At 47.4% G+C, this 125,642-nt stretch overlaps 1 protein-coding gene across 1 annotated transcript; it reads left to right on the top strand.

The window, feature by feature from the left end:
* Nucleotides 1–61,652: 61,652 nt before the first annotated feature.
* On the top strand, nucleotides 61,653–121,574 carry c2h8orf82 (chromosome 2 C8orf82 homolog). The gene is made up of 3 exons (XM_068015731.1): nucleotides 61,653–61,886; nucleotides 105,487–105,535; nucleotides 120,663–121,574. The coding sequence occupies exons 1-3, from the start codon at nucleotides 61,731–61,733 to the stop codon at nucleotides 121,109–121,111; spliced, it is 654 nt and encodes a 217-aa protein (XP_067871832.1). The 5' UTR covers nucleotides 61,653–61,730; the 3' UTR covers nucleotides 121,112–121,574.
* Nucleotides 121,575–125,642: the final 4,068 nt, after the last annotated feature.

Below are 125,642 nucleotides of genomic sequence, written 5' to 3' on the forward strand. Positions count from 1 at the left end.
TCCGAGTGAGAGGGTGGGGAGTTGGACGGGGAGCAGTGTCTGAGTGTGAGGGTGGGGAGTTGGATGGGCAGCAGTGTCTGAGTGAGAGGGTAGGTAGTTGGATGGGGAGCAGTGTCTGAGTGAGAGGATGGGGAGTTGGATGGGGTGCAGTGTCTGAGTGAGGGTGGGGAGTTGGATGGGGAGCTGTGTCTGAGTGAGAGGGTAGGGAGTTGAATAGGGAGCAGTATCTGAGTGAGAGGGTGGGTAGGATGGGGAGCAGTGTCTGAGTGAGAGGGTAGGGAGTTGGATGGGGAGCAGTGTCTGAGTGAGAGGGTAGGGGGTTGGATGGGGAGCTGTGTCTGGGTGAGAGGGTGGGTAGTTGGATGGAGAGCTGTGTCTGGGTGAGAAGGTGGGGAGTTGGATGGGGAGCAGTGTCTGGGTGAGAGGGTGGGGAGTTGGATGGGGAGCAGTGTCTGCGTGAGAGGGTGGGTAGTTGGATGGGGAGCAGTGTCTGGGTGAGAGGGTGGGTAGTTGGATGGGGAGCAGTGTCTGAGTGAGAGGGTGGGTAGTTGAATGGGAGCAGTGTCTGAGTGAGAGGGTGGGGAGTTGGATGGGGAGCATTGTCTGGGTGAGAGGGTGGGTTGTTGGATGGGGAGCAGTGTCAGGGTGAGAGGGTGGGGAGTTGGATGGGGAGCAGTTTCTGTGTGTGAAGGTGGGGAGTTGGATGCGGAGCAGTGTCTGAGTGAGAGGGAAGGGAGTTGGATGGGGAGCTGTGTCTGAGTGAGAGGGTAGGGAGTTGGATGGGGAGCAGTGTCTGAGTGAGAGGGTAGGGAGTTGGATGGGGAGCAGTGTCTGAGTGAGAGGGTGGGGAGTTGGATGGGGAGCAGTGTCTGAGTGAGAGGGTACGGAGTTGGATGGGGAGCAGTGTCTGAGTGAGAGGGTAGGGAGTTGGATGGGAAGCTGTGTCTGAGTGAGAGGGTAGGGAGTTGGATGGGGAGCTGTGTCTGAGTCAGAGGGCAGGGAGTTGAATGGGGAGCTGTGTCTGAGTGAGAGGGTAGGGAGTTGGATGGGGAGTTGTGTCTGTGTGAGAGGGTAGGGAGTTGAATGGGGAGCAGTCTCTGAGTGAGAGGGTGGGTAGTTGGATGGGGAGCAGTGTCTGAGTGAGAGGATGGGGTGTTGGATGGGGAGCATTGTCTGAGTGAGAGGATGGGGAGTTGGATGGGGTGCAGTGTGTGCGTGGGAGGGTGGTGAGTTGGATGGCGTGCAGTTTCTGAGTGAGAGGGTGGGGAGTTGGATGGGGTGCAGTCTCCGAGTGAGAGGGTGGGGAGTTGGACGGGGAGCAGTGTTTGAGTGTGAGGGTGGGGAGTTGGATGGGCAGCAGTGTCTGAGTGAGAGGGTGGGGAATTGGATCGGGAGCAGGGTCTGAGTGAGAGGGTGGGGAGTTGGATGGGGAGCAGTGTCTGAGACAGAGGGTAGGGAGTTGGATGGGGAGCTGTGTCTGAGTGAGAGGGTAGGGAGTTGGATGGGGAGCAGTGTCTGAGTGAGAGGGTGGGTAGTTGGATGGGGAGCAGTGTCTGAGTGAGAGGATGGGGAGTTGGATGGGGTGCAGTGTCTGAGTGAGGGTGGGGAGTTGGATGGGGAGCTGTGTCTGAGTAAGAGGGTAGGGAGTTGGATGGGGAGCAGTGTCTGAGTGAGAGGGTAGGGGGTTGGATGGGGAGCTGTGTCTGGGTGAGAGGGTGGGTAGTTGGATGGGGAGCAGTGTCTGGGTGAGAGGGTGGGTAGTTGGATGGGGAGCAGTGTCTGAGTGAGAGGGTAGGGAGTTGGATGGGGAGCAGTGTCTGGGTGAGAGGGTGGGTAGTTGGATGGGGAGCAGTGTCTGAGTGAGAGGGTGGGTAGTTGGATGGGGAGCAGTGTCTGGGTGAGAGGGTGGGTAGTTGGATGGGGAGCAGTGTCTGAGTGAGAGGGTCGGGAGTTGGATGGGGAGCAGTGTCTGGGTGAGAGGGTGGGTAGTTGGATGGGGAGCAGTGTCTGAGTGAGAGGGTGGGTATTTGAATGGGGAGCAGTGTCTGAGTGAGAGAGTTGGATGGGGTGCAGTGTCTGAGTGAGGGTGGGGAGTTGGATGGGGAGCAGTGTGTGAGTGTGAGGGTGGTGAGTTGGATGGCGTGCAGTGTCTGAGTGAGAGGGTGGGGTGTTGGATGGGGAGCATTGTCTGAGTGAGAGGATGGGGTGTTGGATGGGGAGCATTGTCTGAGTGAGAGGATGGGGAGTTGGATGGGGTGCAGTGTGTGAGTTAGAGGGTGGGGTGTTGGATGGGGAGCATTGTCTGAGTGAGAGGATGGGGTGTTGGATGGGGAGCATTGTCTGTGTGAGAGGGTAGGGAGTTGAATGGGGAGCAGTCTCTGAGTGAGAGGGTGGGTAGTTGGATGGGGAGCAGTGTCTGAGTGAGAGGATGGGGTGTTGGATGGGGAGCATTGTCTGAGTGAGAGGATGGGGAGTTGGATGGGGTGCAGTGTGTGAGTGGGAGGGTGGTGAGTTGGATGGCGTGCAGTTTCTGAGTGAGAGGGTGGGGAGTTGGATGGGGTGCAGTCTCCGAGTGAGAGGGTGGGGAGTTGGACGGGGAGCAGTGTCTGAGTATGAGGGTGGGGAGTTGGATGGGCAGCAGTGTCTGAGTGAGAGGGTAGGGAGTTGGATGGGGAGCTGTGTCTGAGTGAGAGGGTAGGGAGTTGGATGGGGAGCAGTGTCTGAGTGAGAGGGTGGGTAGTTGGATGGGGAGCAGTGTCTGAGTGAGAGGATGGGGAGTTGGATGGGGTGCAGTGTCTGAGTGAGGGTGGGGAGTTGGATGGGGAGCTGTGTCTGAGTGAGAGGGTAGGGAGTTGAATAGGGAGCAGTATCTGAGTGAGAGGGTGGGCAGGATGGGGAGCAGTGTCTGAGTGAGAGGGTAGGGTGTTGGATGGGGAGCAGTGTCTGAGTGAGAGGGTAGGGGGTTGGATGGGGAGCTGTGTCTGGGTGAGAGGGTGGGTAGTTGGATGGAGAGCTGTGTCTGGGTGAGAGGGTGGGGAGTTGGATGGGGAGCAGTGTCTGGGTGAGAGGGTGGGGAGTTGGATGGGGAGCAGTGTCTGCGTGAGAGGGTGGGTAGTTGGATGGGGAGCAGTGTCTGAGTGAGAGGGTGGGTAGTTGAATGGGAGCAGTGTCTGAGTGAGAGGGTGGGGAGTTGGATGGGGAGCAGTGTCTGGGTGAGAGGGTGGGTTGTTGGATGGGGAGCAGTGTGTGGGTGAGAGGGTGGGGAGTTGGATGGGGAGCAGTGTCTGAGTGAGAGGGTCGGGAGTTGGATGGGGAGCAGTGTCTGGGTGAGAGGGTGGGTAGTTGGATGGGGAGCAGTGTCTGAGTGAGAGGGTGGGTATTTGAATGGGGAGCAGTGTCTGAGTGAGAGAGTTGGATGGGGTGCAGTGTCTGAGTGAGGGTGGGGAGTTGGATGGGGAGCAGTGTGTGAGTGTGAGGGTGGTGAGTTGGATGGCGTGCAGTGTCTGAGTGAGAGGGTGGGGTGTTGGATGGGGAGCATTGTCTGAGTGAGAGGATGGGGTGTTGGATGGGGAGCATTGTCTGAGTGAGAGGATGGGGAGTTGGATGGGGTGCAGTGTGTGAGTGAGAGGGTGGGGTGTTGGATGGGGAGCATTGTCTGAGTGAGAGGATGGGGTGTTGGATGGGGAGCATTGTCTGTGTGAGAGGGTAGGGAGTTGAATGGGGAGCAGTCTCTGAGTGAGAGGGTGGGTAGTTGGATGGGGAGCAGTGTCTGAGTGAGAGGATGGGGTGTTGGATGGGGAGCATTGTCTGAGTGAGAGGATGGGGAGTTGGATGGGGTGCAGTGTGTGAGTGGGAGGGTGGTGAGTTGGATGGCGTGCAGTTTCTGAGTGAGAGGGTGGGGAGTTGGATGGGGTGCAGTCTCCGAGTGAGAGGGTGGGGAGTTGGACGGGGAGCAGTGTCTGAGTATGAGGGTGGGGAGTTGGATGGGCAGCAGTGTCTGAGTGAGAGGGTAGGGAGTTGGATGGGGAGCTGTGTCTGAGTGAGAGGGTAGGGAGTTGGATGGGGAGCAGTGTCTGAGTGAGAGGGTGGGTAGTTGGATGGGGAGCAGTGTCTGAGTGAGAGGATGGGGAGTTGGATGGGGTGCAGTGTCTGAGTGAGGGTGGGGAGTTGGATGGGGAGCTGTGTCTGAGTGAGAGGGTAGGGAGTTGAATAGGGAGCAGTATCTGAGTGAGAGGGTGGGCAGGATGGGGAGCAGTGTCTGAGTGAGAGGGTAGGGTGTTGGATGGGGAGCAGTGTCTGAGTGAGAGGGTAGGGGGTTGGATGGGGAGCTGTGTCTGGGTGAGAGGGTGGGTAGTTGGATGGAGAGCTGTGTCTGGGTGAGAGGGTGGGGAGTTGGATGGGGAGCAGTGTCTGGGTGAGAGGGTGGGGAGTTGGATGGGGAGCAGTGTCTGCGTGAGAGGGTGGGTAGTTGGATGGGGAGCAGTGTCTGAGTGAGAGGGTGGGTAGTTGAATGGGAGCAGTGTCTGAGTGAGAGGGTGGGGAGTTGGATGGGGAGCAGTGTCTGGGTGAGAGGGTGGGTTGTTGGATGGGGAGCAGTGTGTGGGTGAGAGGGTGGGGAGTTGGATGGGGAGCAGTTTCTGTGTGTGAAGGTGGGGAGTTGGATGGGGAGCAGTGTCTGAGTGAGAGGGAAGGGAGTTGGATGGGGAGCTGTGTCTGAGTGAGAGGGTAGGGAGTTGGATGGGGAGCAGTGTCTGAGTGAGAGGGTAGGGAGTTGGATGGGGAGCAGTGTCTGAGTGAGAGGGTCGGGAGTTGGATGGGGAGCAGTATCTGAGTGAGAGGGTGGGTAGTTGGATGGGGTTCAGTGTCTGAGTGAGAGGATGGGGAGTTGGATGTCGCGCAGTGTCTGAGTGAAAGGGTGGGGAGTTGGATGGGGAGCAGTGTCTGAGAGAGAGGGTGGGGAGTTGGATGGGGAGCAGAGTCTGAGTGAGAGGGTGGGGAGTTGGATGGGGAGCAGTGTCTGAGAGAGAGGGTGGGGAGTTGGATGGGGAGCAGAGTCTGAGTGAGAGGGTGGGGAGTTGGATGGGGAGCAGTGTCTGAGAGAGAGGGTGGGGAGTTAGATGGGCAGCAGTGTCTGAGTGAGAGGGTGGGTAGTTGGATGGGGAGCAGTGTCTGAGTGAGAGGATGGGGAGTTGGATGGGGTGCAGTGTCTGAGTGAGGGTGGGGAGTTGGATGGGGAGCTGTGTCTGAGTGAGAGGTTAGAGAGTTGAATAGGGAGCAGTATCTGAGTGAGAGGGTGGGTAGGATGGGGAGCAGTGTCTGAGTGAGAGGGTAGGGAGTTGGATGGGGAGCAGTGTCTGAGTGAGAGGGTAGGGGGTTGGATGGGGAGCTGTGTCTGGGTGAGAGGGTGGGTAGTTGGATGGAGAGCAGTGTCTGAGTGAGAGGGTGGGTAGTTGGATGGGGAGCAGTGTCTGGGTGAGAGGGTGGGTAGTTGGATGGGGAGCAGTGTCTGAGTGAGAGGGTGGGTAGTTGAATGGGAGCAGTGTCTGAGTGAGAGGGTGGGGAGTTGGACGGGGAGCAGTGTCTGGGTGAGAGGGTGGGTTGTTGGATGGGGAGCAGTGTCTGGGTGAGAGGGTGGGGAGTTGGATGGGGAGCAGTTTCTGTGTGTGAAGGTGGGGAGTTGGATGGGGAGCAGTGTCTGAGTGAGAGGGAAGGGAGTTGGATGGGGAGCTGTGTCTGAGTGAGAGGGTAGGGAGTTGGATGGGGAGCAGTGTCTGAGTGAGAGGGTAGGGAGTTGGATGGGGAGCAATGTCTGAGTGAGAGGGTCGGGAGTTGGATGGGGAGCAGTATCTGAGTGAGAGGGTGGGTAGTTGGATGGGGAGCAGTGTCTGAGTGAGAGGATGGGGAGTTGGATGTCGCGCAGTGTCTGAGTGAGAGGGTAGGGAGTTGCATGGGGAGCAGTGTCTGAGTGAGAGGGTAGGGAGTTGGATGGGGAGCTGTGTCTGAGTGAGAGGGTAGGGAGTTGGATGGGCAGCAGTGTCTGGGTGAGAGGGTGGGTAGTTGGATGGGGAGCAGTGTCTGAGTGAGAGGGTGGGTAGTTGAATGGGGAGCAGTGTCTGAGTGAGAGGGTGGAGAGTTGGATGGGGTGCAGTGGCTGAGTGAGGGTGGGGAGTTGGATGGGGAGCAGTGTGTGAGTGTGAGGGTGGTGAGTTGGATGGCGTGCAGTGTCTGAGTGAGAGGGTGGGGAGTTGGATGGGGTGCAGTGTGTGAGTGAGAGGGTGGGGAGATAGATGGGGAGCAGTGTCTGAGTGGGAGGGTGATGAGTTGGATGGCGTGCAGTTTCTGAGTGAGAGGGTGGGGAGTTGGATGGGGTGCAGTCTCCGAGTGAAAGGGTGGGGAGTTGGATGGGCAGCAATGTCTGAGTGTGAGGGTGGGGAGTTGGATGGGGAGCAGTGTCTGAGTGAGAGGGTGGGGAGTTGGATGGGGAGCAGAGTCTGAGTGAGAGGGTGGGGAGTTGGATGGAGAGCAGTGTCTGAGAGAGAGGGTGGGGAGTTGGATGGGGAGCAGTGTCTGAGCGAGAGGGTAGGGAGTTGGATGGGGAGCTGTGTCTGAGTGAGAGGGTACGGAGTTGGATGGGGAGCAGTGTCTGAGTGAGAGGGTAGGGAGTTGGATGGGAAGCTGTGTCTGAGTGAGAGGGTAGGGAGTTGGATGGGGAGCTGTGTCTGAGTCAGAGGGCAGGGAGTTGAATGGGGAGCTGTGTCTGAGTGAGAGGGTAGGGAGTTGGATGGGGAGCTGTGTCTGTGTGAGAGGGTTGGGAGTTGAATGGGGAGTAGTCTCTGAGTGAGAGGGTGGGTAGTTGGATGGGGAGCAGTGTCTGAGTGAGAGGATGGGGTGTTGGATGGGGAGCATTGTCTGAGTGAGAGGATGGGGAGTTGGATGGGGTGCAGTGTGTGAGTGGGAGGGTGGTGAGTTGGATGGCGTGCAGTCTCCGAGTGAGAGGGTGGGGAGTTGGATGGGGTGCAGTCTCCGAGTGAGAGGGTGGGGAGTTGGACGGGGAGCAGTGTCTGAGTGTGAGGGTGGGGAGTTGGATGGGGAGCAGTGTCTGAGTGTGAGGGTGGGGAGTTGGATGGGCAGCAGTGTCTGAGTGAGAGGGTAGGGAGTTGGATGGGGAGCTGTGTCTGAGTGAGAGGGTAGGGAGTTGGATGGGGAGCAGTGTCTGAGTGAGAGGGTGGGTAGTTGGATGGGGAGCAGTGTCTGAGTGAGAGGATGGGGAGTTGGATGGGGTGCAGTGTCTGAGTGAGGGTGGGGAGTTGGATGGGGAGCTGTGTCTGAGTGAGAGGGTAGGGAGTTGAATAGGGAGCAGTATCTGAGTGAGAGGGTAGGGAGTTGGATGGGGAGCAGTGTCTGAGTGAGAGGTTTGGGGTTTGGATTGGGAGCTGTGTCTGGGTGAGAGGGTGGGTAGTTGGATGGAGAGCTGTGTCTGGGTGAGAGGGTGGGGAGTTGGATGGGGAGCAGTGTCTGCGTGAGAGGGTGGGTAGCTGGATGGGGAGCAGTGTCTGGGTGAGAGGGTGGGTAGTTGGATGGGGAGCAGTGTCTGAGTGAGAGGGTGGGTAGTTGAATGGGAGCAGTGTCTGATTGAGAGGGTGGGGAGTTGGATGGGGAGCAGTTTCTGTGTGTGAAGGTGGGGAGTTGGATGGGGAGCAGTGTCTGAGTGAGAGGGAAGGGAGTTGGATGGGGAGCTGTGTCTGAGTGAGAGGGTAGGGAGTTGGATGGAGAGCAGTGTCTGAGTGAGAGGGTGGGGAGTTGGATGGGGAGCAGTGTCTGGGTGAGAGGGTGGGGAGTTGGATGGGGAGCAGTTTCTGTGTGTGAAGGTGGGGAGTTGGATGGGGAGCAGTGTCTGAGTGAGAGGGAAGGGAGTTGGATGGGGAGCTGTGTCTGAGTGAGAGGGGAGGGAGTTGGATGGAGAGCAGTGTCTGAGTGAGAGGGTAGGGAGTTGGATGGGGAGCAGTGTCTGAGTGAGAGGGTCGGGAGTTGGATGGGGAGCAGTATCTGAGTGAGAGGGTGGGTAGTTGGATGGGGTTCAGTGTCTGAGTGAGAGGATGGGGAGTTGGATGTCGCGCAGTGTCTGAGTGAGAGGGTAGGGAGTTGGATGGGGAGCAGTGTCTGAGTGAGTGGGTAGGGAGTTGGATGGGGAGCTGTGTCTGAGTGAGAGGTTAGGGAGTTGGATGGGGAGCAGTGTCTGGGTGAGAGGGTGGGTAGTTGGATGGGGAGCAGTGTCTGAGTGAGAGGGTGGGTAGTTGAATGGGGAGCAGTGTCTGAGTGAGAGGGTGGAGAGTTGGATGGGGTGCAGTGTCTGAGTGAGGGTGGGGAGTTGGATGGGGAGCAGTGTGTGAGTGTGAGGGTGGTGAGTTGGATGGCGTGCAGTGTCTGAGTGAGAGGGTGGGGAGTTGGATGGGGTGCAGTGTGTGAGTGAGAGGGTGGGGAGATAGATGGGGAGCAGTGTCTGAGTGGGAGGGTGGTGAGTTGGATGGCGTGCAGTTTCTGAGTGAGAGGGTGGGAAGTTGGATGGGGTGCAGTCTCCGAGTGAAAGGGTGGGGAGTTGGATGGGGAGCAGTGTCTGTGAGGGTGGGGAGTTGGATGGGCAGCAATGTCTGAGTGTGAGGGTGGGGAGTTGGATGGGGAGCAGTGTCTGAGTGAGAGGGTGGGGAGTTGGATGGGGAGCAGAGTCTGAGTGAGAGGATGGGGAGCAGTGTCTGAGAGAGAGGGTGGGGAGTTGGATGGGGAGCTGTGTCTGTGTGAGAGGGTAGGGAGTTGAATGGGGAGCAGTCTCTGAGTGAGAGGGTGGGTAGTTGGATGGGGAGCAGTGTCTGAGTGAGAGGATGGGGTGTTGGATGGGGAGCAGTGTCTGAGTGTGAGGGTGGGGAGTTGGATGGGCAGCAGTGTCTGAGTGAGAGGGTGGGGAATTGGATGGGGAGCAGGGTCTGAGTGAGAGGGTGGGGAGTTGGATGGGGAGCAGTGTCTGAGAGAGAGGGTAGGGAGTTGGATGGGGAGCTGTGTCTGAGTGAGAGGGTAGGGAGTTGGATGGGGAGCAGTGTCTGAGTGAGAGGGTAGGGAGTTGGATGGGGAGCAGTGTCTGGGTGAGAGGGTGGGTAGTTGGATGGGGAGCAGTGTCTGAGTGAGAGGGTGGGTAGTTGAATGGGGAGCAGTGTCTGAGTGAGAGGGTGGAGAGTTGGATGGGGTGCAGTGTCTGAGTGAGGGTGTGGAGTTGGATGGGGAGCAGTGTGTGAGTGTGAGGGTGGTGAGTTGGATGGCGTGCAGTGTCTGAGTGAGAGGGTGGGGAGTTGGATGGGGTGCAGTGTGTGAGTTAGAGGGTGGGGAGATAGATGGGGAGCAGTGCCTGAGTGGGAGGGTGGTGAGTTGGATGGCGTGCAGTTTCTGAGTGAGAGGGTGGGGAGTTGGATGGGGTGCAGTCTCCGAGTGAAAGTGTGGGGAGTTGGATGGGGAGCAGTGTCTGAGTGTGAGGGTGGGGAGTTGGATGGGCAGCAATGTCTGAGTGTGAGGGTGGGGAGTTGGATGGGGAGCAGTGTCTGAGTGAGAGGGTGGGGAGTTGGATGGGGAGCAGAGTCTGAGTGAGAGGGTGGGGAGTTGGATGGGGAGCAGTGTCTGAGAGAGAGGGTGGGGAGTTGGATGGGGAGCAGTGTCTGAGCGAGAGGGTAGGGAGTTGGATGGGGAGCTGTGTCTGAGTGAGAGGGTACGGAGTTGGATGGGGAGCAGTGTCTGAGTGAGAGGGCAGGGAGTTGGATGGGAAGCTGTGTCTGAGTGAGAGGGTAGGGAGTTGGATGGGGAGCTGTGTCTGAGTCAGAGGGCAGGGAGTTGAATGGGGAGCTGTGTCTGAATGAGAGGGTAGGAAGTTGTATGGGGAGCTGTGTCTGTGTGAGAGGGTAGGGAGTTGAATGGGGAGCAGTCTCTGAGTGAGAGGGTGGGTAGTTGGATGGGGAGCAGTGTCTGAGTGAGAGGATGGGGTGTTGGATGGGGAGCATTGTCTGAGTGAGAGGATGGGGAGTTGGATGGGGTGCAGTGTGTGAGTGTGAGGGTGGGGAGTTGGATGGGGAGCAGTTTCTGAGTGAGAGGGTGGGGAGTTGGATGGGGTGCAGTCTCCGAGTGAGAGGGTGGGGAGTTGGACGGGGAGTAGTGTCTGAGTGTGAGGGTGGGGAGTTGGATGGGGAGCAGTGTCTGAGTGTGAGGGTGGGGAGTTGGATGGGCAGCAGTGTCTGAGTGAGAGGGTGGGGAATTGGATGGGGAGCAGGGTCTGAGTGAGAGGGTGGGGAATTGGATGGGGAGCAGGGTCTGAGTGAGAGGGTGGGGAGTTGGATGGGGAGCAGTGTCTGAGAGAGAGGGTAGGGAGTTGGATGGGGAGCTGTGTCTGAGTGAGAGGGTAGGGAGTTGGATGGGGAGCAGTGTCTGAGTGAGAGGGTGGGTAGTTGGATCGGGAGCAGTGTCTGAGTGAGAGGATGGGGAGTTGGATGGGGTGCAGTGTCTGAGTGAGGGTGGGGAGTTGGATGGAGAGCAGTGTCTGAGTGAGAGGGTGGGGAGTTGGATGGGGAGCAGTGTCTGGGTGAGAGGGTGGGGAGTTGGATGGGGAGCAGTGTCTGAGTGAGAGGGTAGGGAGTTGGATGGGGAGCAGTGTCTGAGTGAGAGGGTAGGGGGTTGGATGGGGAGCTGTGTCTGGGTGAGAGGGTGGGTAGTTGGATGGAGAGCAGTGTCTGAGTGAGAGGGTGGGGAGTTGGATGGGGAGCAGTGTCTGGGTGAGAGGGTGGGGAGTTGGATGGGGAGCAGTGTCTGAGTGAGAGGGTGGGTAGTTGAATGGGAGCAGTGTCTGAGTGAGAGGGTGGGGAGTTGGATGGGGAGCAGTGTCTGGGTGAGAGGGTGGGTTGTTGGATAGAGAGCAGTTTCTGAGTGGGAGGGTGGGGAGTTGGATGGGGTGCAGTGTGTGAGTGAGAGGGTGGGGAGTTGGATGGGGAGCAGTGTCTGAGTGGGAGGATGGTGAGTTGGATGGCGTGCAGTTTCTGAGTGAGAGGGTGGGGAGTTGGATGGGGAGCAGTGTCTGGGTGAGAGGGTGGGTAGTTGGATGGGGACCAGTGTCTGGGTGAGAGGGTGGGTAGTTGGATGGGGAGCAGTGTCTGGGTGAGAGGGTGGGGAGTTGGATGGGGAGCAGTGTCTGGGTGAGAGGGTGGGGAGTTGGATGGGGAGCAGTGTCTGGGTGAGAGGGTGGGTAGTTGGATGGGGAGCAGTTTCTGTGTGTGAAGGTGGGGAGTTGGATGGAGAGCAGTGTCTGAGTGAGAGGGTGGGGAGTTGGATGGGGAGCAGTGTCTGGGTGAAAGGGTGGGGTGATGGATGGGGAGCAGTGTCTGAGTGAGAAGGTGGGTAGTTGGATGGGGAGCAGTGTCTGGGTGAGAGGGTGGGTAGTTGGATGGGGACCAGTGTCTGGGTGAGAGGGTGGGGAGTTGGATGGGGAGCAGTGTCTGGGTGAGAGGGTGGGGAGTTGGATGGGGAGCAGTTTCTGTGTGTGAAGGTGGGGAGTTGGATGGAGAGCAGTGTCTGAGTGAGAGGGTAGGGAGTTGGATGGGGTGCTGTGTCTGAGTGAGAGGGTAGGGAGTTGGATGGGGAGCAGTGTCTGAGTGAGAGGGTAGGGAGTTGGATGGGGAGCTGTGTCTGAGTGAGAGGGTAGGGAGTTGGATGGGGAGCAGTGTCTGAGTGAGAGGGTAGGGAGTTGGATGGGGAGCAGTGTCTGAGTGAGAGGGTAGGGAGTTGGATGGGGAGCAGTGTCTGTGTGAGAGGGTAGGGAGTTGGATGGGGAGCAGTGTCTGTGTGAGAGGGTAGGGAGTTGGATGGGGAGCTGTATCTGAGTGAGAGGGTAGGGAGTTGGATGGGGAGCAGTATCTGAGTGAGAGGGTGGGTAGTTGGATGGGGAGCAGTGTCTGAGTGAGAGGATGGGGAGTTGGATGTCACGCAGTGTCTGAGTGAGAGGGGAGGGAGTTGGATGGGGAGCAGTGTCTGAGTGAGAGGGTAGGGAGTTGGATGGGGAGGTGTGTCTGAGTCAGAGGGTAGGGAGTTGGATGGGGAGCAGTGTCTGGGTGAGAGGGTGGGGAGTTGGATGGGGAGCAGTGTCTGGGTGAGAGGGTGGGGAGTTGGATGGGGAGCAGTGTCTGGGTGAGAGGGTGGTTAGTTGGATGGGGAGCAGTGTCTGGGTGAGAGGGTGGGTAGTTGAATGGGGACCAGTGTCTGGGTGAGAGGGTGGGTGGTTGGATGGGGAGCAGTGTCTGGGTGAGAGGGTGGGGAGTTGGATGGGGAGCAGTTTCTGAGTGAGAGGGTAGGGAGTTGGATGGGGTGCTGTGTCTGAGTGAGAGGGTAGGGAGTTGGATGGGGTGCTGTGTCTGAGTGAGAGGGTAGGGAGTTGGATGGGGAGCAGTATCTGAGTGAGAGGGTGGGTAGTTGGATGGGGAGCAGTGTCTGAGTGAGAGGATGGGGAGTTGGATGGGGTGCAGTGTCTGAGTGAGGGTGGGGAGTTGGATGGGGAGCAGTGTGTGAGTGAGAGGGTGGGGAGTTGGATGGGGAGCAGTGTCTGAGTGAGAGGGTAGGGAGTTGGATGGGGAGCAGTGTCTGGGTGAGAGGGTGGGGAGTTGGATGGGAAGCAGTGTCTGGGTGAGAGGGTGGGGAGTTGGATGGGGAGCAGTGTCTGGGTGAGAGGGTGGGGAGATGGATGGGGAGCAGTGTCTGAGTGAGAAGGTGGGTAGTTGGATGGGGAGCAGTGTCTGGGTGAGAGGGTGGGTAGTTGGATGGGGACCAGTGTCTGGGTGAGAGGGTGGGTAGTTGGATGGGGAGCAGTGTCTGGGTGAGAGGGTGGGGAGTTGGATGGGGAGCAGTTTCTGTGTGTGAAGGTGGGGAGTTGGATGGAGAGCAGTGTCTGAGTGAGAGGATGGGGAGTTGGATGGGGTGCAGTGTCTGAGTGAGGGTGGGGAGTTGGATGGGGAGCAGTGTGTGAGTGAGAGGGTGGGTAGTTGGATGGGGAGCAGTGTCTGAGTGAGAGGATGGGGAGTTGGATGGGGTGCAGTGTCTGAGTGAGGGTGGGGAGTTGGATGGGGAGCAGTGTGTGAGTGAGAGGGTGGGGAGTTGGATGGGGAGCAGTGTCTGAGTGAGAGGGTAGGGAGTTGGATGGGGAGCTGTGTCTGAGTGAGAGGGTAGGGAGTTGGATGGGGAGCAGTGTCTGGGTGAGAGGGTGGGGAGTTGGATGGGAAGCAGTGTCTGGGTGAGAGGGTGGGGAGTTGGATGGGGAGCAGTGTCTGGGTGAGAGGGTGGGGAGATGGATGGGGAGCAGTGTCTGAGTGAGAAGGTGGGTAGTTGGATGGGGAGCAGTGTCTGGGTGAGAGGGTGGGTAGTTGGATGGGGACCAGTGTCTGGGTGAGAGGGTGGGTAGTTGGATGGGGAGCAGTGTCTGGGTGAGAGGGTGGGGAGTTGGATGGGGAGCAGTTTCTGTGTGTGAAGGTGGGGAGTTGGATGGAGAGCAGTGTCTGTGTGAGAGGGTAGGGAGTTGGATGGGGAGCTGTGTCTGAGTGAGAGGGTAGGGAGTTGGATGGGGAGCAGTGTCTGAGTGAGAGGGTAGGGAGTTGGATGGGGAGCAGTGTCTGTGTGAGAGGGTAGGGAGTTGGATGGGGAGCTGTGTCTGAGTGAGAGGGTAGGGAGTTGGATGGGGAGCAGTATCTGAGTGAGAGGGTGGGTAGTTGGATGGGGAGCAGTGTCTGAGTGAGAGGATGGGGAGTTGGATGTCACGCAGTGTCTGAGTGAGAGGGTAGGGAGTTGGATGGGGAGCAGTGTCTGAGTGAGAGGGTAGGGAGTTGGATGGGGAGGTGTGTCTGAGTGAGAGGGTAGGGAGTTGGATGGGGAGCAGTGTCTGGGTGAGAGGGTGGGGAGTTGGATGGGGAGCAGTGTCTGGGTGAGAGGGTGGGGAGTTGGATGGGGAGCAGTGTCTGGGTGAGAGGGTGGGTAGATGGATGGGGAGCAGTGTCTGAGTGAGAGGGTGGGTAGTTGGATGGGGAGCTGTGTCTGGGTGAGAGGGTGGGTAGTTGAATGGGGACCAGTGTCTGGGTGAGAGGGTGGGGAGTTGGATGGGGAGCAGTTTCTGAGTGAGAAGGTGGGTAGTTGGATGGGGAGCAGTGTCTGGGTGAGAGGGTGGGGAGTTGGATGGGGAGCAGTTTCTGTGTGTGAAGGTGGGGAGTTGGATGGAGAGCAGTGTCTGAGTGAGAGGGTAGGGAGTTGGATGGGGTGCTGTGTCTGAGTGAGAGGGTAGGGAGTTGGATGGGGAGCAGTGTCTGAGTGAGAGGGTAGGGAGTTGGATGGGGAGCAGTGTCTGTGTGAGAGGGTAGGAAGTTGAATGGGCAGCTGTGTCAGAGTGAGAGGGTAGGGAGTTGGATGGGGAGCAGTATCTGAGTGAGAGGGTGGGGACATGGATGGGGAGCAGTGTCTGAGTGGGAGGGTGGTGAGTTGGATGGCGTGCAGTTTCTGAGTGAGAGGGTGGGGAGTTGGATGGGGTGCAGTCTCCGAGTGAAAGGGTGGGGAGTTGGATGGGGAGCAGTGTCTGAGTGTGAGGGTGGGGAGTTGGATGGGGAGCAGTGTCTGAGTGTGAGGTTGGGGAGTTGGATGGGGAGCAGTGTCTGAGTGAGAGGGTGGGGAGTTGGATGGGGAGCAGAGTCTGAGTGAGAGGGTGGGGAGTTGGATGGGGAGCAGTGTCTGAGAGAGAGGGTGGGGAGTTGGATGGGAAGCAGTGTCTGAGCAAGAGGGTAGGGAGTTGGATGGGGAGCTGTGTCTGAGTGAGAGGGTAGGGAGTTGGATGGGGAGCAGTGTCTGAGTGAGAGGGTAGGGAGTTGGATGGGAAGCTGTGTCTGAGTGAGAGGGTAGGGAGTTGAATGGGGAGCTGTGTCTGAGTGAGAGGGTAGGGAGTTGAATGGGGAGCTGTGTCTGAGTGAGAGGGTAGGGAGTTGGATGGGGAGCTGTTTCTGTGTGAGAGGGTAGGGAGTTGAATGGGGAGCAGATTCTGAGTGAGAAGGTGGGTAGTTGGATGGGGAGCAGTGTCTGGGTGAGAGGGTGGGTAGTTGGATGGGGACCAGTGTCTGGGTGAGAGGGTGGGTAGTTGGATGGGGAGCAGTGTCTGGGTGAGAGGGTGGGGAGTTGGATGGGGAGCAGTTTCTGTGTGTGAAGGTGGGGAGTTGGATGGAGAGCAGTGTCTGAGTGAGAGGGTAGGGAGTTGGATGGGGAGCAGTGTCTGTGTGAGAGGGTAGGGAGTTGGATGGGGAGCAGTGTCTGTGTGAGAGGGTAGGGAGTTGGATGGGGAGCTGTGTCTGAGTGAGAGGGTAGGGAGTTGGATGGGGAGCAGTATCTGAGTGAGAGGGTGGGTAGTTGGATGGGGAGCTGTGTCTGAGTGAGAGGGTAGGGAGTTGGATGGGGAGCAGTGTCTGAGTGAGAGGGTAGGGAGTTGGATGGGGAGCAGTGTCTGAGTGAGAGGGTCGGGAGTTGGATGGGGAGGTGTGTCTGAGTGAGAGGGTAGGGAGTTGGATGGGGAGCAGTGTCTGGGTGAGAGGGTGGGGAGTTGGATGGGGAGCAGTGTCTGGGTGAGAGGGTGGGGAGTTGGATGGGGAGCAGTTTCTGTGTGTGAAGGTGGGGAGTTGGATGGAGAGCAGTGTCTGGGTGAGAGGGTGGGTAGTTGGATGGGGACCAGTGTCTGGGTGAGAGGGTGGGTAGTTGGATGGGGAGCAGTGTCTGGGTGAGAGGGTGGGGAGTTGGATGGGGAGCAGTGTCTGGGTGAGAGGGTGGGGAGTTGGATGGGGAGCAGTGTCTGGGTGAGAGGGTGGGTAGTTGGATGGGGAGCAGTTTCTGTGTGTGAAGGTGGGGAGTTGGATGGAGAGCAGTGTCTGAGTGAGAGGGTGGGGAGTTGGATGGGGAGCAGTGTCTGGGTGAAAGGGTGGGGTGATGGATGGGGAGCAGTGTCTGAGTGAGAAGGTGGGTAGTTGGATGGGGAGCAGTGTCTGGGTGAGAGGGTGGGTAGTTGGATGGGGACCAGTGTCTGGGTGAGAGGGTGGGGAGTTGGATGGGGAGCAGTGTCTGGGTGAGAGGGTGGGGAGTTGGATGGGGAGCAGTTTCTGTGTGTGAAGGTGGGGAGTTGGATGGAGAGCAGTGTCTGAGTGAGAGGGTAGGGAGTTGGATGGGGTGCTGTGTCTGAGTGAGAGGGTAGGGAGTTGGATGGGGAGCAGTGTCTGAGTGAGAGGGTAGGGAGTTGGATGGGGAGCTGTGTCTGAGTGAGAGGGTAGGGAGTTGGATGGGGAGCAGTGTCTGAGTGAGAGGGTAGGGAGTTGGATGGGGAGCAGTGTCTGAGTGAGAGGGTAGGGAGTTGGATGGGGAGCAGTGTCTGTGTGAGAGGGTAGGGAGTTGGATGGGGAGCAGTGTCTGTGTGAGAGGGTAGGGAGTTGGATGGGGAGCTGTATCTGAGTGAGAGGGTAGGGAGTTGGATGGGGAGCAGTATCTGAGTGAGAGGGTGGGTAGTTGGATGGGGAGCAGTGTCTGAGTGAGAGGATGGGGAGTTGGATGTCACGCAGTGTCTGAGTGAGAGGGGAGGGAGTTGGATGGGGAGCAGTGTCTGAGTGAGAGGGTAGGGAGTTGGATGGGGAGGTGTGTCTGAGTGAGAGGGTAGGGAGTTGGATGGGGAGCAGTGTCTGGGTGAGAGGGTGGGGAGTTGGATGGGGAGCAGTGTCTGGGTGAGAGGGTGGGGAGTTGGATGGGGAGCAGTGTCTGGGTGAGAGGGTGGGTAGATGGATGGGGAGCAGTGTCTGAGTGAGAGGGTGGGTAGTTGGATGGGGAGCTGTGTCTGGGTGAGAGGGTGGGTAGTTGAATGGGGACCAGTGTCTGGGTGAGAGGGTGGGGAGTTGGATGGGGAGCAGTTTCTGAGTGAGAAGGTGGGTAGTTGGATGGGGAGCAGTGTCTGGGTGAGAGGGTGGGGAGTTGGATGGGGAGCAGTTTCTGTGTGTGAAGGTGGGGAGTTGGATGGAGAGCAGTGTCTGAGTGAGAGGGTAGGGAGTTGGATGGGGTGCTGTGTCTGAGTGAGAGGGTAGGGAGTTGGATGGGGAGCAGTGTCTGAGTGAGAGGGTAGGGAGTTGGATGGGGAGCAGTGTCTGTGTGAGAGGGTAGGAAGTTGAATGGGCAGCTGTGTCAGAGTGAGAGGGTAGGGAGTTGGATGGGGAGCAGTATCTGAGTGAGAGGGTGGGGACATGGATGGGGAGCAGTGTCTGAGTGGGAGGGTGGTGAGTTGGATGGCGTGCAGTTTCTGAGTGAGAGGGTGGGGAGTTGGATGGGGTGCAGTCTCCGAGTGAAAGGGTGGGGAGTTGGATGGGGAGCAGTGTCTGAGTGTGAGGGTGGGGAGTTGGATGGGGAGCAGTGTCTGAGTGTGAGGTTGGGGAGTTGGATGGGGAGCAGTGTCTGAGTGAGAGGGTGGGGAGTTGGATGGGGAGCAGAGTCTGAGTGAGAGGGTGGGGAGTTGGATGGGGAGCAGTGTCTGAGAGAGAGGGTGGGGAGTTGGATGGGAAGCAGTGTCTGAGCAAGAGGGTAGGGAGTTGGATGGGGAGCTGTGTCTGAGTGAGAGGGTAGGGAGTTGGATGGGGAGCAGTGTCTGAGTGAGAGGGTAGGGAGTTGGATGGGAAGCTGTGTCTGAGTGAGAGGGTAGGGAGTTGAATGGGGAGCTGTGTCTGAGTGAGAGGGTAGGGAGTTGAATGGGGAGCTGTGTCTGAGTGAGAGGGTAGGGAGTTGGATGGGGAGCTGTTTCTGTGTGAGAGGGTAGGGAGTTGAATGGGGAGCAGATTCTGAGTGAGAAGGTGGGTAGTTGGATGGGGAGCAGTGTCTGGGTGAGAGGGTGGGTAGTTGGATGGGGACCAGTGTCTGGGTGAGAGGGTGGGTAGTTGGATGGGGAGCAGTGTCTGGGTGAGAGGGTGGGGAGTTGGATGGGGAGCAGTTTCTGTGTGTGAAGGTGGGGAGTTGGATGGAGAGCAGTGTCTGAGTGAGAGGGTAGGGAGTTGGATGGGGAGCAGTGTCTGTGTGAGAGGGTAGGGAGTTGGATGGGGAGCAGTGTCTGTGTGAGAGGGTAGGGAGTTGGATGGGGAGCTGTGTCTGAGTGAGAGGGTAGGGAGTTGGATGGGGAGCAGTATCTGAGTGAGAGGGTGGGTAGTTGGATGGGGAGCTGTGTCTGAGTGAGAGGGTAGGGAGTTGGATGGGGAGCAGTGTCTGAGTGAGAGGGTAGGGAGTTGGATGGGGAGCAGTGTCTGAGTGAGAGGGTCGGGAGTTGGATGGGGAGGTGTGTCTGAGTGAGAGGGTAGGGAGTTGGATGGGGAGCAGTGTCTGGGTGAGAGGGTGGGGAGTTGGATGGGGAGCAGTGTCTGGGTGAGAGGGTGGGGAGTTGGATGGGGAGCAGTTTCTGTGTGTGAAGGTGGGGAGTTGGATGGAGAGCAGTGTCTGGGTGAGAGGGTGGGTAGTTGGATGGGGACCAGTGTCTGGGTGAGAGGGTGGGTAGTTGGATGGGGAGCAGTGTCTGGGTGAGAGGGTGGGGAGTTGGATGGGGAGCAGTGTCTGGGTGAGAGGGTGGGGAGTTGGATGGGGAGCAGTGTCTGGGTGAGAGGGTGGGTAGTTGGATGGGGAGCAGTTTCTGTGTGTGAAGGTGGGGAGTTGGATGGAGAGCAGTGTCTGAGTGAGAGGGTGGGGAGTTGGATGGGGAGCAGTGTCTGGGTGAAAGGGTGGGGTGATGGATGGGGAGCAGTGTCTGAGTGAGAAGGTGGGTAGTTGGATGGGGAGCAGTGTCTGGGTGAGAGGGTGGGTAGTTGGATGGGGACCAGTGTCTGGGTGAGAGGGTGGGGAGTTGGATGGGGAGCAGTGTCTGGGTGAGAGGGTGGGGAGTTGGATGGGGAGCAGTTTCTGTGTGTGAAGGTGGGGAGTTGGATGGAGAGCAGTGTCTGAGTGAGAGGGTAGGGAGTTGGATGGGGTGCTGTGTCTGAGTGAGAGGGTAGGGAGTTGGATGGGGAGCAGTGTCTGAGTGAGAGGGTAGGGAGTTGGATGGGGAGCTGTGTCTGAGTGAGAGGGTAGGGAGTTGGATGGGGAGCAGTGTCTGAGTGAGAGGGTAGGGAGTTGGATGGGGAGCAGTGTCTGAGTGAGAGGGTAGGGAGTTGGATGGGGAGCAGTGTCTGTGTGAGAGGGTAGGGAGTTGGATGGGGAGCAGTGTCTGTGTGAGAGGGTAGGGAGTTGGATGGGGAGCTGTATCTGAGTGAGAGGGTAGGGAGTTGGATGGGGAGCAGTATCTGAGTGAGAGGGTGGGTAGTTGGATGGGGAGCAGTGTCTGAGTGAGAGGATGGGGAGTTGGATGTCACGCAGTGTCTGAGTGAGAGGGGAGGGAGTTGGATGGGGAGCAGTGTCTGAGTGAGAGGGTAGGGAGTTGGATGGGGAGGTGTGTCTGAGTCAGAGGGTAGGGAGTTGGATGGGGAGCAGTGTCTGGGTGAGAGGGTGGGGAGTTGGATGGGGAGCAGTGTCTGGGTGAGAGGGTGGGGAGTTGGATGGGGAGCAGTGTCTGGGTGAGAGGGTGGTTAGTTGGATGGGGAGCAGTGTCTGGGTGAGAGGGTGGGTAGTTGAATGGGGACCAGTGACTGGGTGAGAGGGTGGGTGGTTGGATGGGGAGCAGTGTCTGGGTGAGAGGGTGGGGAGTTGGATGGGGAGCAGTTTCTGAGTGAGAGGGTAGGGAGTTGGATGGGGTGCTGTGTCTGAGTGAGAGGGTAGGGAGTTGGATGGGGTGCTGTGTCTGAGTGAGAGGGTAGGGAGTTGGATGGGGAGCAGTATCTGAGTGAGAGGGTGGGTAGTTGGATGGGGAGCAGTGTCTGAGTGAGAGGATGGGGAGTTGGATGGGGTGCAGTGTCTGAGTGAGGGTGGGGAGTTGGATGGGGAGCAGTGTGTGAGTGAGAGGGTGGGGAGTTGGATGGGGAGCAGTGTCTGAGTGAGAGGGTAGGGAGTTGGATGGGGAGCAGTGTCTGGGTGAGAGGGTGGGGAGTTGGATGGGAAGCAGTGTCTGGGTGAGAGGGTGGGGAGTTGGATGGGGAGCAGTGTCTGGGTGAGAGGGTGGGGAGATGGATGGGGAGCAGTGTCTGAGTGAGAAGGTGGGTAGTTGGATGGGGAGCAGTGTCTGGGTGAGAGGGTGGGTAGTTGGATGGGGACCAGTGTCTGGGTGAGAGGGTGGGTAGTTGGATGGGGAGCAGTGTCTGGGTGAGAGGGTGGGGAGTTGGATGGGGAGCAGTTTCTGTGTGTGAAGGTGGGGAGTTGGATGGAGAGCAGTGTCTGAGTGAGAGGATGGGGAGTTGGATGGGGTGCAGTGTCTGAGTGAGGGTGGGGAGTTGGATGGGGAGCAGTGTGTGAGTGAGAGGGTGGGTAGTTGGATGGGGAGCAGTGTCTGAGTGAGAGGATGGGGAGTTGGATGGGGTGCAGTGTCTGAGTGAGGGTGGGGAGTTGGATGGGGAGCAGTGTGTGAGTGAGAGGGTGGGGAGTTGGATGGGGAGCAGTGTCTGAGTGAGAGGGTAGGGAGTTGGATGGGGAGCTGTGTCTGAGTGAGAGGGTAGGGAGTTGGATGGGGAGCAGTGTCTGGGTGAGAGGGTGGGGAGTTGGATGGGAAGCAGTGTCTGGGTGAGAGGGTGGGGAGTTGGATGGGGAGCAGTGTCTGGGTGAGAGGGTGGGGAGATGGATGGGGAGCAGTGTCTGAGTGAGAAGGTGGGTAGTTGGATGGGGAGCAGTGTCTGGGTGAGAGGGTGGGTAGTTGGATGGGGACCAGTGTCTGGGTGAGAGGGTGGGTAGTTGGATGGGGAGCAGTGTCTGGGTGAGAGGGTGGGGAGTTGGATGGGGAGCAGTTTCTGTGTGTGAAGGTGGGGAGTTGGATGGAGAGCAGTGTCTGTGTGAGAGGGTAGGGAGTTGGATGGGGAGCTGTGTCTGAGTGAGAGGGTAGGGAGTTGGATGGGGAGCAGTGTCTGAGTGAGAGGGTAGGGAGTTGGATGGGGAGCAGTGTCTGTGTGAGAGGGTAGGGAGTTGGATGGGGAGCTGTGTCTGAGTGAGAGGGTAGGGAGTTGGATGGGGAGCAGTATCTGAGTGAGAGGGTGGGTAGTTGGATGGGGAGCAGTGTCTGAGTGAGAGGATGGGGAGTTGGATGTCACGCAGTGTCTGAGTGAGAGGGTAGGGAGTTGGATGGGGAGCAGTGTCTGAGTGAGAGGGTAGGGAGTTGGATGGGGAGGTGTGTCTGAGTGAGAGGGTAGGGAGTTGGATGGGGAGCAGTGTCTGGGTGAGAGGGTGGGGAGTTGGATGGGGAGCAGTGTCTGGGTGAGAGGGTGGGGAGTTGGATGGGGAGCAGTGTCTGGGTGAGAGGGTGGGTAGATGGATGGGGAGCAGTGTCTGAGTGAGAGGGTGGGTAGTTGGATGGGGAGCTGTGTCTGGGTGAGAGGGTGGGTAGTTGAATGGGGACCAGTGTCTGGGTGAGAGGGTGGGGAGTTGGATGGGGAGCAGTTTCTGAGTGAGAAGGTGGGTAGTTGGATGGGGAGCAGTGTCTGGGTGAGAGGGTGGGGAGTTGGATGGGGAGCAGTTTCTGTGTGTGAAGGTGGGGAGTTGGATGGAGAGCAGTGTCTGAGTGAGAGGGTAGGGAGTTGGATGGGGTGCTGTGTCTGAGTGAGAGGGTAGGGAGTTGGATGGGGAGCAGTGTCTGAGTGAGAGGGTAGGGAGTTGGATGGGGAGCAGTGTCTGTGTGAGAGGGTAGGAAGTTGAATGGGCAGCTGTGTCAGAGTGAGAGGGTAGGGAGTTGGATGGGGAGCAGTATCTGAGTGAGAGGGTGGGGACATGGATGGGGAGCAGTGTCTGAGTGGGAGGGTGGTGAGTTGGATGGCGTGCAGTTTCTGAGTGAGAGGGTGGGGAGTTGGATGGGGTGCAGTCTCCGAGTGAAAGGGTGGGGAGTTGGATGGGGAGCAGTGTCTGAGTGTGAGGGTGGGGAGTTGGATGGGGAGCAGTGTCTGAGTGTGAGGTTGGGGAGTTGGATGGGGAGCAGTGTCTGAGTGAGAGGGTGGGGAGTTGGATGGGGAGCAGAGTCTGAGTGAGAGGGTGGGGAGTTGGATGGGGAGCAGTGTCTGAGAGAGAGGGTGGGGAGTTGGATGGGAAGCAGTGTCTGAGCAAGAGGGTAGGGAGTTGGATGGGGAGCTGTGTCTGAGTGAGAGGGTAGGGAGTTGGATGGGGAGCAGTGTCTGAGTGAGAGGGTAGGGAGTTGGATGGGAAGCTGTGTCTGAGTGAGAGGGTAGGGAGTTGAATGGGGAGCTGTGTCTGAGTGAGAGGGTAGGGAGTTGAATGGGGAGCTGTGTCTGAGTGAGAGGGTAGGGAGTTGGATGGGGAGCTGTTTCTGTGTGAGAGGGTAGGGAGTTGAATGGGGAGCAGATTCTGAGTGAGAAGGTGGGTAGTTGGATGGGGAGCAGTGTCTGGGTGAGAGGGTGGGTAGTTGGATGGGGACCAGTGTCTGGGTGAGAGGGTGGGTAGTTGGATGGGGAGCAGTGTCTGGGTGAGAGGGTGGGGAGTTGGATGGGGAGCAGTTTCTGTGTGTGAAGGTGGGGAGTTGGATGGAGAGCAGTGTCTGAGTGAGAGGGTAGGGAGTTGGATGGGGAGCAGTGTCTGTGTGAGAGGGTAGGGAGTTGGATGGGGAGCAGTGTCTGTGTGAGAGGGTAGGGAGTTGGATGGGGAGCTGTGTCTGAGTGAGAGGGTAGGGAGTTGGATGGGGAGCAGTATCTGAGTGAGAGGGTGGGTAGTTGGATGGGGAGCTGTGTCTGAGTGAGAGGGTAGGGAGTTGGATGGGGAGCAGTGTCTGAGTGAGAGGGTAGGGAGTTGGATGGGGAGCAGTGTCTGAGTGAGAGGGTCGGGAGTTGGATGGGGAGGTGTGTCTGAGTGAGAGGGTAGGGAGTTGGATGGGGAGCAGTGTCTGGGTGAGAGGGTGGGGAGTTGGATGGGGAGCAGTGTCTGGGTGAGAGGGTGGGGAGTTGGATGGGGAGCAGTTTCTGTGTGTGAAGGTGGGGAGTTGGATGGAGAGCAGTGTCTGAGTGAGAGGGTAGGGAGTTGGATGGGGTGCTGTGTCTGAGTGAGAGGGTAGGGAGTTGGATGGGGAGCAGTGTCTGAGTGAGAGGGTAGGGAGTTGGATGGGGAGCAGTGTCTGTGTGAGAGGGTAGGAAGTTGAATGGGCAGCTGTGTCTGAGTGAGAGGGTAGGGAGTTGGATGGGGAGCAGTATGTGAGTGAGAGGGTGGGGAGTTGGATGGGGTGCAGTGTCTGAGTGTGGGTGGGGAGTTGGATGGGGAGCAGTGTGTGAGTGAGAGGGTGGGGAGTTGGATGGGGTGCAGTGTGTGAGTGAGAGGGTGGGGACATGGATGGGGAGCAGTGTCTGAGTGGGAGGGTGGTGAGTTGGATGGCGTGCAGTTTCTGAGTGAGAGGGTGGGGAGTTGGATGGGGTGCAGTCTCCGAGTGAAAGGGTGGGGAGTTGGATGGGGAGCAGTGTCTGAGTGTGAGGGTGGGGAGTTGGATGGGGAGCAGTGTCTGAGTGAGAGGGTGGGGAGTTGGATGGGGAGCAGTGTCTGAGAGAGAGGGTGGGGAGTTGGATGGGAAGCAGTGTCTGAGCAAGAGGGTAGGGAGTTGGATGGGGAGCTGGGTCTGAGTGAGAGGGTAGGGAGTTGGATGGGGAGCAGCGTCTGAGTGAGAGGGTAGGGAGTTGGATGGGAAGCTGTGTCTGAGTGAGAGGGTAGGGAGTTGAATGGGGAGCTGTGTCTGAGTGAGAGGGTAGGGAGTTGGATGGGGAGCTGTGTCTGTGTGAGAGGGTAGGGAGTTAAATGGGGAGCAGATTCTGAGTGAGAGGGTGGGTAGTTGGATGGGGAGCAGTATCTGAGTGAGAGGGTGGGGGGTTGGATGTAGCGCAGTGTCTGAGTGAGAGAGTAGGGAGTTGGATGGGGAGCTGTGTCTGAGTGAGAGGGTGGGTAGTTGGATGGGGTGCAGTGTCTGAGTGAGGGTGGGGAGTTGGATGGGGAGCAGTGTCTGAGTGTGAGGGTGGTGAGTTGGATGGCGTGCAGTTTCTGAGTGAGAGGGTGGGGAGTTGGATGGGGTGCAGTCTCGGAGAGAGAGGGTGGGGAGTTGGATAGGGACCAGTGACTGAGTGTGTGGGTGGGGAGTTGGATGGGGAGCAGTGTGTGAGTGAGAGTGTGGGGACTTGGATGGGGAGCAGTTTCTGAGTGTGAGGGTGGGGAGTGGGATGGGGAGCAGTGTCTGAGTGAGAGGGTGGGGAGTTGGATGGGGAGCAGTGTGTGAGTGAGAGTGTGGGGACTTGGATGGGGAGCAGTGTCCGAGTGACAGGGTGGAGAGTTGGTTGGGGAGCAGTTTCTGTGTGTGAGGGTGGGGAGTGGGATGGGGAGCAGTTTCTCAGTGATAGACTAGGGAGTTGGATGTGATGCAGTTTCTGAGTGAGAGGGTGGGGAGTTGGATGGGGAGCCGAGTCTCAGTGAGAGGGTGGGGTGTTGGATGTGGAGCAGTGTCTGAGTGAGAGGGTGGGGAGTGGGATGGGGAGCAGTGTCTGAGTGAGAGGGTGGGGAGTTGGATGGGGAGCAGTGTGTGACTGAGAGTGTGGGGACTTGGATGGGGAGCAGTGTGTGAGTGAGAGTTTGGGGACTTGGATGGGGAGCAGTGTCTGAGTGAGAGGGTGGGGAGTGGGATGGGGAGCAGTGTCTGAGTGAGAGGGTGGGGAGTTGGATGGGGAGCAGTGTCTGAGTGAGAGGGTGGGGAGTGGGATGGGGAGCAGTGTCTGAGTGAGAGGGTGGGCCGTTAGATGGGCAGCAGTGTCTATGTGTGAGGATGGGGAGTTGGATGGGGAGCCGAGTCTGAGTGAGAGGGTGGGGAGTTGGATGGGGAGCAGAGCCTGAGTGAGAGGGTGGGACGTTGGATTGGAGCAATTTCTGAGTGAGAGGGTGGGGAGTTGGATGGGGAGCTGTGTCTGAGTGAGAGGGTAGGGAGTTGGACGGGGAGCAGTATCTGAGTGAGAGGGACGGGAGTTGGATAGAGAGCAGTTTCTGAGTGGGAGGGTGGGGAGTTGGATGGGGTGCAGTGTGTGAGTGGGAGGTTGGTGAGTTGGATGGCGTGCAGTGTCTGAGTGAGAGGGTGGGGAGTTGGATGGGGAGCAGTGTCTGAGTGGGAGGTTGGTGAGTTGGATGGCGTGCAGTGTCTGAGTGAGAGGGTGGGGAGTTGGATGGGGAGCAGTGTCTGAGCAAGAGGGTAGGGAGTTGGATGGGGTGCTGTGTCTGAGTGAGAGGGTAGGGAGTTGGATGGGGTGCTGTGTCTGAGTGAGAGGGTAGGGAGTTGGATGGGGAGCAGTATCTGAGTGAGAGGGTGGGTAGTTGGATGGGGAGCAGTGTCTGAGTGAGAGGATGGGGAGTTGGATGGGGTGCAGTGTCTGAGTGAGGGTGGGGAGTTGGATGGGGAGCAGTGTGTGAGTGAGAGGGTGGGGAGTTGGATGGGGAGCAGTGTCTGAGTGAGAGGGTAGGGAGTTGGATGGGGAGCTGTGTCTGAGTGAGAGGGTAGGGAGTTGGATGGGGAGCAGTGTCTGGGTGAGAGGGTGGGGAGTTGGATGGGAAGCAGTGTCTGGGTGAGAGGGTGGGGAGTTGGATGGGGAGCAGTGTCTGGGTGAGAGGGTGGGGAGATGGATGGGGAGCAGTGTCTGAGTGAGAAGGTGGGTAGTTGGATGGGGAGCAGTGTCTGGGTGAGAGGGTGGGTAGTTGGATGGGGACCAGTGTCTGGGTGAGAGGGTGGGTAGTTGGATGGGGAGCAGTGTCTGGGTGAGAGGGTGGGGAGTTGGATGGGGAGCAGTTTCTGTGTGTGAAGGTGGGGAGTTGGATGGAGAGCAGTGTCTGAGTGAGAGGGTAGGGAGTTGGATGGGGTGCTGTGTCTGAGTGAGAGGGTAGGGAGTTGGATGGGGAGCAGTGTCTGAGTGAGAGGGTAGGGAGTTGGATGGGGAGCAGTGTCTGTGTGAGAGGGTAGGGAGTTGGATGGGGAGCTGTGTCTGAGTGAGAGGGTAGGGAGTTGGATGGGGAGCAGTATCTGAGTGAGAGGGTGGGTAGTTGGATGGGGAGCAGTGTCTGAGTGAGAGGATGGGGAGTTGGATGTCACGCAGTGTCTGAGTGAGAGGGTAGGGAGTTGGATGGGGAGCAGTGTCTGAGTGAGAGGGTAGGGAGTTGGATGGGGAGGTGTGTCTGAGTGAGAGGGTAGGGAGTTGGATGGGGAGCAGTGTCTGGGTGAGAGGGTGGGGAGTTGGATGGGGAGCAGTGTCTGGGTGAGAGGGTGGGGAGTTGGATGGGGAGCAGTGTCTGGGTGAGAGGGTGGGTAGATGGATGGGGAGCAGTGTCTGAGTGAGAGGGTGGGTAGTTGGATGGGGAGCTGTGTCTGGGTGAGAGGGTGGGTAGTTGAATGGGGACCAGTGTCTGGGTGAGAGGGTGGGGAGTTGGATGGGGAGCAGTTTCTGAGTGAGAAGGTGGGTAGTTGGATGGGGAGCAGTGTCTGGGTGAGAGGGTGGGGAGTTGGATGGGGAGCAGTTTCTGTGTGTGAAGGTGGGGAGTTGGATGGAGAGCAGTGTCTGAGTGAGAGGGTAGGGAGTTGGATGGGGTGCTGTGTCTGAGTGAGAGGGTAGGGAGTTGGATGGGGAGCAGTGTCTGAGTGAGAGGGTAGGGAGTTGGATGGGGAGCAGTGTCTGTGTGAGAGGGTAGGAAGTTGAATGGGCAGCTGTGTCTGAGTGAGAGGGTAGGGAGTTGGATGGGGAGCAGTATCTGAGTGAGAGGGTGGGTAGTTGGATGGGGAGCAGTGTCTGAGTGAGAGGATGGGGAGTTGGATGGGGTGCAGTGTCTGAGTGAGGGTGGGGAGTTGGATGGGGAGCAGTGTGTGAGTGAGAGGGTGGGGAGTTGGATGGGGTGCAGTGTGTGAGTGAGAGGGTGGGGACATGGATGGGGAGCAGTGTCTGAGTGGGAGGGTGGTGAGTTGGATGGCGTGCAGTTTCTGAGTGAGAGGGTGGGGAGTTGGATGGGGTGCAGTCTCCGAGTGAAAGGGTGGGGAGTTGGATGGGGAGCAGTGTCTGAGTGTGAGGGTGGGGAGTTGGATGGGGAGCAGTGTCTGAGTGTGAGGTTGGGGAGTTGGATGGGGAGCAGTGTCTGAGTGAGAGGGTGGGGAGTTGGATGGGGAGCAGAGTCTGAGTGAGAGGGTGGGGAGTTGGATGGGGAGCAGTGTCTGAGAGAGAGGGTAGGGAGTTGGATGGGGAGCTGTGTCTGAGCGAGAGGGTAGGGAGTTGGATGGGGAGCAGTGTCTGAGTGAGAGGGTAGGGAGTTGGATGGGAAGCTGTGTCTGAGTGAGAGGGTAGGGAGTTGAATGGGGAGCTGTGTCTGAGTGAGAGGGTAGGGAGTTGAATGGGGAGCTGTGTCTGAGTGAGAGGGTAGGGAGTTGGATGGGGAGCTGTGTCTGTGTGAGAGGGTAGGGAGTTGAATGGGGAGCAGATTCTGAGTGAGAAGGTGGGTAGTTGGATGGGGAGCAGTGTCTGGGTGAGAGGGTGGGTAGTTGGATGGGGACCAGTGTCTGGGTGAGAGGGTGGGTAGTTGGATGGGGAGCAGTGTCTGGGTGAGAGGGTGGGGAGTTGGATGGGGAGCAGTTTCTGTGTGTGAAGGTGGGGAGTTGGATGGAGAGCAGTGTCTGAGTGAGAGGGTAGGGAGTTGGATGGGGAGCAGTGTCTGTGTGAGAGGGTAGGGAGTTGGATGGGGAGCAGTGTCTGTGTGAGAGGGTAGGGAGTTGGATGGGGAGCTGTGTCTGAGTGAGAGGGTAGGGAGTTGGATGGGGAGCAGTATCTGAGTGAGAGGGTGGGTAGTTGGATGGGGAGCTGTGTCTGAGTGAGAGGGTAGGGAGTTGGATGGGGAGCAGTGTCTGAGTGAGAGGGTAGGGAGTTGGATGGGGAGCAGTGTCTGTGTGAGAGGGTAGGGAGTTGGATGGGGAGCTGTGTCTGAGTGAGAGGGTAGGGAGTTGGATGGGGAGCAGTATCTGAGTGAGAGGGTGGGTAGTTGGATGGGGAGCAGTGTCTGAGTGAGAGGATGGGGAGTTGGATGTCACGCAGTGTCTGAGTGAGAGGGTAGGGAGTTGGATGGGGAGCAGTGTCTGAGTGAGAGGGTAGGGAGTTGGATGGGGAGGTGTGTCTGAGTGAGAGGGTAGGGAGTTGGATGGCGAGCAGTGTCTGGGTGAGAGGGTGGGGAGTTGGATGGGGAGCAGTGTCTGGGTGAGAGGGTGGGGAGTTGGATGGGGAGCAGTTTCTGTGTGTGAAGGTGGGGAGTTGGATGGAGAGCAGTGTCTGAGTGAGAGGGTAGGGAGTTGGATGGGGTGCTGTGTCTGAGTGAGAGGGTAGGGAGTTGGATGGGGAGCAGTGTCTGAGTGAGAGGGTAGGGAGTTGGATGGGGAGCAGTGTCTGTGTGAGAGGGTAGGAAGTTGAATGGGCAGCTGTGTCTGAGTGAGAGGGTAGGGAGTTGGATGGGGAGCAGTATCTGAGTGAGAGGGTGGGGAGTTGGATGGGGTGCAGTGTCTGAGTGAGGGTGGGGAGTTGGATGGGGAGCAGTGTGTGAGTGAGAGGGTGGGGAGTTGGATGGGGTGCAGTGTGTGAGTGAGAGGGTGGGGACATGGATGGGGAGCAGTGTCTGAGTGGGAGGGTGGTGAGTTGGATGGCGTGCAGTTTCTGAGTGAGAGGGTGGGGAGTTGGATGGGGTGCAGTCTCCGAGTGAAAGGGTGGGGAGTTGGATGGGGAGCTGTGTCTGAGTGTGAGGGTGGGGAGTTGGATGGGGAGCAGTGTCTGAGTGTGAGGTTGGGGAGTTGGATGGGGAGCAGTGTCTGAGTGAGCGGGTGGGGAGTTGGATGGGGAGCAGTGTCTGAGAGAGAGGGTGGGGAGTTGGATGGGAAGCAGTGTCTGAGCAAGAGGGTAGGGAGTTGGATGGGGAGCTGTGTCTGAGTGAGAGGGTAGGGAGTTGGATGGGGAGCAGCGTCTGAGTGAGAGGGTAGGGAGTTGGATGGGAAGCTGTGTCTGAGTGAGAGGGTAGGGAGTTGAATGGGGAGCTGTGTCTGAGTGAGAGGGTAGGGAGTTGAATGGGGAGCTGTGTCTGAGTGAGAGTTTAGGGAGTTGGATGGGGAGCTGTGTCTGTGTGAGAGGGTAGGGAGTTGAATGGGGAGCAGATTCTGAGTGAGAGGGTGGGTAGTTGGATGGGGAGCAGTATCTGAGTGAGAGGGTGGGGGGTTGGATGTAGTGCAGTGTCTGAGTGAGAGAGTAGGGAGTTGGATGGGGAGCTGTGTCTGAGTGAGAGGGTGGGTAGTTGGATGGGGTGCAGTGTCTGAGTGAGGGTGGGGAGTTGGATGGGGAGCAGTGTCTGAGTGTGAGGGTGGTGAGTTGGATGGCGTGCAGTTTCTGAGTGAGAGGGTGGGGAGTTGGATGGGGTGCAGTCTCGGAGAGAGAGGGTGGGGAGTTGGATAGGGACCAGTGACTGAGTGTGTGGGTGGGGAGTTGGATGGGGAGCAGTGTGTGAGTGAGAGTGTGGGGACTTGGATGGGGAGCAGTTTCTGAGTGTGAGGGTGGGGAGTGGGATGGGGAGCAGTGTCTAACTGAGAGGGTGGGGAGTTGGATGGGGAGCAGTGTGTGAGTGAGAGTGTGGGGACTTGGATGGGGAGCAGTGTCCGAGTGACAGGGTGGAGAGTTGGTTGGGGAGCAGTTTCTGTGTGTGAGGGTGGGGAGTGGGATGGGGAGCAGTTTCTCAGTGATAGACTAGGGAGTTGGATGTGATGCAGTTTCTGAGTGAGAGGGTGGGGAGTTGGATGGGGAGCCGAGTCTCAGTGAGAGGGTGGGGTGTTGGATGTGGAGCAGTGTCTGAGTGAGAGGGTGGGGAGTGGGATGGGGAGCAGTGTCTGAGTGAGAGGGTGGGGAGTTGGATGGGGAGCAGTGTGTGACTGAGAGTGTGGGGACTTGGATGGGGAGCAGTGTGTGAGTGAGAGTTTGGGGACTTGGATGGGGAGCAGTGTCTGAGTGAGAGGGTGGGGAGTGGGATGGGGAGCAGTGTCTGAGTGAGAGGGTAGGGAGTTGGATGGGGAGGTGTGTCTGAGTGAGAGGGTAGGGAGTTGGATGGGGAGCAGTGTCTGGGTGAGAGGGTGGGGAGTTGGATGGGGAGCAGTGTCTGGGTGAGAGGGTGGGGAGTTGGATGGGGAGCAGTTTCTGTGTGTGAAGGTGGGGAGTTGGATGGAGAGCAGTGTCTGAGTGAGGGGGTAGGGAGTTGGATGGGGTGCTGTGTCTGAGTGAGAGGGTAGGGAGTTGGATGGGGAGCAGTGTCTGAGTGAGAGGGTAGGGAGTTGGATGGGGAGCAGTGTCTGTGTGAGAGGGTAGGAAGTTGAATGGGCAGCTGTGTCTGAGTGAGAGGGTAGGGAGTTGGATGGGGAGCAGTATCTGAGTGAGAGGGTGGGGAGTTGGATGGGGTGCAGTGTCTGAGTGAGGGTGGGGAGTTGGATGGGGAGCAGTGTGTGAGTGAGAGGGTGGGGAGTTGGATGGGGTGCAGTGTGTGAGTGAGAGGGTGGGGACATGGATGGGGAGCAGTGTCTGAGTGGGAGGGTGGTGAGTTGGATGGCGTGCAGTTTCTGAGTGAGAGGGTGGGGAGTTGGATGGGGTGCAGTCTCCGAGTGAAAGGGTGGGGAGTTGGATGGGGAGCAGTGTCTGAGTGTGAGGGTGGGGAGTTGGATGGGGAGCAGTGTCTGAGTGTGAGGTTGGGGAGTTGGATGGGGAGCAGTGTCTGAGTGAGAGGGTGGGGAGTTGGATGGGGAGCAGAGTCTGAGTGAGAGGGTGGGGAGTTGGATGGGGAGCAGTGTCTGAGAGAGAGGGTGGGGAGTTGGATGGGAAGCAGTGTCTGAGCAAGAGGGTAGGGAGTTGGATGGGGAGCTGTGTCTGAGTGAGAGGGTAGGGAGTTGGATGGGGAGCAGCGTCTGAGTGAGAGGGTAGGGAGTTGGATGGGAAGCTGTGTCTGAGTGAGAGGGTAGGGAGTTGAATGGGGAGCTGTGTCTGAGTGAGAGGGTAGGGAGTTGAATGGGGAGCTGTGTCTGAGTGAGAGTTTAGGGAGTTGGATGGGGAGCTGTGTCTGTGTGAGAGGGTAGGGAGTTGAATGGGGAGCAGATTCTGAGTGAGAGGGTGGGTAGTTGGATGGGGAGCAGTATCTGAGTGAGAGGGTGGGGGGTTGGATGTAGCGCAGTGTCTGAGTGAGAGAGTAGGGAGTTGGATGGGGAGCTGTGTCTGAGTGAGAGGGTGGGTAGTTGGATGGGGTGCAGTGTCTGAGTGAGGGTGGGGAGTTGGATGGGGAGCAGTGTCTGAGTGTGAGGGTGGTGAGTTGGATGGCGTGCAGTTTCTGAGTGAGAGGGTGGGGAGTTGGATGGGGTGCAGTCTCGGAGAGAGAGGGTGGGGAGTTGGATAGGGACCATTGACTGAGTGTGTGGGTGGGGAGTTGGATGGGGAGCAGTGTGTGAGTGAGAGTGTGGGGACTTGGATGGGGAGCAGTTTCTGAGTGTGAGGGTGGGGAGTGGGATGGGGAGCAGTGTCTAAGTGAGAGGGTGGGGAGTTGGATGGGGAGCAGTGTGTGAGTGAGAGTGTGGGGACTTGGATGGGGAGCAGTGTCCGAGTGACAGGGTGGAGAGTTGGTTGGGGAGCAGTTTCTGTGTGTGAGGGTGGGGAGTGGGATGGGGAGCAGTTTCTCAGTGATAGACTAGGGAGTTGGATGTGATGCAGTTTCTGAGTGAGAGGGTGGGGAGTTGGATGGGGAGCCGAGTCTCAGTGAGAGGGTGGGGTGTTGGATGTGGAGCAGTGTCTGAGTGAGAGGGTGGGGAGTGGGATGGGGAGCAGTGTCTGAGTGAGAGGGTGGGGAGTTGGATGGGGAGCAGTGTCTGACTGAGAGTGTGGGGACTTGGATGGGGAGCAGTGTGTGAGTGAGAGTTTGGGGACTTGGATGGGGAGCAGTGTCTGAGTGAGAGGGTGGGGAGTGGGATGGGGAGCAGTGTCTGAGTGAGAGGGTGGGGAGTTGGATGGGGAGCAGTGTCTGAGTGAGAGGGTGGGGAGTGGGATGGGGAGCAGTGTCTGAGTGAGAGGGTGGGCCGTTGGATGGGCAGCAGTGTCTATGTGTGAGGATGGGGAGTTGGATGGGGAGCCGAGTCTGAGTGAGAGGGTGGGGAGTTGGATGGGGAGCAGAGCCTGAGTGAGAGGGTGGGACGTTGGATTGGAGCAATTTCTGAGTGAGAGGGTGGGGAGTTGGATGGGGAGCTGTGTCTGAGTGAGAGGGTAGGGAGTTGGACGGGGAGCAGTATCTGAGTGAGAGGGACGGGAGTTGGATAGAGAGCAGTTTCTGAGTGGGAGGGTGGGGAGTTGGATGGGGTGCAGTGTGTGAGTGGGAGGTTGGTGAGTTGGATGGCGTGCAGTGTCTGAGTGAGAGGGTGGGGAGTTGGATGGGGAGCAGTGTCTGAGTGGGAGGTTGGTGAGTTGGATGGCGTGCAGTGTCTGAGTGAGAGGGTGGGGAGTTGGATGGGGAGCAGTGTCTGAGCAAGAGGGTAGGGAGTTGGATGGGGAGCAGTGTCTGAGTGAGAGGGTAGGGAGTTGGATGGGGAGCAGTGTCTGAGTGAGAGGGTAGGGAGTTGGATGGGAAGCTGTGTCTGAGTGAGAGGGTAGGGAGTTGGATGGGGAGCTGTGTCTGAGTGAGAGGGTAGGGAGTTGAATGGGGAGCTGTGTCTGAGTGAGAGGGTAGGGAGTTGGATGGGGAGCTGTGTTTGTGTGAGAGTGTAGGGAGTTGAATGGGGAGCAGTCTCTGAGTGAGAGTGTGGGGAGTTGGATGGGGAGCAGTGTCTGAGTGAGAGGATGGGTCGTTGAATGGGGAGCAGTATCTGAGTGAGAGGGTGGGTAGTTGGATGGGGAGCAGTGTCTGAGTGAGAGGATGGGGAGTTTGATGTAGCGCAGTGTCTGAGTGAGAGGGTAGGGAGTTGGATGGGGAGCAGTGTCTGAGTGAGAGGGTAGGGAGTTGGATGGGGAGCTGTGTCTGAGTGAGAGGGTAGGGAGTTGAATGGGGAGCAGTATCTGAGTGAGAGGGTGGGTAGTTGGATGGGGTGCAGTGTCTGAGTGAGGGTGGGGAGTTGGATGGGGAGCAGTGTCTGAGTGAGAGGGTGGGGAGTTGGATGGGGAGCAGTATCTGAGTGTGAGGGTGGGGAGTTGGATGGGGAGCAGTGTCTGAGAGTGAGGGTGGTGAGTTGGATGGCGTGCAGTTTCTGAGTGAGAGGGTGGGGAGTTGGATGGCGTGCAGTCTCGGAGAGAGAGGGTGGGGAGTTGGATGGGGAGCAGTGTCTGAGTGAGAGTGTGGGGAGTTGGATGGGGAGCAGTGTGTGAGTGAGAGTGTGGGGACTTGGATGGGGAGCAGTTTCTGAGTGAGAGACTGGGGAGTTGGATGTGATGCAGTTTCTGAGTGAGAGGGTGGGGAGTTGGATAGGGAGCAGTCTCGGAGAGAGAGGGTGGGGAGTTGGATGGGGAGCAGTGTCCGAGTGACAGGGTGGGGAGTGGGATGGGGAGCAGTTTCTGTGTGTGAGGGTGGGGAGTGGGATGGGGAGCAGTGTCTGAGTGAGAGGGTGGGGAGTTGGATGGGGAGCAGTGTGTGAGTGAGAGTGTGGGGACTTGGATGGGGAGCAGTGTCCGAGTGACAGGGTGGGGAGTTGGTTGGGGAGCAGTTTCTGTGTGTGAGGGTGGGGAGTGGGATGGGGAGCAGTTTCTGAGTGAGAGACTGGGGAGTTGGATGTGATGCAGTTTCTGAGTGAGAGGGTGGGGAGTTGGATAGGGAGCAGTTTCTGAGTGAGAGGGTGGGGTGTTGGATGTGGAGCAGTGTCTGAGTGAGAGGGTGGGGCGTTGGATGGGGAGCAGTTTCTGAGTGTGAGGGTGGGGAGTTGGATGGGGAGCAGTTTCTGAGTGAGAGAGTGGGGAGTTGGATGTGGATCAGTTTCTGATTGAGAGGGTGGGGAGTTGGATGAGGAGCACCGTCTGAGTGAGAGGGTGGGGAGTTGGATGGGGAGCACTTTCTGAGTGAGAGGGTGGGGAGTTGGATGTGGATCAGTTTCTGATTGAGAGGGTGGGGAGTTGGATGAGGAGCACCGTCTGAGTGAGAGGGTGGGGAGTTGGATGGGGAGCAGGGTCTGAGTGAGAGGGAGGGGAGTTGGATGGGGAGCAGTGTCTGAGTGAGAGGGTGGGGAGTTAGATGGGGAGCACTTTCTGAGTGAGAGGGTGGGGAGTTGGATGTTGATCAGTTTCTGATTGAGAGGGTGGGGAGTTGGATGAGGAGCACCGTCTGAGTGAGAGGGTGGGGAGTTGGATGGGGAGCAGGGTCTGAGTGAGAGGGAGGGGAGTTGGATGGGGAGCAGGGTCTGAGTGAGAGGGAGGGGAGTTGGATGGGGATCAGTGTCTGAGTTAGAGGGTGGGGAACAAAGAACAAAACAGCACAGGAACAGGCCATTCGGCCCTCGAAGCTTGCGCCGTTCTTGATGCCTGCCTAAACTAAAACCTTCTGCACTTCCGGGGTCCGTATCCCTCGATTCCCATCCTATTCATGTATTTGTCAAGATGCCTCTTAAACATCTCTATCGTACCTGCTTCCACCACCTCCCCCGGCAACAAGTTCCAGGCACTCACCACCCTCTGTGTAAAGAACGTGCCTCGCACATCCCCTCGAAACTTTGCCCCTCTCACCTTAAACCTATGTCCCCGAGTAACTGACTCTTCCACCCTGGGAAAAAGCTTCTGACTATCCACTCTGTCCACGCCGCTTATAACTTTGTAAACCTCTATCATGTCGCCCCTCCACCTCCGTCGTTCCAGCGAAAACAATCCGTGTTTATCCAACCTCTCCTCAGAGCTAATGCCCTCCAGACCAGGCAACATCCTGGTAAACCTCTTCTGTACCCTCTCCAAAGCCTCCACGTCCTTCTGGTCGTGTGGCGACCAGAATTGCACTTAATATTCTAAGTGTTGCCTAACTAAAGTTCTGTACAGCTGCAGCATGACTTGCCAATTTTTATACTCTATGGCCCAACCGATGAAGGCAAGCATGCCGTATGCCTTCTTGACCACCTTATCCACCTGCGTTGCCACTTTCAGTGACCTGTGGACCTGTACGCCCAGATCTCTCTGCCTATCAATACTCCTAAGGGTTCTGCCATTTACTGTCTACTTCCCACCTGCATTAGACTTTCCAAAATGCATTACTTCACATTTGTCCGAATTAAACTCCATCTGCCATTTCTCCGCCCAAGTCTCCAACCGATCTATATCCTGCTGTATCCTCTGACAATCCTCATCACTGTCCGCAACTCCACCAACCTTTGTGTCGTCCGCAAACTTACTAATCAGACCAGCTACATTTTCCTCCAAATCATTTATATAAACTACGAACAGCAAAGGTCCCAGCACTGATCCCTGCGGAACACCACTAGTCACATCCCTCCATTCAGAAAAGCACCCTTCTACTGCTACCCTCTGTCTTCAATGACCGAGCCAGTTCTGTATCCATCTTGCCAGCTCACCTCTGATCCCGTGTGACTTCACCTTTTGTATCAGTCTGCCATGAGGGACCTTGTCAAAGGCTTTACTGATTTCCATATTGACAACATCCACTGCCCTTCCTTCATCAATCATCTTTGTCACTTCCTCAAAAAACTCAATCAAATTAGTGAGACACGACCTCCCCTTCACAAAACCATGCTGCCTCTCACTAATAAGTCCATTTGTTTCCAAATGGGAGTAAATCCTGTCCCAAAGAATCCTCTCTAATAATTTCCCTACCACTGACGTAAGGTTCAACGGCCTATAATTTCCTGGATTATCCTTGCTACCCTTCTTAAACAAAGGAACAACATTGGCTATTCTCCAGTCCTCTGGGACCTCACCTGTAGCCAATGAGGATGCAAAGATTTCTGTCAAGGTCCCAGCAATTTCTTCCCTTGCCTCCCTCAGTATTCTGGGGTAGATCCCATCAGGCCCTGGGGACTTATCTACCTTAATGCTTTGCAAGACACCCAACACCTCCTCCTTTTTGATAATGAGATGACTGAGACTATCTACACTCCCTTCCCTATGCTCATCATCCACCAAGTCCTTCTCCTTGATGAATACTGATGCAAAGTACTCATTTAGTACCTCGCCCATTTCCTCTGGCTCCACACATAGATTCCCTTCTCTGTCCTTGAGTGGGCCAACCCTTTCCCTGGTTACCCTCTTGCTCTTTATGTACCTGTAAAAAGCCTTGGGATTTTCCTTAATCCTGTTTGCCAATGACTTCTCATAACCCCTTTTAGCCCTCCTGACTCCTTGCTTCAGTTCATTCCTACTGTCTTTATATTCCTCAAGGGATTCGTCTGTTCCTAGCCTTACAGCCCTTACGAATGCTTCCTTTTTCTTTTTGACGCGGCTCACAATATCCCGCGTTATCCAAGGTTCCCAAAAATTGCCAAACTTATCCTTCTTCCTCACAGGAACATGCTGGTTCTGGATGCTAATCAACTGACATTTGAAAGACTCCCACATGTCAGATGTTGATTTACCCTCAAACAGCAGCCCCCAATCTAAATTCTTCAGTACCTGCCTAATATTGTTATAATTAGCCTTCCCCCAATTTAGCACCTTCACCCGAAGACTGCTCTTATCCTTATCCACAAGTACCTTAAAACTTATGGAATTATGGTCACTGTTCCCGAAATGCTCCCCTACTGAAACTTCGACCACCTGGCCGGGCTCATTCCGCAATACCAGGTCCAGTACGGCCCCATCCCCAGTTGGCCTATCGACGTATTGTTTCAAGAAGCCCTCCTGGATGCTTCTTACAAATTCTGCCCCATCCAAGCCCATGGCACTAAGTCAGTCCCGGTCAATATAGGGGAAGTTAAAATCACCCACCACTACAACCCTGTTACCATTACATCTTCCCAAAATCAGTCCACATATCTGCTCCTCTACCTCCTGCTGGCTGTTGGGAGGCCTGTAGTAAACACCCAACATAGTGACTGCACCCTTCCTATTCCTGAGCTCCACCAGCGGTCTCTAAGTTAGAGGGTGGGGAGTTGGATGGGGAGCAGTGTCTGAGTGAGAGGGTGGGGAGTTGGATGGGGAGCAGTTTCTGAGTGAGAGGGTGGGGAGTTGGATGGGGAGCAGTGTCTGAGTGAGAGGGTGGGGTGTTGGATGCACAGCAGTGTCCGGGTGAGAGGGTGGGGAGTTGGATGGGGAGCAGTTTCTGAGTGAGAGGGTGAGGAGTTGGATGTGGAGCAGTTTCTGAGTGAGAGTGTGGGGAGTTGGATGGGGAGCAGTTTCTGTGTGTGAGGGTGGGGAGCGGGATGGAGAGCAGTGTCTGAGTGAGAGGGTGGGCCGTTGGATGGGTAGCAGTGTCTGAGTGAGAGGGTGGGGAGTTGGATGGGGAGCAGGGTCTGAGTGAGAGGGTGGGGAGTTGGATGGGGAGCAGTGTCTGAGTGAGAGGGTGGGGAGTTGGATGTGGAGCAGTGTCTGAGTTAGAGGGTGGGGAACAAAGAACAGTACAGCACAGGAACAGCCATTCGGCCCTCCAAGCATCCGCCGATCTTGATGCCTGCCTAAACTAACACCTTCTGCACATCCGGGGTCCGTATCCCTCTATTCCCATCCTATTCATGTATTTATCAAGATGCCTCTGAAACATCTCTATGGTACCTGCTTCCACCACCTCCCCCGGCAACAAGTTCCAGGCACTCACCACCCTCTGTGTAAAGAACGTGCCTCGCACATCCCCTCGAAACTTTGCCCCTCTCACCTTAAACCTTTGTCCCCGAGTAACTGACTCTTGCACCCTGGGAAAAAGCTTCTGACTATCCACTCTGTCCATGCCGCTCATAACTTTGTAAACCTCTATCATGTCGCCCCTCCACCTCCGTCGTTCCAGCGAAAACAATCCGAGTTTATCCAACCTCTCCTCAGAGCTAATGCCCTCCAGACCAGGCAACATCCTGGTAAACCTCTTCTGTATCCTCTCCAAAGCCTCCATGTCCTTCTGGTAGTGTGGCGACCAGAATTGCACTTAATATTCTAAGTGTTGCCTAACTAAAGTTCTGTACAGCTGCAACATGACTTGCCTATTTTTATACTCTATGGCCCGACCGATGAAGGCAAGCATGCCGTATGCCTTCTTGACCACCTTATCCACCTGTGTTGCCACTTTCAGTGACCTGTGGACCTGTACGCCCAGATCTCTCTGCCTATCAATACACCAAAGGGTTCTGCCATTTACTGTATACTTCCCACCTGCATTAGACTTTCCAAAATGCTTACCTCACATTTGTCCGAATTAAACTCCATCTGCCATTTCTCCGCCCAAGTCTCCAACCGATCTATATCCTGCTGTATCCTCTGACAATCCTCATCACTGTCCGCAACTCCACCAACCTTTGTGTCGTCCGCAAACTTACTCATCAGACCAGCTACATTTTCCTCCAAATCATTTATATAAACTACAAACAGCAAAGGTCCTAGCACTGATCCCTGCGAAACACCACTAGTCACATCCCTCCATTCAGAAAAGCATCCTTCCACTGCTGCCATCTGTCTTCTATGACCGAGCCAGTTCTGTATCCATCTTGCCAGCTCCCCTCTGATCCCATGTGACTTCACCTTTTGTATCAGTCTGCCATGAGGGACCTTGTCAAAGGCTTTACTGAAGTCCATATAGATAACATCCACTGCCCTTCCTTCATCAATCATCTTTGTCACTTCCTCAAAAAACTCAATCAAATTAGTGAGACACGACCTCCCCTTCACAAAACCATGCTGCCTCTCACTAATAAGTCCATTTGTTTCCAAATGGGAGTAAATCCTGTCCCAAAGAATCCTCTCTAATAATTTCCCTACCACTGACGTAAGGTTCAACGGCCTATAATTTCCTGGATTATCCTTGCTACCCTTCTTAAACAAAGGAACAACATTGGCTATTCTCCAGTCCTCTGGGACCTCACCTGTCGCCAATGAGGATGCAAATATTTCTGTCAAGGCCCCAGCAATTTCTTCCCTTGCCTCCCTCAGTATTCTGGGGTAGATCCCATCAGGCCCTGGGGACTTATCTACCTTAATGCTTTGCAAGACACCCAACACCTCCTCCTTTTTGATAATGAGATGACTGAGACTATCTACACTCCCTTCCCTATGCTCATCATCCACCAAGTCCTTCTCCTTGATGAATACTGATGCAAAGTACTCATTTAGTACCTCGCCCATTTCCTCTGGCTCCACACATAGATTCCCTTCTCTGTCCTTGAGTGGGCCAACCCTTTCCCTGGTTACCCTCTTGCTCTTTATGTACCTGTAAAAAGCCTTGGGATTTTCCTTAATCCTGTTTGCCAATGACTTCTCATAACCCCTTTTAGCCCTCCTGACTCCTTGCTTAAGTTCATTCCTACTGTCTTTATATTCCTCAAGGGATTTGTCTGTTCCTAGCCTTACAGCCCTTACGAATGCTTCCTTTTTCTTTTTGACGCGGCTCACAATATCCCGCGTTATCCAAGGTTCCCGAAAATTGCCGAACTTATCCTTCTTCCTCACAGGAACATGCTGGTTCTGGATGCTAATCAACTGAAATTTGAAAGACTCCCACATGTCAGATGTTGATTTACCCTCAAACAGCCACCCCCAATCTAAATTCTTCAGTACCTGCCTAATATTGTTATAATTAGCCTTCCCCCAATTTAGCACCTTCACCCGAGGACTGCTCTTATCCTTATCCACAAGTACCTTAAAACTTATGGAATTATGGTCACTGTTCCCGAAATGCTCCCCTACTGAAACTTCGACCACCTGGCCGGGCTCATTCCGCAATACCAGGTCCAGTACGGCCCCATCCCCAGTTGGCCTTTCGACGTATTGTTTCAAGAAGCCCTCCTGGATGCTCCTTACAAATTCTGCCCCATCCAAGCCCATAGCACTAAGTGAGTTCCAGTCAATATAGGGGAAGTTCAAATCACCCACCACTACAACCCTGTTACCATTACATCTTCCCAAAATCTGTCCACATATCTGCTCCTCTACTTCCCGCTGGCTGTTGGGAGGCCTGTAGTAAACCCCCAACATAGTGACTGCACCCTTCCTATTCCTGAGCTCCACCAGCGGTCTCTAAGTTAGAGGGTGGGGAGTTGGATGGGGAGCAGTGTCTGAGTGAGAGGGTGGGGAGTTGGATGGGGAGCAGTTTCTGAGTGAGAGGGTGGGGAGTTGGATGGGGAGCAGTGTCTGAGTGAGAGGGTGGGGAGTTGGATGTGGAGCAGTGTCTGAGTTAGAGGGTGGGGAACAAAGAACAGTACAGCACAGGAACAGCCATTCGGCCCTCCAAGCATCCGCCGATCTTGATGCCTGCCTAAACTAACACCTTCTGCACATCCGGGGTCCGTATCCCTCTATTCCCATCCTATTCATGTATTTATCAAGATGCCTCTGAAACATCTCTATGGTACCTGCTTCCACCACCTCCCCCGGCAACAAGTTCCAGGCACTCACCACCCTCTGTGTAAAGAACGTGCCTCGCACATCCCCTCGAAACTTTGCCCCTCTCACCTTAAACCTTTGTCCCCGAGTAACTGACTCTTGCACCCTGGGAAAAAGCTTCTGACTATCCACTCTGTCCATGCCGCTCATAACTTTGTAAACCTCTATCATGTCGCCCCTCCACCTCCGTCGTTCCAGCGAAAACAATCCGAGTTTATCCAACCTCTCCTCAGAGCTAATGCCCTCCAGACCAGGCAACATCCTGGTAAACCTCTTCTGTATCCTCTCCAAAGCCTCCATGTCCTTCTGGTAGTGTGGCGACCAGAATTGCACTTAATATTCTAAGTGTTGCCTAACTAAAGTTCTGTACAGCTGCAACATGACTTGCCTATTTTTATACTCTATGGCCCGACCGATGAAGGCAAGCATGCCGTATGCCTTCTTGACCACCTTATCCACCTGTGTTGCCACTTTCAGTGACCTGTGGACCTGTACGCCCAGATCTCTCTGCCTATCAATACACCAAAGGGTTCTGCCATTTACTGTATACTTCCCACCTGCATTAGACTTTCCAAAATGCTTACTTCACATTTGTCCGAATTAAACTCCATCTGCCATTTCTCCGCCCAAGTCTCCAACCGATCTATATCCTGCTGTATCCTCTGACAATCCTCATCACTGTCCGCAACTCCACCAACCTTTGTGTCGTCCGCAAACTTACTCATCAGACCAGCTACATTTTCCTCCAAATCATTTATATAAACTACAAACAGCAAAGGTCCTAGCACTGATCCCTGCGAAACACCACTAGTCACATCCCTCCATTCAGAAAAGCATCCTTCCACTGCTGCCATCTGTCTTCTATGACCGAGCCAGTTCTGTATCCATCTTGCCAGCTCCCCTCTGATCCCATGTGACTTCACCTTTTGTATCAGTCTGCCATGAGGGACCTTGTCAAAGGCTTTACTGAAGTCCATATAGATAACATCCACTGCCCTTCCTTCATCAATCATCTTTGTCACTTCCTCAAAAAACTCAATCAAATTAGTGAGACACGACCTCCCCTTCACAAAACCATGCTGCCTCTCACTAATAAGTCCATTTGTTTCCAAATGGGAGTAAATCCTGTCCCAAAGAATCCTCTCTAATAATTTCCCTACCACTGACGTAAGGTTCAACGGCCTATAATTTCCTGGATTATCCTTGCTACCCTTCTTAAACAAAGGAACAACATTGGCTATTCTCCAGTCCTCTGGGACCTCACCTGTCGCCAATGAGGATGCAAATATTTCTGTCAAGGCCCCAGCAATTTCTTCCCTTGCCTCCCTCAGTATTCTGGGGTAGATCCCATCAGGCCCTGGGGACTTATCTACCTTAATGCTTTGCAAGACACCCAACACCTCCTCCTTTTTGATAATGAGATGACTGAGACTATCTACACTCCCTTCCCTATGCTCATCATCCACCAAGTCCTTCTCCTTGATGAATACTGATGCAAAGTACTCATTTAGTACCTCGCCCATTTCCTCTGGCTCCACACATAGATTCCCTTCTCTGTCCTTGAGTGGGCCAACCCTTTCCCTGGTTACCCTCTTGCTCTTTATGTACCTGTAAAAAGCCTTGGGATTTTCCTTAATCCTGTTTGCCAATGACTTCTCATAACCCCTTTTAGCCCTCCTGACTCCTTGCTTAAGTTCATTCCTACTGTCTTTATATTCCTCAAGGGATTTGTCTGTTCCTAGCCTTACAGCCCTTACGAATGCTTCCTTTTTCTTTTTGACGCGGCTCACAATATCCCGCGTTATCCAAGGTTCCCGAAAATTGCCGAACTTATCCTTCTTCCTCACAGGAACATGCTGGTTCTGGATGCTAATCAACTGAAATTTGAAAGACTCCCACATGTCAGATGTTGATTTACCCTCAAACAGCCACCCCCAATCTAAATTCTTCAGTACCTGCCTAATATTGTTATAATTAGCCTTCCCCCAATTTAGCACCTTCACCCGAAGACTGCTCTTATCCTTATCCACAAGTACCTTAAAACTTATGGAATTATGGTCACTGTTCCCGAAATGCTCCCCTACTGAAACTTCGACCACCTGGCCGGGCTCATTCCGCAATACCAGGTCCAGTACGGCCCCATCCCCAGTTGGCCTTTCGACGTATTGTTTCAAGAAGCCCTCCTGGATGCTCCTTACAAATTCTGCCCCATCCAAGCCCATAGCACTAAGTGAGTTCCAGTCAATATAGGGGAAGTTCAAATCACCCACCACTACAACCCTGTTACCATTACATCTTCCCAAAATCTGTCCACATATCTGCTCCTCTACTTCCCGCTGGCTGTTGGGAGGCCTGTAGTAAACCCCCAACATAGTGACTGCACCCTTCCTATTCCTGAGCTCCACCAGCGGTCTCTAAGTTAGAGGGTGGGGAGTTGGATGGGGAGCAGTGTCTGAGTGAAAGGGTGGGGCGTTGGATGGGGAGCAGTTTCTGAGTGAGAGGGTGGGGAGTTGGATGGGGAGCAGTTTCTGAGTGAGAGGGTGGGGAGTTGGATAGGGAGCAGTTTCTGAGTGAGAGTGTGGGGAGTTGGATGGGGAGCAGTGTCTGAGTGAGAGGGTGGGGCGTTGGATGGGGAGCAGTTTCTGAGTGTGAGGGTGGGGAGTTGGATGGGGAGCAGTTTCTGAGTGAGAGAGTGGGGTGTTGGATGCACAGCAGTGTCCGAGTGAGAGGGTGGGGAGTTGGATGGGGAGCACTTTCTGAGTGAGAGGGTGGGGAGTTGGATGTGGATCAGTTTCTGATTGAGAGGGTGGGGAGTTGGATGAGGAGCACCGTCTGAGTGAGAGGGTGGGGAGTTGGATGGGGAGCAGGGTCTGTGAGAGGGAGGGGAGTTGGATGGGGAGCAGTGTCTGAGTGAGAGGGTGGGGAGTTGGATGTGGAGCAGTGTCTGAGTTAGAGGGTGGGGAACAAAGAACAAAACAGCACAGGAACAGGCCATTCGGCCCTCCAAGCTTGCGCCGTTCTTGATGCCTGCCTAAACTAAAACCTTCTGCACTTCCGGGGTCCGTATCCCTCTATTCCCATCCTATTCATGTATTTGTCAAGATGCCTCTTAAACATCTCTATCGTACCTGCTTCCACCACCTCCCCCGGCAACAAGTTCCAGGCACTCACCACCCTCTGTGTAAAGAACGTGCCTCGCACATCCCCTCGAAACTTTGCCCCTCTCACCTTAAACCTATGTCCCCGAGTAACTGACTCTTCCACCCTGGGAAAAAGCTTCTGACTATCCACTCTGTCCACGCCGCTTATAACTTTGTAAACCTCTATCATGTCGCCCCTCCACCTCCGTCGTTCCAGCGAAAACAATCCGAGTTTATCCAACCTCTCCTCAGAGCTAATGCCCTCCAGACCAGGCAACATCCTGGTAAACCTCTTCTGTACCCTCTCCAAAGCCTCCACGTCCTTCTGGTCGTGTGGCGACCAGAATTGCACTTAATATTCTAAGTGTTGCCTAACTAAAGTTCTGTACAGCTGCAGCATGACTTGCCAATTTTTATACTCTATGGCCCAACCGATGAAGGCAAGCATGCCGTATGCCTTCTTGACCACCTTATCCACCTGCGTTGCCACTTTCAGTGACCTGTGGACCTGTACGCCCAGATCTCTCTGCCTATCAATACTCCTAAGGGTTCTGCCATTTACTGTCTACTTCCCACCTGCATTAGACTTTCCAAAATGCATTACTTCACATTTGTCCGAATTAAACTCCATCTGCCATTTCTCCGCCCAAGTCTCCAACCGATCTATATCCTGCTGTATCCTCTGACAATCCTCATCACTGTCCGCAACTCCACCAACCTTTGTGTCGTCCGCAAACTTACTAATCAGACCAGCTACATTTTCCTCCAAATCATTTATATAAACTACGAACAGCAAAGGTCCCAGCACTGATCCCTGCGGAACACCACTAGTCACATCCCTCCATTCAGAAAAGCACCCTTCTACTGCTACCCTCTGTCTTCAATGACCGAGCCAGTTCTGTATCCATCTTGCCAGCTCACCTCTGATCCCGTGTGACTTCACCTTTTGTATCAGTCTGCCATGAGGGACCTTGTCAAAGGCTTTACTGATTTCCATATTGACAACATCCACTGCCCTTCCTTCATCAATCATCTTTGTCACTTCCTCAAAAAACTCAATCAAATTAGTGAGACACGACCTCCCCTTCACAAAACCATGCTGCCTCTCACTAATAAGTCCATTTGTTTCCAAATGGGAGTAAATCCTGTCCCAAAGAATCCTCTCTAATAATTTCCCTACCACTGACGTAAGGTTCAACGGCCTATAATTTCCTGGATTATCCTTGCTACCCTTCTTAAACAAAGGAACAACATTGGCTATTCTCCAGTCCTCTGGGACCTCACCTGTAGCCAATGAGGATGCAAAGATTTCTGTCAAGGTCCCAGCAATTTCTTCCCTTGCCTCCCTCAGTATTCTGGGGTAGATCCCATCAGGCCCTGGGGACTTATCTACCTTAATGCTTTGCAAGACACCCAACACCTCCTCCTTTTTGATAATGAGATGACTGAGACTATCTACACTCCCTTCCCTATGCTCATCATCCACCAAGTCCTTCTCCTTGATGAATACTGATGCAAAGTACTCATTTAGTACCTCGCCCATTTCCTCTGGCTCCACACATAGATTCCCTTCTCTGTCCTTGAGTGGGCCAACCCTTTCCCTGGTTACCCTCTTGCTCTTTATGTACCTGTAAAAAGCCTTGGGATTTTCCTTAATCCTGTTTGCCAATGACTTCTCATAACCCCTTTTAGCCCTCCTGACTCCTTGCTTCAGTTCATTCCTACTGTCTTTATATTCCTCAAGGGATTCGTCTGTTCCTAGCCTTACAGCCCTTACGAATGCTTCCTTTTTCTTTTTGACGCGGCTCACAATATCCCGCGTTATCCAAGGTTCCCAAAAATTGCCAAACTTATCCTTCTTCCTCACAGGAACATGCTGGTTCTGGATGCTAATCAACTGACATTTGAAAGACTCCCACATGTCAGATGTTGATTTACCCTCAAACAGCAGCCCCCAATCTAAATTCTTCAGTACCTGCCTAATATTGTTATAATTAGCCTTCCCCCAATTTAGCACCTTCACCCGAAGACTGCTCTTATCCTTATCCACAAGTACCTTAAAACTTATGGAATTATGGTCACTGTTCCCGAAATGCTCCCCTACTGAAACTTCGACCACCTGGCCGGGCTCATTCCGCAATACCAGGTCCAGTACGGCCCCATCCCCAGTTGGCCTATCGACGTATTGTTTCAAGAAGCCCTCCTGGATGCTTCTTACAAATTCTGCCCCATCCAAGCCCATGGCACTAAGTCAGTCCCGGTCAATATAGGGGAAGTTAAAATCACCCACCACTACAACCCTGTTACCATTACATCTTCCCAAAATCTGTCCACATATCTGCTCCTCTACCTCCTGCTGGCTGTTGGGAGGCCTGTAGTAAACACCCAACATAGTGACTGCACCCTTCCTATTCCTGAGCTCCACCAGCGGTCTCTAAGTTAGAGGGTGGGGAGTTGGATGGGGAGCAGTGTCTGAGTGAGAGGGTGGGGAGTTGGATGGGGAGCAGTTTCTGAGTGAGAGGGTGGGGAGTTGGATGGGGAGCAGTGTCTGAGTGAGAGGGTGGGGTGTTGGATGCACAGCAGTGTCCGGGTGAGAGGGTGGGGAGTTGGATGGGGAGCAGTTTCTGAGTGAGAGGGTGAGGAGTTGGATGTGGAGCAGTTTCTGAGTGAGAGGGTGGGGAGTTGGATGGGGAGCAGTTTCTGTGTGTGAGGGTGGGGAGTGGGATGGAGAGCAGTGTCTGAGTGAGAGGGTGGGCCGTTGGATGGGTAGCAGTGTCTGAGTGAGAGGGTGGGGAGTTGGATGGGGAGCAGAGTCAGTGAGAGGGTGGGGAGTTGAATTGGAGCAATTTCTGAGTGAGAGTGTGGGGAGTTGGATGGGGAGCAGTGTCTGAGTGAGAGGGTGGGGAGTTGGATGGGGAGCAGTATCTGTGTGAGAGGGTGGGGAGTTGGATGGGGAGCAGTGTCTGAGTGAGAGGGTGGGGAGTTGGATGGGGAGCAGTGTCTGAGTGAGAGGGTGGGGAGTTGAATTGGAGCAATTTCTGAGTGAGAGGGTGGGGAGCAGTGTCTGAGTGTGAGGGTGGGGAGTATTATCTGTGTGAGAGTGTGGGGAGTTGGATGGGGAGCAGTGTCTGAGTGAGAGGGTGGGGAGTTGGATGGGGAGCAGTATCTGTGTGAGAGGGTGGGGAGTTGGATCGGGACCAGTGTCTGAGTGAGAGGGTGGGGAGTAGGATGGGGAGCAGTTTCTGAGTGCGAGGGTCGGGAGTTGGATGGGGAGCAGTGTCTGAGTGAGAGAGTGGGGAGTTGGATGGGGAGCAGTTTCTGAGTGAGAGGGTGGGGAGTTGGATGGGGAGCAGTGTCTGAGTGAGAGGGTGGGGAGTTGGATGGGGAGCAGTGTCTGAGTGCGAGGGTGGGGTGTTGGATGGGGAGCAGTTTCTGAGTGAGAGGCTGGGGAGTTGGATGGGGAGCAGTGTCTGAGTGAGAGGGTGGAGAGTTGGATGGGGAGCAGTGTCTGAGGGAGAGGGTGGGGAGTTGGATGGGGAGCAGTGTCTGAGTGAGAGGGTGGGGTGTGGTGTTGGATGGGGAGCAGTGTCTGAGTGAGAGGGTGGGGAGTTGGATGGGGAGCAGTGTCTGAGGGAGAGGGTGGGGAGTTGGATGGGGAGCAGTGTCTGAGTGAGAGGGTGGGGAGTTGGATGGGGAGCAGTTTCTGAGTGCGAGGGTCGGGAGTTGGATGGGGAGCAGTTTCTGAATGAGAGAGTGGGGAGTTGGATGGGGAGCAGTTTCTGACTTAGCGGTTGGGCAGTTGGATGGGGAGCAGTGTCTGAGTGAGAGGGTGGGGAGTTGGATGGGGAGCAGTGTCTGAGTGGGAAGGTGTGGAGTTGGATGGGGAGATGTTTCTGAGTGAGAGAGTGGGGAGTTGGATAGGGAGTAGTTTCTGAGTGAGAGAGTGGGGCGTTGGATAGGGAGCTGTTTCTGAGTGAGAGAGTGGGGAGTTGGATGGGGAGCAGTTTCTGAGTGAGAGAGTGGGGAGTTGGATGGGGAGCAGTGTCTGTGTGAGAGAGTGGGGAGTTGGATGGGGAGCAGTTTCTGAGTGAGAGAGTGGGAAGTTGGATGGGGAGCAGTTTCTGAGTGAGAGAGTGGGGAGTTGGATGGGGAGCAGTGTCTGTGTGAGAGAGTGGGGAGTTGGATGGGGAGCAGTTTCTGAGTGAGAGAGTGGGGAGTTGGATGGGGTGCAGTTTCTGACTGAGAGGGTGGGAAGTTGGATGGGGTGCAGTTTCTGAGTGAGATAGTGGGAAGTTGGATGTGCTGTGTTGGGATAAATCCAGTCTAGTCCCTTGAAATGTCATTCCGATTCTGCCTTCTGGTACAACAGTTCGCCTTGGCTGCAGATGATGGCTGAAATCCTCTGTAAACCCAAAGTATGTTCCCCATTCTCGGCTTAGCTTATTGATGCTGTTGTCAGCGCCTCGAAATGAGGATGACATCTCCCAGGCTTCATGTTTTGTATGTCCTCAGGTTATTCAGCAGGCCTGGAGCTACAGGTATTTGGGCAGTGTTATGATCGAGGCGGGAGGCATGCACTGTTAATTCAGCCCCACAGGTCACAACATATATTCAACTTTTTCCACTTTCTGAAACTGTCACTCAGATACTCTATTTTTCCCACAGAATAAAGCACACCAATTACATTTCTTTAATACAGAGCAAAGCTATCTGTTTATTCTTCTCTTCTTCTTTGGCCTCCTTATCTCGAGAGACAATGGATACACGACTGGAGGTGATAAGTGGTTTGTGAAGCAGCGCCTGGAGTGGCTATAAAGGCCAATTCTAGAGTGACAGGCTCTTCCACAGGTGCTGCAGAAAAATTTGTTTGTTGGGGCTGTTATACAGTTGGCTCTCCCCTTGCGCCTCTGTCTTTTTTCCTGCCAACTACTAAGTCTCTTCGACTCGCCACACTTTAGCCCCATCTTTACGGCTGCCCGCCAGCTCTGGCGGACGCTGGCAACTGACTCCCACGACTTGTGATCAATGTCACAGGATTTCATGTCGCGTTTGCAGACGTCTTTAAAGCGGAGACATGGATGGCCGGTAGGTCTGATACCAGTGGCGAGCTCGCTGTACAATGTGTCTTTGGGGATCCTGCCATCTTCCATGCGGCTCACATGGCCAAGCCATCTCAAGCGCTGCTGACTCAGTAGTGTGTATGAGCTGGGGATGTTGGCCGCCTCGAGGACTTCTGTGTTGGAGATATGGTCCTGCCACCTGATGCCAAGTATTCCCCAGAGGCAGCAAAGATGGAATGAATTGAGACGTCGCTCTTGGCTGACATACGTTGTCCAGGCCTCGCTGCCATAGAGCAAGGTTCTGAGGACACAGGCCTGATACACTCGGACCTTTGTGTTCCATGTCTTATATAATAAAGCAAATTGAAATATTGAAGCCCCTTATTTATCCTGACCCTCATGCAGACACACACACATACACAACTCGTTAACCGGGAACAAAAAGGATTTTTGTTTGCAGTTATTAGAAAGAAATAGTAGGAATAACAAAAACACTTAAACCGAAAAGAAGACATGGAAGTTGTTTGTTTTGGTGAGGTGTCCCAAAGGCAAATAGGCACCAGTCAATGGAATCTTCCTGGAACAGTTCTTTCCAGGTGATGTTGATGATCAGTCTGGGTAGGCTTCCAAAAGATGCAGCACAGAAAGCTCTAGTCAGGCTTTACAGCAGGAAGCAGTAACCAGGATCTTCTTAGGTCTTGTAGCAGCAATACAGCAGTAAAGATTTCTTCAAATACAGGAGGAAATAGTAAAACCTGATGCAGGATTTCCTTAAAGATGCAGAGATTCTTCAAAGAGAGAAAGATATCAGCTGTCTTCTCCTGGCAGGCACGCAGCTATTCTTTTTTCTGTTTTCAGGCCAAACCAACTGGCTTTTTAATAGTTCAAAATGAAACTAAAACTTTTCCAGAGGCAAGTGGTGTGACAGCTATAAATCCTGGCTTGTCACTTCTTTGTGAATAGCTCTTCAAGCCAAAACTCGAACCCCCTGCTGGGTTCTTTGCAAACAAGTGCCTTCCAGTAAAACTTGTTTATATTCAGTCCAAACCTTCTGGTAACTTCTTTTAAGAACACCACCCAAAGTTCAGCTTCTTCAAGATTCCAGCATCCATGGAATCCCTTTTCAGTTTTAAAATATAGATTCTCAAGTTTTAACAAAAAATGGAAACGCTCGTAACAGCAGAGAGGACAAGAGTTAGTTTGAGGAAGGGGGATTCTCAAGCCAGGTTTCTGCTCTCTCTCATTTCACTTTGGTCGCTTCTCTGCAGTAGAGTTTATACGGTCAGTTTCCGACTGTGTTGCGGCTTGTTGGATGAGGCACTGCCACATGGTAACGGTTTGTGGCAAGTTCCTCCCATGCACCGATGTCAACTTGTCCCTTTTTCAATGAGGCCTTCAGGGTGTCCTTAGAAAGTTTTCTCTGTCCTCCTTGAGTTCGAGTGCCTTCCTTGAGTTGTGAAAAGAGGATCTGCTTCAGAAGCCGATTATTTGGCATGTGGATGCAATGTCCAGACCAGCAGTGCTGATTTCGCATGATCATGGTTACGATACTGGAGGAATTGGCTTCAATGAGGATGCTGAAGATTGTTTGCCTGTCTTTCCACTTGACTTTCACTATCCGGCAGAGACTGCTGGTGATAGAGCTCGTTAGCGGAGTCTCAATCCTATGAGAATGGTGCCAGTCTGAGGCTGTGTGTGTATGTGTATACAGATGTTGTGCTCCCACCCTATGTGTCCCTAGATTTGGTTTGGGAAATATGGTCACCCTTCAGTGTTTAGCCTCTGTATAAGCAGAAGAACAACTTGCGTTCTGAGATGCTTGTGGTCAGGGATCCCCTTTGTCAGCCAAACCTATTCCTTTCTACAGGTTATGTTGGAACTATTTAACTGAGAATTTGCATATTACAATTGTTGTGATTTAATTAATACTCACATTACCATTATGTGAGTATTACCACTGCAAGTTTAGCAGTGATTTCAGCCCTTGATACTGAGATAAGGTACTTCTGTTGGATTCTAGGAGGTATTAGGTAGGCTGGTTGTACTTAAAGTTGGTAAGGACCAGATGAGATGCATCTGAGGATGCTGAGGGAAATAAGCATGGAAATTGTGAAGGCATTGGTCATAATCTTCCAATATAGACGACTGGAGAATTGAAAATGTTACACCTTTGTTCATAAAAGGATGTAAGGATAAACCCAAAACTACAGGTCAGTCAGTTTAACCTCAGTGGTGGGAAAGCATTTTTTGACAATAATCCAGGACAAAATTAACTGTCACTGGAATCAGTATGGATGAAGTAAGGAAAGCCAGCGAGGGTTTGTTAAGGGAAAGTTGTGTTTAACTAACTGGATTGAGCTTTTTGATGAGGTAACAGAGAGGGCTGATGAAGGTTAATGCAGTTGATGTGGTGTACATGGATTTCCAAAAGGCATTTGATAAAATGCCACATAACAGGCTTGTCAGCAAAGCTGAAGCTCATGGAATAAAAGGGACAGTGGGAGCATGGGTATGAAATTGGCTGTGACTGGAAACAGAGAGTAGTTGCGAATGGATGTTTTTAAGACTTTAGGAAGGTACATAGTGAGGTTCCCCAGCGATTGGTAGTCAGACCACTGCTTTTCTTGATATCTATTAATGACCTAGACTTGGGTGTACAGGGCACAATTGCAAAGTTTGCCGATGACACAAAACTTGGAAGTATTGTGAACTGTGAGGAGGATATAGACAGGCTGGTGAAATGGCGGGCATGTGACAGATGAAATTTAATGCAGAGAAGTGTGAAGTGATAATTGTGGTAGGAAGAAAGAGGAGAGGCGATATAAATTAAAGGGTACAATTTTAAAGGGGGTGCAGGAGCAGAGGGACCTGGGGGTATATGTGCACAAATCAATGAAGGTTGCAGGGTAGGTTGAGAAGCGGTTAATAAAGCATATGTGATCCTGGGCTTTATAAATAGGGGCATAGAGTACAAAAGCAAGGAAGTTATGATAAACCTGTATAAAACACTAGTTCGACCTCAACTAGAATACTGTGTCCAGTTCTGGGCACCACACTTTAGGAAGGATGTTAAGGCATGAGAGAGGGCGCAGAGAAAATTTACGAGAATGATTCAAGGGATGAAGAACTTCAGTTACATGGATAGATTAGAGAAGCTGGAGTTGTTCTCCTTAGAGAAGAGAGGAGATTTGATAGAGATGTTCAAAATCATGAGGGACCTGGACAGAGTAGATAGGGAGAAACTGTTCCCATTGGGCAGAAGGGTTAGAACCAGAGGGCAGTGATTTAAGGTGATTGTCAAAGGCGACATGAGGAACAACTTTTTTATGCAGTAAGTGGTTAGGATCTGGAATGCACTGCCTGAGAGTGGTGCAGGCAGGTTCAATCATGGCATTCAAAAAGATATTGAATAAGCACTGAAAAGAAATAATTGCAGGGCTACAGGGCAAGGCCGTGGGAATGACCTCGGCCTCACCAATCTGCCTGCTGCAGATGCATCTGTCCATGACAGTATTGGTAGGAGTGACCACCGCACAGTCCTTGTGGAGACAAAGTCCCGCCTTCCCATTGAGTATACCCTCCATCGTGTTGTGTGGCACTATCACCGTGTTAAATGGGATAGATTTCGAACGGATCTAGTAATGCAAAACTGGGCATTCATGAGGCGCTGTGGGCCATCAGCAGCAGCAGAATTGTACTCAACCACAATCTGTAACCTCATGGCCCGGCATATCCCCCACTCTACCATTACCATCAAGCCAGGAAACCAACCCTGGTTCAATGAAGAGTGCTTGAGGGCATGCCAGGAGCAGCACCACGTATACCTCAAAATGAGGTGTCAACCTGGTGAAGCTACAACGCAGGACTATCTGCATGCCAAACTGTGTAAACAGCATGAGATAGACAGAGCTAAGCGATCCCATAACCAATGGATCAGATCTAAGCTCTGCAGTCCTGCCACATCCAGCCGTGAATGGTGGTGGAAAATTAAACAACTAACTGGAGGAGCTGGCTCTACAAATATCCCCATCCTTAATGATGGGGGAGCCCAACACATCAATGCGAAAGATAGGGCTGAAGCATTTGCAACAATCTTCAGCCAGAAGTGCAGAGTTGATGATCTATCTCGGCCTCCTCCTGAAGTCCCCAGTATCACAGATGCCAGACTTCAGCCAATTCGATTCACTCCGCGTGATATCAAGTGACGCAGTGGTTAGCACTGCAGCCTCACAGCTCCAGGGATCCGGGTTCGATTCTGGGTACTGCCTGTGTGGAGTTTGCAAGTTCTCCCTGTGTCTGCGTGGGTTTTCTCCGGGTGCTCCGGTTTCCTCCCACAAGCCAAAAGACTTGCAGGTTGGTAGGTAAATTGGCCGTTATAAATTGTCACTAGTGTAGGTAGGTGGTAGGGAAATATAGGGACAGGTGGGGATGTTTGGTAGGAATATGGGATTAGTGTAGGATTAGTATAAATGGGTGGTTGATGGTCGGCACAGACTCGGTGGGCCGAAGGGCCTGTTTCAGTGCTGTATCTCTAATCTAATCTAATCTAAAAAAAATCTAAGAAACGACTGAAGGCACTGGATACTGCAAAGACTGTGGGCCCTGACAGTATTCTGGCAATAGTACTGAAGTCCTGTGCTCCAGAAGTTGCCGCGCCCCGAGCCAAGCTGTTCCAGTACAGCTACAACACTGGCATCTATCCTGCAATGTGGAAAATTGCCCAGGTATGTCCTGCACACAAAAAGCAGGACAAGTCCAACCTGGCCAATTACCGCCCCATCAGCTTACTCTCAATCATAAGTAAAGTGATGGAAGGTGTCATCAACAGTGCCATCAAGCGGCAGTTGCTTAGCAATAACCTGCTCAGTGATACTCAGTTTGGGTTCCGCCTGGGCCACTCAGCTCCTGACCTCATAGCAGCCTTGGTTCAAACATGGACAAAAGAGCTGAACTCAAGAGGTGAGGTGAGAGTGACTGCCCTTGACATCAAGGCAGCATTTGACCGAGTATGGCATCAAGGAGCCCTAGCAAAACTGGAGTCAATGGGAATGAGGGGGAAAACTCTCCGCTGGTTGGAGTCACACCTAGCGCAAAGGAAGATGGTTGTGGTTGTTGGAGGTCAATCACCTGAGCTCCAGGACATCACTGCAGGAGTTCCACAGGGTAGTGTCCTAGGCCCAACCATCTTCAGCTGCTTCATCAATGACCTTCCTTCAATCATAACGTCAGAAGTGAGGATGTTCGCTGATGATTGCACAATGTTCAGCACCATTCGTGACTCCTCAGATACTGAAGCAGTCCATGTAGAAATACAGTAAGATTTAGACAATATCCAGGCTTGGGCTGATAAGTGGCAAGTAACATTCGCGCCACACAAGTGCCAGGCAATGACCATCTCCAACAAGAGAGAATCTAACCATCTCCCCTTGACATTTAATGGCATTACCATCGCTGAATCCCCCACTATCAACATCCTGGGGTCTACCATTGACCAGAAACTGCACTGGAGCAGCCATATAAATACCGTGGCTACAAGAGCAGGTCAGAGGCTAGGAATCCTGCGGCGAGTAACTCACTTCCTGACTCCCCAAAGCCTGTCCACCATCTACAAGGCACAAGTCAGGAGTATGATGGAATACTCTCCACTTGCCGGGATGGGTGCAGCTCCAACAACACTCAGGAAGCTCGACACCATCCAGGACAAAACAGCCTGCTTGATTGGCATCCCACCCACAAACATTCACTCCCTCCACCACCGACGCACAGTGGCAGCAGTGTGTACCATCTACAAGATGCACTGCAGCAACTCACCAAGGCTCCTTAGACAGCACCATCCAAACCCACGACCTCTACCAACTAGAAGGACAAGGGCAGCAGATGCATGGGAACACCACCACCTGCAAGTTCCCCTTCAAGCTACACACCATCCTGACTTGGAACTATATCGCCGTTCCTTCACTGTCGCTGGGTCAAAATCCTGGAACTCCCTTTCTAACAGCACTGTGGATGTACCTACCCCACATGGACTGCAGCAGTTCAAGAAAGCAGCTCACCACCACCTTCCCGAGGGCAATTAGGGACGGGCAATAAATGCTGGCCTGGCCAGCGATGCCCACATCCCATGAATAAATAAAATAAAAGGGACTAGCTGATTTGCTCTCACCAAAAGCCAGCACGAACCAGACAGGCAGCTTGGTCTCCTTCTGTGCGAGAACCATTCTCTCTGATTCTATTCTGACTGGTGGAGTCCTGGTGCCCCCTTGTGGTTCACATGTTGTACCGAACTGACTCCTTTTGCAGACAGTAGGATGCTTGCCTAAGAAAGGGAGAAAGACTTGCATTTATAGTGCACCTTTCATGACTTCAGGATATCTGATAACATTTTACAGCAATTGAAGTGTAGTCACTGCTGTGATGTCAGAAATGCGATGGCCAAGTAGCACAAAGTGAACTCCCACAAACAGCAATGAAATAAATGACCTGATCATCAGTTTTTAGCCATGTTAGTTTTCGGATAAATATTGGCCAGAACACCAGGGAGAGCTCCCCTTTGAAATAATACCATGGGACCTTTATCATCCACCTGAGAGGGAAGACAGGTCCTTGGTTTAACATCTCATTCAAAAGACAGCACCTGACAGTGCAGCATTCCCTCGGTACTGCACTGGAGTGTCAGCCTAGGATTTTGGGATCAAATCTTTGGATTGAGACTTGAACTTAGAATGTTCTGACTCAGAGGCAAGAGTGCTACCACTGAGCCATGGCTGACGATTTCTATTCTTGTATTTCATTTCAGGAATGATCAATTCATCATACTTTTTTTTAATACACTGGTTTTGATCAATTACACTTATTCCAGGTGCCTGGTGTCACTGAGGGCTGAATGAAGGGCTGTTATGTAACATTAGATTTACAACATCACCTACTGGTCCAACTCCTCCCATCCTCCAGTCGCTGTAAACTTCAATTCGTCCAAGAGGGTCAAAGACAGAATCTATTTGGCTAGAGCTAAGGAACAAAAAAAGTACAGTTACATTGCTTGGTGTATTCTATAGGCCACCAAATACTGGGAAAGACGTAGAGGAACAAATTTGCAAGGAAATTAGTGAGCTGCAAGATTTATAGAGTAGTTATAATGGGGGACTTTAATTATTGTAATATAAACTGGGCTCCCTAACAGTAACCACACTGTAGGACAGAGTATAAAGGAAGAAATAATGGGAGCTTGTCAGAAAGGTACGGCAATAATCATGGGGGGGGTTTTAATCTACATATAGTCTGGAAAAATCAGATGGGCAAAGGTAGCCTAGATGAGGAGTTCATAGAATGTTTACGGGATAATTTCTAGAACAGCACATTCTGGAACCAACTAGAGAGCAGGCCATACTAGGCCTGGTATTGTGCAACGAGATAGGATTAATTAATGACCTCATAGTGAAGGCACCCCTAGGCAGCAGCGATCATAATATGATTGAATTTTACATTCCGTTTTAGGGAGAGAAGAATGGGTCCAAGACTAATATTTTAAACTTAAATAAGGGCAATTATGAGGGCATGAAAGCAGAGTTAGCTAAAGTGAACTGGCAAATTAGGTTAAGGGATAGGTCAATAGAAATGCAGTGGCAGACATTTAAGGGGATATTTCAGAATACACAGAATAGATATATTCCAACAAGAAAGAAAAATTCCAAGGGGAGGACCCACTATCTGGTTAACTAAAAAAGTTAAAGATACTATCAACCTTAAAGAAAAAGCCTATAATTGTGCAAAGATGGGAGGCAGGTCAGACGATTGGACAGGATATAAAGAACAGCAAAGAATGACTAAAAGATTGATAAGGAGGGAAAAATTAGAGTTCGAGAGAAAGCTAGCTAGAAATATAAAAACAGATAGTAAGATTTTCTAAAGATATTTTAAAAAGAGTTAACAATAGGCACGTTGGTCCTATAGAAAGTGAGTCTGGGGAATTAATAATGGATAATAAGGAGATGGCAGATGAATTGAACAGGTATTTTGCATCGGTCTTCACTATAGAGGATACAAGCAACATCCCAGAATTAGCTGTAAATCAGGAAGTGGAAGGGAGGGAGGAACTCAAGAAAATTACAATCACCAGGGAAGTGGTACTAAGCAAATTATTGGAGCTGCAGACTGACAAGTCCCCAGATCTTGATAGACTTCATCCTAGGTGAGATAGTTCATGTGTTGGTTATAATTTTCCAAAATTCCCTAGATTTGGGGAAGGTTCCATTAGATTGGAAAATAGCAAATGTACCTCCATATTCAAAAAGGGAGGGAGACAGAAAGCAGGAAACTACAGGCCAGTTAGCTTAACATCTGTCTTAGGGAAAATGTTGGAAGCTATTATTAAAGACATTATAGCAGGGCACTTAGAAAAATTGAAGGTAATTATGCAGAGTCAACATGGTTTTGTGAAACCAACTCATTGGAGTGGATAAAGGGAACTGGTGGGTGTACTGTACTTAGATTTCCAGAAGGCATTTGATAAAGGATATTGTGGAAAATAAAAGCTCATGGTGTAGGGGGTAACATATTAGCATGGATAGAAGATTGGCTAGCTAACAGGAAACAGAGTAGGCATAAATGGGTCATTTTCTGGTTGGCAAGATGTAACGAGTGGTGTGCCACAGGGATCTGTACTGGGGCCTCAACATTTTACAATTTATATAAATGACTTGGATGAAGGGACCGAAGGTATGGTTCTAAATTTGTTGATGACACAAAGATAGGTCGGAAAGTAACTTGTGAAGAGGACATAAGGAGGCTACAAAGGGATATAGATAGGTTAAGTGAGTGGGCAAAGATCTGGCAAATAGAGTATAATGTGGGAAAATGTGAAACTGTCCATTTTAGCAGGAAGAATAAAAAAGAAGCATATTATCTAAATGGTGAGAGATTGCAGAGCTCTGAGATGTAGAGAGATTTGGGGGTCCTAGTGCATGAATCGCAAAAGGTTACTATGCAGGTTGAGCAAGTAATTAGGAAAGCTGATAGAATGTTATCATTTATTGCGAAGGAATTGAATACACAGGGAGGTTATGCTTCAGCTATACAGGGCATTGGTGAGACCACTGTGCACAGTTTTGGTCTCCTTATTTAAGGAAGGATGTAAATGCATTGGAAGCAGTTCAGAGAAGGTTTACTAGACTACTACCCGGAATGGACAGGTTACCTTAAAAGGAAAGGTTGGACAGGCTAGGCTTGTATCTGCTGGAGTTTGGAAGAGTAAGAGGCGACTTGATTGAAACATATCAGATCCTGAGGGGTCTTGACAGGGTGGATGTGGAAAGGATGTTTCCCCTCGTGGGAGAATCTAGAACTAGGGGCTACTATTTAAAAATAAGGGGTCACCCATTTAAGACAGAGATGAGGAAAATTTTTTCCCTCAGAGGGTTGTGAGTCTTTGGAATTCTCTTCCTCAAAAGGCAGTGGAAGCAGAGTCTTTGAATATTTTTAAGGCAGAGGTAGATAGATTCTTGATAAGCAAGGGGGTGAAATGTTACGGGGGGTAGGCAGGAATGTGGAGTCGAGGTTGCAGCCAGATCAGCTGATCTTATTAAATGGCAGAGCAGGCTCGAGGGGCCGAGTGGCCTACTCCTGCTCCAAATTCGTATGTTCGCATGTCCATATGGGATAGTAGTAGTGTGAAAGGCAGAGAGGGACAAGAGTTCCTAGTGTGTGTTCAGGAGAATTTTCCACTGCAGTATGTTTCCAGTCCAACAAGAAAGGTGGCATTGCTAGACCTGGTTCTTGGGATTGAAGTGGACCAAGTGGATCATGTGTCAGTAGGAGATCATTTAGGGGACAGTGATCATTGTATCATAAGGATTAGGTTGGCTATGGAAAAGGACAAGGAACAATCCAGGGTAACAATAATGAACTGGGGGAAAGCCAACTTCAACGGGGCAAGAATGGATCTGACCCAGATAAATTGAAATCAAAGATTAGCGAGCAAAATGGTAACTGAATAATGTGCTGCCTTTAAAGTGATATTTCGGGCACAATGTATATTCCTACGAAGGGGAAAGGTAGGGCAAACAAATCAAGAGCTCCCTGGATGATGCAAGAGTTACAGAAATAAGATGAAGAAGAAAAACTGTGCTTATGACTAATGTCAATACAACCAAGAGCCAGGTCGAATATAGAAGATTCAGAGAGGAAGTGATAAAGCAAATAAGAGAAGCAAAGAGAGTGTATAAAAAGAGACTGGCAGCTAACAAAAAAGGGAATCCAAAAGTCTTCTATAGGCATATAAATAGTAAAAGGGTGGTAAAAGGAGAAGTGGGGTTGATCAGGGACCAAAAAGGGGATTTACACAGGAAGGTAGGGGGCAGGCTGAGGTATTAAATGAATACTTTGCATCTGTCTTTACCAAGGAAGAAGATGCTATTCAGGTTATGGTGAAAGAGGAGGTAATTCAGACACTTGAAGGATTTAAAATTGATAAGGAGGAGGTATTGGAAAGGCTAGTTGTACTTAAAGTTGAGAAGGCACCAGGACCAGATGAGATGCATCCAAGGATACTGAGGGAAGTGAGAGTGGAAATTGCAAAGGCACTGGACATAATTTTGCAGTCTTCCTTGGACTCAGGGCTGGCGCCAGAGGACTGGAGAATTGCAAACATTACCCCCTTGTCAAAAAAGGGTGTAAAGCCCAGCATTACAGGGTAGTCAGTTTAACCTTGGTGGTGAGGAAGCTTCTAGAAACAATAATGCAGGACAAAATTTTTAGTCACTTGGGCAAATGCCGGTTAATTAAGGAGAGCCAGCACAGATTTGTGAAAAGCAAATCATGTTTAACTAACTTGCTGGAGTTTTTTGATGAGGTAACAGAGAGGGTTGATCAGGGTAATGCTGTTGATGTGGTGTACATGGACTTCCAAAAGGCATTTGAGAAAGTGCTGCACAACAGACTTGTGAGCAAAGTTATAGTTCATGGAATAAATGGGACAGTGGCTACTTGGGTAAGAAATTGGCTGAGTGACAGGAAACAGAATGTAGGGGTTAATGGGTGTTTTTTGGACTGGAGGAAGGTTTGTAGTGGAGTTCCCCAAGGGTTGGTGTTAGGATCCTTGCTCTTTCTGATATATATTAATGACCTAGACCTTGGTGTACAGGGCACAATTTCAAAATTTGTAGATCATATGAAACTTGGAAATATTGTGAACTGTGAGGAGTATAGTGTAGAACTTCAAAGGACACAGACAGGTTGGTGGAATGGGTGGACTAGTGGCAGATGAAATTCAATGCGGAGAAGTGTGAAGTTATTCATTTTGGTAGAAAGAACGTGGAGAGACAATATAAAATAAAGGGTACAATTCTAAAGGACGTGCAGGAGGAGAGGGAGCAGAGTGTATATATGCATAATCATTGAAGGCAGTTGAGAGAGCGGTTAATAGAGCATACAGCATCTTAGGCTTTATTGATGGGGCATAGAGTACAAAAGCAAGGAAGTTATGTTAAACGTGTATAGAACACTGGTTCAGCCTCAACTGGAGTATTCGGTCCAATCTGCGCATAACACTTTAGGAAAGATGTGAAGGCATTGGAGAAAGTGTAGAAAAGATTCACGAGAATGGTCCCAGGGATGAGGAACTTCAGTTACTTAGATAAATTGGATGTTTGGACTGTTTTCCTTGGAGATGAGAAAGTTGAGAAAGTTGAGAGGAGACTTATAGAGTGTTCGAAATCATGAAGGGTCTGGACAGAGTAGATTGGGAAAAACATCCCATTGTTGGAAGGATCGAGAACGAGAAGGCACAGATTTAAGGTGTTTGGCAAATGAAGCAATGGAGACATGATGAAAAACTTTTTCGAGTGGTTAGGATCTGGAATGCACTACCTGAGAGTGTGGTGGAGGCAGTTTCAATTGAGGCATTTAAGAGGGAATTGGATTGTTATTTGAAAAGGAGGAATGTGCAAGGCTGCGGGGAGAAGGTGGGGGGAGTGGCACTAGGTAAATTACTCTTTTGGAGAGCGAGCACAGACATGATGGGCCGAATGGCCTCCTTCTGTGCTGTAACAGTTGAATGATTCTAAAACCTCTGCTGTCTCTATCCTAACTCATAGTAGGCCTCATTCACCCATCGCCCCTGCCCTCTCTGACCTACATTGGCTCTCAGTCTGACATTGCCTCAAGTTTAAAATTCTCATCGTCGTGTGCAAATTCCTCACTGGCTCACTTACTCCTCTTGATCTTTGTAATCTCCTCCAGTCCCACCACCCTCCGAGATATCTGTGCTTCTCTTGTGCATCCCCGATTTTAATCACTTCATCATTGGTGGCCACGTCTTCAGCTACCTGGGCCCTAAGCTCTGGAATATGCTCCCTAAACCTCTCCGCCTCATTCCTTAAAACCTACCTCTTTGGGGAAAGTGTTAGTCACCCCTCCTTCTAAATGCTCGTTTGACTTGGTGTTGATTTTCATCTGATTAGCTCCAGTGAAGCACTTTGGGAAGTTTTACTATGCTAAAGATGTGATATAAATGCAGGTTACTGTTTATTTTATAATAAATTATAATTCTGTGCAAATTAAATACGCTTTTCTTTCCTGAAATAGCCGTACAATGCCAGTTGAACATCAATGAGGATGAGTGGACTATCCTGTCCTGTCTGCTGTCAAGTTATTCCTCCTCTGCAGGAAGGGGTGGATTGTTTGCGGAACCGCTCAAGCGGCTCCTGCACTCCAGCCGGAGCGCTTACACCGACGCACCGTCCGATTACCCCTAGTAACCCTGGCAACCGTGAAAGGTCGGAGGTTGCTCCTGCTGTCCGGGCCTGGTTCTGGGCCAAACTTTCGGGATGTTGCTGCACTTTTTCTGTCTCGGCCGCCGCTTTCTCCAAACCGGATCCCGCAGCTTCTCACTGAGCATCTCCCGGTCTGTGAGCTACAGCCAGGGCCAGAGCCCGGAGCCCAGAATCCGAGAGTATTTCTACTACATTGACCACCAGGGACAGGTAAACACCCGGGGAATTGTAAATTTATTTATTTATTTAGAGATACAGCACTGAAACAGGCCCTTCGGCCCACCGAGTCTGTGCCGACCATCAACCACCCATTTATACTAATCCTACACTAATCCCATATTCCTACCACATCCCCACCTGTCCCTATATTTCCCTACCTATACTAGGGGCAATTTATAATGGCCAATTTACCTATCAACCTACAAGTTGTGGTAGGAAACCGGAGCACCCGGCGAAAACCCACGCGGTCACAGGGAGAACTTGCAAACTCCGCACAGGCAGTACCCAGAATTGAACCCGGGTCTATTGATATAAACACCCAGAGAGTGGATAGATATCACTATAAACAAACAGAGAATTGATAAATATCAATATAAAGACCCAGAGCGTGGATAAATATCAATATAAAGACCCAGAGCGTGGATAAATATCAATATAAAGACCCAGAGAGTGGATAAATATCAATATAAACACCCAGAGAGTGGATAAATATCAATATAAACACCCAGAGAGTGGATAACTATCAATATAAACAAACAGAATTGACAAATATCAATATGAACACCCAGAGAGTGGATAAATATCAATATAAACACCCAGAGAGTGGATAAATATCAATATAAACTCCCAGAGAGTGGATAACTATCAATATAAACAAACAGAATTGACAAATATCAATATGAACACCCAGAGAGTGGAAAAATATCAATATAAACACCCAGAGAGTGGATAAATATCAATATAAACAAACAGAGAATTGATAGATATCAATATAAACAAACAGAGAGTGGATAAATAGCAATATCAACACCCAGAGAGTGGATAAATATCAATATAAACAAACAGAATTGACAAATATCAATATAAAAACCCAGAGAGCGGATAGATATCAATACAAACACCCAGAGAGCGGATAGATATCAATACAAACACCCAGAGAGTGGAAAAATATCAATATAAACACCCAGAGAGTGGATAAATAGCATCATTCCAAGCAGAAGGGCCACCCGCGCATCAACACGAGCAGAATTTCTCACCCACAGCTGTTACAAAAATTTCTAAATTCACTTGTAACAGCCCTTCAAAACACTCCCACAGGGGATGCTGAGACCAAGTGGGCCCACATCAGAGACGCCATCTATGAGTCAGCTTTGACCACCTACGGCAAAAGTGCGAAGAGAAATGCAGACTGGTTTCAATCTCATAATGAAGAGCTGGAACCTGTCATAGCCGCTAAGCGCATTGCACTTTTGAACTACAAGAAAGCCCCCAGCGATTTAACATCCGCAGCACTTAAAGCAGCCAGAAGTACTGCACAAAGAACAGCTAGGCGTTGCGCAAACGACTACTGGCAACACCTATGCAGTCATATTCAGCTGGCCTCAGACACCGGAAACATCAGAGGAATGTATGATGGCATGAAGAGAGCTCTTGGGCCAACCATCAAGAAGATCACCCCCCTCAAATCTAAATCGGGGGACATAATCACTGACAAACGCAAACAGATGGACCGCTGGGTTGAGCACTACCTAGAACTGTACTCCAGGGAGAATGCTGTCACTGAGACTGCCCTCAATGCAGCCCAGCCTCTACCAGTCATGGATGAGCTGGACATACAGCCAACCAAATCGGAACTCAGTGATGCCATTGATTCCCTAGCCAGCGGAAAAGCCCCTGGGAAGGACAGCATTACCCCTGAAATAATCAAGAGTGCCAAGCCTGCTATACTCTCAGCACTACATGAACTGCTATGCCTGTGCTGGGACGAGGGAGCAGTACCCCAGGACATGCGCGATGCCAACATCATCACCCTCTATAAAAACAAAGGTGACCGCGGTGACTGCAACAACTACCGTGGAATCTCCCTGCTCAGCATAGTGGGGAAAGTCTTTGCTCGAGTCGCTCTGAACAGGCTCCAGAAGCTGGCCGAGCGCGTCTACCCTGAGGCACAGTGTGGCTTTCGTGCAGAGAGATCGACTATTGACATGCTGTTCTCCCTTCGTCAGATACAGGAGAAATGCCGTGAACAACAGATGCCCCTCTACATTGCTTTCATTGATCTCACCAAAGCCTTTGACCTCGTCAGCAGACGTGGTCTCTTCAGACTACTAGAAAAGATCGGATGTCCACCAAAGCTACTAAGTATCATCACCTCATTCCATGACAATATGAAAGGCACAATTCAACATGGTGGCTCCTCATCAGAGCCCTTTCCTATCCTGAGTGGTGTGAAACAGGGCTGTGTTCTCGCACCCACACTTTTTGGGATTTTCTTCTCCCTGCTGCTTTCACATGCGTTCAAATCCTCTGAAGAAGGAATTTTCCTCCACACAAGATCAGGGGGCAGGTTGTTCAACCTTGCCCGTCTAAGAGCGAAGTCCAAAGTACGGAAAGTCCTCATCAGAGAACTCCTCTTTGCTGACGATGCTGCTTTAACATCTCACACTGAAGAATGCCTGCAGAGTCTCATCGACAGGTTTGCGTCTGCCTGCAATGAATTTGGCCTAACCATCAGCCTCAAGAAAACGAACATCATGGGGCAGGATGTCAGAAATGCTCCATCCATCAATATTGGCGACCACGCTCTGGAAGTGGTTCAAGAGTTCACCTACCTAGGCTCAACTATCACCAGTAACCTGTCTCTAGATGCAGAAATCAACAAGCGCATGGGTAAGGCTTCCACTGCTATGTTCAGACTGGCCAAGAGAGTGTGGGAAAATGGCGCACTGACACGGAACACAAAAGTCCGAGTGTATCAGGCCTGTGTCCTCAGTACCTTGCTCTACGGCAGCGAGGCCTGGACAACGTATGCCAGCCAAGAGCGACGTCTCAATTCATTCCATCTTCGCTGCCTTCGGAGAATACTTGGCATCAGGTGGCAGGACTATATCTCCAACACAGAAGTCCTTGAAGCGGCCAACATCCCCAGCTTATACACACTACTGAGTCAGCGGCGCTTGAGATGGCTTGGCCATGTGAGCCGCATGGAAGATGGCAGGATCCCCAAAGACACATTGTACAGCGAGCTCGCCACTGGTATCAGACCCACCGGCCGTCCATGTCTCCGTTATAAAGACGTCTGCAAACGCGACATGAAATCGTGTGACATTGATCACAAGTCGTGGGAGTCAGTTGCCAGCATTCGCCAGAGCTGGCGGGCAGCCATAAAGACAGGGCTAAATTGTGGCGAGTCGAAGAGACTTAGTAGTTGGCAGGAAAAAAGACAGAGGCGCAAGGGGAGAGCCAACTGTGCAACAGCCCCAACAAACAAATTTCTCTGCAGCACCTGTGGAAGAGCCTGTCACTCCAGAATTGGCCTTTATAGCCACTCCAGGCGCTGCTTCACAAACCACTGACCACCTCCAGGCGCGTATCCATTGTCTCTCGAGATAAGGAGGCCCAAAAGAACACTAATCCCATATTCCTACCACATCCCCACCTGTCCCTATATTTCCCTACCTATACTAGGGGCAATTTATAATGGCCAATTTACCTATCAACCTACAAGTTGTGGTAGGAAACCGGAGCACCCGGCGAAAACCCACGCGGTCACAGGGAGAACTTGCAAACTCCGCACAGGCAGTACCCAGAATTGAACCCGGGTCTATTGATATAAACACCCAGAGAGTGGATAGATATCACTATAAACAAACAGAGAATTGATAAATATCAATATAAAGACCCAGAGCGTGGATAAATATCAATATAAAGACCCAGAGCGTGGATAAATATCAATATAAAGACCCAGAGAGTGGATAAATATCAATATAAACACCCAGAGAGTGGATAAATATCAATATAAACACCCAGAGAGTGGATAACTATCAATATAAACACCCAGAGAGTGGATAACTATCAATATAAACAAACAGAATTGACAAATATCAATATGAACACCCAGAGAGTGGATAAATATCAATATAAACACCCAGAGAGTGGATAAATATCAATATAAACTCCCAGAGAGTGGATAACTATCAATATAAACAAACAGAATTGACAAATATCAATATGAACACCCAGAGAGTGGAAAAATATCAATATAAACACCCAGAGAGTGGATAAATATCAATATAAACAAACAGAGAATTGATAGATATCAATATAAACAAACAGAGAGTGGATAAATAGCAATATCAACACCCAGAGAGTGGATAAATATCAATATAAACAAACAGAATTGACAAATATCAATATAAAAACCCAGAGAGCGGATAGATATCAATACAAACACCCAGAGAGCGGATAGATATCAATACAAACACCCAGAGAGTGGAAAAATATCAATATAAACACCCAGAGAGTGGATAAATAGCAATATAAACATCCAGAGAGTGGATAAATATCAATATAAACACCCAGAGAGTGGATAGATATCAATACAAACACCCAGAGAGTGGAAAAATATCAATATAAACAAAGAGAGAGTGGATACATATCAATATAAACAAAGAGAGAGTGGATAAATAGCAATATAAACATCCAGAGAGTGGATAAGTATCAATATAAACAAATAGAGAATTGATAAATATCAATATAAACAAATAGAGAATTGATAAATATCAATATAAACAAACAGAATTGATAAATATCAATATAAACACCCAGAGAGTGGATAAATATCAATATAAACAAACAGAGAATTAATAAATATCAATATAAACACCCAGAGAGTGGATATATATCAATATAAACAAACAGAATTGATAAATATCAATATAAACACCCAGAGAGTGGATACATATCAATATAAACAAAGAGAGAGTGGATAAATAGCAATATAAACATCCAGAGAGTGGATAAATATCAAGATAAACAAATAGAGAATTGATAAATATCAATATAAACAAACAGAATTGATAAATATCAATATAAACACCCAGAGAGTGGATAAATATCAATATAAACAAACAGAGAATTGATAGATATCAATATAAACATCCAGAGAGTGGATATATATCAATATAAACAAACAGAATTGATAAACATCAATATAAACACCCAGAGAGTGGATACATATCAATATAAACAAAGAGAGAGTGGATAAATAGCAATATAAACAAAGAGAGAGTGGATAAATATCAATATAAACAAAGAGAGAGTGGATAAATAGCAATATAAACATCCAGAGAGTGGATAAATATCAATATAAACAAATAGAGAATTGATAAATATCAATATAAACAAACAGAATTGATAAATATCAATATAAACACCCAGAGAGTGGATAAATATCACTATAAACAAACAGAGAATTGATAAATATCAATATAAACACCCAGAGAGTGGATAGATATCACTATAAACAAACAGAGAATTGATAAATATCAATATAAAGACCCAGAGAGTGGATAAATATCACTATAAACAAATAGAGAATTGATAAATATCAATATAAACACCCAGAGAGTGGATAAATATCACTATAAACAAACAGAGAATTGATAAATATCAATATAGACACCCAGAGAGTGGATATATATCAATATAAACAAACAGAGTGGATAAATATCAACATAAACACCCAGAGAGTGGATAAATATAAATATAAACACCCAGAGAGTGGATAAATATCAATATAAACACCCAGATAGTGGATAAATATCAATATAAACAAACAGAGTGGATAAATATCAATATAAACACCCAGAGAGTGGATAAATATAAATATAAACACCCAGAGAGTGGATAAATATCAATATAAACACCCAGAGAGTGGATAAATATCAATATAAACAAAGAGTGTATAACCATCAATATAAACAAGCAGAGTGGATAAATATTAATATAAACAAACAGAGAATTGAAAAATATCAATATAAACACCCAGAGAGTGGATAAATATCAATATAAACAAAGAGTGGATAAATATCAATAAAAACAAACAGAGAATTGATAAATATCAATATAAACAAACAGAATTGATAAATATCAATATAAACACCCAGAGAGTGGATAAATATCACTATAAACAAACAGAGAATTGATAAATATCAATATAAACACCCAGAGAGTGGATAGATATCACTATAAACAAACAGAGAATTGATAAATATCAATATAAAGACCCAGAGAGTGGATAAATATCACTATAAACAAATAGAGAATTGATAAATATCAATATAAACACCCAGAGAGTGGATAACTATCAATATAAACAAACAGAATTGACAAATATCAATATGAACACCCAGAGAGTGGAAAAATATCAATATAAACACCCAGAGAGTGGATAAATATCAATATAAACAAACAGAGAATTGATAGATATCAATATAAACAAACAGAGAGTGGATAAATAGCAATATCAACACCCAGAGAGTGGATAAATATCAATATAAACAAACAGAATTGACAAATATCAATATAAAAACCCAGAGAGCGGATAGATATCAATACAAACACCCAGAGAGCGGATAGATATCAATACAAACACCCAGAGAGTGGAAAAATATCAATATAAACACCCAGAGAGTGGATAAATAGCATCATTCCAAGCAGAAGGGCCACCCGCGCATCAACACGAGCAGAATTTCTCACCCACAGCTGTTACAAAAATTTCTAAATTCACTTGTAACAGCCCTTCAAAACACTCCCACAGGGGATGCTGAGACCAAGTGGGCCCACATCAGAGACGCCATCTATGAGTCAGCTTTGACCACCTACGGCAAAAGTGCGAAGAGAAATGCAGACTGGTTTCAATCTCATAATGAAGAGCTGGAACCTGTCATAGCCGCTAAGCGCATTGCACTTTTGAACTACAAGAAAGCCCCCAGCGATTTAACATCCGCAGCACTTAAAGCAGCCAGAAGTACTGCACAAAGAACAGCTAGGCGTTGCGCAAACGACTACTGGCAACACCTATGCAGTCATATTCAGCTGGCCTCAGACACCGGAAACATCAGAGGAATGTATGATGGCATGAAGAGAGCTCTTGGGCCAACCATCAAGAAGATCACCCCCCTCAAATCTAAATCGGGGGACATAATCACTGACCAACGCAAACAGATGGACCGCTGGGTTGAGCACTACCTAGAACTGTACTCCAGGGAGAATGCTGTCACTGAGACTGCCCTCAATGCAGCCCAGCCTCTACCAGTCATGGATGAGCTGGACATACAGCCAACCAAATCGGAACTCAGTGATGCCATTGATTCCCTAGCCAGCGGAAAAGCCCCTGGGAAGGACAGCATTACCCCTGAAATAATCAAGAGTGCCAAGCCTGCTATACTCTCAGCACTACATGAACTGCTATGCCTGTGCTGGGACGAGGGAGCAGTACCCCAGGACATGCGCGATGCCAACATCATCACCCTCTATAAAAACAAAGGTGACCGCGGTGACTGCAACAACTACCGTGGAATCTCCCTGCTCAGCATAGTGGGGAAAGTCTTTGCTCGAGTCGCTCTGAACAGGCTCCAGAAGCTGGCCGAGCGCGTCTACCCTGAGGCACAGTGTGGCTTTCGTGCAGAGAGATCGACTATTGACATGCTGTTCTCCCTTCGTCAGATACAGGAGAAATGCCGTGAACAACAGATGCCCCTCTACATTGCTTTCATTGATCTCACCAAAGCCTTTGACCTCGTCAGCAGACGTGGTCTCTTCAGACTACTAGAAAAGATCGGATGTCCACCAAAGCTACTAAGTATCATCACCTCATTCCATGACAATATGAAAGGCACAATTCAACATGGTGGCTCCTCATCAGAGCCCTTTCCTATCCTGAGTGGTGTGAAACAGGGCTGTGTTCTCGCACCCACACTTTTTGGGATTTTCTTCTCCCTGCTGCTTTCACATGCGTTCAAATCCTCTGAAGAAGGAATTTTCCTCCACACAAGATCAGGGGGCAGGTTGTTCAACCTTGCCCGTCTAAGAGCGAAGTCCAAAGTACGGAAAGTCCTCATCAGAGAACTCCTCTTTGCTGACGATGCTGCTTTAACATCTCACACTGAAGAATGCCTGCAGAGTCTCATCGACAAGTTTGCGTCTGCCTGCAATGAATTTGGCCTAACCATCAGCCTCAAGAAAACGAACATCATGGGGCAGGATGTCAGAAATGCTCCATCCATCAATATTGGCGACCACGCTCTGGAAGTGGTTCAAGAGTTCACCTACCTAGGCTCAACTATCACCAGTAACCTGTCTCTAGATGCAGAAATCAACAAGCGCATGGGTAAGGCTTCCACTGCTATGTTCAGACTGGCCAAGAGAGTGTGGGAAAATGGCGCACTGACACGGAACACAAAAGTCCGAGTGTATCAGGCCTGTGTCCTCAGTACCTTGCTCTACGGCAGCGAGGCCTGGACAACGTATGCCAGCCAAGAGCGACGTCTCAATTCATTCCATCTTCGCTGCCTTCGGAGAATACTTGGCATCAGGTGGCAGGACTATATCTCCAACACAGAAGTCCTTGAAGCGGCCAACATCCCCAGCTTATACACACTACTGAGTCAGCGGCGCTTGAGATGGCTTGGCCATGTGAGCCGCATGGAAGATGGCAGGATCCCCAAAGACACATTGTACAGCGAGCTCGCCACTGGTATCAGACCCACCGGCCGTCCATGTCTCCGTTATAAAGACGTCTGCAAACGCGACATGAAATCGTGTGACATTGATCACAAGTCGTGGGAGTCAGTTGCCAGCATTCGCCAGAGCTGGCGGGCAGCCATAAAGACAGGGCTAAATTGTGGCGAGTCGAAGAGACTTAGTAGTTGGCAGGAAAAAAGACAGAGGCGCAAGGGGAGAGCCAACTGTGCAACAGCCCCAACAAACAAATTTCTCTGCAGCACCTGTGGAAGAGCCTGTCACTCCAGAATTGGCCTTTATAGCCACTCCAGGCGCTGCTTCACAAACCACTGACCACCTCCAGGCGCGTATCCATTGTCTCTCGAGATAAGGAGGCCCAAAAGAACACTAATCCCATATTCCTACCACATCCCCACCTGTCCCTATATTTCCCTACCTATACTCGGGGCAATTTATAATGGCCAATTTACCTATCAACCTACAAGTTGTGGTAGGAAACCGGAGCACCCGGCGAAAACCCACGCGGTCACAGGGAGAACTTGCAAACTCCGCACAGGCAGTACCCAGAATTGAACCCGGGTCTATTGATATAAACACCCAGAGAGTGGATAGATATCACTATAAACAAACAGAGAATTGATAAATATCAATATAAAGACCCAGAGCGTGGATAAATATCAATATAAAGACCTAGAGCGTGGATAAATATCAATATAAAGACCCAGAGAGTGGATAAATATCAATATAAACACCCAGAGAGTGGATAAATATCAATATAAACACCCAGAGAGTGGATAACTATCAATATAAACAAACAGAATTGACAAATATCAATATGAACACCCAGAGAGTGGATAAATATCAATATAAACACCCAGAGAGTGGATAAATATCAATATAAACTCCCAGAGAGTGGATAACTATCAATATAAACAAACAGAATTGACAAATATCAATATGAACACCCAGAGAGTGGAAAAATATCAATATAAACACCCAGAGAGTGGATAAATATCAATATAAACAAACAGAGAATTGATAGATATCAATATAAACAAACAGAGAGTGGATAAATAGCAATATCAACACCCAGAGAGTGGATAAATATCAATATAAACAAACAGAATTGACAAATATCAATATAAAAACCCAGAGAGCGGATAGATATCAATACAAACACCCAGAGAGCGGATAGATATCAATACAAACACCCAGAGAGTGGAAAAATATCAATATAAACACCCAGAGAGTGGATAAATAGCAATATAAACATCCAGAGAGTGGATAAATATCAATATAAACACCCAGAGAGTGGATAGATATCAATACAAACACCCAGAGAGTGGAAAAATATCAATATAAACAAAGAGAGAGTGGATACATATCAATATAAACAAAGAGAGAGTGGATAAATAGCAATATAAACATCCAGAGAGTGGATAAGTATCAATATAAACAAATAGAGAATTGATAAATATCAATATAAACAAATAGAGAATTGATAAATATCAATATAAACAAACAGAATTGATAAATATCAATATAAACACCCAGAGAGTGGATAAATATCAATATAAACAAACAGAGAATTAATAAATATCAATATAAACACCCAGAGAGTGGATATATATCAATATAAACAAACAGAATTGATAAATATCAATATAAACACCCAGAGAGTGGATACATATCAATATAAACAAAGAGAGAGTGGATAAATAGCAATAAAAACATCCAGTGAGTGGATAAATATCAAGATAAACAAATAGAGAATTGATAAATATCAATATAAACAAACAGAATTGATAAATATCAATATAAACACCCAGAGAGTGGATAAATATCAATATAAACAAACAGAGAATTGATAGATATCAATATAAACATCCAGAGAGTGGATATATATCAATATAAACAAACAGAATTGATAAACATCAATATAAACACCCAGAGAGTGGATACATATCAATATAAACAAAGAGAGAGTGGATAAATAGCAATATAAACAAAGAGAGAGTGGATAAATATCAATATAAACAAAGAGAGAGTGGATAAATAGCAATATAAACATCCAGAGAGTGGATAAATATCAATATAAACAAATAGAGAATTGATAAATATCAATATAAACAAACAGAATTGATAAATATCAATATAAACACCCAGAGAGTGGATAAATATCACTATAAACAAACAGAGAATTGATAAATATCAATATAAACACCCAGAGAGTGGATAGATATCACTATAAACAAACAGAGAATTGATAAATATCAATATAAAGACCCAGAGAGTGGATAAATATCACTATAAACAAATAGAGAATTGATAAATATCAATATAAACACCCAGAGAGTGGATAACTATCAATATAAACAAACAGAATTGACAAATATCAATATGAACACCCAGAGAGTGGAAAAATATCAATATAAACACCCAGAGAGTGGATAAATATCAATATAAACAAACAGAGAATTGATAGATATCAATATAAACAAACAGAGAGTGGATAAATAGCAATATCAACACCCAGAGAGTGGATAAATATCAATATAAACAAACAGAATTGACAAATATCAATATAAAAACCCAGAGAGCGGATAGATATCAATACAAACACCCAGAGAGCGGATAGATATCAATACAAACACCCAGAGAGTGGAAAAATATCAATATAAACACCCAGAGAGTGGATAAATAGCATCATTCCAAGCAGAAGGGCCACCCGCGCATCAACACGAGCAGAATTTCTCACCCACAGCTGTTACAAAAATTTCTAAATTCACTTGTAACAGCCCTTCAAAACACTCCCACAGGGGATGCTGAGACCAAGTGGGCCCACATCAGAGACGCCATCTATGAGTCAGCTTTGACCACCTACGGCAAAAGTGCGAAGAGAAATGCAGACTGGTTTCAATCTCATAATGAAGAGCTGGAACCTGTCATAGCCGCTAAGCGCATTGCACTTTTGAACTACAAGAAAGCCCCCAGCGATTTAACATCCGCAGCACTTAAAGCAGCCAGAAGTACTGCACAAAGAACAGCTAGGCGTTGCGCAAACGACTACTGGCAACACCTATGCAGTCATATTCAGCTGGCCTCAGACACCGGAAACATCAGAGGAATGTATGATGGCATGAAGAGAGCTCTTGGGCCAACCATCAAGAAGATCACCCCCCTCAAATCTAAATCGGGGGACATAATCACTGACAAACGCAAACAGATGGACCGCTGGGTTGAGCACTACCTAGAACTGTACTCCAGGGAGAATGCTGTCACTGAGACTGCCCTCAATGCAGCCCAGCCTCTACCAGTCATGGATGAGCTGGACATACAGCCAACCAAATCGGAACTCAGTGATGCCATTGATTCCCTAGCCAGCGGAAAAGCCCCTGGGAAGGACAGCATTACCCCTGAAATAATCAAGAGTGCCAAGCCTGCTATACTCTCAGCACTACATGAACTGCTATGCCTGTGCTGGGACGAGGGAGCAGTACCCCAGGACATGCGCGATGCCAACATCATCACCCTCTATAAAAACAAAGGTGACCGCGGTGACTGCAACAACTACCGTGGAATCTCCCTGCTCAGCATAGTGGGGAAAGTCTTTGCTCGAGTCGCTCTGAACAGGCTCCAGAAGCTGGCCGAGCGCGTCTACCCTGAGGCACAGTGTGGCTTTCGTGCAGAGAGATCGACTATTGACATGCTGTTCTCCCTTCGTCAGATACAGGAGAAATGCCGTGAACAACAGATGCCCCTCTACATTGCTTTCATTGATCTCACCAAAGCCTTTGACCTCGTCAGCAGACGTGGTCTCTTCAGACTACTAGAAAAGATCGGATGTCCACCAAAGCTACTAAGTATCATCACCTCATTCCATGACAATATGAAAGGCACAATTCAACATGGTGGCTCCTCATCAGAGCCCTTTCCTATCCTGAGTGGTGTGAAACAGGGCTGTGTTCTCGCACCCACACTTTTTGGGATTTTCTTCTCCCTGCTGCTTTCACATGCGTTCAAATCCTCTGAAGAAGGAATTTTCCTCCACACAAGATCAGGGGGCAGGTTGTTCAACCTTGCCCGTCTAAGAGCGAAGTCCAAAGTACGGAAAGTCCTCATCAGAGAACTCCTCTTTGCTGACGATGCTGCTTTAACATCTCACACTGAAGAATGCCTGCAGAGTCTCATCGACAGGTTTGCGTCTGCCTGCAATGAATTTGGCCTAACCATCAGCCTCAAGAAAACGAACATCATGGGGCAGGATGTCAGAAATGCTCCATCCATCAATATTGGCGACCACGCTCTGGAAGTGGTTCAAGAGTTCACCTACCTAGGCTCAACTATCACCAGTAACCTGTCTCTAGATGCAGAAATCAACAAGCGCATGGGTAAGGCTTCCACTGCTATGTTCAGACTGGCCAAGAGAGTGTGGGAAAATGGCGCACTGACACGGAACACAAAAGTCCGAGTGTATCAGGCCTGTGTCCTCAGTACCTTGCTCTACGGCAGCGAGGCCTGGACAACGTATGCCAGCCAAGAGCGACGTCTCAATTCATTCCATCTTCGCTGCCTTCGGAGAATACTTGGCATCAGGTGGCAGGACTATATCTCCAACACAGAAGTCCTTGAAGCGGCCAACATCCCCAGCTTATACACACTACTGAGTCAGCGGCGCTTGAGATGGCTTGGCCATGTGAGCCGCATGGAAGATGGCAGGATCCCCAAAGACACATTGTACAGCGAGCTCGCCACTGGTATCAGACCCACCGGCCGTCCATGTCTCCGTTATAAAGACGTCTGCAAACGCGACATGAAATCGTGTGACATTGATCACAAGTCGTGGGAGTCAGTTGCCAGCATTCGCCAGAGCTGGCGGGCAGCCATAAAGACAGGGCTAAATTGTGGCGAGTCGAAGAGACTTAGTAGTTGGCAGGAAAAAAGACAGAGGCGCAAGGGGAGAGCCAACTGTGCAACAGCCCCAACAAACAAATTTCTCTGCAGCACCTGTGGAAGAGCCTGTCACTCCAGAATTGGCCTTTATAGCCACTCCAGGCGCTGCTTCACAAACCACTGACCACCTCCAGGCGCGTATCCATTGTCTCTCGAGATAAGGAGGCCCAAAAGAACACTAATCCCATATTCCTACCACATCCCCACCTGTCCCTATATTTCCCTACCTATACTAGGGGCAATTTATAATGGCCAATTTACCTATCAACCTACAAGTTGTGGTAGGAAACCGGAGCACCCGGCGAAAACCCACGCGGTCACAGGGAGAACTTGCAAACTCCGCACAGGCAGTACCCAGAATTGAACCCGGGTCTATTGATATAAACACCCAGAGAGTGGATAGATATCACTATAAACAAACAGAGAATTGATAAATATCAATATAAAGACCCAGAGCGTGGATAAATATCAATATAACGACCCAGAGCGTGGATAAATATCAATATAAAGACCCAGAGAGTGGATAAATATCAATATAAACACCCAGAGAGTGGATAAATATCAATATAAACACCCAGAGAGTGGATAACTATCAATATAAACAAACAGAATTGACAAATATCAATATGAACACCCAGAGAGTGGATAAATATCAATATAAACACCCAGAGAGTGGATAAATATCAATATAAACTCCCAGAGAGTGGATAACTATCAATATAAACAAACAGAATTGACAAATATCAATATGAACACCCAGAGAGTGGAAAAATATCAATATAAACACCCAGAGAGTGGATAAATATCAATATAAACAAACAGAGAATTGATAGATATCAATATAAACAAACAGAGAGTGGATAAATAGCAATATCAACACCCAGAGAGTGGATAAATATCAATATAAACAAACAGAATTGACAAATATCAATATAAAAACCCAGAGAGCGGATAGATATCAATACAAACACCCAGAGAGCGGATAGATATCAATACAAACACCCAGAGAGTGGAAAAATATCAATATAAACACCCAGAGAGTGGATAAATAGCAATATAAACATCCAGAGAGTGGATAAATATCAATATAAACACCCAGAGAGTGGATAGATATCAATACAAACACCCAGAGAGTGGAAAAATATCAATATAAACAAAGAGAGAGTGGATACATATCAATATAAACAAAGAGAGAGTGGATAAATAGCAATATAAACATCCAGAGAGTGGATAAGTATCAATATAAACAAATAGAGAATTGATAAATATCAATATAAACAAATAGAGAATTGATAAATATCAATATAAACAAACAGAATTGATAAATATCAATATAAACACCCAGAGAGTGGATAAATATCAATATAAACAAACAGAGAATTAATAAATATCAATATAAACACCCAGAGAGTGGATATATATCAATATAAACAAACAGAATTGATAAATATCAATATAAACACCCAGAGAGTGGATACATATCAATATAAACAAAGAGAGAGTGGATAAATAGCAATATAAACATCCAGAGAGTGGATAAATATCAAGATAAACAAATAGAGAATTGATAAATATCAATATAAACAAACAGAATTGATAAATATCAATATAAACACCCAGAGAGTGGATAAATATCAATATAAACAAACAGAGAATTGATAGATATCAATATAAACATCCAGAGAGTGGATATATATCAATATAAACAAACAGAATTGATAAACATCAATATAAACACCCAGGGAGTGGATACATATCAATATAAACAAAGAGAGAGTGGATAAATAGCAATATAAACAAAGAGAGAGTGGATAAATATCAATATAAACAAAGAGAGAGTGGATAAATAGCAATATAAACATCCAGAGAGTGGATAAATATCAATATAAACAAATAGAGAATTGATAAATATCAATATAAACAAACAGAATTGATAAATATCAATATAAACACCCAGAGAGTGGATAAATATCACTATAAACAAACAGAGAATTGATAAATATCAATATAAACACCCAGAGAGTGGATAGATATCACTATAAACAAACAGAGAATTGATAAATATCAATATAAAGACCCAGAGAGTGGATAAATATCACTATAAACAAATAGAGAATTGATAAATATCAATATAAACACCCAGAGAGTGGATAAATATCACTATAAACAAACAGAGAATTGATAAATATCAATATAGACACCCAGAGAGTGGATATATATCAATATAAACAAACAGAGTGGATAAATATCAACATAAACACCCAGAGAGTGGATAAATATAAATATAAACACCCAGAGAGTGGATAAATATCAATATAAACACCCAGAGAGTGGATAAATATCAATATAAACAAACAGAGTGGATAAATATCAATATAAACACCCAGAGAGTGGATAAATATCACTATAAACAAACAGAGAATTGATAAATATCAATATAGACACCCAGAGAGTGGATATATATCAATATAAACAAACAGAGTGGATAAATATCAACATAAACACCCAGAGAGTGGATAAATATAAATATAAACAAAGAGTGTATAACCATCAATATAAACAAGCAGAGTGGATAAATATTAATATAAACAAACAGAGAATTGAAAAATATCAATATAAACACCCAGAGAGTGGATAAATATCAATATAAACAAAGAGTGGATAAATATCAATAAAAACAAACAGAGAATTGAAAAATATCAATGTAAACTCCCAGAGAGTGGATAAATATCAATATAAACAAAGAGTGTATAACTATCAATATAAACAAGCAGAGTGGATAAATATCAATATAAACACCCAGAGAGTAGATAAATATTAATATAAACACCCAGAGAGTGGATAAATATCAATATAAACACCCAGAGAGTGGATAAATATCAATATAAACACCCAGAGAGTGGATAAATATCAATATAAACACCCAGAGAGTGGATAAATATCAATATAAACAAAGAGTGGATAAATATCAATAAAAACAAACAGAGAATTGAAAAATATCAATGTAAACTCCCAGAGAGTGGATAAATATCAATATAAACAAAGAGTGTATAACTATCAATATAAACAAGCAGAGTGGATAAATATCAATATAAACACCCAGAGAGTAGATAAATATTAATATAAACACCCAGAGAGTGGATAAATATCAATATAAACACCCAGAGAGTGGATAAATATCAATATAAACACCCAGAGTGTGGATAAATATCAATATAAACACCCAGAGAGTGGATAAATATAAATATAAACAAACAGAGAATTGATAAATATCAATATAAACACCCAGAGAGTAGATAAATATTAATATAAACACCCAGAGAGTGGATAAATATCAATATAAACACCCAGAGAGTGGATAAATATCAATATAAACACCCAGAGAGTGGATAAATATAAATATAAACAAATAAAGAATTGATAAATATCAATATAAACAAAGAGTGTATAACTATCAATATAAACAAGCAGAGTGGATAAATATTAATATAAACAAACAGAGAATTGAAAAATATCAATATAAACTCCCAGAGAGTGGATAAATATCAATATAAACAAACATAGAATTGAAAAATATCAATATAAACACCCAGAGAGTGGATAAATATCAATATAAACAAACATAGAATTGAAAAATATCAATATAAACTCCCAGAGAGTGGATAAATATCAATATAAACAAACATAGAATTGAAAAATATCAATATAAACACCCAGAGAGTGGATAAATATCAATATAAACAAACATAGAATTGAAAAATATCAATATAAACACCCAGAGAGTGGATAAATATCAATATAAACACCCAGAGAGTGGATAAATATCAATATAAACACCCAGAGTGTGGATAAATATCAATATAAACACCCAGAGAGTGGATAAATATCAATATAAACTCCCAGAGTGGATAAATATCAATATAAACAAATAGAGAATTGAAAAATATCAATATAAACTCCCAGAGAGTGGCTAAATATCAATATAAACACCCAGAGAGTGGCTAAATATCAATATAAACACCCAGAGAGTGGATAAATATCAATATAAACACCCAGAGAGTGGATAAATATCAATATAAACTCCCAGAGTGGATAAATATCAATATAAACAAATAGAGAATTGAAAAATATCAATATAAACTCCCAGAGAGTGGATAAATATCAATATAAACACCCAGAGAGTGGATAAATATCAATATAAACACCCAGAGAGTGGATAAATATCAATATAAACACCCAGAGAGTGGCTAAATATCAATATAAACACCCAGAGAGTGGATAAATATCAATATAAACTCCCAGAGTGGATAAATATCAATATAAACTCCCAGAGAGTGGCTAAATATCAATATAAACACCCAGAGAGTGGATAAATATCAATATAAACTCCCAGAGTGGATAAATATCAATATAAACTCCCAGAGAGTGGCTAAATATCAATATAAACAAAGAGTGGATAACTATCAATATAAACCAAACAGAGTGGATAAATATCAATATATACAAACAGAGAATTGCTAAATACCAATATAAACACCCAGAGAGGAGATAAATATTAATATAAACTCCCAGAGAGTGGCTAAATATCAATATAAACAAAGAGTGGATAACTATCAATATAAACCAAACAGAGTGGATAAATATCAATATATACAAACAGAGAATTGCTAAATACCAATATAAACACCCAGAGAGGAGATAAATATCAATATAGACACCCAGAGAGTGGATAAATATCAATATAGACACCCAGAGAGTGGATAAATATCTATATAAACACCCAGAGCATGGATAACTATGAATATAAACAAACAGAGTCGATAACTTGAGGGGGAGCAGCCAGAAGTCGTGGTACACATCGGTACCAATGACATAGCTAGGAAAAGGGATGAGGACCTGAAAAGTGAATATAGGGAGTTAGGTTGGAAGCTGAAAGGCAGGACGAGCAGAGTAGTAATCTCAGGATTGATACCGGTGCCATGTGCTAGTGAGGATAGAAACAGAGAGCGAGTGCAGCTGAACACGTGGCTACAGAGCTGGTGTAGGAGGGAGGGCTTCAGATATGTGGATCATTGGGATACCTTCTGGGGAAGGTGGGACCTGTACAAGAAGGACGGGTTGCATCTGAACTGGAGGGGCACCAATATCCTGGGCGGGAGGTTTGCTAGAGCTCTTCGGGAGGGTTTAAACTAGTTTGGCAGGGGGATGGGAACCAGAGCTACGGATCAGTGGATGGGGTAGCTGTTGAACAGGCAGATACAGAGTGCAGAGAGTCTGTGAGGAAGGTTAGACAGTTGACAGGGCAAAGTTGCAGCCAGTATGATGATTTGAAGTGTGTCTATTTTATCGCAAGAAGTGTCAGGAATAAGGGTGATGAACTTAGAGCATGGATCAGTACTTGGAGCTACGATGTTGTGGCCATTACGGAGACTTGGATATCACAGCGGCAGGAATGGATGTTGTATGTTCCGGGGTTTAGATGTTTCAAAAGGAATAGGGAGGGAGGTAAAAGAGGTGGGGGAGTGGCATTGCTAATCAGGGACAGTATCACAGCTGCAGAAAGGGAGGTTGTCGAGGAGGGTTTGTCTACTGAGTCATTATGGGTGGAAGTCAGAAACAGGAAAGGAGCAGTCACTTTATTGGGAGTTTTCTATAGACCCCCCAATAGCAACAGAGACATGGAGGAACAGATTGGGAGGCAGATTTTGGAAAGGTGCAGAAGTAACAGGGTTGTTGTCATGGGTGACTTCAACTTCCCTAATATTGATTGGAACCTCCTTAGTGCAAATAGTTTGGATGGAGCAGATTTTGTCAGGTGTGTCCAGGAAGGTTTCCTGACTCAGTATGTAGATAGGCCGACTAGATGGGAGGCTATGTTGGATTTGGTGCTTGGCAACGAACCAGGCCAGGTGGCGGATCTCTCGGTGGGAGAGCATTTCGGTGATAGTGATCACAACTCCCTGACCTTTACTACAGTCATGGAGAGGGATAGGAGCAGACGGGATGGGAAAATATTTAATTGGGGGAGGGGGAATTACAATGCTATTAGGCAGGAACTGGGGAGCATAAATTGGGAACAGATGTTCTCAGGGAAATGCACGACAGAAATGTGGAGGTTGTTTAGGGAGCACTTGCTGCGACTGCTGGATAGGTTTGTCCCGATGAGGCAAGGAAGGGATGGTAGGGTGAAGGAACCTTGGATGACAAGAGATGTGGAACAGCTAGTCAAGAGGAAGAAGGAAGCTTGCTTAAGGTTGAGGAAGCAAGGATCAGACAGGGCTCTAGAGGGTTACAAGATAGCCAGGAAGGAACTGAAGAATGGACTTAGGAGAGCTAGAAGGGGACATGAAAAAGCCTTGACGGGTAGGATTAAGGAAAATCCCAAGGCGTTCTACACTTATGTGAGGAACAAGAGGATGGCCAGAGTGAGGGTAGGGCCGATCAGGGATAGTGGAGGGAACTTGTGCCTGCAGTCGGAGGAGGTAGGGGAGGTCCTTAATGAATACTTCGCTTCAGTATTCACTAGTGAGAGGGACCTTGTCATTTGTGAGGACAGCGTGAAACAGGCTGATATGCTCGAACAGGTTGATGTTCAGAAGGAGGATGTGCTGGAAATTTTGAAAGACATGAGGATAGATAAGTCCCCGGGGCCAGACGGGATATACCCAAGGTTATTACGGGAAGCGAGGGAAGAGATTGCCGCGCCTTTGGCGATGATCTTTGCGTCCTCACTGTCCACTGGAGTAGTACCAGATGATTGGAGGGTGGCAAATGTTATTCCCTTGTTCAAGAAAGGGAATAGGGATAACCCTGGGAGTTACAGACCAGTCAGTCTTACGTCGGTGGTGGGCAAATTATTGGAGAGGATTCTGAGAGACAGGATTTATGATTATTTGGAAAAGCATAGTTTGATTAGAGACAGTCAGCATGGCTTTGTGAGGGGCAGGTCATGCGTCACAAGCCTTATTGAATTCTTTGAGGATGTGACAAAACACATTGATGAAGGAAGAGCAGTGGATATGGTGTATATGGATTTTAGCAAGGCGTTTGATAAGGTTCCCCATGGTAGGCTCATTCAGAAAGTAAGGAGGCATGGGATACAGGGAAATTTGGCTGTCTGGATACAGAATTGGCTGGCCCATAGAAGACAGAGGGTCGTAGTAGATGGAAAGTATTCAGCCTGGAGCTCGGTGACCAGTGGTGTTCCGCAGGGATCTGTTCTGGGACCTCTGCTCTTTGTGATTTTTATAAATGACTTGGATGAGGAAGTGGAAGGCTGGGTTAGTAAGTTTGCCGATGACACAAAGGTTGCTGGAGTTGTGGATAGTGTGGAGGGCTGTTGTAGGTTGCAACGGGACACTGACGGGATGCAGAGCTGGGCTGAGAAGTGGCAGATGGAGTTCAACCTGGAAAAGTGTGAAATGATTCATTTTGGAAGGTCGAATTTGAATGCAGAATACAGGCTTAAAGACAGGATTCTTGGCAGTGTGGAGGAACAGAGGGATCTTGGGGTCCATGTCCATAGATCGCTCAAAGTTGCCACCCAAGTTGATAGGGTTGTTAAGAAGGCGTATGGTGTGTTGGCTTTCATTATCAGGGGGATTGAGTTTAAGAGCTGCGAGGTTATGCTGCAGCTCTATAAAGCCCTGGTTAGACCACACTTGGAATATTGTGTTCAGTTCTGGTCGCCTCATTATAGGAAGGATGTGGAAGCTTCAGAGTGGGTGCAGAGGAGATTTACCAGGATGCTGCCTGGACTGGTGGGCATGTCTTATGAAGAAAGGTTGAGGGAGCTAGGGCTTTTCTCATTGGAGCGAAGAAGGATGAGAGGTGACTTGATAGAGGGGTACAAGATGATGAGAGGCATAGATAGAGTGGATAGCCAGAGACTTTTTCCCAGGGCGGAAAGGGCTATCACCAGGGGGCATAATTTTAAGGTGATTGGAGGAAGGTTTAGGGGAGATGTCAGAGGTAGGTTCTTTACACAGAGAGTGGTGGGTGCGTGGAATGCACTGCCAGCGGTGGTAGTAGAAGCAGATACATTAGGAACATTTAAGCGACTCTTGGATAGGTACATGGATGATAGTAGAATGAAGGGTATGGAGGTAGTTTGATCTTAGAGTAGGTTAAAGGGTCGGCACAACACCGTGGGCCGAAGGGCCTGTACTGTGCTGTACTGTTCCATGTTCTATGTTCTAACTATCAATATAAACAGAGTGGATAAATATCAATATAAACAAATAGAGAATTGACAAATATCAATATAAATTCCCAGAGAGTGGATAAATATCAATATAAACAATCAGAGTGGGAAATATCAATATAAACAAACAGTGGATAAATATCAATATAAACAAAGAGTGGATAACTATCAGTATAAACAAACAGAGTGGATAAATATCAATATAAACAAACAGTGGATAAATATCAATATAAACAAAGAGTGGATAACTATCAGTATAAACAAACAGAGTGGATAAATATCACTGTAAACAAACAGTGGATAAATATCAATAAAACAAACAGAATTGATAAATATCAATATTAACAAACAGATAATTGATAAATATCAATATAAACACCCAGAGAGAGGATAAATATCAATGTAAACAAACTGAGAGTGGATAAATATCAATATAAACACCCAGAGAGTGGATAAATATCAATATAAACAAACAGTGGATAAATATCAATAAAAACAGAGTGGATGAATATCAATATAAACAAATAGAGAATTGAAAAATATCAATATAAGCACCCAGAGAGTGGATAAATATCAATGTAAACAAACTGAGAGTGGATAAATATCAATACAAAAAAAGAGTCGATAACTATAAATATAAACAGAGTGGACAAATATCAATATAAACAAGCAGTGGATAAATATCAATATAAAAAATAGAGAATTGAAAAATATCAATATAAACACCCAGAGAGTGGATAAATATCAATATAAACAAACTGAGAGTGGATAAATATCAATATAAACAGAGTGGATAAATATCAATACAAACACCCAGAGAGTGGATAAAAATCAATATAAACAAACAGAGAATTGAAAAATATCAATATAAACACCCAGATAGTGGATAAATATCAATATAAACACCCAGAGAGTGGATAAATATCAATATAAACACCCAGAGAGTGGATAAATATCAATATAAACAAACAGTGGATAAATATCAATATAAACAGAGTGGATAAATATCAATATAAACAAACAGAGAATTGAAAAATATCAATATAAACACCCAGAGAGTGGATAAATAGCAATATAAAAAATAGAGAATTGAAAAATATCAATATAAACACCCAGAGAGTGGATAAATATCAATATAAACAAACAGAGTGGATAAATATCAATATAAACAAACTGAGAGTGGATAAATATCAATATAAACACCCAGAGAGTGGATAAATATCAATATAAACACCCAGAGAGTGGATAAATATCAATATAAACAAACAGAGAATTGAAAAATATCAATATAAACACCCAGAGAGTAGATAAATATCAATATAAACAAACAGAGTGGATAAATAGCAATATAAACAAACAGAGAATTGAAAAATATCAATATAAATTCCCAGAGAGTGGATAAATATCGATATAAACAAACAGAGTGGATAAATATCAATAAAAGCAAACAGAATTAATAAATATCAATATTAACAAACAGAGAATTGATAAATATCAATATAAACAAACAGTGGATAAATATCAATATAAACAAACAGTGTGGATAAATAGCAATGTAAACAAATAGAGAATTGAAAAATATCAATATAAACAAACAGAGAATTGAAAAATATCAATATAAACACCCAGAGAGTGGATAAATAGCAATATCAACAAAGAGTGTATAACTATCAATATAAACAAACAGAGTGGATAAATAGCAATATAAACAAACAGAGAATTGAAAAATATCAATATAAATTCCCAGAGAGTGGATAAATATCGATATAAACAAACAGAGTGGATAACTATCAATATAAACAGACAGAGTGGATAAATATCACTGTAAACAAACAGTGGATAAATATCAATAAAAGCAAACAGAATTGATAAATATCAATATAAACTCCCAGAGAGTGGATAAATATCAATATAAATAGAGTAGATAAATATCAATATAAATACCCAGAGAGTGGATAAATATCAATATAAACAAAGAGTGTATAACTATCAATATAAACAAACAGTGTGGATAAGTAGCAATGTAAACAAACAGAGAATTGTTAAATATCAATATAAACACCCAGAGAGTAGATAAATATCAATATAAACAGAGTATATAAATATCAATATAAACAAATAGAGAATTGAAAAATATCAATATAAACACCCAGAGAGTGGATAACTATCAATATAAACAAACAGTGTGGATAAATAGCAATATAAACCAAGAGTGGATAAATAGCAATATAAACAAACAGAGAATTGAAAAATATCAATATAAACACCCAGAGAGTAGATAAATATCAATATAAACACCCAGAGAGTGGATAAATATCAATATAAACCAAGAGTGGATAAATATCAATATAAACAAACAGAGTGGATAAATATCAATATAAACAAACAGAGTGGATAAATATCAATATAAACAAACAGAGTGGATAAATATCAATATAAACCAAGAGTGGATAAATATCAATATAAACCAAGAGTGGATAAATATCAATATAAACCAAGAGTGGATAAATATCAATATAAACCAAGAGTGGATAAATAGCAATATAAACCAAGAGTGGATAAATATCAATATAAACCAAGAGTGGATAAATAGCAATATAAACCAAGAGTGGATAAATATCAATATAAACCAAGAGTGGATAAATATCAATATAAACCAAGAGTGGATAAATATCAATATAAACCAAGAGTGGATAAATAGCAATATAAACCAAGAGTGGATAAATAGCAATATAAACCAAGAGTGGATAAATAGCAATATAAACAAACAGAGTGGATAAATATCAATATAAACCAAGAGTGGATAAATATCAATATAAACCAAGAGTGGATAAATAGCAATATAAACCAAGAGTGGATAAATAGCAATATAAACCAAGAGTGGATAAATAGCAATATAAACCAAGAGTGGATAAATAGCAATATAAACCAAGAGTGGATAAATAGCAATATAAACCAAGAGTGGATAAATAGCAATATAAACCAAGAGTGGATAAATAGCAATATAAACAAACAGAGTGGATAAATATCAATATAAACAAACAGAGTGGATAAATATCAATATAAACAAACAGAGTGGATAAATATCAATATAAACAAACAGAGTGGATAAATATCAATATAAACAAACAGAGTGGATAAATATCAATATAAACAAACAGAGTGGATAAATATCAATATAAACCAAGAGTGGATAAATAGCAATATAAACCAAGAGTGGATAAATAGCAATATAAACCAAGAGTGGATAAATAGCAATATAAACAAACAGAGTGGATAAATATCAATATAAACAAACAGAGTGGATAAATATCAATATAAACAAACAGAGTGGATAAATATCAATATAAACAAACAGAGTGGATAAATATCAATATAAACAAACAGAGTGGATAAATATCAATATAAACCAAGAGTGGATAAATATCAATATAAACCAAGAGTGGATAAATAGCAATATAAACCAAGAGTGGATAAATAGCAATATAAACCAAGAGTGGATAAATAGCAATATAAACAAACAGAGTGGATAAATATCAATATGAACGCCCAGAGAGTGGATAAATATCAATGTAATCATCCAGAGAGTGGATAAATAGCAATGTAAATACCCATAGACCTGGACACCAGGTATAAATGGGTGGTTGTTGGTCGGCACAGACTCGGTGGGCCGAAAGGGCCTGTTTCAGTGCTGTATCTCTAAATAAAAATAAAATAAAAAATAAACATCGAGGAGAAATCTGCATAAATATTTAAGCTGCCAGGCAAATATTAACAGAAACACCCAAAGCCTGGAAAAATATAAAGATAAACACTTATGAACTGAATAAATATCAGCATATCTACCTACAGACTGTATAGATATCTCCTTAAATAGACAGAAATGGGAAAATTGTTGATACACCCAGAAAGTGTGTGCATGTCAGTGCTAAGGTTCAGAGCGTTGGAGAAATCTCAATGTAACCACTGATATTCGGTAGATTTCACCATTAACAGCTGGGCGCTGGCGTATATCAAGCCAAAAATCTAGATATTGTGCAAGTATAAATACAATTTACTGTTAATTTAGATCATTTTTTGCACTAAAAATTAATTATCCAATAATTTGAATTAAACATTATAGTGTTCAGAAAATTAATGATCCAATAATAATGTGAATGAAACAACCTTGAATTGAGAGGAGTAGGCTGTACGAGGACAGTCAATAAAGACACTTGCAAATATGGGCAGAAACATCAGAGACTGGATTAACATCAATATAAACATTTAGGGAGCAAGTATCAAGACTTACACCTAGAGACTGGGTGAGCATCAGTATAAAAACCGCACACTGGATAGATAGTAACACAAATAAGGTAACTAATCCCAGTGCCCAGGTAAATAACACAAGAACAATTGTTAATAGCAGGGACTTGACAAATAGCTACATAAACACCCAGGTAAATCTACAAACATGAAGGGACCACCCAGTTATGGTAAATCACGGGACCTGGTAAATATTGATATAGATATGCAGAGACAAGTAAATATTAATATGAATCAACAGAAATTGAATAAATATTGATCAAAATGTCAAATACCTAAAACTTGGTAAATATTAATATAAAATAGACCAAGTTAATGTTATTGGTATAAATATCTCAAAGGCCTAAATATTAATATAAACATCCAAGAACCAGACAAATATCGATCTAAATCCTAGGAGCTGGTAAACATGAATTGAAATTCTCAAACTTATTAAATATTAATATGAACCCTGGGACATTGTAAGCAAAATAGAACCATTTAGGTTTACCTTATCTGTACAGTTAGATATTTTGTATGAGGTCCCTCTCTGTCGTCTCTCTTCAAGTCGGCAGAGTCCCGGTCTTTCCTCAGATAGTTCTCGCCAGTGGTTTGTGACCCATTTTGATACCTCCCTTGAACCATGATTATTCCCACAAGAAAACATTAAGAATTAATGTAAAGGAAGCTTCAATACTTGGAGGTAGTGAATGTGCTATTACCAAGCCAGTTGACTGGTCTATTGGAGACTTAAAATGATCTGGACAAATTAAGATGCTCTAAGGAGTGACACAGATATATTGTGAACAGCAGATAGACCTTGAGTACAGGAAACTTGAAAGATACTCAAATTGATAAGGAAACTGATTTGAGCTTCATTTTTGTCGATTTATTGAGATGCTGTTGAGCAAGACTTTGCAACAAGTGAGATGTTTCTTGGTTGTGATGATAAGACAAAACTGTTTATTCCTGGGATGGCGGGATTGTCCTCTGAGGAGACTGGGCTTGTATTCTCAAGAGTTTAGAAGAATGAGAGGTCATCTCATTGGAGCATACAAAATTCTTAAAGGACTCGACAGGGTAGATACAGGAAGGATGTTTTCCCTGGCTGGGGGTTCTAGAACCAGGGTACGCTGTCTCAAAATAAGGGGTAGGACTTTTAAGGACTGAGTTGAGGAGGAATTTCTTCACTCAGAGGGTGGTAAATCTTTGGGATTCTCTATCCCAGAGGGCTGTGGAGGCTCAGTCATTGAATATGTTCAAGACAGAGATCGATATATTTTTAGACATTAAAGACATCAAGGAATATGGGGATAGTGCTGGAAAATGGTGTTGAGGTAGAAGATCATCCGTGATCTCGTTGAACGGCAGAGCACACTCGAGGGGTCGAATGGCCTTCTCCTATTTCCTATGTTCCTATTTTAACCCTGTAATAACTCATGATTTTTGTCGTGGAATAAAAAGCAATAAAGCCAGTAATAATAGTAAAAGGTATTGGGAAGCCATGGCTCAGTGGATAGCGTGCTCAGCACTCCAGAGACGTGAGCACCCAATCTAGGCTGACACTTGTGTACCAAGGGAATGCTGCACTGTTTAAGATGCCGGGCTGGATTTTGTTTAGGAGACGGGGGTTCCTGGCACTGGGCCGAAAAGGCGGGGAGAGCTCCGCCGCTGCCTTTTCTCCCCCCACCTCATCTCCTGGAGCGATCCTCCAGTCTTTTTCCATCAAAGTTTCAGGAGCAGGGATCTCCATCCCATTGAAGACAGGGATCCTGCCTCCATGAGCTGCCAGCCAATCAGAATGCCGGCAGTTCAGCAATATCAGCAGGTCCAGTGCTGGAACCTCAGACCAGAGGTAAGTGAGGTGCAGTCACTGGGGCCAGTCCAGAAGGTCCCGGCGAGGGGGTGGAGTAGGGCGCAGGGGGGTGCAAGGGGGTGGTTGTGCAGTCCCGACGAGCAGAGGCCCTGAATTGGCTATTAATAGGCCACTTAAGGGCCTCAATTGACCACTGGGTGGAAAGGCCATCACTGTCCTATCCTGCCCCCGGGAAGATCGCTTGGTGACAGCCCTCAGCTCCCCGCCACCCGTCGTGATTCTCCATGCCCCTCCCCTGGCCTCCGGCCCTGCCTCAGTGGCCCATAAAATTTTTTGGCCAGAATGAAGTCGCATATGCCAAAGCATTTCTATCCTATATTCAAGTTATGACGATGATTATAAAAGCAGGTCCCAAGGTTTGATGAGCCCAGATGATCCCTCTGCATGTTGCCCTCTGCAGTGACCACTCCATGAAAAGAGTAGGCTCAAACATTTCTTGGCAGAGGCCTGACCTTCCAAGGAGGAATAGCACAAGGACACGTGTCTGAATATGGGGGATGCTGGCAAGGTCAAATTTATTGCCTATCCCCAGATATCCTGATAATGTGGTGGTGGGCCTTTTCCTTGAGCTGAGGTGGTGGTGGTGGGCCTTTTCCTTGAGCTGAGGTGGTGGTGGTGGGCCTTTTCCTTGAGCTGAGAAGGTGGTGGTGGGCCTTTTCCTTGAGCTGAGAATGTGGTGGTGGGCCTTTTCCTTGAGCTGAGAAGGTGGTGGTGGGCCTTTTCCTTGAGCTGAGAAGGTGGTGGTGGGCCTTTTCCTTGAGCTGAGAAGGTGGTGGTGGGCCTTTTCCTTGAGCTGAGAAGGTGGTGGTGGGCCTTTTCCTTGAGCTGAGAAGGTGGTGGTGGGCCTTTTCCTTGAGCTGAGAAGGTGGTGGTGGGCCTTTTCCTTGAGCTGAGAAGGTGGTGGTGGGCCTTTTCCTTGAGCTGAGAAGGTGGTGGTGGGCCTTTTTCTTGAGCTGAGGTGGTGGTGGTGGGCCTTTTCCTTGAGCTGAGGTGGTGGTGGTGGGCCTTTTCCTTGAGCTGAGAAGGTGGTGGTGGGCCTTTTCCTTGAGCTGAGAAGGTGGTGGTGGGCCTTTTCCTTGAGCTGAGAAGGTGGTGGTGGGCCTTTTCCTTGAGCTGAGAAGGTGGTGGTGGGTCTTTTCCTTGAGCTGAGGTGGTGGTGGTGGGCCTTTTCCTTGAGCTGAGGTGGTGGTGGTGGGCCTTTTCCTTGAGCTGAGGTGGTGGTGGTGGGCCTTTTCCTTGAGCTGAGAAGGTGGTGGTGGGCCTTTTCCTTGAGCTGAGAAGGTGGTGGTGGGCCTTTTCCTTGAGCTGAGAAGGTGGTGGTGGGCCTTTTCCTTGAGCTGAGAAGGTGGTGGTGGGCCTTTTCCTTGAGCTGAGAAGGTGGTGGTGGTGGTGGGCCTTTGTTTGAGCTGCTGCAGTCTTTGTGCTGATGATGCTCCAAAATAATGCATTTGTAACTTCATTCTGGCTCCATCAATGGCTGTGTGGTTGACTTCTGTCAGCCCCGCTTCAAACCCATTCTAGGAGACTGAGCAGGGCGAATTGTCCTTCTGTGCGATTTGCTCCCCTCTCTAAAAAAAAAACACTGGCATTGCAAATATGCATTACTCGGAAGAAACCTCGGAAAGAAGGTGATGAAGAAATATTACATTCACTTTTGTAGGTGCAATAAAACTGTATATTTATTTACAGAGCAGAAGTTGAGATGAGGTCTGCCTTCTGCTGCCTGTGTTCATGGGCAGATAGATACAAGACCAGGAAGGAGAAAGAAATAGAAGAATAGGCCGATCGGGTTAGATGAAGTAGGGTAGGAAGAGGCTTGAGTGGAGCATAAACACTGGTACAGAAATGTTGGGCCGAATGTTTCTGCGCTGTAAATTCGATGAATAGACACTATTAGGAACTAGAATTTCTGACACCATAATCTGACAACACTTCAAAAGTATTTCATTGGCTGTAAAACACTTTGGGATATCTGGTGTTCTTGAAAGAACATAAGAACTGAAAGCAGGAGTAGGCAATTCAGCCCTTCGAGCCTGCTCCGCCATTCAGTACGATCATGGTTGATCCCATCTTGGCCTCAACTCCACTTTCCTGCCCGTTCTCCATAACCCTTCAACACATTACTAATTAAAAATCTGTCTATCTCCTCCTTAAATTTACTCAATGTCCCGGCATCCACCTCTGGGGTAGTGAATTCCACAGACTCACAACCCTTTGAGAGAAGTAATTTCTCCCCATCTCTGTTTTAAATCTGCTATTCATTCTAAAGCTATGACATCTCGTTCTAGATTGCCCCACAAGAGGAAACATCCTCTCTACATCTACTTTGTCAGTCTCCTTAATCATCTTGTTTTTCTCAATTAGAAAGGTGCTATATAAATGTAAGTCTTTCTTTCTCGTATCTGTAATTATGAGATTCAGTATGTTATAATAACCAAATATTATTTAATTTTTAATTACTGTTTCTCTTCTGGCAGCCCAATACATCAGGCCTTGTATTTCTTATTTTAACACCTCATTGCTTAATGCATACATTTTTGCAGCTGATCAGCCATCTATCACTGGGAACTTGGCAGCGCCGATGTCTCTTGCTTTTTTGCTGTCCTCTCGGGTGAGGATTAGGGAGGATTATGGAGGGAATTCCAGTTCCTGGACAGCTGGAAACACAGCCGCCATATCTAACTCCTTTTGTCGGTCTCTTCCACTGATTGATTTCTAATTAGAACCATCTGGAATTACAACCAATTTGCAATGTGTTTCTGAATCCAATTAATGTAAAAATGTTACAGCACTGACCCTTGTTGTTCTGTTCAGTGTTTCATTGCCCTTGGCTTACTTTCATTCAGGAAAGCAAATTCAGTGGGAGAGATCAACAAGGAGATTTGGGAGTCGTGTTTTTTATAAGTAGCTTACTGGGCTACTTCAAGCACAGTTAAGAGTCAACTGTTTAGAGTCAAATGTTTTGTACATTATAACAGTGACTACACTCCAAAAAATAATTCATTAGCCTTGGGATATCCTGCAGCTGTGAAAGGCAGTATGTAAATGCAAGTCTATTGGTGAATCCCTCAGCCATACCTTAGACTATTCCAATGTACTCCTATGTTCTACCCTTCATAACTCAAGAAGTGGGTTTTGGTTTGTCGGGCACTGACACCAGTACTGGGGAAAGTGGAGGCTGTACCGTTGGGATGGTCTGCACCTGAACCATGCTGGGACCAGTGTTCTGGTAAACCGTATAACTAGGGAAGTAGCGAAGGCTTTAAACTAAACAAGTGGGGAGACGGATCAAGCTTGGTAAGATGTAGCAAATCAAGGGGGAGAGTAAAGGCAGGAGAGCAGATTAGTAATATGGGAAATGAAGGTCAGAGAATGGCAGGAAGGGACAGAGAGAAAAAAGCTAAGACCATGCCAACAGACAAGACAAGATGTTACAAAGATACCAAAAAGGCAAAACTAAAGGCTCTGTATCTGATGCATGTCGCATTCATAACAAAGTAGATGAACGGATAGCGCACATTTAGTAAATAAATATGATCTGATAACCATTACTGAGATGTGGCTACAGGATGGGGTCCTGAATAGTGAGGGCTATATGACATTCAAGAAGAATTGGAAGCGAGGTCAAGGTGGAGGGGTAGCATCGTTAATCAAGGATGGCATTGGGGCAATAGATAGCGATGACTTTGGTGCAGGAGATCACGATGTAGAATCAGTTTGGGTGGAGATAAGGAATAGTAGGGGAAAGAAGTCACTAGTGGGTGTGGTCTACAGGCCTCCTAACAGTAATCACAATGTAGGAGGAAGTATAATAGAAGAAATAGTGGGTGCTTGTGATAAAGAGATGGCAATAATCATGGGTGATTTTTATCTACATATCAACTGGAAAAATCAGATTGGCAATCAGTTCATAGAATGCTTTCGAAATAATTTCTTAGAGCAGCACGTTCTAGAACCAACCAGAGAGCAGGTTATATTAGACTTGGTATTGTGTAATGTGACAGGATGAATTAATAACCTCACAGTAAAGGCACCTCTAGGTAGCAGTGACCACAATATGATTGAACTTTACATCCAGTTTGAAAGAGAGAAGAGTGGGTCTAAGCCTAGTATTTTAAACTTAAATAAGGGCAACTATGTGGGCATGAAAGCTGAGCTAGCTGAAGTGAACTGGGTTACTAGGCTAGGACATAGATCAATAGAGAAGCAGTAGCAGACATTTAAGGGGATATTTCAAAATACTCAGGAGAAGTATATTCCTACGATAAAGAAAAATTCTAAAGAGGAGGACCCACCATCCGAGGTTAACTAAAGAAGTTAAGGAAAGCATCAAACTTAAGGAAAAAGCATATAATTGCACAAAGATGAGTGGCAAGTCAGATAATTTGTCAGAATATAAAGAACAACAGAGAATGACTAAAAGGTTAATCAGGAGAAAGAAATTAGAGTGTGAGAAGAAGCTAGCTAGAGATGTAAAAACAGATAGCAAGAGTTTCTACAGGTATTTAAAAAGGAAAAGAGTAAGTAAATGAGTGTTGGTCCTCGAGAGAGTGAGAATGGGGAGTTGATAGTAGATAATAAGGAAATGGCAGATGAAATGAACAAATATTTTGCTTCTGTCTTCACTGTAGAGGATACAAAAAACATTCCAGTAATAGCTGTAAAGCAGGAGGTGGAAGGAAGAGAGGAACTTGGTGAAATTACAATCACCAGGGAAGCAGTACTGAGCAAACTAATGGAACTGCGGGCTGACAAGTCCCCGGGTCCTGATGGACTTCATCCGAGGGTCTTAAAAGAGGTGGCTAATGAGGTAGTAGATGTGTTGGTGTTAATTTTTCAAAATTTGCTAGATTCTAGAAAGGTTCCATCAGACTGGAAAGTAGCAAATATAACTCCTCTGTTTTAGAAGTGGGGGAGAGAGAAAACCAGTAACTATAGGCCAGTTAGCTTGACGTCTGTTGTGTGGAAGGTGTTAGAATCGATCATTAAGGAGGCTATAGCTGGGCACTTAGAAAAACTCAAGGTAATCGGAAATAGTCAGAATGGTTTTGTGAAAGGGAAATCATGTTTAACCAATTTATTGGAGTTCTTCGAAGGAGTAACATGCGCTGTGGATAAAGGGGAGCCTGTTGATGTACTGTACTTAGATTTCCAGAAGGCATTTGACAAGGTGCCACATAAAAGGTTATTGCGCAAAGTAGGAGCTCATGGTGTAGGCGGTAACACATTAGCACAGATAGACGATTGGCTGGCTGGCAGAAAATAGAGAGTATGCATAAATGGGTCCTTTTCTGATTGGCAGGATGTGACGAATGGAGTCCAGACCCCACAGGGGTCTGTGCTGGGGCCTCAACTTTTTACAATTTCACACCAAATGTCGTTCACCCATCATTCCTGTACTTCCTGATCTACACTGGATTCCGGTTAAATAATGCCTTGATTTTAAAATTTTCATCATTGTTTTCAAATCCTTCTATGGCCTTGCCCCCCCTATCTATAATCTCCAGCTCTACTACCCTCCGAGATATCTGCGCTCCTCTAATTCCAGCCTCGTGAGCACCCTGATTTTAATCACTCCACCATTGGTGGATGTGCCTTCAGCTGCCTAGGCTCTGGAATTCCCTCCCTAAACCTCCTTGCCCCTCCACCTCGCTTTCCTCCTTTAAGGCATTCCCTAAAACCTACCTCTTTGACCAAGCTGTTTGTCATCTGCCCTAATATCTCAAGTAATTGGTATTATGTTTTGTTTTATACTGCCTCTGTTAAGCTTCTTGGGATGTTTTATTACATTAAAGGTGTTATATAAATACAAATTGATGTATTATCCTCCAGGTAGTTATCCAACTCCTCTTGAGTATTCTGATACAATCAGCCCTCAGCTACCTTCCCTGGCTTTTTTTCACACATTCACCACCTTCCCCCATCTAGGTTTAAGGCTTTGCCTTCTTATAGAATCTGTGACTATGTTAAACGCATTGATCGTTACCTCATCTACAGCCTTTAAGATCTTGAAGACATCAATGAGATTGCCCCTTCTTTTCTGTAGTATTAACATGCTCAGTATCTGCAGCCTCCCCTCCTAACCCACATGCCAATCCCGGCCATCAATCTAGTTGCCTTTCTCTGCATCCTCTCCAATGTCTGGGTGACTTTATCACAATATGATAACTCTCTGGAAACTCAAGTCACTTTCAGTGTTTCTCTGAATATGCAGACAGTGATTCCACCTGCTCTCTTGAGTGTACTGATGGCTCCAGTGGTCTTTTCCTACCCACCATTTTCATATGTTCATAACCAACAGTGACCCCAAGTCCCTTTCCTGTGGACTAATACTATGGTTAATTTTTTAAACTTTTTTTTGGAGTGTGACGCAGAGAAAGATTGTAGACGGGTATGATGGGCAAGACCCTTGCCAGTCACAGCTTCTCCATCAGTGCTTATCACTTTGTAAGGTGACAAAACTATGACAAAGGGGAAAGAAAGGCTGCCAAGTGGGCAATTACTAGTGTGAATATAAACACTTCAGGACTTGCAAGTATCATACAGTCATTACAGCACAGAGGGAGGCCATTCAGCCTTTTGAGCCCATGTAAAGCAATCCAGTCAGTCCCATTCCCCCTGTCTATTCCCATAGTCCTGCAAGTTTATTTCCCTAGTGCCCATCCAATTTCGTTTTGAAATCATTCTTCGTCTCCGCTTCCACCACCCTCGTAAGCAGCGAGTTCCAGGTCATTACCACTCGCTCCATGAAAAAGTTCTTCCTCACATTCCCCCCCTACATCTCTCACCCAAAACCTTAGATCTGTGTACCCTAGTCCTTGATCGTCAGCTAATGGAAACAGCTTTTCTTTGTTTACCTTATCTAAACCTGCCATCATCTTGTAAATCTCTATCATTTCTCCCCTTAATCTCCTTTGCTCGAAGGAGAACAACCCCAGCTTTTCCAACCTAAAATAAATCAAAATATTGCAGATGCTGAAAATCCGAAATAAAAACAGAAAGTGCTGTAAATACTCAGCAAGTCTGGCAGCATCTGTGGAGAGAGAAACAGAGTGAACGTTTCAGGTCTGTGACCTTCCTTCAACCTAACCTTGTAGCTAAAATCCCCCATCCCTCGAACCATTCTGGTAAATGTCCTCTGCACCCTCCGAACGACCCTCACATCCTTCCTAAAGTGTAGTGACTAGAACTGACGCAATACTCTAGTTGTGGCCGAAGCAGAGCTTTATAAAGGTTCCGGTTTCCTCCCACATGCCAAAGACTTGCAGGTTGATAGGTAAATTGGCCATTAGCAATTGCCCCTAGTATAGGTACGTTGGAGGGAAATATAGGGACAGGTGGGGATGTGGTAGGAATATGGAATTAGTGTAGGATTAGTATAAATGGGTGGTTGATGGTTGGCACAGACTCGGTGGGCCGAAGGGCCTGTTTCAGTGCTGTTTCTCTGAACTAAACTATAACTTCCCTGCTTTTGTACTCAATACTCTATTTATGAAGCCCAAGATCCCATGTGCTAACTACTTTCTCAATATATGTGAGAATAATCTGTAAACATTCTTTGAGTATAAATAAATACTTAAATTGAGCGATCATCAATTTAAACTCATCACTAGGAAAATTATCATCAACATAAAATTATCCACTGTGAGTTGTTGGAGCATGGAATATTTCCCACAGGGAGCTGTTAAGAGGCAGAGACCTCTTTCAAAAGAGGCATCTTTTAGGGGAAAATTGGACAAATGTTTGAAGCTGACAAGATAAAGGGAGAGAATACGACAGTGGGATTAGTTTTGGATTATTCTAGCGAAGAACTGGCAGGAATATTCTGGGCCTAATATCCTCATTCTATGACATGAACATCCATGGTTCTAAACAGAGGAAACTGATATAGTGATATGAAAATGCAAAATTTGTATTTTGCAGACTAGGGACAAGCATGCTGGAAGCCCAGTCTGTGCCTGAATTAGCTGATCTTATCCAAAACTAAAAAGGGCAAACACATTCAGCATTCCTGATGCGGATCATTATCCCCGCTGGATGTTAGGTGAAATCCAGTCATGCACTAAAGGGACTGTTGTTAGTATATGGTTGAAAGTATCATGCCAGAGTAACGTTAATATTTAGTTTGGTTTTCTTGTTCTGCCAGTAGAGGTAGCTGCAGCACTACAACTACAGAAAGCAACAGGAGCAGTTGAAGGGGCACCATACACTACTGAATTATCACCTAACCTCAACATCACTGAGGAAGATTTACAATGGTTAGAAAAGCCTGGGAATGTAAACTGCCCTCATGAAGTTATATTCTAGTGATCTCATGAATAAAATGGTGAGCTGTGGTGAACTCTCCTTGCTTCTAATGTCTCACTAGGGGGAAGCATTGTGTACCATGTTTTCCTACCAGCCTGCCATTAACCTGCAGTGCCTCCTATACAGCAACTTGGGGAGAGAGAGCAGGACAATGGGATTAGTTTTGGGTCACACTTGTAAAGAGCTGGCAGAGACACATTGGGCTGAATGGCTTCCTTCCATGCTGCATACCTCTACTGGTCTGTTCAAACAGAAACCAGGGAGGCAACTGAAAGGTGCTAATTTGGACTAATGATCCTTCCATTCTTATTCCTGCCAGATGAAACATCTATCCCTCAGCAAACGTACAGGGATCTTCCTTCATAATAGTGTGACAATTCCATGGAATAAACTTCCCCTTTATTGCATCACTGAATTCCTGGACTGAAGAGATTGAACAAACTCCTAGTTTTAGACCTCTGGATCTAGTTGTGGAAACACATTGCAAAGGAATGTGTTTGGAATGTTACTTTCCTTTCTCTGCTGTGTTCTTCCCTCCTTTTGAAAGGCATTCACTAGGGGAGACGGTGTTATAGTGGTAATGTCACTGTTCTAGTGATCTAGAGGTTTAGGCCAATGTTGTGGGGACATGGGTTCAAATCCTACCATGGCAGCTTGTGAAATTTAAATTCAATTAATTAACACATTTAATTAATAAAAATCTGGAATTGCAAGCTAGTCTCTGTAATAGTGCCATGAAAATATCGTCAATTGTTGTAAAAACCCATCTGGTTCACTAATGCCGAGGAAGGAAATCTGTTCTTACCCGGTCTGGCCTACATGTGATTCCAGACCCACAGCAATGTGGTTGACTCTTAACTGCCCTCTGAAATGGCTAGCAAGCCACTCAGTTGTCAAGGGCAATTAGGGATGGGCAACAACTGCTGGCCTTGCCAGCGACACCCACATCCCATAAAAGAATTTTTAAAAAACCTTGGAGTACAGTAAATCACCCAAGTGGACCATGGACAATGAGTGTTGGCAGCCTACCGAACTAAAGGGGGAGGGGAGTGGGGTGGAACACCCAAAACAGAAACCAAAATGCAATCTGTATTAATTAAACATCTCTCATCCAAGTCCAAGGTTTATAAGATACCTTAGCTTGCCTTTGGGCCTATTCGGTGTAAATTGTATTGATAAGTACCCAAGTCAAATCAACCACAAAGCAACACTGGTTGAATTATAATTAAATCTCATTTGCCAGAGATGAAATCAGACACAGGGATGCAAAAACCAACAGCACTTTATTCAATGGCATCTATGATAACTTACCATAAGAAAGGTTAATTATTGCGGATTACTGTCAAGTACTATTAACCAACAGTAAATTGTCACAGTCAACCCAATCCCCACTGGACCGCAGTGTAACACAAATTGCACTACAACACCAAATGAAGTTCAATTAACTCCTAATTGTTAATCATCAAAGTGATGTTAGACACGAAGATGTATTAACTAAAGAAAAGAAAGGCTTGCATTTCCATCATGACCTCAGGATGCCCCAAAGTGCTTTACTGCCATTGATGTTGTGATGTAGGAAAGCTAGTACCAGTGCTACAGATTCTGGGTCTGCTGTACATGGTCTCAATGTTTGTGGATTCTGTCATCGTCGGCCGTCCCTCAGTTCAAGGAGAATCTACTCAGGGTCGCGAGTTTCTGCCATGGGTCTTCATGTGACTGAACAGGCTGATTCTCAACCCGCAGATCTTTGGGCACATGGGGCAGGACGTCCCACCAGGTAGTGGGATCTGGAGTGCAGGATTTGCTTCCTTTTCTTTCCTTCTCTGCCGCCACTCTGCTTTATCACTAAGGCTTTTGGACTCTAAATATGATGCAGCTTGATGGACAAGTTGTCATCATTTTGAATGATTGGTAGCAAACTCCTCCCAGTCATCAATGTCAATGCTGTCACGCTTCAAAGAGAGCTTCAGAGTGTCTTTGAAGCATTTTTTTTTGTCCTCCCCTGGAGCACTGGCCATTTGAGAGTTGGGAAGACAAGACCTGATGGGGGAGACAGTTTTTGGCCATCCGGACACCGTGACCAGTCCATTGAAGCTGATTTTTCAGGAGTTTTGCCTTTGGAGCTGGCTTCAAAAAAGGACACTAGCTCCTGTTAGACGGTCCTCCCATTGAATTTGGAGGATGCAGTGGAGCCATTGCTGATGAAATTTCTCTAGCGCTCTTATGTGTCGCTGATACACAGTCCAGGTCTCACTGTAGTGCAGGAGTGTGGTGACAACAACTGCTACGTACACTAGGATTTTTGTTGACTTTCGGAGGTCTTTGTTGTCAAACACTCGCTGCCGTAGTTGGTAGAGGCTGAGCTGACACAGCTGATCTGATGTTGGATCTCTTCGTCAATAGTGGTCTTTTGAGAAAGGCCGCTCAACATATTCCAGAGTCTCTCCTTCAACATATATGGGAGGTGGAATATTTGGCTGACCAGGTGCGGGTATGTATGAGTTTTGTTTTGGCAACATTCAAGGACAGGCCGAGTCTTTTGTGTGCAGAATTGAAAAAAATGAGTGTGGCTTGCAAATCTGGTGCAGAGTGGACAACGACACTGCAGTCATCCACAAACCGTAGATCATGTTATCTATGGTGGTGTATTAGCTTTGGCATGGAGGCGCCTGAGGTTAAAGAGTTTTCCATCTAGGTGATATTTAATACTCACACCAGAGGGCAGTTGATCTTTGATGAGGTGAATAGCCACTGTCAGGTAGATTGTAAATAGTATGGGGTTTAACACACAGCCTTGCTTGACCGTGGTCTGGATTTTGAAGGCATCTGTTTCAGTTCTCCCACTCGACAGTTGCAGTCATATCATCATGGCTGATGGAGAAAGTGAAGTCGCATGGGATCCAGGGTGTACTAGCTAGATGGATAAAGAACTGGCTGGGCAACGGGAGACAGGGAGTAGCAGTGGAAGGGAGTTTCTCAAAATGGAGACGTGTGACCAGTGGTGTTCCACAGGGATCCGTGCTGGGACCACTGTTGTTTGTGATATACATAAATGATTTGGAGGAAAGTATAGGTGGTCTGATTAGCAAGTTTGCAGACGACACTAAGATTGGTGGAGTAGCAGATAGTGAAGGGGACTGTCAGAGAATACAGCAGAATATAGATAGATTGGAGAGTTGGGCAGAGAAATGGCAGATGGAGTTCAATCAGGGTAAATGCGAGGTGATGCATTTTGGAAGATCCAATTCAAGAGTGAACTATACAGTAAATGGAAAAGTCCTGGGGAAAATTGATGTACAGAGAGATTTATTTGGGTGTTCAGGTCCATTGTTCCCTGAAGGTGGCAACGCAGGTCAATAGAGTGGTCAAGAAGGCATACGGCATGCTTTCCTTCATCGGACGGGGTATTGAGTACAAGAGTTGGCAGGTCATGTTACAGTTGTATAGGACTTTGGTTCGGCCACATTTGGAATACTGCGTGCAGTTCTGGTCGCCACATTACCAAAAGGATGTAGATGCTTTGGAGAGGGTGCAGAGGAGGTTCACCAGGATGTTGCCTGGTATGGAGGGCGCTAGCTATGAAGAGAGGTTGAGTAGATTAGGATTATTTTCATTAGAAAGGCGGAGATTGAGGGGGGACCTGATTGAGGTGTACAAAATCATGAGAGGTATAGATAGGGTGGATAGCAAGAAGCTTTTTCCCAGAGTGGGGGATTCAAATACTAGGGGTCACGAGTTCAAAGTGAGAGGGGAAAAGTTTAGGGGGGATATGCGTGGAAAGTTCTTTACGCAGAGGGTGGTGGGTGCCTGGAACGCGTTGCCAGCGGAGGTGGTAGATGCAAACACGATAGCGTCTTTTAAGATGTATCTAGACAGATACATGAATGGGCAGGAAGCAAAGAGATACAGACCCTTAGAAAATAGGTGACATGTTTAGGTAGAGGATCTGGATCAGCGCAGGCTTGGAGGGCCGAAGGGCCTGTTCCTGTGCTGTAATTTTCTTTGTTCTTTGTTCAATTGCAGGATTGTGATGAAGTTTCTTGGAAATCCAAATCTTTGGAGCATAATCCACAGAGCCTCGCGATTTACTGAGTCAGATGCTTTGGTCAGGGCGATGAATACAATGGACCGTTCCTGGTCATGTTCTCAACATTTTTCTTGGATTTGTCTGGCAACAGAGACCATGTCAGAGGTTCCTCTGGAAGGTCTAAAGCCACAAATCATGGATTCAACTTCCCTTACAATGGGTAAGGGTCCGTTATGACCCTTACTTCCCAGTATCTAGTGAGTCAGTGAGTCATAACAATGAAACCCATATTATAAGAACTGGATTCTGTAATCCTGCGCAAACAATGTAAGGACAAGCCCAGCAACTACAGTCCAGTCAGTTTAACCTTGGTGGTGGGAAAGCTTTTAGAAATCTTTTAAGGTTTTGGGAAAGAGATGCAGGGAAATATGAGGAAGAACTTTTTTACACAGCGAGTGGTAATGACCTGGAACTCACTGCCCACAAGGGTGGTGGAAGCGGAGACAATCAATGATTTCAAAAGGAAATTGGATGGACACTTGAAGGAAATAGAATTGCAGGGCTACGGGGATCGTACAGGGGTGTGGGACTGACGGGATTGCTCCGCGGAGAGCTGGCATCGACTTGATGAGCCGAATGCCCCCCTCCTGTGCAGTAAATGTCTCTATGATTCAGCCTCCAGTAATTTTTCTCCCATCTTCTGGAAGGAAGACTGATACCTCTAGGGAAACAAGGCCAATTATAAACTGTAAAACCGATTTATTTTTGCATATAATATGTGAACAAACAGAATAATGTTTACAGTGAATTTTAATCTATGTTGTCACCCTGTTAACAGGCTAAAATACACCTAACTGACAAGAGTTTTTCTGAAACTCTTTCACACTAAACGTAAGCAGGGAGTTCTCACTCTGTGCAGAAGCTAAATATTGTGGATGCTGGAAATCTGAAATAAAAACAGAAAATGCTGGAAATACTCAGCAAGCCAGGCAGCTGTGGAGAGAAAAGCAAGAGTTTATGTTTCAGATCGATGATCCTTCGTCAGAACCTCTCACTCTGAGTTCTTACCATGTGTTTGATTTCTTCAGATTTCTGGAGACTGTCTGCCTTTTCTTAGCTGGACAAGTACCAAAGGACATGACCTATGACCCTCCCCAGCTGGCTGCTTCAGGTGCCAGTAAAACCTGCTGCCACCCTTCTAAGTGAGGATGTTGCTGCCAGCACATCACCCTGCCCCCTCCCCACCCTCCCCCAATGAGCTTACAGACTCTTCCAGCATATTATGAGATATTAAACCAACACCTAAAACAGATTATCTGGTCATTCGTCTCATTGCTGTTCGTGGAACTGCACTGTGCGAAAATTGGCATCCATGGTTCCTTTCATTATAACAGTGACTACACTTCAAAATGATTTCACAGCTTGTAAAGTGCTTTGGGATGTCCTGAGGTCATATATATAGATGCATATCTAGTACCTATTTGTGTCTGTCACATTTCGAGTGGTAAGTATTCTTAAAAAAGTGAATCTGACTGACCTCTAACTGACCTATGTGGGCACAGCGAATATTTTTAAATCAACTTCAGGGATTGTATTCAAAGAGATAGAAAGCCAGTCTGGCCTCTTATTGACCTGAGGATCTGCTATAACTGATTAGCCTCCAACTGATCTAAGCAAGGCATATTAATTACACTGTGTACTGCTAAAGAGATGTATCAGGTTGTACACTGCTTCATTTAAAACCAGGATAATAAATTTTGCATCACGTGATATGAAATCTGCCTGTTCCTTTAAAGCAAGATGTGCTCAGACCTACTGGGAGTAACAGCTTAGGAGAACTACTCATATTAAATGTCAGCTGTGACTCAGTGGATAGCACTTTTGACTTCAAGCCCTACTCTAAACACCTGAGCACAATAACCTAGGCTGACATTCCAGGGGAGTGCTGCACTGCCACAGGTACCGTCTTTCTGATGAAACATAAAACCAAGGCCCCCTTTCTTCCCTCTCAGATGGACACAAAGGATCCCAAGGCACTATTAAAAGAAGAGCAGAGGAGTTCTCCCTGGTCTATTTGCCAACATTTATCTCTCAACCAACTCCTGAAACAGATCACATGATGGTTATTTCATTGTGGAAGCTTGCTGCGCACATATTGGTTGCCACATTTCCTACGTTACAGCAGTGACTGCACTTCAAAAGCAGTTAATTCGGTGAATAAGGTCACTATGTAAATGTTTCTTTCATTCTTCCTTATTTTCAGAATGGATTTGTAATCTCTTGCTGTAACTTCTGACCTGACAGGCACTACCATTTTATTTTTAAAATTTGATTACAGAAGAGCAACTACAATATGCAAAATGAAAAAGAACATGAGCAAAGAGGGAAAAGAGCAAAGTTGTGGGAGAATGTGGACATTTTCACACCAGCAGAGAACAATGAGAAATTGGGGCAATGAGGCAGATATCACACCTGCAGGAATGTCATACAGGGTCATCAGTAAAGTAAAGGGAGGGACAGAGGTAAGAGACCAGCACTGGTCTCCTGGTCATTTCTCTAATTGCTGTTTGTGGGTGCTTGCTGTGCATACATTGGCTTCCACATTTCCCACCTACAGTTGTGACTGCACTTCAAAAGCACTTCATTGGCTGTGAAGCGTTTTGGGACATCCTGAGGTTGTGAAAGGCTCTACATAAATGCAGGTTCACGTTCTTATCAGGCAAGGTGGGAGACATCTTGTATAACTTCCGTTCCTGTACTACTATAGAAACAGGTAAAGAACACACAAGCTCTAACCCTCTTCTGTGGCTCAACTTACTCTTGCTCACTCCCCACCTCTTCCCCCATAGCCCTGCAAATTTTTCCTTGACAAGTATTTATCCAATTTTCATTTGAAAGTCCTGAAAGATCAACACATTTTAGGTAGACTTTTCTCAGAATATGTATTAAAGAAACACTCATGTCCAAGTCTTTCCTGTGGGAAAAATGGCTCTGTGAAACTGTTCCTCAGTAGTGGCTAATGAAGTGGATTGTCACATTGGTATCTTCTTTCTCAAAACAAAGTCAGGGGTTTTGATTTACAATGTCCCTGTGTTTTGCAAGTTTGATTTTTGGACAGCCATTTGCTGCAGTACAAGAGGAACAAGGGAGAACCCGTTCAAATGTGGAGTATTTCAGGGTGAGAGGAATCCCTTTCGAACATGGAGTCTTTCGGGGTGAGGGGAATCCTTTTCAAATGTGGAGTATTTCAGGGTGAGGGAATCCTTTTCAGATGTGAAGTATCTCAGGGTGAGGGGAATCCGTTTCAAATTTGGAGCAATTGGGAGAGGCTGCGCTGTGAACCAGGCACTTTGGCGTGAAGTAGGCACGGCTTTTGTGAGTTGTGGAGGTGACACTGTCCTGTGTTTTCTTGCAGCTCTTCCTTGATGACACAAAAGTGAAAAATTTCATTACTTGCTTTAAAGGTGAGTGTTACTCTGCCACAGGTGATATAAGACTTGAAGTAATACATCTGCCACTCAGAAACAAAGACCTCTCCCTAGAATCAGATAAGGTGGACAGAAGTGTTACAGTTTTCACTTTTTGTCATGTGTTCACAAAAAAATGTGCTTTTCATAAGCAGATCAAGACTCCTATGATCTGAAACGTCCTCTTATGTGTAAGGGTTAGTATGCCTACGAAATGCAATATGGGATGTTCCCAGCATTCTCCTGACTCTCTTCAAAGGCAAAAAATACCACCAGCAAACCACCTCATACTGGCTAATCAGGTTTATTTCAGGTTAAGTAATCCACAGAAGTTCTGTCAAAAAGTGCATAATCTATCGTCCATTCTCTGAGGATCTAGCAATGTCGTTAATGTAACTACCTGCTTAGGGCAAAGACCAATATCCAGATCAATCACTCTGGCCTGGTCTGATAGAAAATTCATGGCAAGATTCTCATTTTAACCTTGGGTAAGGAACAGTGGCTTCAATTACATCTCACTGTTATGAGCTTGCTTCTATTTCTTTTGTAAAATATGTTAAGGACTTATATTTGATTTTTAAAATCCATTCGTGGGATGTTGGCGTCACTGGCTCGGCCGGCATTTATTGCCCGTCCCTAATTGCCTTTTGAGAATGTGATGGTGAGCTGTCTTCTTGAACTGCTGCAGTCCATGTGGGTTAGGTCCACCCACAGTGCTGTTAGGAAGGGAGTTCCAGGATTTTGACCCAGTGACAGTGAAGGAACAGCAATAGAGTTCCAAGTCAGGATGGTGTGTGTGGCTTGGAGGGGAACTTGCAAGTGGTGGTGTTCCCATGCATCTGCTGCCCTTGTCCGTCTAGGTGAGAGAGGTTGTGGGTTTGGAAGGTGTTGTCCAAGGAGCCTTGGTGTGTTGTTGCAGTGCATCTTGTAGATGGTACACACTGCTGCCACTGTGCGTTGGTGGTGTAGGGAGTGAATGTTTGTGGATGGGGTGCCAATCAAGTGGGCTGCTTTGACCTGGATGTTGTTGAGCTTCTTGAGTGTTGTTGGAGCTGCACCCATCCAGGCAATTGGAGAGTGTTCCATCACACTTCTGACTTGTGCCTTGTAGATGGTGGACAGGCTTTGTGGAGTCAGGAGGTGAGTTACTTGCCGCAGGATTCCTAGCCTCTGACCTGCCCTTGTAGCCACGGTATTTATATGACTACTCCAGTTCAGTTTCTGGTCAATGGTAACCTCCAAGATATTGATAGTGGGGGATTCTGCGATCTTAATGCCATTGAATGTCAAGGGGAGATGGTTAAATTCTTTCTTGTTGCATGGCACTTGTGTGGCACGAATGTTACTTGCCACTTATCAGCCCAAGCCTGTATGTTGTCCAGGTCCTGCTGCATTTCTACACGGACTGCTTCAGTATTTGAGGAATCGCAAATGTCGCTGAACATTGTGCAATCATCAGCGAACATCCCCACTTCTGACCTTATGATTAAAGGAAAGTCATTGATGAAGCAGCTGAAGATGGTTGGGCCTAGGACACTACCCTGAGGAACTCCTGCAATGATGTCCTGGAGCTGAGATGATTGACCTCCAACAACCACAACCATCTTCCTTTGCGCTAGGTATGACTCCAGCCAGCGGAGGGTTTTCCCCCTGATTCCCATTGACTCCAGTTTTGCTCGGGCTCCTTGATGCCATACTCGCTCAAATACTGCCTTGATGTCAAGGGCAGTCACTCTCACCTCACCTCTGGAATTCAGCTCTTTTGTCCATGTTTGAACCAAGGCTGTAATGAGGTCAGGAGCTGTGTGGCTATGGCGGAAACCAAGCTGAGCATCACTGAGCAGGTTATTGCTGAGCAAGTGCCGCTTGAAGGCACTGTTGATGACACCTTCCACCACTTTACTGATGATCGAGAGTAGACTGATGGTGTGGTAGTTGACCCGGTTGGATTTGTTCTGCTTTTTCTGTACAGGATATACCTGGGCAATTTTTCACATTGCCGGATAGCTGTACAGTTGTAGCTGTACTGGAACAGCTTGGCTCAGGGTGAGGCAGGTTTCTGGAGCACAGGAGTTCAGTACTATTGCCAGAATTTTGTCAGGGCCCATAGCCTCTGCAGTATCCAGTGCCTTCAGTCATTTCTTGCTATCACGCGGAGTGAATCGAATTGGCTGAAGAGTGGCATCTGTGATGCTAGGAATTTCAGGAGGAGGTCAATTCATCTGGAATTTTAAAAAGATTCCTGAAATTGATGTTCTTTTGAAAAAGAAGTTACCAGAAAGTTCGTGGATTTGGCTAGTAAACAAGTTTTACTGGAAGGCATCTGGCTGTGGGTGGTTGCCCAGCAAGGTTTGTTTTGACTTGGGGAGATGTTTACAAAGAAGTGACAAGCCAAGATTTGTGGTGGTCAGGAGGCTTGCTTTCTGGAAAGTTTTAGTTTCAGTTTGAACTGTTTACCAGTCAGTTGAGTTTTGCCTGCCAGAAGAAGACCCAGCCAGCGCTCTCTCTCTCCAAAACAAATCCTGCATCCAGTGTGTCAAATTCCTATTTCCTCCTGTATTTGAAGAAACACCTGCATGTTTGAAGGAACCTTGCATCAAATGTGTGGGAACTGAAACCTTGTTGCTGCATTCCTGCTGTAAGACCTATTTGGTGTCTTGGTGACTGCATCTCTTGGAAACCCCACCCAAACTGATCTTCAACATCGCCTGGAAAGCCGCCTATACGCCTTTGAATGACTCTTATCAAATCACCTCTCCTCCTTCTCTTCTCCAAGGAAAACAGTCCTAACTTCTCTAATCTGTCTTCATAATTGAAATTCCTCATCCCTGGAACCATTGTCGTGAATCTTCTCTGCACTCTCTCCAATGCCCTCATGTCTTTCTGAAAGTGTGGTGCCCAGAACTGGATGTAATACTCCAGCTGAAGCCAAACTAGTGTCTTCATATTTCTCTGCATTAAACTTCATCTGCCACCTGTCTGCCCATTCCACCAACCTTTGGCCTCCTCACAGTTTGCAATACTTCCAAGTTTCGTATCATCTGCAAACTTTGAAATTGTGCCCTGTATACCAAGGTTTAGGTCATTAATATATATCAATAAAAGCACGGGTCCCAACACTGACCGTTGAGGAACTCCACTGTAAACCTTCCTCCCGCCTGAAAAACATCCATTAACCACTACTTTTTGTTTCCCGTCACTCAGCCAAATCTGTATCCATGTTGCTACCATCCCTTTTATTCCATGAGCTATAAATTTGCTCACAAGTCTGTTGTGTGACACTGTATTAAACGTCTTTTGAAAGTCCATGTACACCACATCAACTGCATTGCCCTCATCAACCCTCTCTGTTACCTCCTCAAAAAACTCCAGCAAGTTAGTTAAGCATGATTTTCCCTCAAGAAATCCATGCTGGCTTTCTTTAATTAACCTGCATTTGTCCATGTGACTATTAATTTCGTTCCGAATTATTTTTCTAGAAGTTTCACCACCACCGAAGTTAAACTGGCTGGCCTGTAATTGCTGGCCTTATCTTTACACCCTTTTTTGAACAAGGGTGTAACGTTTGCAATTCTCCAGTCCTTTGGCACCACCACCGAGTCTAAGGAAGACTGAAAAATTATTGCCAGTGCTTCTGCAATTTCCACCCTCACTTGGGATGCATCTCATCTGGTCCAGGTGCTTTATCCACTTTAAGTACAGACAGCCTATCTAATATGTCCTCTTTATCAATTTTAAACCCTTCTAGTGTCTGACTTCTCTTTCACCATTAGTAAAGACAGATGCAAAGTATTCATTTAATACATCAGCTATGCCCTCCACATGTAAATCCCCATTATGGTCCCTAATCAGCCCCACTCCTCCTTTTACCGCCCTTTTACTTTATATGTCTATAGAAAACTTTGGGATTTCCTTTAATGCTAGCTACCTGTCTCTTTTCATGCTTTCTCTTTGCTTCTCTTATTTGTTTCTTCACTTCCCCTCTGGACCTTCTACATTCAGCCTGGTTCTGAATAGTATTTTCTACCTGGCATCTGTCATAAGCACACTTTTTATCCTTTATCTTAATCTCTACCTCTTTTGTCATCCAGGCAGCTCTGGATTTGTTTGTCCTACTTTTCCCCTTCGAGGGAACATACATTGACTGTGCCCGAACTATCTCTTCTTTGAAGGTAGCACATTGTTCAGCTACTGGTTTTCCTGCCAATCTTTGACTCCAATTTATTCGCCCAGCTCCATTCTTATCCCATTGAGGTTGGCTTTCCCCAGTTAATTACTCTTGCTCTGGATTTTTCTTTGTCCTTTGCCATAGTCAGCCTAAATCTTATGATCCAGTGATCGCTGTCTCCGAAATGCTCTCCTACTGATACTTGATCCACTTGGCCCACCTCATTCCTAAGAACCAGGTCTAGCTGTGCCTCCTTTCTCGTTGGACTTGCAACAAACTGCTGTAGAAATTTTCCTGAACACACTCTAGGGACTCTTGCCCCTCACTGCCCTTTACACTACTACTATTCCAGTCTATGTTTGGATAATTAAAGTCCCCCATTACAATTACCCTATAATTGTTGCACCTCTCTGTATTTTCATTGTAAATTTGTTCCCACTGACTGGTTGCACATTGACAACATCAAACAATGTAACTGCACCTTTTTTGTTCCTTAGCTCTAGCCAAATTGATTCTGTCCTCGACCTCTCTTTTTCTCCAGCACTGTAATGCTCTTCTTAATCAATACTGACACCCCTGCCCCTTTTCTCTCTTTCCAATCTTTCCTGAACACCTTGTATCTAGGAATATTTAACACCCTATCCTGCCTTGAGCAAAGTCTCTGTTATAGCCACAACATCATATTTCCATATGTCAGTCTGCGCCTGTACCTCACCAATCTTATTAACCACACTCTGTGCATTCACATACATGCACATTAACCCTGATTTAGACTTTATTACTTTCTCCCTGACTCTGATCCCACCTAATAACTTACTATTTCCTACTCTAATGCTGTCTATCTCCCCCAGTATTCTGGGCACCTTTCTATTCCGCTCTCATATTTGCTCCACAAAGCCAGTCTGCCATCTACAAGGTACAAGTCAGGAGTGTGATGGAATACTCTCCACTTCCCTGGATGGATGCAGCGCCAACAACACTCAAGAAGCTCAACACCATTCAGGACAAAGCAGCTCATTTGATCGGCTCCCAATCTACCACCTTAACCATTCACTCCCTCCACTAGTAACGCAAAGTGGCAGCATTGTGTACCAGCAACTTGCCTATCCTCTTTAGACAGCACCTTCCAAACGCATGACCTCTGCCAGCTAGAAGGACAAGAGCAGCAGATGCATGGGAACACCACCACCTGCAAGTTCCCCTCCAAGCCACTTGGAGCTATATTGCCATTCCTTCACTGTCACTGGGTCAAAATCCTGGAACTCCCTCCCTAACAGCACTGTGGGCGTACCCACCCCACATGGGCTATAGCGGTTCAAGAAGACAGCTCACCACCACCTTCTCGAGGGCGATTAGGGGTCGGCAATAAATGCTGACCTTGCCAGTAATGTTCACAACCCATGAAAAATTGATTAAAAAAGTACAGAAAATTCTATTTTCTCAAATGTTATAGAATATAGGGACTCCTCCTTGAAGTAACATTTCACTTTAAAATCATGTTTTCCATCCCCCCACTCCCTTGGAGGTTTGGATATTGGGTAACCTTGATAAAATGCTCTTCACTAAAGGCACAGTTCAAATCCTGTTACTCCATAGTGATGGGACTATGGGTTGCTCTCAGACCACTGCTCTGAACTAGTGTAAGTGAGCGGAGCATGTAGTCCGATCTTTCTTCTGTCTCCCCGTGGATAAATCCGTGACTTGCATTCAGTCTTCCGTTGATAATGCAACTTGGAATCAGGAATCTATGTGAAGAGTAGAGGTATGAATACATATCCATAAGTGCTGAGTGTGTTCTAACAAATATTCAGTCTCTGCTTTCTAAAAAGATAAGGTGAAAATTATCCTCAATCTCACATTTATAAGTAATAAAAAAAAATTCCAGTGAATCTTTGTCCCTTATGGCGAATGCTGTGCACTCTTAGGAGTTAGCACATTTCTGCTTTTAGCACCTAGGCTGTTCATCTTGTGTTAGGTGTTGCCTTTTAGATTATGGAATAAAGCTCTATTAACCCTGCCTCAACATTTTCTTCAGCCTTCGAAGAGCAACTCCTGTTGTATCTCTATTTCCTACACCACTATCTGTTTCAAAAGTGACAGTGTAAGGATGGATTACAGTTAGGAGCTGTGTTTGGAGATTAATCTGTAAGAATCCTAAGTAAAATGAACTCAGTCACTGATGGGAGGTGTCTTTCACCCAGTTAGTCTGGTCCAAATGGAAGCCAGTTCCAGAGGTGAGGGGAATATTCTAATAGGCTGTATCATTCAGGATTCCTTCCCTTTTCCCTTTATATTTTTTATTTTTTTTCTAACTTTCACTGTAAACTCAAGCTTAAGAAAACAGCCACTGTTACTGATCTGAGCTTCAACACAGGCATATTAACATGCCACTGTGTGCCAAGTCTGACTCTTTGAGTGTTACTCAATAATTTGGATATTGGTAACCTCGATAAAATGCTCTTCACTAAAGGCACAGTTCAGCCCGTGAGAGAATGACTCCAGCTTAATGGTTGGAGTGGGGGGGGGGGGGGAGGTTGGGGGGGTTCATCCACAGTTGCCCATATAGCCAGTCTCAGAATCTAGCCACGATGTTGTGGGATAGCACTGGCAGAGGCCATTCTAGCATGTTCCAAGTGGTGAGTTACTTGTGTATGCTGCAGGGAGGTCTAGAGACAGGAAAGTGAGAAGGAAATTAGTGTTTTAGTATTTTGTTGTCCTCCAACTCTCGTGTTGGGGTTTGGTTCCATAGGTAGCAGTCCCAACCCAGTCCCCATTCCCCAACTGGTGAGTCTAAATACTGAGTGTCAAAAGTTCTCAAATCTGCCTTGACCCAGGGTACTGAAGCCATTTCTAAGACTCTATTGCTATCCTGGCTGAGGTCAAGAAAGAAAGACTTATTTATACAGTGCCTTTCAGGACATCTGACAGCGCCTTACAGCCAATTAAGTACTTTTGAAGTGTAGTCACTGTTTTAGTGTAGGAAACATGGCAGCCAATTTTCACACAGCAAGCTCCTACAAACACTAATGTGATAATAACTAGACAATCTGATTTACTAATGTTGGTTGAGGGTTATATATTACCCAGGACAAAGGAGAGATCTCCCCTATTCTTCACAGAAATAGTGCCATGGGATCTTTTATGCCCACCTGAGAGAACAGATGGGACCTTGATTTAGTTTCTCATTGGAAGGATGACACTTCTGATGGCGCAGCACTCCCTCAGCGTCAGTCGTACCTTTGTGCCCAAGTTTCTGGATAGGGGCTAAAATCTGCAACCTACTGACTCAGGTTAGAGTGCAACCACTGACTCAGGGCTGACGCCAGATCACTACAGATCGGGAATTAAAGCTGGGTCAGATCCACATCATGCAGTGTGTTTACCAACAGAAGGTGAATTTTGGGGGGTGGGGGGGGTCCAATCTCTTTATTTTGTGGGCCACGTATTTACATTCCATCAGAACTGGTAGAGGCTAGAAATTTAATGGGTTTTAAGCAAGTAAAGTGGGGGTGAGGCAAGAGATAACAAAAGAGGTGGTGTTGATAGGACAAGATCACAGAAGATAACTGACCAGAAGGTCATGGAGCAAAGGCAAACGGTGTGATGAAAGACAAAGCGTTAGTACAGAGAGGGTGTTAATTGACAGAAAACTGAACAGCCTGACCCCAAGCACAAACATGAAAAAAAGTGGGTAGGCACAATAGAAACAAACTAAACAAGCTAAAATAAAATAAACACATAAAAAAGAAAAAGAACTAAAATGAATAATAAAAAACGGGGCCTGTCATGCTCTTAAATTATTGAACTCAATGTTCAGTCCGGCAGGCTGTGCGTGCCTAATCGGTAAATGAGGTGCTGTTCCTCGAGCTTGCGTGAATGTTCACTGGAACACTGCAGCAATCTTAGGACAGAGATGTGGGCATGGGAGCAGGGGGAAGTGTTGAAATGGCCAGCAACCGGTAGCTCAGGGTCATGCTTTCGGACTGAGCGGAGGTGTTCCGCAAAGCGGTCACCCGGTCTGCGTTTGGTCTGCCCAGTGTAGAGGAGACCACATTATGAGCAGCGAATACAGTATACTACATTGAAAGAAGTACAAGTAAATTGTTTGTGTTTTGGATAATGAGGAGAGAGGAGGTAAATGGGCAGGTATTACACCCCCTGCATTTGCAGGGGAAGGGGTCGAGGTGGTGGGGGTAATGGAGGAGTGGACCAGGGTGTCGCGGAGGGAACGATTCCTTTGGACTGCTGACAGGGGAGTGGGGGGGAAGATGCGTTTGGTAGTGGCATCACGCTGGAGGTGGCGGAAATGGCGGAGGATGATCCTTTGGATGTGGAGGCTGGTGGAAAGTGAGGGCAAGGGGAACCCTGTCGCAGTTCTGGGAGGGAGGGGGTGAGGGTAGAGGTGCAGGAAATGGGCCGGACACGGTTGAGGCCCCTGTCAACCACAGTGGGGGGGAATCCTCAGCTGAGGACAAAAGAAGACATATCAGAAGCGCTGTCATGGAAGGTTGCATCATTAGAGCAGATGCGTCAGAGACGGAGAAACTGGGAGAATGGAATGGAGTCCTTACAGGAGGCAGGGTGTGAAGAAGTGTAGTTGAGGTAGCTGTGGGAGTCGGTGGGCTTATAATGAATATTAGTAGACAGCCTATCCCCAGAGATGGAGACAGAGAAGTTGAGGAAAGGAAGGGAAGTGTCGGAGATGGACCATGTAAAGGTGAGAGAAGGGTGAAAATTAGAAGCAAAGTTGATAAAGTTTTCCAGTTTGGGGCAGGAGCAGGAAACGGCACCGATACAGTCATCAATGTACCGGAAAAAGAGTTGGGGGTGGGGGCCTGAGTAGGGCTGGAACAAGGAATGTTCGGCATATCCCATAACTAGGACCCACGCGGGTACCATTAGCAACACCTTTTACTTGAAGGAAGTGAGAAGAGTTGAAGGAGAAGTTGTTCATTGTGAGAACAAGTTCAGCCAGGCGGAGGAGGGTGGTGGTGGATGGGGACTGGTTGGGCCTTTGTTCAAGGAAGAAGCAAAGAGCCCTCAAACCGTCCTGGTGGGGAATGGAGGTGTAGAGCATTGAAAGTCCATAGTGAAGAGGAGGCGGTTGGGGCCAGGAAACTGGTAATTGTCAAAATGACGTAGGGTGTCAGAAGAGTCACGGATGTAGGTGGGAAGAGACTGGACCAGGGGAAAAAAGATAGAGTCAAGATGGGAAGAAATACGTTCAGTGGGGCAGGAATAGGCTGAAACAATGGGTCTGCTGGGACAGCCCTGATTGCGGATTTTGGGAAGGAGGTAGAAGCGGGCTGTCTGTGGTTGCGGGACTGTGAGGTTGGAATCTTTAGAGGGAAGATCTCCAGAGGAAGTGAGGTCAGTGACAGTCCTGTGGACAGTAGCTTGATGTTTGGTGGTGGGGTCATGGTCCAGAGGGAAGTAGGGAGAAGCGTCTGAGAGTTGGCGCTGAGCCTTTGCAAGGTAGAGGTCGGTATGCCATACAACAACAGCACCACCCTTGTCTGCAGGTTTGATGACAATGTTAGGATTAGACCTGAGAGAACGGAGTGCGGCAAGTTCAGAGGGGGTCAGGTTAGAGTGAGTGAGGGGGGGCAGAGAAATTGAGATAAGAACAGAAGAAATAGGAGCAGGAGTAGGCCATTCAGCCCCTCAAGCCTGCCCCGCCATTCAATAAGATCATGGTTGATCTGTCCCAGGCCTCAACTCCTCTTTCGGGCCTGCTCTGCTGAGCCCTCGACTCCCCGAGATTTCAAAAATCTATCTACCTCCTCCTTAAATACATATAGTGACCTAGCCTCCACAACTCTCTGAGGCAGAGAGATTCACCACCCTCTGAGAGAAAAAAATCCTTTGCATCGCAGTTTTAAATGTGTGCCCCCTTATCTGTAACTATGTCCTCTAGTTCGAGATTCCCCCACTAGTGGAAACATCTTCTCAACATCTACCCTGTCATGCCCCCTTAAAATCTTATATGTTTCTTTAAGATCACCTCTCATTCTTCCAAACTCCAATGAATAAAGGCCTAACCTGTTTAGCTGTTCTTGATAAGACAACCCCTTCATCCCAAGAATCAGCCTAGTGAACCTTTTCTGAACTGCCTCCAATGCTCGTATATCCTTCTTTAAATACGGGGACCAAAACTGTATGTAGTACTCCAGGTCTTCACCTTTTATGTGGCACCTTATCAGACACCTTCTGAAAATCCACAAATACACTACATCTACTGGTTCTCCTTTGTCCACTTGTTACAGTTGTAACAAGACTTCCCTATTTTTAAGCTCTAACCCCCTCGCAATAAAGGCTAAAATTCCATTTGCCTTCCTAATTACTTGTTGCACCTGCATGCTAATCTTTTGTGTTTCATGCACAAGAGCACCCAGATCCCTCTGTACTGCAGTATTTTGTAGTCTTTCTCCATCTAAATAATCTGCCTTTTTATTCTTCCTACCAAAGTGGATTACCTCACACTTTCCCACATTGAACCGTCTGCCAAGTTTTTGTCCAGTTGCTTAACCTATCTATATCCCTTTGCAGATTCTTTGCGTCCTTATCACTACATGCCTTCCCAGCTATTTTTGTAGCGTCAGCAAATTTGGATACATTACACTCTGTCCCTTCCTCGAAGTCACTTATATAGATAGTAAATAGTTGAGACGCTAGGACTGAACCTTGTGGCACCCCACTAGTTACGGCTTTCCAACCTGAAAAAGACCCATTCATCCCGACTCTGTGCCTTTTGTGTGTTAGCCAGTCCTCAGTCCATGCCAACACATTACCCCCAATACCCTGAGCTCTTATGTTGTGCAGTAACCTTTTATGTGGCACCTTATCAGACACCTTCTGAAAATCCACAAATACACTACATCTACTGGTTCCCCTTTGTCCACTCTGCTTGTTATATCCTCAAAGAACTCTTAACAAATTTGTCAAACATGATTTCATAAAACCATGTTGACTCTGTTTGATTGCATTATGTTTTTCTAAATGTCATGCTATTTCTTCCTAATAATGGACTCTAGCATTTTCCCAATGACTGACGTTAAGCTAACTGATCTGTAGTTTCCTGCTTTCTGTCTCCCTCCTTTCTTGAATAAGGGTGTCACATTAGTGGTTTTCCAATCCGCTGGTACCCTACCGGAATCCAGTGAGTTTTGGTATATTATGACCAATGTCTCCACTATCTCTGCAGCCACTTCTTTTAAAACCCTTGGATACAGGCCATCAGGTCCTGGCGATTTGTCTGCCTTTAGTCCCATCAGTTTGTCCAGCACCTTTTCTCGTGTGATAGAGTCCTGCCTCCCATTTACACCTTGCTCATCTATTATTGTTGGGATGTTTATAGTGTCCTCCACCGTGAAGACCGATGCAAAATATTGGTTTAAATTATCTGCCGTTTCCCTGTTCCCTCATCCTCTAAGGGTCCCACACTCTTCCTTTTAATATACCCGTAGAAGCTGTTACTGTTTGTTTTTATATTTCTTGCCAATTTACTCATATTCAATTTTCTCCCTCATTATTACTTTTTAGTCATCCGCTGCTGGTTTCTAAAAAATTCCCAATCCTCTGGCCTACCACTCGTTTTCACCGCATTGTCGGCCTTTGTTTTTGATTTGATACTCTCCTCAACTTACTTTGTTATCCACGGGTGGTTCATCGTTCTCTTCGAGTCCTTCCTTCTGACTGGAATAAATGTTTGCTGAGTGTTATGAAATATCTGCTTAAAAGTCTGCCACTGCTCATCTACTGACTTTCCCTTTCGTCTATCTTCCCAGCCCGCTTTAGACAACTCTTTCTTCATACCTCTGTAATTGCCCTTGTTTAGGTTGAAGACACTGGTTTGAGACCCGAGTTGCTCACCCTCGAACTGAATTTGAAACTCTACCATGTTTTGATTGCTTCCCCCTAAAGGATCCTTAACTATGAGATCTCTTATTAATCCTACCTCATTACACAATACCAAATCTAAAATAGTCTGTTCCTGGGTAGGTTCTGCAGTGTATTGCTCTAAGTAACAATCCCTGAGGCACTCTACAAATTTGTCTTCCATGCTACACTTGCCAATTTGATTTGTCCAGTCTATATGCAGATTAAAATCACCCATGATAATTGCAGTGCCCTTCTTACACGCCTCCATTATTTCCTGATTAATATCTTGTCCTACAGAGAGGCAACTCTTCAGAGGCCTATAGACCACTCGCACCCGTGATTTCTTTCCCTTACTATTCCTTATTTCCACCCAAACTGATTCTACATCACGATCTTTTACACCTATATCATTACTCACAACTGCACCGATCCCTTCCTTTAATAACAAAGCTACCCCACCTCCTTTTCCTTTCTGCCTAATCTTCCAGAACGTCGAATATCCTTGAACATTCAAAGGTTCCTGTCCTGATCATCCTGCAACCACGTCTCAGTGATAGCTATCAAATCATCATTTATTTCTATCTGTGCCGTCAGCTCATCTATCTTGTTACAAATGCATTGTGCGTTCGGATAAAGAGCCTTAAGCTTTGACTTTTTATCATTTTTACCTACTCTGGTTCTATTTTCTGCTGTACTCTTGTGCTTGTATTCCCTGTCCCTTCCTGTCACTCTCTGATTATTGTATGCTCCTTCACTACCCTGCACCTCTCTCGTTACTTTTTGACTTTTTAAACTTCCCTTCAATTGAACCCTCCCCCCCACTATTTAGTTTAAAGCCTTATCTACAACCCTAGTTATATGATTCGCCAGGACACTGGTCCCAGCATGGTTCAAGTGAAGCCCATCCTAACGGAACAGTTCTCTCTTTCCCCAGTACTGGTGCCACTATTCCATGAATCGGAACCCATTTCTCCCACACCAATCTTTGAGCCACACGTTTACCTCACTAATCTTATTTACCCTATGCCAATTTGCACGTGGCTCAGGTAGTAATCTGGAGATTATTACCTTTGTAGTTCTGCTCTTTAATTTGGCCATGAGCTGCTCATAGTCCCTCAGCAGAACCTCTTTCCTAGTCCTACCTATGTCGTTGGTACCTACGTGGACCACGACAACTGGATCTTTTCCCTCCCACTCCAAGATGGCCAATGTCTCGCCAACAGTTTTCAGTGAAAAGATCAAGAGCGGGTAAGAGGCCAGAGGGAGGGGTCCAGGTAGAGGGAGAATGCTATAGGCGGGTGATGGTGGTCTGCTCTACATTGGGGAGACCAAACGCAGACTGGGTGACCGCTTTGCGGAACACCACCGCTCAGTCCGAAAGCATGACCCCAAGCTTCCTGTTGCTGGCCATTTGAACACTCCCCCCTGCTCTCATGCCCACATCTCTGTCCTGGGATTGCTGCAGTGTTCCAGTGAACATCCAGTGAACGCCCGTTAGGGCGGCGCAGTGGTTAGCACCGCAACCTCACAGCTCCAGCGACCCGGGTTCAACTCTGGGTACTGCCTGTGCGGAGTTTGCAAGTTCTCCCTGTGACCGCGTGGGTTTTCAACGGGTGCTGCGGTTTCCTCTCACAGCCAAAGACTTGCAGGTTGATAGGTAAATTGGCCATTATAAATTGCCCCTAGTATAGGTAGGTGGTAGGGGAATTGAGGAAAGGTGGGGATGGGGTAGGAATATGGGGTTAATGTCGGATTAGTATAAATGGGTGGTTGATGGTCGGCACAGACTCGGTGGGCCGAAGGGCCTGTTTCAGTGCTGTATCTCTAAATAAATAAATAAATCAATCAATACAAGCTCGAGGAACAGCATCTCATTTACCGATTAGGCATACTACAGCCTGCCGGACTGAACATTGAGTTCAATAATTTCAGAGCATGTCGGGTCTCACTTTTTATTATTATTTTTATTTTTAGTTCTTTTTCTCTTTTTTATGTGTTTATTTTATTTTATTTTAGTTTGTTTGTTTCTACTGTGCCTACCCACTGTTTTTTTCATGTTTGTGCTTGGGCCATGCTGTTCAGTTTTCTGTCAATTAACATCTTCTCTGCACTAACACTTTGTCTTTCACTACACCATTAACATACCGTTTGCCTTTGCTCCATGACCTCCTGGTCAGTTATCCTCTGTAACCTTGTCCTATCAACACCTCTTCGGTTATCTCTTGCCCCACCTCTGCTTTACTTGCTTAAAACCTATTACATTTCTAGCCTCTGCCAGTTCTGATGAAGGGTCATGGACCTGAAACGTTAACTCTGCTTCTCTCTCCACAGATGCTGCCAGGCCTGCTGAATATTTCCAGAATTTCTTGTTTTTACTTCAGATTTCCAGCATCTGCTGTATTTTGCTTTTATTTACATTCCGTGGAGCTTTGTGCGTTGCGTGAAGTTCAAAACTGCTTAACCATTTGTTTGCATTCATCTCAAGTTGCTGATACTAACATCTCGGTGTTGTCATTTAGGATTGATTCTCCAAGAAGACAACAGTGCCAAATACAGCCTGACTACACCCAAATCTCCTGGCCCACAAAATTCAAACAGGATAAATCGGCAAATAAATAAAAGCTAAAATAGGACTATGAAGGCCAGATTGCTGGGACTGGGAGGTGACAGGTGGCTTACAGGCTGCAGTTTGAATAGCCCCATATCATCAAGAAAGCTACATAGGATAAACAGCAGAGAAACAGGCCATTTGGCCCAGAAGGTCCACACCAATTTTTATGCTTCTCATGAGCCTCCTCCCACCTTACTTCAGTTTACCCTATCCCTGTCTATTCTTCCCCCCACCATGTACTTATCCAACTTCCCCTTAAATGCATCTATACTGTTTGCCTCAACCACTCCCTGTGATAGCGAGTTCCACATTCTCACTACGAAAGAAGTTTCTCCTGAATTCCCTCGTGGATTTATTAGTGACGAGCTGTTTTATTTTGATGACTGATTGCTTAATGGAAATCCTGCCTGTTAATCGATCCCTTCCATTTAATTCAACTTCTCTTTCTATTGGTAATTGAACAGATAAACAGTTCCTTGTTTTCTTCTTCAAGCAACTCAGGAAGAATTCCACAGGCCGCTACCAGGAATTCCCCTACGTGTCGCTCTGTGGGAGGGAGCGGAACTATGTGCGCTGCGATGACCTGCCGGTCGTGTTTACACACCTGATTAAAGGAGAGGGGCCGGAGGGAGAGCTCCTATCCTACTGTGGGGGTGGCGATAAGTTGTCCATGAGGTTCGAACCTGAAAGGTTGTTCATGCCGGAGAATGGGCGAGTGTATCACCCGGCTCCAGAGAGGTCCGGCAGCATTGGGCTGGTCAAGTCTTCCCTAGCCTTCGAGCTCAGTGCCCACTTTGAATACTCTGACGGCGGCCCCGAGAGCGGGCCACCATCACACTTCCACTGGAATGGTCAGCGCTACAGACTGACCAATGAACTGTCTTCGTTCATTCAGACTAAAGAGCCCACTTAGAAGTGAATCGCCCTCTATGCTGCTGGGGTTGGGAGGGGAGGACTCACGAATATCCGCTTAGGGCCATATCTTAAGCTTGGAAATATAATATATTGTAATTATTAGCCACCTCAGCCCTGCCAACCACCCGCCCCCACAACCAACCATTGTAACAAAGACACTTTTATCTGTAGGGATCTGTAACAAGTAAAGCTGCCATGCAGTCCAGTTGGGAAATTGTTTCTATGATTTGGGTGTGAATAGAATCGCTGCTGATATCTCACTTCCCAGTAGGGTACATTTTCCTGGCTGACTGCCATGCGTTGACATCGGAGGGTGCGATTTATATTTCTGACTGTGCCTGAATCACCAATATTGAGCCAGCTATGACTGAAATGCACGCTGCTTCCTCTATATGTGTAACCTGTATTAGCTGGAAAGTGATTATTCTGTGAGTACTTGTATAAAAATATTTTCTGCTCCACCCCAGCCCTCTATTGTTTGTACTTGGAGCCATTCCATCATTCACCCAGAGTAAGTGAGCTCACGACATGGAAATCTGAAATTGTTTTCTAAACTTCCCCCTTCAATGTACTCACTGCTGCTGAATACCATAGCAAAGCCACAGCTGAATACTGCAGAAGTAGCAGGACCTGCTGATTCTTATCTCAGTTGGCCGTGAGCTCGAGGGGTTGAACAAGTTGACAGGTTTACACAGATGCAGGCACAGACCAGTGATTGAACCTGGGATCTTCTGGTGTATGCCTCATGTATACACTCGGCAATGCCTACAACATGGTGTGATATTCTGATACCCCACGTCAAATCATTCTTGTCACCTCTTAAGAGTTCGGCTGATCATTGAGTGCAGAACCATGCAGCATTTGGTGTTGAGACAGGGACTTGTTATGAACCCAAAGATGTTACATTAAGAGTAAGAGGATAACTAAGGAGAGAGTAGGGCCCATAAAAGAGCAAAAAGGTAACGTGTAGGAGCAGAAGATATTGTTATGGTTCTTAATGAATACTTTTCATCTGTCTTCACAAAAGAGGGGGACGATGCAGATGTTGTAGTTAAGGAGGAAGAGTGTGACGTGTTGGATGTGATAAACATAGGCAGAGAGAAAGTATTAATGGGATTACCATCCTTGAAAGTTGATAAATCAGCCGGGCCAGATGAAGTGTATCCTAGGCTGTTGAAAGAAGCAAGAGAGGAAATAGCAGAGGGTCTGACCATCATTTTCCAGTCCTCACTGGATACAGGTGTGATGCTGGAAGATTGGAGAATTGCTAACGTTGTACCTCTGTTTAAAAAGGGAGCGAAGGATAGACCGAATAATTACAGGCCAGTCAGTCTAACCTCAGTAGTGGGCAAATTATTGGAATCTATTCTGAGAGACAGGATAAACTGTCACTTAGAAAGGCACAGGGTAATTAAGGATAGTCAGCATGGACTTGTTAAGGGAAGATCTTGTTTGACGAACTTGATCGAATTTTTTGAAGAAGTAACAAGGAAGATAGATGAGGGTAATGCAGTTGGTGTGGTCTACATGGATTTTAGCAAGGCTTTTGACAAAGTCCCACATGGCAGACTTTAAAAAAGTAAAATCCTATGGGATCCAGGGAAATGCAGCAAGGTGGATACAAAATTGGCTGAGTGGCAGAAAACAAAGGGTAATTGTTGACGGCTGTTTTAGCGACTGGAGGGCTGTTTCCAGTGGCATTCTGCAGGGCTCAGTACTGGGTCCCCTGCTTTTTGTGGTGAATATTAACGATTTGGACATAAATGTAGGGGGCATGATCAAGAAGTTTGCGAACGACACAAAGATTGGCCGTGTGGTAAATAGCGAGGAGGATAGCTGTAGGCTGCAGGAAGATATTGATGATCTGGTCAGATGAGCAGAAAAGTGGCAAATGGATTTCAACTTGGATAAGTGTGAGGTGATGCATTTGGGGAGGTCAAACAAGGCAAAGGAATACATGATTAATGGGAAAATATTGAGAATTGTAGAGGAAAGTGAGGGACCTTGGAGTGAATGTCCACAGATCCCTGAAGGTAGCAGGATCGGTTGATAAGGTGGTTAAGAAGGCATAGGGAATCCTTTCCTTTATTAGCCGAGGTATTGAATAAAAGAGCAGGAAGGTTATGCTGGACGTGTATAACTCAATGGTTAGGCCACAACTTGAGTACTGTGTGCAGTTCTGGTCACCTCATTACAGAAAGGATGTAATTGCACGAGCGAGGGTTCAGAGGAGATTTACGAGGGTGTTGCCAGGACTGGAAAAATGCAGCTATGAGGAAAGATTGGATAGGCTGGGGTTGTTCTCCTTGGAACAGAGAAGGCTGAGGGGAGATCTGATTGAAATGTACAAAATTTTGAGGGGCCTGGATAGAGTGGAGGTGAAGGGTCAGTTCACCTTAGCAGAGAGGTCTGTGATGATGGGGCATAGATATAAAGTGATTGGTAGAAAAATTAGAGGGCAGATGAGGAAAAACTCAGAGGGTGGTGATGGTCTGGAACTCACTGTCTGAAAGGGTAGTTGAGGCAGAAACCCTCAACTTATTCAAAAGGAGTCTGCATATGCATCTCAAGTACCGTAAACTGCAGGGCTACGGACCAAATGCTGGAAGGTGGGATAAGAATAGGTGGATCGTTTTTTGGCCGGCCCAGGCACGATGGGCCAAGTGGCCTCTTTCTGTGCCTTGAACTTTCTATGATTCTATGAACTAGCCAAGACTGTCAGCAGTAATTTCAGTTGGAAGCCTTACAGATGCAAACATGAATTCTGAAGGGAGAATTCTATCTCGCTGTGGATTTCCAGTCACTTGCTTTGTTCATTGGCCGTGCTGTCTATTCAAGTGCCAACTGACGTCAATCACTGAAGATGACTGCTCATGCATTTAGCAAACATGAGATAAAAGTGTTTACTGACACTGGCTGTCTGTTCAGACAATACTGTTTAATGCTTCATTCCATCAATACAATAAAAGAAACCATTTTAATATTGAATGTAGCGCTAATTTAGTTACTCAGTGATACGCAAGTATATTTGCTGTAAAAGATTTATGAGCAAAGTGGCAGTTAAGTGAATGCAAGTGCCTTAATATTGCTGCAGCTGTGAACAGGAGGGAGAAAAACAGATAGGGTTAGAGGGAGAGGGAGACAGGGCAGCAGCCAGAGCAGGTGGCTAAGCCTGGGGGAGGTTCCAGGGAGGGATCTATGAGAGGGAGAGATAATCAGGGACTGGGAGAGAGAGATAACCTGGTAAAGAAAGATAATCTGGGAGAAGGGGTGACTTCGGGTGAGGTAGATTTGAGAGTAGGGGCTTGTAGAAGGAACCTGTGGGAGAGGGAGGCTTAGGAGTGCATGAGAGGTGGAGGGGGGTAGGTATTCTGTTTATGTCCCTATGTCTGTCTTGTGTATATCTATGTGATAGTTGTGTTAGCAATATGCAGCAGAGCCTGATTTCCAATCGTCTCGGACCTCCTGGTCATTGGATCAAGACCTCACTCTGTCTGGGCCGTGTAGTAGCTGGTGTGCAATGACCACCCCAGGTTAAAAATATCTCATGCACAGGCATCTTCCCCTCCTTGACAAGGGTGGAAGCAAGTCACCCTTGGTGTCGAGGGACTGCCTAAGAAGGGGAAGCAGTAGTTGTGTAGAATCAGCATTTGTGCATTCGTTCCAATTCTCTCACTGTTGCAAAGTTTTTGCTGTTGTAGGTTTGGGAGAATCATTTTTAATAAATGACACTAGTTTCGCTCATCTATGCCAGTTCTGATAAAAGGTCACAGACCTGAAAGGTTAACTCTGCTTCTCACTCCACAGATGCTGCCTGACCTGCTGAGTGTTTCCAGCACTTTCTGTTTTTATCCCTCATCTTTGCAGTTCTTTTACTCTTTTTGAATGTTGTTCCACTTAATCTCATGATCCCAGCACCACAGAGATATCCCATCCCGTCCCGTCCCTCGGATGCTCTATAACTGTACACAAAGGTTAAGGATTTTTAGTTACTGGGTGTCTTGGTCAGTGGTTGATATCTCTGCACTGGGATAAATCTTGGCTCATGCAGTGCCAGACAGAAGAAGGTGAAAATCACCATACACTGGCACAGAAGGGAAGCTGGCAACTTGCTCTCAAACGCTCGCCACCATCACTAGCAGTTGTGTAATAACCTCATCAAGGTGCCTTGCTCTCGCAACTTGTAATTTTAATCTGCTTGCTCCCTATAGGATGATAGAGCCTCTGCTTGTCCACATTCTACTTATGACATGGGTGAAATGTGGAATAATTTTTTTTTAATTTCCAAAATATACTTTATTCATAGAAATCTGTAAAAAATACATTACCAAACAGTTTCAAACAGCACCAAAAAATACAAACATTGCAAAGGAGATCAGTTTCCTTCAATACAATCATGAGTTGCCTCACAACCCTTCCATTTCATTTGTCATGCCAGATGCATTTTTACATTTTACAGCAAACGAAAATTTTCCCGATACAGTTCAAGGGGTTTCCCATGGATCCAGCCCCTCAGTTCAGCTTGGTGG

This window comes from Heterodontus francisci, chromosome 2 (assembly GCF_036365525.1).
Source record: "Heterodontus francisci isolate sHetFra1 chromosome 2, sHetFra1.hap1, whole genome shotgun sequence".
Lineage (NCBI taxonomy): Eukaryota > Metazoa > Chordata > Chondrichthyes > Heterodontiformes > Heterodontidae > Heterodontus > Heterodontus francisci.

Coding starts and splice junctions, on each gene's coding strand:
- c2h8orf82 (XM_068015731.1), top strand. CDS start 61,731: ATGTTGCTGCACTTTTTCTGTCTCGGCCGCCGCTTTCTCCAAACCGGA. Junction 61,887..105,486: donor ACATTGACCACCAGGGACAG/GTAAACACCCGG, acceptor GTTTTCTTGCAG/CTCTTCCTTGATGACACAAA. Junction 105,536..120,662: donor TTTCATTACTTGCTTTAAAG/GTGAGTGTTACT, acceptor GTAATTGAACAG/ATAAACAGTTCCTTGTTTTC.